The following is a 121,505-nucleotide window of genomic DNA, read 5'->3' as shown; positions in this document are numbered from 1 at the left end:
TTGAAATGGTCAGCTTCTTGCCCTGTTTTTGGACAATTTTAACGTAAACGAGAAGAAGAAAGGTGTTATATGAGGATGGGAATGTGACATTACTCACAAGGAAGCCATCGCTTTTCTGGTGCCAACCTCAGCATTAAACAAATGCATGTTTCCTAATGGCCACCTAACGAGTGCGTGATTGCAGTTGTGCCCTGGCTTCCAACCAGGCTCCGCCAGCCGCAGTCCAGCAGTGGTACTCGGGACCCATACGCCCCAATCTTTCCCCCTCCCGTGCCTGGAAATGCACCCCCAAGATGACCAAAACAAAGGCTTCCCCATCACATGGCATGAATGAACACCCAAAATTTTGGTCATGGGAGAAACACTTCTCCACAATAAGGCCTACACACATCCCATCACATCATCCCATTGGCCAGCACCAGTGCAAACTCTCATCATGTAAGCAGACACGTGCCTATCACAGGATAGGGGTGCATGTGTTTGGGGCACGTAACTCGCGCATTTGGTCGAGTCTTGGAGCAGCTTCAAGGCCTCAGCAAAGAGGTCAGTAGGAGGACAAACCTTTGAGGTCTGAAGGGCTGAAAGAGAACAGCGGGTGGGGGGATTACATGGGTTTCATGGAGGATGGGGGTCTATGAGTTCTTATTGGAGTGTATCAAATGCGATTTTGTCACAGCCATGTCAAACATGATCAAACTGTGCCCAGTGTCAATTCCTCAAAAGATACTCAGGGAAGGTGTCTTGTGAGGAGGGGTGGTCAACGTCATTTCAGTACCGATTGCTGGCAAATGCTAGTGGATGGATTGTGATGCTAAATCAGAACAATAAAATGATAGCATCATAGGCAAGTTGCAAAAATCTCCAGCAGGTTACCTCAAACCACAGAGTTTCACCAGCCCTCTCAACACTGTCCTCAAAGCTCCCACCAGAAAAATCTAGAAAGATGCTATATGTATCTAGAAAGTATGTACTTGTATATACTTGTTAATACAATGAGTGAAAAAAGGGATTGTGAGAAGTATTAATTCTGTCAATAATAATTAAAGTATACAATTGCTATTAAAAAGTAGCTTTAAAAGCTTATTTGCATAGTCTTTGCATAGCATGCGGCTTTTCAAAGAGTGCAAATGAAAAGCTATAGCTATGAAATATTGTAACATTTCCTGAAAACTGAAAAAAGGGGTATTTTTAAGTTGATGCTTTTAAGAATTTCCATTTTTGAATACTGTTGAGGGACTACTTGCCATTTAACTGTCTCAAGGACTTGTACTGGCAAGCGCATATTGACTGGCAAAATAATGAAGGGCTGGTTTTAAGATCTAATGTAGCTTTAAATCACTTATCTGGAAAAATTAATGGCCTGCATATTCCTGCATAGTAAGTTGTATTGTGACAAGGTATCATATCAATTTACTGTTTAATTATACACACACACATACATATACTTTTACACACAAATACTTCTTATTCATAAGTCCTCTTCCACTCCTCAGTTCTTGCCACTGTTTCCTTACAATATCAATTCAAATCTTATCTACATTTGTATTATTCTTGAAGCCTTGATTACCACAACTTTGTCCTCAAATCCAACCAAATCATCAGTACCACAGTACAATCAAAATAATCTTCCTCCTTTACTCCTGATGGTCATTCCCACCGTTCAGATTTCCTTCCAAATTCATAATAAAATAGAGCTGTAAATAAATTTTGCCCGAGCTACTTGCAAGCATAATTCATCAACACACGGTTTTTGCATAGAGGAGAAGTAAGGGCAGAACTGGGCACCATGATCATCTCTTTTTGTCACTATAGCAGAACTTCTTTTGTGCAGTGCCGAGAGGTGATTTTCCAGCAGTCTCACTGTCAGCACTCAAGTTACCTCAGAAGGAGATGCAGGTGGTATTTTCTTCAGCAGAAAAAGTGAGAGCTGTTGGAAGAGGAGGAAGGTTAAATTCAATCCATTTTGCAAGAAACAGAGTAGGAACGGACCACTCAGGGAAGTGCTCACTTCGTTACAGAAGCTAGAGTTTTCCCCCAGTTCAGACAGGAGTGTAGAGCTGGCTGCCATTTTTAGTAGTTGCATTATCTGGTTTCCCAAGGCTGTGCCTGCACCTGGAGTGCCTCAGTGCCCGGACGCTGTGGTGACTGTGGGGGGGCACGACGAAAAGCACCAAGGGCAGCCTCCAAGCCCACCTCTGGCATTAGCGGCTTTCGTGGCCTACCCTGCTGCTCCTGGTGACCCCATGAAGAGAGAAGTGTCATCTTTTCCTTTCTTTTTAAGCATCTGGCTTTTAAACAAGTGGGAAATCTAGCTGAAGTTAAAAGATAATATACCAAAGATTTCATTCTGTGTGACTGAGGACCTATAACATGGTCAATGAAGTTACCTGCCTTCAGTCCCGATGTTGCTTGGATTTAGTAGTGAGGAAATCTAGCAAACCAATAAACCAGTGCCTCCTGCAGCAAAATAGGCAGCTCTAGCAGCATATGTAGTTTTTCTCACCTCCAGGCTGTGTAGCCCTCATCTTCAGAGACCAGATGGTAGGAGTCAGCTCTGTGGGGTGGCAACGACACATGCATGAAAAACACGTAGTGCTATGATCATGAGGAAAAGATGCCTTAATACGGAACACAATAAACTGGAGTTTGCTTTACTAAACTATCAAAAACGCCTGAATCTATCTGGGCATTCTGGCCCAAGCTGCTCTGTCAAAAGTATGTTATCTTTGGCTATAAACACAACTATGAGTTCTGTAGTAATCACGAAAATCTAGACCCTTTTCCCAAATTTTTCTTTTACCATGGAAAAAAGGAATCATAAGCTTCTTTCACCACTACTATCCTTACCTTTAATTATTTATTATGTAAATAATCACATAATTTCATAATCTTTGGGGCTCTATAGCAATGGTTTTTCTCTGCAGAGTAATGAAGGATAATGCCCCTCAAGTAGACAGTGCTTTACATGGAGTAAATCATTTACCACTGCTGGCAATCATTCACTCAGCTATCGGAGAAAAGCAAGCGGCGCTGAGTGAAGGTCAGGGATCAGCTCCAGCCCAGACCGCATGGCTGGGCCCTCACGGGGACAGCTTTGAAATGGGCCGGTGGGAATCTGCATGCTGGTTCCCAAGATTGCATCTGGGCGGGGGGACGTGGCGGATAACACCGTGTCAAGGGCACCCCTCTGCCCTGCAGTGGGCAGCCATGGGGCAAGGCGGGGGGGGTCTCCTCAGGGCTGGGGTACCTTTCCTTTTTCCATTTTACCTGAATATGTTTTCCTAGCCTGTTTACCTCTCAGCTAAAACGATTAGGAAAAAAGCAATGTCCGCAGACTGAATACCATTGTAAATCCAATTATTTTATAATTCATGGGTGTTGTCCTTCAGCAGCGTCTTATGCTCACTTTCCTCCACGTTCAAGTGCCCTAATTCTACTTAATCTCTCTTCAGGCATCACAGTCATAATACCTAATTAGCATCACCAAAACAAGGTAGTCATTCAACCCATAAAACCGGATAGGGATGGGAGGTACTTGGTGTAACCCACAACAACTGCTCCAGCAGTATTTCCAGATCAAACTTCAATTTCCTCACGTGTGCTGAAAAGCTGCCATTATCTGAATTTAAAAGAAAGCAGTTTTTTCTGATCAGCCTTTGTCAGTAGCCCTTGGTTGAATTCAGCTTACTTTAGAGACTCATCTGGGGCTGGCACAGCTGAAATAAGCTGGCTCTGTGCAATTGATGTGCTGTTGAGCCTGCTTCAAAAGCCTTGTGAAAATACTAGGACATCAGCGTGGCCCGCAGAGGTGTGACTAACCCTTTCTCATTCCAGCAACAGACACTTTATGTGCCTCCATTGGCCTGAGATGACCTAAAATCTTAGAAATAAAAGGATGGTAAAGAGCCCTCCTCCTTCTGTACACGCTGTGCCTATGATTGCCATCCAGATAGTCGTAAAGATGCGTGCAAGCTCACTAACTCCAGTTTTCTACACTTAGGTTGTGCAGAGGCCTCTCCATTGCCCTGAGTTGCACTGGATGAAATCCCATCTCTATTAAAGGAGATGGCAGAGTCCCTGCTGGCTGGGATTTTACCCCAGACTTCTCTAGAGGCCCTACGCTCACTTAGATCATGCCCACACAATATCCAGGGTCTTCAGACAATCAGGGTCTACAGACTTGATGCTGCAACTTTTCCTCCTTTACCTCACCTTCATATCTGCATTTTCAAAATGTAAAAAAGGAAACCATCAAATAAAGAACTGTGTCATCCTCGACCTCCATATTAATTTTGGTTTTGTCCATAAGTCCTTTTCCAAAGCTGCAAAGTGATCATCTTCGTGTGCGATGTTAAAGAGTTGTAACAACATGCTAGCAATTGCCTAGCTATCGCTGAAATTATTCCTGCAGGAATGGGAGCTTGGTGCAGCATGTGAACATTATTTCCTAGAGTTGCTAATATTTCTTTTTGAACCACCCCTCCAAGAAAACCCCGGGTATCGTGTATACTTAAGCACGAGGGTCTGGAGGTTTTCACTGGTTTTTGGCTCTGATTTCTTGTAACATAAACTTCTATTTACTCAGAAGTACAGGGAGGACTTACTAATTCTTGCAGAGCAGCGTGCTTGTATTTATGCTGAATTGTGTATTCACATCAAATAAGTTGAGAGAAGATGTGTTTTGGAAAGTTTCATATTTGTGCAACATCAGATACAAAGCTGGAAATGCAACGACTGTAACTCTGCCCTGCAGGGCTACTGTCAGTTTTTCACGCCATTCCCAGCAGTACAGGCGGCAGATTTGAAACTCTGCTTGAGACCGGAGATTTCTGCTACGATTACACTATTTTTGAAAGAGCGCGTGATGCATATATACTCACTTCCGTGTTTGCTGGTTACACGGCAGGTAGCCCAGCGGGGTGGGGGTCCACGCGGCAGGTTTCGGGGCGCAGCGGGGGGGGGGGGGGGGGGGGCGGCGCAAGCCCTCACCGCCAGGGGGCGGGAAACCCCGCCGAGCGGCTGGGGGGTCACCCGGGCGGGCTGTGGGGCCGCCCGCCAAAACCCCCTCCCCGCAAAGGGGCTTTCCGTGTCCCGGGACCCTCAGCCTGGCCCCGCGGAGCCCCCCCGGCGGCTTGGCCAGGCCGGGCCGGGCAGGGCCCTCTCATGGGCGCAAAGTCAGCTTATTCCTGCTCCCGTAGCAACGAGACATTTAGGTGCTTAACTGCACCTGAAACCGCAGGCCAGGAACCCAACGTGGAATTCCTCTCACTCAGCTCTTTTAGACTGAGGGTGAAGAGAAATGTCTGGTTGTCTCCCCGCTGATGATGGAGAGTCAGCCCGTCTGTGAGGTTAGGTCCCGTCCATCCTCCCGCACCACAGAGGTGTGCAAGGTAGAGCCTAATGCCTTTGTGCCTTCCAGTGGGAGTTCAGTACTGCCTTCCATTTGTGGGTACGACTTCGTTTAGGGAGCTGGAAGCTGCTGTCCTGCTGTCTGTTCTTAGCACTGAGTTTTTATATATATACACATATATATATTTCACTCAATTTTTTTGAAGAAAGAGTCCAATCTAGAAAGACTTTTTCATTCAAATGTCTTGAGGAAAAGATATTTGGCTTGACAGATTTACAGAAGCTTTCCTTTCCACCGATATTTGCATTTGCTTGCATTAATCTATATTTCCTGCCTCAGTTCCTCCTTCCTCCTTCCCCTCTGTAAAGCCATGCACATCTTAAACCTGCCCACACAGAACTGTAAAGACCTTTGTTGTTCTTTCCAGCCTCAGCACAGGCAACTCTTCTAAAATGACATCTTGGTTCCTGGCATCAGGAGCTTTTGGGATAAATCTAATCTCCGTGTGCACATCCAGAAGCAGACAGGGTACATTTCATTGCACAGCTCCACATTAAAGACCCTGTTTAGCTTTTATAAATGACTTGCCCAGTAGCTCAGTCCACCAAGGCCTGATTTCTAAGAGACTGTCTGGTCTTTAAGCACATGCTCGAATGAGGGATCATAACACCAAATTAGCAGCATCTGTGGACATGACAGTAGATTCACGCAGCATGCATGAACGTCAATACTTTGAGTCATTATTTTCAGGGGCAAATGGGGGGGTGCTGCTTCTTACACAATCTCTCCCAAGCCTTGTTACAGCAGGAGCTGTCTCTGTGTTCCTCCCTGGCAATGACCCACTTTGCTCTATTATTATGAAAAGCAATAGTTATAAATAGTTATAATGCTGAGTCTTCTCTCCCATAGTGCTGGACAGATAGGAGAATTTTCCATCTATTTGTCCTGCTGCAAAAGACTCACCTTCTTCAAATCAGCTTGATCACACTTACAGGGTTAACTTCCCCTTGCAGAAACAGTACCGCACCTCTAATTTTAAAAGCATGTCTTTCTTGAGCACCTTGCTGTGATAGACAGAGCTGAGTGCACAAGATGAAAGAGGACTTTGCAGAAGATAGTGTCTGTAAATGCCTAAAAGAAATGGAAGAAAAAGTAATTTTAAAACTACGCACACAGGCAGAGTTAACACAACCATGCATGACCAAGAGTAAGTGTTGGGAGCAGTAGGAAAGGGCTGGGAGATGGGGAGGGAAAACAGGGAAACACTGTGCTTGGGGGGAGAGGTTTCCATTTTGGTAAGGGTGCTGCAGGGAAGTGTTGCTTCAGCTCATGAAGTGTGACAGTATCTACCCATTTGTCTCAAGTGTTGGTGAGCTTGTTCTGTAAATACCTTTGTGCTTTACAGTAGTAAACACTGAGGTGGAAGCATTGGATTTGTGTAGAAAAGAGTGGTGATGAGGGATTTAGTTTAAACGCTGTCACCGATAACAAGTAAGCACTGAAGATATGTGCTTACACAGAAAGAGAGGAATGGTAGGCAGGGGAAAAATATCCTCATCTTTTTGCTCCTCTCTTTCTAGTTTACACATCATACAGTAGATAGCGATTAAATTGAAATATAACCTGTGGTATAGTGTGATCAGTTGGAAAAGTGAGACCACGAGAGACTTCAATTGATCACACAATAACAGATGGGGTAATAAAACCTGGGACAATAAGGAATATTTGCGGAACAAATGAAAGATCAACTTCCCTTCTGTTGCAGAGGCAAGAAAATAGGCAAGTGTTGAAGAACAATCTAAAAGGCAAATTGATGAGGGAAAGAACATATGGCAAAGATGGAAACTGTTAAATACACACAGAGGAAAATGTATGTTTTTAAACAGTCTTTACAGCATGCCTGTTTCTAGCCTTTGCATGCTTTTTTTTTTTGCCACCATTCGTGAAGAAACAATTCCTTGGATCTCTGTAGTACAAAGCATTAAGGAACTAGGTCCAAAATATAGGTTCAGCAAAATTTTAAAGAAAAGCACAATAGGCAGAGGAAAGAGAAAATGAGGCTTTATCACAGTTGCTCTGAATAAAAATGCTACCAAGATCTTTTTTCCCACACATACTGTTGTAAAGGCAATTGCACCATGTTTACAAAGTGAATGCAATTAGAAACGAGATGGGCATCGGCTCTGTCTAGGGAATCGCTGTACTTTTCAGTGCAGTATCCAAACAATGTCCAGTTTATTCCATCCTCCATTCCACTGGGAAAAGAAGAAACACAATAAACATGGGAAGCATCCATAAACCACTGAAATACTGGAATCTCTTGCAACTACTCAGAGTCTGTCGGCACAGTCTGCTGCAGGGCTAGAGGAGCCCAGTGGGTGAGATGCGGTGCCCGTGCAGAGATCCAGCCTACAAGGGCAGCTCCAGACACAGCCAGAGCTTGCTCGCTCTCTGTGGGACATGCAGGACCTCATACATTGGCACCTCAGCAGCCCCAAATGGTCTTCAGCTTCTGGGCGAGGCCGATGTGAGGAGGAGAGGTACCCAAATCAGTGCTCGCTGCCATTCCCAGCTTGGAGCGTTCAGAGCAGCGTGGATGTGGCCAGTCGTTCTCATCCAGCAGTGACCGCTCCAGGGCCTGTCTGTGAGAAGTTCACAGCAGACTCAGCACCGAGCAGCCCAGCTCCTAGCATGGGCAGGAAGGCTACCTTTAAACATGTGCTGGAACTGCAGATTTCAGTGAGAACACCAGGCCCTCTTGTTCCCTCACTCTGTGCCCAGCTCTTAGCTAGGAAGGTCCCACAGAGTGCACTGGGACTGTCCTGTATTTAAAAGAAAGACCTGCCAGCTATCTGCCAGTTGCAGGGGTGACAGAGGGTAACAGGTCCGTGGTTCACAAATGGACACTGCCCGCTCGTGTAGTGGGATAAGCAGCAGAGATGTATAAACCCTCCCTGGGCATAGATGGATCATAGAATCATAGAATCATTTAGGTTAGAAAAGACCTTCAAGATCGTCGAGTCCAACCATCAACCATGCCCACTAAACCATGTCCTGAAGTACCCTGTCCACTCGCTTTTTGAATACCTCCAGGGATGGTGACTCAACCACTTCCCTGGGCGGCCCATTCCAATGTTTGACAACCCTCTCAGTAAAAATTTTTTTCCTAATATCTAACCTAAACCTCCCCTGCCGCAACTTGAGGCCATTTCCTCTTGTCCTATCTCCAGCCACCTGACAGAAGAGACCAACACCCACCTCACTACAACCTCCTTTCAGGTAGTTGTAGAGAGCGATAAGGTCTCCCCTCAGCCTCCTCTTTTCTAGACTAAACAGCCCCAGTTCCCTCAGCTGCTCCTCATAAGACTTGTGCTCCAGGCCCCTCACCAACTTGGTTGCCCTTCTCTGGACACGCTACAGCACCTCAATGTCTTTCCTCTAGTGAGGGGCCCAAAACTGAACACAGTATTCGAGGTGCAGCCTCACCAGTGCCAAATACAGGGGAACAATCACCTCCCTGCTCCTGCTGGCCACACTATTTCTGATACAGGCCAGGATGCTGTTGGCCTTCTTGGCCACCTGGGCACACCGCTGGCTCATATTCAGCCGGCTGTCAACCAGCACCCCCAGGTCTTTCTCTGTCAGGCAGCTTTCCAGCCACTCTTCCCCAAGCCTGTAGCGCTGCATGGGGTTGTTGTGACCGAAGTGCAGGACCCGGCACTTGGCCTTGTTGAACCTCATACAATTGGCCTTGGCCCATCGATCCAGCCTGTCCAGATCCCTCTGTAGAGCCTTCCTACCCTCAAGCAGATCGACCCTGCCTCCCAACTTGGTGTCATCTGCAGACTTGCTGAGGGTGCACTCGATCCCCTCATCCAAATCATCGATAAAGATATTAAACAGAACTGGCCCCAGTACTGAGCCCTGGGGAACACCACTTGTGACCGGCTGCCAACTGGATTTAACTCCATTCACCACAACCCTCTGGGCTCGGCCATCCAGCCAGTTTTTCACCCAGCGAAGAGTGCACTTATCCAGGCCACGAGACACCAGTTTCCCAAGGAGTATGCCATGAGAGACAGTGTCAAAGGCCTTGCTGAAGTCAAAGAAGATAACATCCACAGCCTTCTCCTCATCCACTAGGCGGGTCACCTTGTCATAGAAGGAGATCAGGTTGGTCAAGCAGGACCTGCCTTTCGTAAACCCATGCTGACTGGGCCTGATCCCCTGCTTGTCCTGGACTTGCCATGTGAGTGCTCTCAAGACAAACCGTTCCATAATCTTCCCCGGTACCGAGGTCAGGCTGACAGGCCTGTAGTTCCCCGGATCTAGCCTTATGCAATTCTTTGCAAGATCAAAAGCACAGTTGAACAGAATTGAGGTCAAAACCCTGGACTTACAAGTAATGTGCTTTTTTCCTACATTTCTGTTTGTTCTAAACAAGTAGTTATTTTTCTTTATGCTACATTTCCTCTTTCTTATGGTAGTATGAAAAAGACAAATATAAGAAAATGAAATGGAGAAGTCCCTACCTATCCCAACCTACAGCCCCATTTGAATAAATCATAGTGAATCTTGTCATTCATGGTAATATGAGACCAACAACATGGAGACAACAGCAACACTGATGCTTATCACCTGGGCTACGCTGCAGAGTAGTGAGCTGTATTCTCAGCAGAGCTTTTTCTGGGTTATGACTCATGCAGAGCACTGTTTTTCTGCTCCTCTCCCACCTACTCTGACAAACAAGAGAGTTACAGGTAAATAAATAAATAATCAGCTATTATTGTCAACTAGAATTTAATATACTGCTGCACCTCCTGCATGCAGGTACATCTGGATCCTGAATCCAACGCCACACTTGTGCAATGACCTGTGCCTTGCCCCCTTCCACTCTGAAGCCTCAGTTGAAGCTCTCCTGTTTCAGGCCACCTTCTCATTTAGTCATTTACCTATAGCAGTAGGCCAGTGAAGAAGGGAGATTTCTGAGGACTCTACAGCCAGGGAAGAGTAGGTGGAGAGGCTGGGAGGAAGAGATGAAAAGGCCAGAGGATGCAAGCAGTAGGGTAATGCAGAAGCAAGTCTGGGCAGTAAGTGAGAGCTTGCTGACAGCAGCTCTGTCACTCTGTTTAAGATTTTTCCAACGATGTAGGTAGGGTTTGGGGTGGTAAGGGTTTCACTTTTCTCTTTTTTAAGGATGGGTATGTCTATGTGTCTCAGCACAGTTGAAGGTAACCAGATGGAAGTTACAAGAGGGAGCCAGTGTTTTTCTGATGTTGGTGGAGAGTCCTGTTCACCTTACCCACAGTAGCAAAATCAAGTCTACAGAGATTTCAGAAGCTGAACTTGTGGGCCCAGTAATCTTGTACAATCTCGTTAACTTTGACGAAGTAAATTAACATAGGAGGCATCCACACAACTGGATGGGAGAGGATATGAGCCTGCTTTGTCTACACTGCATTTCATCTTTTTGACGGCTTAACGAAGGGGCAAAATCTTGACATAATCATAAACTCCTGACTACCTGAAAGGAGGGACTGCCTTTATAAAGCTCACCAAAAAAAAGAACCTCAGTGTCTGTTTCATATAGCTAGGCACAACCAGAATTTAAACGGTAATATTAACACAAGTGTTCATGTATGACACATTAGCATACAATCAGGATGCACAGCCAAGTGACTTAATCTTCTATGAAGATACTTTTATTGGGAACCTGTTAAAAAGCTGCTATAAAATCATTCTTTTGGCTGAACTGGCATAAGCACCTCAAAACATAGCAACAGATTTCCAGTTTCTTCAATGTTAGGCTTTTGGGCTCATCTTTCTGAAACACTTAGTGGTTTCCTCTCCTCCAGTCATTTTCTGTTATATTCTTTTTTTTTGAGGGGGGGGGGGGCGCGGGGGAGGTAATTTTTGGTGTGCTAGTACTGCAACAGTGAACCTCTTCCCTCAGGCTGGTTTTATTTTGTGGACATCTGAAACATTTGGGATCAGATTACATACTGGCAAGTAGGACAATGGCATTGCTATAATGAGCTGGAGGCTAATTTATAGGCTTTGCAGATGTGAATGCATTAGCATGCAAATCATGAGCAGCCCCTGCCTATAAATAAAAGAACTTACCTTGCCAAGAGATGGCTGTCCCAAAAATATAATGAGTATTATAAATTATAGGCAGGTGTCAGATTTCAGCTTCCTTTGTATTCTTGTTTGTGCTTCTCTAAGGGAGCATTTAAAGATAAAATGTATAATACAATGCATGGCACAGGCAGTTGTGATCTTTGCTGCCCAGTGCTATTATTACCTTCTGCCAACTGCCACTCCTTCATCTGTTAGAAAAAGAGCTATTCAGACTTGTCAGCAACTTTGAATATGTTACTACATGGTAGTACTCTGAAAAGGAAGGATGAACTGTGGTGAGTGCACTGAACCGTGGCTCAGGAGTTTTCCGTTCACAGCTCTGCCTCAGACATAGCTCTTCCTCAGACTTTGTGCGTGGCCTTCGGCAAATCGTTTAAGCAGTCCATGCCATCATTTCTTTAGCTAAGAAATAAGCAAAATTAAAGTTTGTTTCACCTGTGTTTTCTGTTTAGATAGTGTTTTGGGGTAAAGCCTGTCTTTAATGTCTATATATGTTGGCACTGGCTGGACACTCCTGACAGCAGAAATAACATCAGAAATAGCTTTTGAAGTTACAACTTCAGAAGATTTTTAGCAATTAGCTCAAATCCTATGGGAGCAAAAATCTAAGGGTTTTTTCCTTTGGAACTTGATGAGAAGAAGTTAATGAGACTGCACTTACTGATGTGATTGGCTTTATCAAGCCATGAACACATGCAGTGCTGACATCTCTATGACTTTGCCAGCTTCCTGCCACTCCCTACTTCCCCAAAACACCTTTTAGTGACAGAAGAGCAGAAGCAGCAAAACTGAGGAACTCCTACAAGTTTCCTCAACACACATTGCCTTGTGGAGGAGAGAAGCCCGAAGTATCATCTTCCTCCCCTAAAGCAGAAGCTCTACAGTGAGCTCAGAGAACCTCAGAACTGTTAACTTTTGCTGCTTATAGAGCTACTTGTTTCTTCCTAAAGTAATATTTTTTTGCAGTTCATTCCAGTGGAAGAAAAATCCTCCTGAAAGTGAAATAGGCCTGCTGGATAAAAGGCTCACTGACAGCTTTGCTTATTTTATGGACATGTTACATCAGGCTAAGCCTTTGCCATCTGCTCTGCCCCCGTTTGTAAATGGAAAAAAACCTCCAACCAAACAAAAAGAACAAATTACAAGAGCATCAAGGAGATAAAAGTGATTTAACTGCCTGTATATGCTCCGCCAACAATGCAGCTTGCACTGAAGATGTTCTTTCTCATGATTCAGACACAAATCATGAGGAAAACTGTTCACACATGACACAGTAAATTTCCTGCTAAGTTGGAGTTTTCTTGAAGCAAACCTGACTCCACAAGAGGATTCAACTGTACTTATATGAAATTATGTGAGCTTTATGTAAAGACTGTCCTTAAATATTTTTTATATTGTTTGCAGCTCAGGCAGTAAGGCACAGTGGGGTATGAATTATTTAAGGAGTAATGCCCATGTTGGAGGAATGCATGAGGCAATAAATGGCTTTTGTAGGTAACTGAACACCACAGCAAGGCTGTGAGATATCTGTGAAGCACAGAAGACATTCATTGAAAATATGTCCCGGTGTAATGTTCAACAAGGAAAAAGTTAAACAAACACAAATGTGAAGATTGTGATTTTCTGGCCATGTGAGAATTTGGGAAGATTAGTTTGCTAGAGAACAACCATCAGAAAGCATTGAGGTGAATAGATTAATGGGACAAATAATTAGGAGGGGGAAAAAAGTGATGAGATTGAGGACATGCAGGTGTCAATAAAGATGCATCATCCGTGGGAAGCTTACACTTTGCACTCAGTGATACATCCTCGCATCAGCATGCAGCTTGTTATATGGTATTCTTGCTGCATTGTTAAGCACAAAGACAAAAGACATGAACCATCCATACAACATATCATAAATCACCTTAAATGCCCATTTAAGGGTTTTCCCTTAAGAAATGAAATTATAATCTAATGTGTTGTATTCATCTGTGGACTGCAAATTCCTGTAGAATTGGATTCATTGTGAGCATAATGGGGAAAGATTAATGAAAAGATTAACAAGCAGTATATCTATTCCTTGAATTTCTCTTTAAGTTAATTAAGTTAATAAAATTTAATTAGCATCCAGACATTGGATCTTCTCTTCGGTTTATGAAACTAGAGACTCTAAATTGTGGTATATATGTATATGCTTCAGCATAAAAAAATGCAGGCCTACCTCTTCTGCTGGTATAACTCTACTGGACCATCTTCTGTGCCATTGAAGGACCTGTGTCAGCTCACAGTCTTGCAAATACCTACAGTGGCTAACCTCTACAGTAACCACCTTTGAGAATGAAGGCAGAGAATACAGGAATTGCTACTGCCCTCCTCAGAGGGTAGAGTGCATGCGCATACACTGAAGCATCTGGCAACTGCATCAAATATATGAGGTATGTTAACTTGCGTTATTGGGAAGGACTGTGGTAGCTACAGGACTTGCTTCCATTTCTGAGAAGAAATCCTATAACAGTGATTGACCTTGCTGCAGGAAGGTGTGTCTTCATTCAGTGGCCAATAACAGTAAATTACAACATTTTGCACAAGGCTGATGGAAACAAATGGAACTTCAGAGCTTAATGAAAAAAACGAAAAGAGACGACGATTTATATTTCATGTACTTTGTATTTATATATCCTTAGACAACAAGACTAAATCCTCTTATTCTAGTATCTACATCACTTTTCGTTAATGAGTCAATGATGCTCTGTTCTGCACCATAAAGATCAGCTTACCCTTGACATGAGCAACTATTGGACTAATTTGTTGCCAAATGAAGAAATTATTCAAGCTAGACTCTTGGTATTTACGAAGATAATGTTTTCATCTTCCACACCGATCAGAAAAGGCACAGTAAATTAAATTAACAGTATTCTCATTACTAATGACATGTGACTGCATGAAATAAATATTGTATCTGTAATATATATGTCATTTATAAAGTTGGCTGGCATTATAGGTGGGACTACCTTAAGGTTACCTGGCAAAAGCCACAGTACAATCTCATTTTCACTCACTTTGCCAAATACTAACTGGGGCTGAAATCTTCCATCTGGATGGGAGCAGGGGTGATTGCTTTGCATTTCAATCAGATTAGTTTCACTATTTCTAGACAAAAGAGAGAAGATAATGTTTTGCCAATGTTAATACAATCTGATAACCTTTCTTTGAGAAGATATACTGTCCCTGTTTGTTGTCATGAAGAATTAAAACAAAATGTGTGAGTGGCTTATGTATCAGGGTTATGCTTTTTGCTGCCTTGTCAAAAACTTGTCCAAATCTGTCCAAATTTCAGAAAAACAGTCTACACATGTTCAGTAAGGTCCCTAGTTTTTCCATAGAGATTTTTTACAGTGATGCGCTAATACTCTACACTGTAAGGGACTAAACACAGGCTTTCCTGTACTTGTAAACCTGCACACCTGTAGGCGGTCACTGGCGTGTGACGCAGGAGCTGAGAGCAAGCAGACTTGCTTATCTTGTACTATAACGGTGTCCGTGTAACCCAGCAGTGCCCAACCTAGACATAAATTGGTTACTTGTGTCCTAAACAGAGAATACTGCAGTAACACATAGCTCAATCCAAGTTACTCTAACTTAATCCAGGCTAGAACTGTCCCACATACAGGAATATGCCATCTAACTCTAAAGATCTATGAAGGGATAGATTTTAGGTTTTTTGAAGAAAAAAGCCATAGACAGAAGGACTGACTGAGGTTAGACATTGGCAAGGGGCAAGGCAGGCTGATACTTGTACAAGTCAAACTGGCCTGGCAAAAATTATGGGACAGAAAGGCAGTTAGAATAGCTGAAAGCACCTGCAGAAAGAGAGGAGGTGTGATGGAAGGGCAGAACTGGGCAGAGTGAACAAGGAGGCTGGGACCATGAGGAGGCGTGAAACTGGATGAGCATCTAGACTTAATCACAATGCACAGCCTGCACCTCGATGTTCTTTTAATAGCTGTGCTTTTGTGTGTACATTCTAACTAAATATGAGAATATATGAGAGAGAATAGCAAATATAGATGAAAAAGAAAAGAGGACAGAGTCATCACCTCTTGTAAACTAGCTGTCAGGAAATCATAGCAATATTAATTCAGAGCATCTTTAATTCAAGCTAAATGTCAAATGTTATTGTACATGTCTGAACATTCATTGGTGTTTAAATTTTACACAGAAGAACTTCTGTGTTAAGATTTAATGTCTTTTTGTAAAATATGCCATATACACAAAATTATTCTGAGAAATTAAGTACCTGAAAAAGCAAAAAGATACCTTATCCTCCAATAAAAGAACAACCCTCTTCAGTCCAGTGGTCTGGCTTGTTATTATTCCTATCTCCCTATTCCTTACAGGCCCAGAAGAAAAAAACATTGGGCAAACAAGTGCAGCTACTGTGCAGCAACCTAAGCTCTTACAAATCAAAGGAGAGAGAGAACACATTGCAAGATTAAAAGACTATAGTAGAAAAGCCCCTCACTTTTCTTATCAGTGAGACCTCAAATCAGACAGTTCTGCTGGTTGCAGCTGTGGCAATAAAACATGAGGGAAAAGAGTTGCATAGATCCAATCATGTACCACTGAAATCAGTGAGGCTTACAGTAGTACTGAAAGCAAGATTGCTGCTGGGTACCTTTAAGACCAAGCCAATGAAATAAGTTCACACTATATCCCTATAAATAGTCATTGTTCTTTAAAGGACCATCATTTTAATAATCTCCCAGACATTTTCATCTTTTTTTCTTTCTGCTTACCCTATAGTATACTGTAGATAGCAAGGAATCCAGTTTGACTACTAGAAACCAGATGAATCTATAGCCTTGGTTATTAGATCCCTTTTTCTCCAAGGTTTTTCATTTAAAGGCTGAGTATATTTGATCTGGAAGCTACTGAAATCCAAACGCAGAACTCTGCAATGTCCCCTTTTCAAAATACATGTTGGGAAACACTGCGTCTTTATGCTAGATTTTCCATTTAATGTAAGAGTAATTTCTAAAGGCCTTAAAAAAGATACATTGGGGTAACGGTGCTCTCCCTCAAGCCTACAAGGCTGTGTGCTTGTGTGACTATTGCTGTAGTAAAGGCTTTTGTGTAGTTCAATATCCACTTAGCACTGGATTTTCAGATCATTACTTAGAGGAAATTACTGTCTACTCTTAGCAAGTTGAAAGCTGAATGCTATATTCCCTCTGATTATATCTCTAGAAAGTACATGTCAATAACATTCTGAGCATTGGTTTCACATTGATTAATACTAGTAGTGATATATAAAAGACCATCACTCGATGTGCAAGTTCATCGGTCAGTTTATAGCAAACTGCTCTCTTGAAGAACATTCCAACAAAGCCTCCAAGCATATGACTATACCACAGGTCTACTTACAGGTCAACTTTCCTGTTAATTTGCAAATTAAGTGTCAAATTCAGGAACTTGGTCCTGTGCGCAGTCAGATGGCAGAGAGAGATGTAGAAGTAATTTATAGTCTCCTAATTCATGTTGGAAATATTGAACATGCTCTGCCTTTGAGATGATGGAAATTGTGTCTGCAGGGACAAGAGCATATGGGGAATAACAGCTCCTTACACCCCTTGGAAGAGCTTTTAGAGTCCAGGGCTTACCTTCCTTGAAATAATTCCCACTTATTATTGTGAAGAAAAAAGCATACTAAATAGGAACCAAACTGTGTTCTGGAGCTAACTTGCTCTCTCGATTCAGAACATTTTATCTTTTAAATCTTCTAAGTTGGTCTTTCAAGTTGGCAAAATAAACACCATTGACTAACAGAGTCAAACCACATCTCAGAGAGTTTGGGAGCAGCATGGAGAAGAAAAGGGAGAAATTTTCACATTTAGTGTTTATATGTGCATGTTGTATGAATGCATAAAAAGAAGGCTCCGACGAATTTTGCCACTATTGCATTGTAAAACTGACAACATTCCCCTGAAAACAGGGCATTAATTTCAGATTAACCTATCTGTGGCAGAAGAGAATCTGCAAATTGACGCTATTAAATAAACTTCTATTTAACCTGTCTGTTTGTGCTTCTCTTTACTTTGCACTATACTTAACAAATTTAGGGATTTGTCACAAAGGAGCCATACATTAAAACTTGAAATAGTAGCATGAAAATCTATTTCTTTATTTCAAAAAGAGCATATTAGGTTGAAAACTTAGACAATTTCAGCTTTTCTAGGAGAATTTCTAGTACTTCAACCCATTTATTTATATGTTTAACACCAAACAGGGTATGCAAATCACAATCCATTTCCTGGCCAGCAGAGATGTATTTAGTTAGGTCTTGCCGACCTTTCTTGACTTTGCATCACAAGCATCTGACAGCTGTAGGTGCCATGATGTCCTTGTTTCCTCATAATGAGAGACATCGTTTTCTCAGTCAAAGGCCACAACAGATTTCAAAGCCATTTATGGACCCAAATATGTATAATGCATTTGTAACTTTGAGTGACCTACTTTTCAAACAGCTATATGACAAGTTACCAGTTCAGTTCTTTCTAGACAGCTTCAGAAATTTTGGGTTTGCCCATTTTGCATATGCTAAATATATGATGGCCGGATGGTACAATCCTGACTTTTGTATTCAGCCCTTGAATGTACTGCTGTTACACTTTTAAGCTCTCTTTCCATAGATTAAGATATGGGAATCCTCTGGATTACAGGGAGAAAAGTGGGACACAAGGAGTCCTCTGAAGTTTAGCTTTCTGGTCAGCTTAGAACTCTTAATTAAGCTGTCCTGGTTTTGGTTGGGATAGAGTTAATTTTCTTTCTAGTAGCTGGTATAGTGTTATATTTTGGGTTCAGTATGAGAACAATGTTGATAACACGCTGATGTTTTCAGTTGTTGCTAAGTAGTGTTTAGACTAACCCCAGATGCTGGCTGGGGTTAAACCATGACAGTAGCTTAACTCCACAGTTACTTGTGATTTCCTTTCCCCTTGAAGCCTTTTCAGTAGAGTCTGATGGAAGAAAGAGAGCTTTCATAGTTCAAATCTTCATGCTGCCTTTTCCCATGTATTCACTCTTCTTCCCAAACTCTTGTATTTCAGGGTAGAGCAGAACTGGAAATGGTGCAGAGAAGGGCAATCAGTATGACCAAAGATCATATAAGGAGAATGATTAAATAGAATAGTCCATGGTAGACTGGAATAAAAACAGCTGAGGGAGGACACGCTCAATGCATAAGGAATCATGAGTGGTGGGGAGAAAATAGGGAATGCTTATGCAGTGTTTCTCACAGTACCAAAAGTAGGTAGCATCAAAAACCTAAGCAAAAAGAAGTTAAACGGTACAAAAAAGTATTTTGCTTTGTTTGTGTGCAACTCAGCTGTAGAACTTGCTGCCACATGATGGTTGTGAAGGTCAAAAGCATACAAAGGTTCAAAAAGAATTAGATACACTCACAGAAGAAAAATCTGTCAGGTATTACTGAATACTTAAAGATAAAATCACTGTCTCAGGAAGTACCTAGTCTGCAAATTAATAGAAACTGGGAGAGTTTACCAGAGGAAGGGGCACTATACTCTTTCTGCCCTTTCTTTAAGAATCCCCAACTAACTTCTGTCAGAAATAAGCTACTGGGTTAAAAGGACCTTGATCTGACCCAGAATACCTGTTCCGCATTCCTGATACCCTCTTCAATTGCCTTTGCAATTCTGCAGGGAGATGAGAAGATTATGGTAGATTGAAAGCAGTTAAGGGGATTTTTGCTTTTCATCTGTCTTTGCAGAAAGTGTGTCTCAGCAAGGCCAAAGAGTCTTGTCTCCTATTTCCATCTTGGCATGGATCTCAAGACTTTACTTTTGCTTCAACTGTTCTTTACAGAATAAATGATGTAAGGTTATGTTGAACAGACGGGGCTGAATATATGCTAGCTTTATTCACAGCTCCCACTCCAGAGGGTTTTTCTCCCTAACTCTGTAATCCCTGCACTCAGCAGCACCCATCATCATTGTGCTTTGCAGTGCTTTGCCTTTGTTCAGCAAGGTCGTGCAGGGGAGGCTGCAGAAAGGAGCACCTGCTCAGGAACGACTTCACTGAGCACTCTGCTAGCCTCTGGTAACTCACTGTGTAATCAGGCAAAAAATGACAGATGCCACCCTATCATCAATGATGTGGTTACAGTCTAGACAACCAAAACTGAAAACAAACCCTGACGAGGGCCTTGCTTGTCCCAGTCTTGCTGCCCTCTGGGAGAGGGAAGGAAGGGCACCTTCCTCTGGTATCAGGTGTCAAAAAGGTGCTGGTGAGCCCATGTCTCAGCTATAGCCCCCTTCACGTCAAGCAATTTGTCCTACATAAGGGTAGTCACACGTTGTCCTGGTTTAGGCTGGGTTAGAGTTAATTTTCTTTCTAGTAGCTGCTATAGTGTTATGTTTTGGGTTCAGCATGAGAAGAATGTTGATAACACACCGATGTTGTCAGTTGTTGCTAAGTCGTGTTCAGACTAAGTCAAGGATTTTTCAGCTTCTCATGCCCAGCCCGCAAGAAGGCTGGAGGGGCACAAGAAGTTGGGAGGGGACAGAGCCAGGACACCTGACCCAAACTGGTCAAAGGGATATTCCATACCATGTGATGTCATGACCAGTATATAAACTGGGGGGAGTTGGCCTGGGTGGATGGCTGCTCAGGAACTAGCTGGGCATCGGTCAGCGAGTGGTGAGCAATTGCATTGTGCATCACTTGTTTTGTATATTCCAATCCTTTTATTATTACTATTGTCATTTTAATATTGTTATTATTATCATTATTAGTTTCTTCCTTTCTGTTCTATTAATCTGTTCTTATCCCAACCCACAAGTTTTACCTTTTTCCTTCCAATTCCCTCCCCCATCCCACTGGGTGGAGGGGTAGTGAGTGAGTGGCTGCATGGTGCTTAGCTGCTGGCTGGGGTTAAACCATGACACACGTACAGACCTTCCTGAGGAAAACCAAGCCCTAGCTTCTTTTGCAAGTCTGGTCAGTCCAGCCATGGGGGTGCTTCTGGGAAAAGAGTAGTTTTGAAAAATCCGGCTAAGCACCATTTCTGAACCATGGAAACAGGTGTTTTTCCTGTCATTAGAAGGAATTTCTTAGTATTTTGTAATTTATCTTGAAGTTCTCAGGGACACAGCCCATCTCTTTGCTCCACACTGTCCAGCGTCTGCAGCATACAATGAGATCTTGACCAAGCATATTGTTAAAATGGCCAAAGCAGAGATAATACGAGTGATAATGACTAAAAGCAAATACATGAGATTATCTCACAGTCGAACATGACTTTGTCTCATACTTTTCCACCATACATTTGGTTCTTTTTTAGGATCTCACAGACTAGAGTGACAGGGCACGTGTGCACATGGGCAATATAGCTATATGCTATGGGAAGAGATTTAAACTAGCACCACATTGCCTTCCTTAGCTACTGGGAGGAGCAGTGCCATAGCAGCATGGAGATCTCTGAAGGCAAGAATATGCTGCTCCTTAACTCTGCTTACTAGCCTAGACAGAGAATTGTACTAATACAACTCTCTTACTTTGGGTATCTTGAGTAGCTTGGCTTTGATTACACACTTCACGGCTGCGTTCAGAGCTGTGGATATATCCTGGGATATAATCTGCATTCACGTTATGCAAAAGGTCAGTAGCACTGCCGGGTGAGAGTCAAAAAAGCACGCTGCATATCTGCCACTGCATCTTATATAATCACTGCATCCTGCAGGTACCAGATCTGCATAGGATCCTTCTCACTTCCAGCTGGAAAAGGCTTGAGCTGAGCAGGGGATCATCAGAGCTGAGTCCTAGGTAGCCTCTACCAGTGTAGAAGGCTGCTGGCTTTCAAAAGCCAGGACATGGCAAGGACTTATAAGCTGTAAGTGTGACCATAGAAAGCTTAGTTTCCTCTTTGTGGCAGAAGATAGGAGGTTTCTTCACCATAACCCCTACTCTATACCTGGACTTCCAGATCTTCTGACATTCTAGGTCACTTGCCTTGCAGGGGAGCCCAAAGCGTATGATTAAATGCGACCTCCTCCCTGCGCAAAGCGCATTCAGTGACTGACTTCCAGCAGGACGTGGTTACTGTGTATTATGTGCTTACTACAGACAACAGAGACAAGAATTGATGGACTCTTGTTCATTTGGAGATGGAGAGCCTCACATGAAAAGTGTCAGCAAGCTGACTCATGGTACTCTGACATACATTTGCTGAGGAAGATTCATCGTGGCTTACTTGGTTTTCCATCTGCATAATCTTATAGGAAGACCTTAAGATGCTCTAGAGAGCCTGAACATGACCTTTGTTTCTCTCACTCTGCTGACATAACTACTGGGAAAAAGTGTTTAGCAGCACAGAATCCATTTTGCTTGAAGACATTGGACAGCGAGTGAAACACAAATAAATGCAAATCTTGATTCAGTGACATCAGCATCTATGAAAACACTGTAGCTCTGATGAAGATTTCAGCTGCAAAGGGCTTCCTGTAGAGACCACAGAGAAATTAACTAGTGAGTTGATGATGCATATAGCTAGAAAATAATCTAAAATTAAAAATTAATTCAGTTTCATCAGTGGCTTCCTGAAAATAAGCAATTAATTATTTACTATGAATAGATACATATTCATCTTTTAGTGTTCCATAGGTCCACATGATCTCTGGTACATCGTTTCTACATTAAAAATACCTCAAACACCATCAGAGTCCTTCTTGTTGTTTTCCTCCCCAGGAAAAAGAAATCAAAGACTTGAATAGACAGAAACTGACCCCCATGCTCATTTCCACTGAACACATCACAGAATAAAGAGGAAGCACGTAGATGGGGAACAATTCATCATCACTTCATTTTGAGCCTTGACTTACAGCATCACCGTTCACTGACAACCCTGGCCACTAGCTATTACCAGTTTTTCATTCCAAGGAAGGTGACAGAGCATGGTCAGAGATAAGAAACTTTGGGAAACTACTTCCAGTTTCTTAGACGTTGGTGTATGCCCTGGAATCTGGAGATTAATGGTCTTTCTGTTAGAGCTTTTTTTTTTTTTTTTTTCTTAATCCTTAGTATTGTAGCTCTAGGCATTCCCTATCCATCTCCAGACCTTTCTGGCATTCTAAATCCTTTTCTTCAGACACGAGTTTTACACTCTGGCCTTAAAATGCAACTATGGATTATGCATTCATTATACTTCCAAACACAAGCAGAATCAGCCCTTGTAAGCATTTGGAAAAAGGACAGCCTTTGAAAGCCCAATATCCTATGGGAAATGCTATGGCTGATTCACCAGGTGCCAATATTCTGTCTGGTAATTCGCAAGTGGCACCCTTCCAATTAGCAGTAGGAGACATAACCACTAATACTGCCAGCTGCTACCTGGACTGCCTTTCTTATCTGTTGTCTTTTTCTTTTCCTAGCCTGTTTGTCCTCTTGTATCTTTTGAGAGAGATTCTGCAACAAGACAAGGGCTTTAAAACACTCAATTAACATTAACTGATGCAGTCACAAAAAGGGCAAGCAGCATATCCTAGAGATAAGGCAGGGAAACAACAGAAGGTGGCAGGAGTTTTGCTGGGTAGAAGCATTCGGTCCGAGCTAGCAGAGTGGCTCTTCTCTGTCCCAGGGGGCTGGCTTGGGGGGACACAGCGGTGTGTGTTCTGAAGGCACAGGTGAGTATGTTGAGTCGTGACCTTCTGCACCTGCCAGCTGGGGAGAAAGGTGTAGGTCCTGCAGGGCTCGCAGCCATTTATTTGATGCCACCGATTTGAGAGGGTGACTGGCGCCTGCACACGCGTTGGCATGCAGGCCTCGTTCCCTGTGTCCCTCCCCGTGTGGCAGAGCGTGTGGCTCCGCAGGACGCTGCGGGGGAGAGGGGCTGCCCTGCGGCAGGGCCGCAGGGAGAGGCGGGCCGGGCTGGGCTGGCGGAGCTGGGGAGCAGCAATCCAGCCCTGCAGGCCCAGGCCGCGCTCAGCAGCGGGGCGAGGGGGGGCTGGCCGGGCGGGCCCAGGAGCGGGCCCCCTGAGTCCACCGGCTGGAACCGCTGAGCCTAAACCGCAGGCGGACACCAAGCCCGCCCCTCCCGCTTTCTGGGGGCAGGCAGGGGCTGCCGGCGTCCCCCGCCCGCCGGTCGCCATGGCAACCGGCCAGGCCGCAGCCCGCCCGCCGCCTGCCCGCGCCGTGTTCCTCCCGCGGGGGCGGCCGCGGCCGCCGCAGGGTCCAGGTCCGGCGGCGCCGTCCCCCGCTCCGCTCCCCGGGCTCTCCGCTGCCGGTGGCAGCCGCCGCCTCCTCTCCTCCCGGCGCCGGGAAGGGACTCCTCGCGCTCCCGGGGCGGGGGGAGGCCGCCGCCGCCGGGCTGAGCCCGCGGCGGGCAGGGCCAAGCCCGGCCCCTGCCCGGCTGCGCCACCGGGGCCTGCCCGGGGTGGGAGAGAAGGAGGAGGAGGAGGAGGAGGGACTCCGCAGCGGCAACAACTGACGTGTCCCCGCCATGGAGCTCGGCGTGATTCATCAGCGGCGGCGGGGCGGCAGCGGGGTGCCGCGCACCGTCCCCGCGTAGGCACGGCCGCGGCGGGGGCAGCCCCGGCACTGCTCTGCCGCCCGCACCGCCCTCTTCCTCTTCTTCCTCCTCCTCCTCCTCGCCGCCTGCTCCTTGCCCCCGCGGCTACGCGAGGATCCCGGGGGAGGCAAGATGGAAGAAATCCTGCGAAAGCTGCAGAAGGAGGCGTCGGGGAGCAAGCACAGGGCCATCAAGGAGAGCTGCACCTGGGCTATCGGTAAGGGGCGGGGGGCGCAGGCAGCGGCGCCGGGCTGACCCCGCCGCGGCGGGGCTACCCGCGGGGGAGCGGAGCGGGGCACGGCACGGGCCTGACTGTAGGAGCCTCCGATGGAGAGGTTTTGTAACGGCGAGGGCAGGGAGGCCCCAACAAACTTGTTCGGCGCTGGCCGCCGAGCCTCCAGCGGGTGCGGAGGGACCGGAGCGCCTCAGGCGGTTCAAAATGCCCGGGAGCTCCGCGCTGCTGGAAGGGGCTGTGGCACCTGCTGGCGGTCCCGGAGAGCATCCGTGTCCCTCGGAGTCCCCCCCCGCCACCTGGCTCTGCTTCGTGGGTCTTGCGAGGCAGATACGGGTATCGGTAGCTATCAGTTTCTGTGTATGTGGAGGGGTAGGGGTGTGTGTGTCTTTTCTCTAAAAGCTCCCACCCCACCCACCCCCCACCCCTTCCTAAATCATCGTAAAAAACCCTCCGGTACAGTTTTCACTGCTGGCTTACGTTCGGGATCTATTTTAAAAGCTGGATTTTTTTTTTTTCCACTGGATTCCATGAGCTCTCTTATCCTTGCTGTATAATGGAAATAATGTTCAATAGAATGAGTTCTTCTTTTAAGGGAATATGAGCTTAGGTACATTTCAGCATCCACCCATTTTCAGAGATTGGCTGTGACTTGAAGTGCTTTTGATGCTAACTACCTGGAACACTAGTCAGCAAGACCCTTAACTTACATCAGCATAACTGTGATACTTATAATTGCTTTAAATTTTTATTTTTCATCCATACATAGCTACCATAATATGTGGTGGTTCATACCTGTTGCTGTCTTATTACTGGGCTTTCAGCTTGATGTTCCATGGGTTACTTTGTTAATTGTGTGTTAGCCTTGCACAGCAGCCATGCTAATATCCTCTATACTGTTCCAGTTTTAGTATATGTGCTGCTGAAGTGCTGATACGTGAGAGGGAGCTCAGTGAGGAAAAGAGGGTACTCGATGCCTTCTTATTGGGCACCCAGTGTCCTGACAGATTGATGCAAAGCTGTGGTGACTTAGAGCAGCAGTGATTGTTGTTCTGTCAGCTGGAGTAGGTATAAACTTTAGGATCGTTGGTTCAGAGGCCGTAGCCAGATGTATTACTATGGTTGAACTCAAAAGTTTCTTTTAAAAGCCCTATTGTTTCTTTTGGTTATACAGAAACCTTGGATTCTCCAGATTCTGCTATCAAGATACCTCCATATCAGCTAAGGTAAGAACATTTAATGTTGAATCTTGTGGAGCTGTGAGTATTTGTAAAATGGAAGTAAAAATTTGAATTAAAAGTGAGGTAGACAGAGGAGGGGGATGAATTTATGTGGTTTTTTTAGTTTGTAGATGCACATATCTAGGCTGGTAGTAGTGGATAATTTGCTGATGAGCCGTTGGCCTCTAGCCATGAGTGAAATGCAAGGAAAGGTGTTAAAATGGGCATGTGTATGTATAATGGTGACACTTGGTTAGAAAGGAGGGCTGTCTTATGGTCTAAAGAGTTTTCCTTCTAAATTACAGCCTTCAATATAAGTGATGATGCTTCTCAGTCTTCTCAGTGTGTTTGTTTTCTTTTAAATCTAGATCAGTTTTTGTTTACTGAAAATAAATATTCTAGAAACTGAAAGGTTATATCATCATATAGCTAGGACACTGGGTAGGAACTAAAATAATACAGTTTCTATGCCTGTTTCCTTTAGCCTGCTAGATTATCTTGAGTAAGCCTTCTCTCTTCTTCCTGCCTCCATTTGTACATCTATAAAATGGGGGAGCTGGCACTGCCCTCATTTGTAGAGCTATTTAAGATCTCATGTTGGAAATCTGATTGCTATGGAGAAAGTAAATAGGCAAAATTATTCACTGTCCCTTCTGACAGAACCATTAGGAAGCATCAAAAGAAACTAACAAGTGCACTGTTCAAAACAGGAGGACACTGTTTCACACAGCTTATAGCTGAGATGTAAAATGCTTAGGCTTGCCTTATTAGAGAATGCAATGGATGCTAAAAGTTTGCATGGGTTCAGAAAGCACCTCAACAAACCATGGAAGAAATTGTTTTGAAGCCTGTCAGACACAAAGGTACCCCTTCTTATTCAGAACTACTTTAGTCAGAGATGATTGAGTTTATAAGAGTATGTAGCGGTGCTGCTATAAATTTGGCCTGTGCTGTAGTCCTCCTAGATATCCGCTATTAGCTGCTGACAGAGGTGATGCTTTTTTACCACCATATTACTCTCCTGGGAGTATTTCTATCACCTCATTACTCCCCACTGCTCTTTTCAGATACGCTCAGTGCAGCTTTGTGCAAGGAAAATTAGGGATTGAAGAGCTAGTTATTCCAGAGCAGTCACCAAACAGGGAAGAAATAAGAGCAGTTCTTTTGCTGCTCTAAAACCCTGTCAGCTGCAGTCCACAAGGGGCCTCAAGTCAATGGGGAATGGATGTAGCACAGGTCTGATGTGACCAGTGCCAGACACATGCATTTCCAAGACAGGTTGGGCAGCTGAGAACAGCTGCATAAGTAATTCCCAGTAGCTCCTTAGAATTAGATTATGTTTACTTGGCACTGTGGTTGGAGAAAACTTGGCTCTTTTATCTTCCCTTTTATCACCCTTCATCTTTAATACAGTGAATGGTCTCTCTGTTTTCAAGTACTATTCTCATTCCCTATGAATTAGTTAGTTAGCTGTTACCTCATTTCTTCCTTTTTCACTTGCCTACTGCCTTTTTACAGATATGCCTGCCTTTTTCTCTTCTTCCTCCAATGTTCTTAATGTTGCATTTGTTTAGTTGTTTTTTTTTTCCACTGTAAATCCTAATCTTTTTAAGTAAAGCTAATACCTTCACAGGTGTAGCTATGATGAAGTAAGCTCTTAACGTTAGACTTGTCAATAACAATGCAGTAAATATTACTGTACTCTGAGGTTACTCTTCATTCTCTGCTAACGAGCTACTGCCAGACTCCAGATCAGTACATTGGGCCACATCTTGGGCTGGAGTTCACCAGCATGATGTGCAAATTAGATAAAAGTTCATCTTTGCTTGTAACTTGTTAAAGAACAGCACTGTGATGGCTTTGTTCCTAACACTGTAAAAGAATAGACTTGAAAATAGAGCAAGGCAATGACCAGAAATACAGCCAAGATAGGTGCAGAATGGAGACATCCCGACCATGCCCCTTTCCTGTTTTCATCTTTATCAGGTGCAGATTGTATCATCTGCTGTACCACAGATCAGTCCCTGGCTGCTCATCCGCTTTGAATCTGCCGTTTACCTTTTCTGCTATAATATTTTTGAGTGTAGTAGCAGAGCCTGGTGATATGTTCTGGAATATTCCATCATACTAGAGTTAGAGTGAAGATACATATAATCTTTCCACCAAGTAACCCTAGTCCAGAACTCAGATCTGAGATCCATAGTGGCAACATAACGAAAGTGTTAAAGGCAGTGTGGCAAATAGTTCAGGAGAAAAATATGTATTTGTGAGGTCTCTTAAAAAAGCGGCAGCTGAATGAGTATTTTGAGTACTGCGTGTGCAGGGAGGACGTTCCAGTTTGTTTAGTAGGAAAATTTGGTGTGTCCTTAGAATATACTGGATACAAGGAAGGGACATCAGCACTTCTCTACAGTATTTTGGGGGAAGTTCATGATGTAGAGCACATCTATACTGCATAAGAATGGGGGACAGAGATTTGTGAGCTGCCACATCCAGTTGAGATAGATAGTGGCTTGGTTTCAGAAATAGCAAATCTAGTAAGTACCCAGTCAGTATTGTTTCTGTTTCTCCACAGAGCAGCATCTGGCTTCCACTAGTCAGTTGTGCTGGTGTTACTGCCATTTAACAGGTTGTCCATGCCCTTACTTACGTTCTTTTCCTTCTGGAACTGAAGAATGAAGTCTCCTCATGAGAATGAGAACGTGTAAACTGCATACTCCCTTTTTTTTGACTTATAAAATAAAAGGCCATTTGCTGCTTTTGACACCACAGTTCTAGATGAGTAGAGGTTCTTCATAATGTTTTCTTTTAAAATAGTGGTCCTAGTGTGGGAATGGGGAGGACAAGATATCTCTTTGCATTTCCTCGAGATTATGACTAATTGAGTTCAAGGGGGTTTTTACATGTATTATATCAGCTACATAGTTATCTCCATGGTACTGTTGGGGTAGATTAACTTCCATGTTCTGGCTTGCTCCTGACCTATCCATAGCTTCCTCTCTTGTGTTGGGCCTCTTACTGAACACTGGGCAGGCCACATTATAGTTCCCTGAAGTCTGTGCAATTAGTTACGGGATTCAGCTGTAGCACTTGTATGGGAGCTGTTTCCAGCACTTGTCTGGTAGCAGTTTAGATAGCACGTCTGCTATGTTTGGGAGCACCTGGGGTACTTTTGCCCCAAGGGAGTGCAGTAGACTGGACATTCATCCTGGAATGTTATTCTTCAATTAGTTTGACAGAGATCTGTTGGGTGTATCTAAAGGGAGGTAAATGATACTTTTGCTGTTCAGCTTCCTTTGATGTTAACTGGACTTATGAATCCAAATCCCAGTTAATGACCTTGCATATTAATTCTAGTGAGGGGCATTATTTAAATGTCTCGCTTCGTAAAGAAATACAAATCTCCAACGAATACAGTTTCCCACAGAGTCCTGTCAGCTCTGTCTTGAGATAGGAATATGTGCGTGCTCTTTCAGGACTTTAACTTTTGATCAGAGTATTGAGCAAGGGTATCAAATAGTGAATATTAAAGTGGACCAGGATGGAAATGACCTTAAGTCAGTTCAAGTCTTTGCCATAGACATCCTGTGACTTCTTGAGAAGGGAGAGTCACATAACCCATTGGTAACTAGTCTGTTGTTGCCTGCCTAGTACAATGATGTTTGATGAACAGGTGTTGTGAAGATTGGATATATACTAAGTGCTTAAGGAGGTTGGATGAATGACTTATAAATAATGAATTAGATGAAAGGAATTGATGTGCTGGTGTTTTAATTGGTGAACTGATCACATGGAAAGTAGCTTAAGAGACATTAATGTTGTCTGCCAGCAAACAACTGTTCGCTACTAAGTTGGGCTGCATTCACTTCAGTATTTTCAAGGTGACAAATTCTGCCCTAAGGCCAACAACCTACACTGAACAAGTCTCTCTTCTTGGCTAATTCCTGGCCAGTTTCTCCACTGTGATTTTAGAGGCTGAAATATGATCCATAAAAAGTAACTGCACAGGCACAAGAAAATGAGCCTTGAAAAAGAATGTTTGATCAGAGCAGTTTAATACTCGTGAGGATTATCTACATACCAGAGAATAAAATAAGAGACTAGACAGCACTTGCCAGTCACATACCGCTTTGAAAAAACTTGGGTTTACCAGAGTTTCTTGTAATGCTTTATGTAATTAAGTCATGCCTTATAGGCTATGTAAAACTTAATGGCTTTCTGTCAGCACGGACTTGGTGCTGCAAAGAGGAGGTTGGTTGGGACTTCTGAGGAAGGCTGTGGCTTGGTGGGTAGTTTAGCTGTTGTGTTTTGGTGTTGCTGTCTTCACTCAAACCTGGAGTCTTATATACAGAAATTCTTACCATGTCACTGCCATTCTTCGTTAGGAATTTTTTTTATTATCCTAAAAAGATGTTTCTCATAGTTCTAAGACATTTCCTGTAATTTCCAGGTCTTACTACTCTCCTTTCATTACTTTTCTTCTGACCAGAACAATGGCAAAATTATTTTTTTTCCCCTTTTGTCAGTGTAGTAGAAGCATCACTGCCGACTTGAGTTTGAGCTGTTCTGTGGAGCTTGTGTGGCTGTTGTCTCTTTACTCCCAGATAAATGTGGCTGAGTGCAGAAGAAGATGCATAGGCAAGAGTCTCAATAGTATAAATTGCTGTTCATGCTAGCTTAAAGTTTCCCCCGGGGACTTCAAAGTAATGGCCATGAGACCTGTTGATGAGTGTGGCACTCTGGCATAGTAACTGATGTAATTTGCATTCTTTCAAAGAAGAACCAGAAAGGCTTTCCAAATGCTCACTTATCTCTTCAGCATATCTGTGTACTGCACGTCTCTGTACCTGAAAGTTGCACAAAGTAATTGAGATCAAATGGGGATACAGGCTCAAACCTTCAGGGCACCAATTCTGAGTGCCTAATCAGAGAGATACAGGTCCTGGCTTTCAGGGGTGCTGAGCATTTCCAAGTCCTGTTTGTGTTGGTAGCAGTTCCTATGTTCATTACTGCAAAAGCTTGCATCCCTCTGGTATTTCATATTGGCCTTTCAAAAATGGCCAGTATTTCTGGAGACTACAACTGGAAGGTCAGAAGTCAGTGGTGAGCAGGGTCCTCTTTAATAACCAGCTTATGTCCAGTTCTGCCTCTCCTGTTTGCATCCCAGTCCTATTCATCTTGGTGCTACTTTTTGAGTGCAATTTGTGAACTTCGGGAAGCCAGTGCAATGAAGAGCAGTCAGGAATGGAAGTAAGCCTTAAAATTAGCTGAACTCTGAAATATCTATCCTCCTTGCATTTTTTTTTTCTATAGTCATGGGAATTTGGGGATGAAAAGGGTAGTTCTACTCTGTCATTTATTTTTGTGTCTGTAGCTTTGCATCTGACATACTTCTTGAAGTAGCTGCAGCTTACAAACTCTTAAATAAAACAACATGCTCACTCATTTTAGCTTACACGTGCTCAACAAATAATAAAAGCAGTAAGTGTGGTGTGATCATCACCAAACAACCAATGCCGTAGAGACTTCCAATGCACTTAGCTTTGCAGATAATTCATCCACTTAAAGAATCTTGAGGCTTGGGATGCGTTTTGGCTTCTCCATTGTGAAGAAATATTTGTGATTTCAGCATTTCATTCTTCTCCCATCAACTTTTGTTCATAATTTCTGTTCGTTTCTTTCTACTGGGAGAGAGTGGTTAGGGAAGCTGATATATATAGCAGATCCCCTGACCAGAAGAAAGGAGAGGGGAAGGAGGAATGACTGTCAGTGAGGTTTTTTTTGGGGGGGTGCTTTTAGCATATCTCTCTCTATTTTACTCTTTCTCATTTTTAAAACACTTTGCTTCCTGCTCTTGCTGCCACAACCACCTGGCATTAAGTGCTCCTGTTCTTTCCTCCTGAACATGACTGCTGGATATGTGACTCATGCTGCTCAACCATTACATGGTTGCTATCTGGCACTCAGCAAGTGGATGATGAGTTCCCTGGCAGACACGTGGCCAAGAAGAGATTCTAGTGGCAGTGTGGATTGCTGAGCTGCATCTGTTGTGTTGTCGGTTTACAGGCTGGGTCCAGGCTTTGGGGCACATTTATGTAGCCCATTTGGTGTTTTGAATGGTGTATATGCTCTGGTCTTGATTTAAAATGTTGTATTCCTAGTTCCGATGTTGAGGGGTGAGTGAGGGGAGGAGATTCTTGTTTAGAAAGGCAGTGTGACACTGTCTGATATGGTATTTGAATCAATCTGCACGTTTAATCTGGGATATGTAACTGGCCTTATTTCTTGTCTGATGGGGAGGTACAGCATCTGTTCTGGGACCCCAAAAGACAGCAGTGTTGGGGAGGAAAGGGCTGTATAGGGTCAGTTTCCATCATGCATGTCTGAACTCTTGCTGTCAAGACAAGATTCCAAAAGTGTTGGAAGGCCTCTAGATCTAGGAGTCCCTAAAAACCTGTCAGCCAGGGTTATGGCTCTTGAAGGTATCAAAGAAGGTTTGGTATTGTCATGGGAAAAGGTGCGTGGTTTCTGAAAGATTATTTCTGTTGCTTATGTGTGGGTTTGTTTTGGTTGTTTTTGTTGTTTGTTTGTTTGTTTTAAAGGTCAGTGCTTGCTGTTTCTGAAACTAACTTTCTGCCCTTCCCGATGTTTTTTGTAGTAGTGAACCTTAATATTCACCACTGCTTTGGGTCTTTGTTTCTTTTATGGATTCTTCTGAAAGTTCATTCTAGATTTGTGACAAAAGCCCACAGTGTACTGGTTTGGGCTGGGCTAGAGTTGATTTTCTTTATAGGAGCTGGTAGGGTGGGAGTGCAGAGCAGCTGGGTGGGGCTGAGCTGCCTATTGGGCTTAACCCCCAACATTCAGTTACTGTGGGATGTACATAATTCATTCAGTACAGGAATAGCACCAATAAAAGAAGACAAACACTCAAAACTATGAGTGTTCTCAAACTTCTAACAACAAATGCAACTGAAATACTGACCTAAGGGTCTAAGGATGGTAATGGGATAGCAGTGTGTGTGTTTGTTTTAAACATCTGATCACTTTTAGTGATTGCAAAGGAGAAGAATGTGAGAACATCAGAATGCTGTCGGTAATTGCCTTAGAGAATGAAATATGGCTGGGGGGATGGGAGAACCAGGGGTTGGAAGAAGAGAAGTGGCACTGAAACCGAGAGGACTGTTTTCCTACTAAATGAGACTTGACTCTGCTGTGGTCTTTGTGTGATGCTGTCTGTGGAAGTCATGATTTTGTTTTGAAAACGAAGGGGTGAATGGGAATAATAAAAGTCTTTTCTCACAGTTCTTTTATTTACATTCCATGAAAAGTACAAAGCTGCAGGAAATATATTACCTTTGGTTTCCTTGAATGTTTGTTTGCTTAAGAAATTGAATATGCTAAGGTGCAGTGAGTATAAAATAACATAATGCATTGCAAATGTGGGGATATTTTTAACAACCATCCCTTAGGTCTGTCAAGATTTAGCATTGCACTGCTGTGAAAGTTGAATGGAATTGCAGATTGCAACGCTAACCTTCAAAGTGTAACTAGTAATGACCAGAAATATAGCTCATCCTCCCATTTTTTCATCAGACTTTTGTAACTAACTCTACACCATCCAGCTGTAATGGAGAAAATAAGGTCATTTGCAAGATGTCTGTGCTGTACTACCTCTGTGTCTCTTTTCTGTTCCCTCAGTCCTATCCAGTCCCAGCATTGTAAAACTTCTCCTGATAGAAGTTTAATTCTCATAAGATGCTTTATTTTTTGTTTTCATCGTACTGAAATTTTGAAATAAAAATGTTTTCACTGGAAAAATCCTTAGCTTCCCTTCCAGGCTCACCAAATATAGGGAAGAGAGGTTTCATGGAGTAGCTTGATAAGCTTTCAAAATTGCAGGCTGAGCAAGCCCAGTGTGTGCTCTACCTAAGGCCAGGAGGTATACACTAAGCATGGATGCTCTGCTCTTCACCTCATCTTCATGCTGTACTTCAAGTGATAATCAATAAAATCATCTAAAGGATACAGACTGCTTTATAATGAAGACCTTGTGAGGTTTACGTGTGTCGTGAAATTCCTTAAGAGCAGAATTAGTGACTGTCATACTTTGTGCACGAAGGGCAAAAATCTACTGGGGTGGATGTTCTAGGGAGAGTGATGATAACGTATCACAGAGAGATTACAATACAGCTTTGGAGACTGGAAGCATCCTGATTATTATTTTGGCCTTGTCCACTTTAATATTGTGTGGAATCTTTTGTTGTCTCTCTTTTTTTCCTCTCAAGCAAAGATACATCACGTGCTTGTTTTTTGTTTTGTTCTGTTTTGGTTTCATCTTGACAACAGTGTCAGGCTCCTATCTAGGAACTTTGTGTTTGTGTTGAAATCAAGATGTTATTAGCAAGTATAGCAAGGAAGCAAATGACCTTAGAAATGCTCTCCAGCTGAGTGACTGTGCTGAGCTATTTAATTATGATTGTATGAATTCTGTGGTCTTGGCTGCATTAGGCTAGATGGAAGATTAAATTGTTCATGTTTGCCTTTCCCATGAGTAGAGCTATGCTTCTGCTGTTATGGAAAATCCATTTCTCTTGGAAAGTATGTAAATAACAAAAATTAGAAATGCCACTGGGTCACTTTTTAATACCAAGCAGTACTAAATTGAAATCTCATTCAACATTCCAGGTTGAAAAATTGTTAAACTTCTAGCTAACAAACTGTATGAAGTTACATTTAGGCATTATTCCTCACTTCTTTTTCCCTGTGTCATTAAGCATCCTCTGCTAAGCAACTCATATGCTTCCCTCCAGGGGCAGGTTCATTTAAGTGTTGGGTGAAATGATTACTTTGTGTCTTGGTTTGAAAAGCAAAAGGATTGAAGGGAAGAGGGAATACATGAAGCAAAGAGGAAGAAAAAAATTGAATACTGAGCTGGAGGAGAGACCCAGAGGGAACTCCAAGAGAGAGCTGATGTCAGCAGCTGAGGTGAGAGAGGATCAGATACGGAAGGAAAAGGAGAGTTAAACTTCAAGTCAGTCAAGAAGCCTGTCCATTGTAACTGAATAAAAGTGAAGAGTTTTGTACTGTGTAGGGAGAAAAAGAATGAGATTTTTTTTAAAAAAGAAGCTGCAAGTGGTAAGGAAGAAACATGAAAATGCTTTCAGCCAGAAATTATAAAGTTATTAGTAAAGGTGGAACCTCAACTGGTTAGGTGATAGTCAAATCTCTTGATATGGGAAACATGCACACAAGTGTCTCTACACTTGTGAGTAACTGGAGTAAAATCCAGGCCCTGCTGAAGCAAGTCAGAATTTATATCAACTTAGTATGAGAGCAGTCTCTCAACTGGTTTTCTTCAGGACCTGTAAACTGCAACACTGACTGCTTGTTCATTCTTTTGTAGCACTGTAACACCACAGTTGTCTAACAGTGCATGATTGTCTTATAGTGGTATAGCATCATAAAGATAATTTATTGTTGTTTTCTTTTTTCTTGAAAAGGAGGGTTCTAACTGGAAGGCTTCAGATTTTGTCTTCTATCCTATTGCTTGAAGAGGTCTCTAAGTACAGTCAACAAACTTGTATTTGCATAGAGATGCAAATTTTAGTGCTGGAGGGGTCTGTTGTAGTCATCTGGTCTGACTTCCTGCATTATGGAGGCATGAGAGCTTGCCCTGTATTTATACGCTGCAAACTCCACACTTCTGTCTGAGCTGGACTGTAATACTCTTTGTAAGTAGGACAGTCATATTTCTGCTGTAGATAAAATTGATCATTTCTCTAGAATGTGAGCAAGGACTTAAAATCTTCTTTCTTCTTGAAGAGCTGTTGCTTGAAAAAAGATGTATTTATTTCCTGTTCCTCCTCCAGGTTTTCAGTACTTCCATTATGAACCATGAAGAAGTTGGTGGTGTTCTATCATCATTCTCTAAGCTAGCACAGGAAAAGAAGAGTTATGGATATTTCTACTTTTATATGTACGTGTGTTCATATATATACTGCTGGAATTTGTTTTACACAAATTAAGTCGTCCCCTTTTGTGTAGGGACAGTATTTGCTTCTGTTTGGTTTATTTAAGGGTAACAGCTGGAAGTACCTCCAGAATTTTGAGAATTCATGTTTACCATTTATTTTCTATGATGGGCCAACTTTTCTGCTTGAGTAAGTGAGGCTAATGGAGTTACAGGCTGTGATACTTTGTTCATTTTAAGCAGCCAAGGCTGAGAAGCTCCACTGTCAGTGTTACTCTGACTGAAAAATGTCAGACTCTGGCTATGACTGTTATCCTGCCTAACAAACAGCATATCAGAAAATGGCAACAGCCATGAATCAAATTCTTATCTGTTCTTTGACTGAGCTGTGAATTATGCTATGGAATGCAAATTAGATGCTGATAAGGCCCTGAGGTTCTGAATTTTGCTTCTCCTATGTAATTTTCAGGGGGGAGGTAATGCAGAGAGATGTCTTATTTTTAATCTTTATTTTTAATCCCATTTTTGAAAATTAATATGGTTATCACCATTTGCGTGAAGGGAAATAACTCTTACGGTGGTGACAAATACTTCATTTATACTGCCCCCTTCCCCAAGTCAGTATGATGGAGGTGAAGGTAGGCCATGAGACTCTGTTCCAGGCACTAACCAGGAGTTAAGACTGGGCCATTTCCTATCTGCATTACAATTTTCATCATGAGAGTGAATTAATGAGCCATTATTCTCTTCTCTTCTCACTGAAGGCTTTTTCCACTACAATGAGGATAGAAAGATTTTTATGATCTCTCTACTTACAATAGTGATCTGTCTTGCTCTGACCTTTTTGGCAGTCTGTTTTGACTGACCTGTCTTAGCATCCCTTGTGACAGACCTGCAGGGAAAGAGGTAGGTTGATGAGCCACAGCAAACTCAGACAACTAGAAAGGTCGTTGTAACCCAGTGTGCTGAATATAAAGGCTATTTACATTCTCATGACTCATTCTGCAGTTTGAGAAGCTGACAGTCGTGGAGTGGGGTAGCTCAGGAAGGACAGCCTGTGCTCCTGGAGATACTGGTCCTGGATTACACACGTGGCTCTGTCTCTGACCTTTCTGCTTGACCCTGGGCAGGTCGCTTGGGATTCAGTCCAGATACCATGGAGGTCTAGTGGCAAAACTCCAGGTAGCCTCAGTAGAAACAGGACTGAGTCTTTGTCCTTGGCGCTCTCTGCTTACTCCGTTTTGCACATAACAAGGTCCCCACTTACCAAATGCTGTTTTCTCTAATGGAGTGCCTGTTAGTGCAAATGGCTAATGGCTTCTAGTGACCTTAGAATATATATTATATATATTTTATTTTTTTTTTTTAATTGGTCTTCTGGGTCAGGACAGGAGGGTGCTTGGTGCTCTTTGTTTTGAAGGGAGGGGACTGCCATCACATTATACTCATTTGTTCAGTGTTTATGTGTTATACCAGATTTAAATAGAAACATTGTGATTAGGAAAGCTGTTTCATGTCTCTGCAATTACTTCCTGTGCTGTAAAATCATTCTTCCAGATTGTTGTTCTGTAGTGGCTCTCACCATGTCCTTTGCACAGGTGACCTTAGACAACAGCAGCAGGTAAAGAGTGATCCCTGTCTTCTCTTCTGCTCAGGGAAAGAACACTACAGCCAGGATCTGTTATTACTGCCTCTCTCTTCTCCCCCCCCGCCTTTTCTTTTTTGGGGTGTGTGTGTGTTTGTGTTTGTTTTGTTTTGTTTTTTAAACTGAGCTGTCTTTTGACAGCACTGCTGGGTGGACATATCCTGAAGCTTTTGGTAGCTTCCCCTCCTCCAAGTCAAAGGTGCTCCCTTCCTTTCATGCCCCCCTCGGTGTTGTACTTGACTCATCTCATTCAGGGTTAAGTTAGTATTTGTTATGTTATGTGTATGTATGTCCACACCTGCACGCATCTGCATGGAAACTTAGGAGTTCCAGTGTGAAACTAGTTTCTGTACATAAATGGGAAACATTCTTAAATGTGTTTTGAAGTATATTGATGTGCACTAGTTTATTCTGAGAACTTCACATATGTAAAACGTCTTGCATGTGTAGCACTACAAAACCTGAATGAATTGTCACTTGACAGTATGGAACTGCAGACAGCGGAGTAAGCAATGAGATCCCATGGTGTGGGACCACTCAGAACAGGGTAGAATTATAAAAGGACTGTAAGGTATTAGAGGAAACCTCAGTTGCTTTCTTCATTGCACTCTGAGACCAAATTCTGGTCTGCATTATCTCTTGTGCAGCCTAATGGAACCCAGTTCTTAAGTGGTAGACCTTAGCAGGGACTGACTGTGTTAATTTACATCATCCTCTCCCATTCTGCCTGAGGATTATCTGCTGTGTCCTTCTGTGTTCTCATACTAGCAGATGATGCATTTAAATGACAAGTTGAACTGAAGTGTGGAAGATGCTTAAGCTAATCCAACATTGTGAGGTATCTCTGCAGGTGTTTTATTGCTGTAGCATGGAAATGCTAAAGATTTAATTGACTGAGTGTGTAACAAGAACAGGAAATGACACAATGGCAGTTCATTTTCTCTGAGAATACAGTGGGAACACAGGCTGCAGCAACCTTAATTAGATTTTCAGCTAAACATTTTTAGCAAGGATGGGAAGTTCAGCTAATTGAATCTGTTCTCATTTCCATCCTCCTGTTTGTCATTTTGTGCTCTTCATTTTGGGAGATATCTCAAGAAACAGCTCATTGTTCTCTGCGTATGTGATGACAGATGGTAGGCAACATGCTGATGTGCAGGGTAGCTACACACAAGCCAGAAGAGCTCCCACCTGTCTTCGTTATAATGAAACTGAACTGGATCCACTCCAGTGACTTATGACTGCCTTCCCTTTCTCCTCTCCTCCCAGTCTCCAGCCACTTTAATATGAGAATAAGTTTGTTGTGTATTAATAATGCCCCAAATGCTTGTGTGATGTGGCAGTGAACTGTAGAAAGTCTAAAAGAAATGTGGTGTTCTGCCCTGAAGAGGTGCAGGCCTAAATAATCATCAGTTTGTAGCATCCCTGCAGTTAGTACTATATACTAGTGTGATTTTTTTTTTTTTTTTTTTTTTTTTTTTTTTCCCCCCTCCTCCTTTTTTTTCTGTTTGTGTCTGGCTGATTGACTACCAGTTAATGCACAGGTATCTTGTTTTGGCACCTGTTGATCTACTAATTTCAAATGTGAGTTCTCCCCCAGAGGGTGATAGTGAAAACTTCTTTTAAAAGAGAGAGGATGTGAAAGTCACAATGTGAAAGTTAGCACTTAAAGGTGCTTTGTGGGTTAGAGATGTATTGCTGTGGCACCTCTCTAAACTAGAAAGTCCTGTCACAATTTACCTGCATTCTGCATATGTTCCCAGGTCCAGGCAAAGCTGATGGTAGATACATAGGTGGTAGCCAGGTCTGTACTGGCTGGAGGATTACTGTGTGAACCCTGGAGTAAATGTTTTGGCAGTTTCTGTAGATCTGGATGATATGACACTCTGAGGAAATATTTGCTAGATGTTCTGTAGTTCAAGCTGTTTTGGATGCTAAACTCACCAGTTTTAAGAGTCCTTCTAGTTAACTTGATTCTAGAAACACTCAAGAAAGGACCTTCTGAGAAAATTGGGCTTTCTGCCTGCCTGTTTCTCAGAATATCTTAAATGAAGCAAATGGTTAGCTTTTAGTTAGAAACTTATTTTAAGATACACATGTAGTCTGCTTCAAGTTCTTTAGAAATCTGCATAATTCATGTTTTTTTGAAAAAGCTTCTTGTGGTATTACGCCGAATGGCCTTTTACAAATTCCCATAACCTGGGAAGAAGGTACAAATATGAAAAGACCTGCAGATTCTCAAGAGGTCTTTGCCAAGTACAGAAGCTTGCTAGATTGCTTAACTGAGCCATGCTTGTGACTCTCAAGTCTTTAATTTATCATTAAAGGAAGGGGTTGCATTCAAAGAGCAAATAGCAGATTTGTGCCCCTTAGGGTAGTTTGTGATTTGTGCTTTTTGGGGAAAAGTGGAGAGAAAGGAATACCAACTGAACACACCCAAAGTAGAGTTGACTTTTCAAAGTGGACATTCAGTCCCCTCTGCAAGCAGGATCCACTGGAGGAGTTACAAGCTGGGTTCCCCAAAGCTGAGATGGCCAGCGTTTGGTAATCTCCATTTAAGTTTTTTAAAAAGCAAGTTCAGGTTGTAGACTGCCAGTGTCAGAGGGAGGTTTGTAGGTTATGGGCAGACTGTGACAAAGCATGACTTTAGGTAGCTTTGACAATATATCTGAAACTCTGGTAATCACTGTTGCTCAAACCTAGGGCTTCTCCTTAGTTAGTTATGAAGGGAGGATTTGCGAGAGGAGCAGAATATGCACGCTAGTCTACTGCATGTGTTTCATTCATGTCAGAATTTGAACCTTTAGAATTTTAGAAGAGTTAGTCAATACTTTTATTTTTATATAATTTTGAGCAAATAAACTATTTATCATTGGGTCAACTGAAACTAAGTGTATTCAGGTCAAAGGCAGCTCACAAGAGCAAAAGAGGGAAAACTCTTCATTTTGGTATTTTTAGAAATTAAACATATTTGCTTTGAAAAGACAGGGGTTTTGGGTGTGTGTTTGAATGCCTTAGAACTTGACAAAGAACACTCCACTCCAAATGGAACAAGTCAGTGCTTTTTGGTTTCCAGTTGGGTAAGAAAAGACTCGGGTATTTGTTTTCTGTTCCTTCTTACCTTGCACGCGTTTCTCTCTATGAGAGGAAGTTAATGTAATTCCAAAAGGGCTCCTTTGAGTGCAATGCAGACAGTTGGAGAACTAAGACTCTTAAGGGCTGGCACAGAATGTTATGCCATAAGTGAGTATGTCTACACAAATGCAAAAATACACTCTGTAGGTACAGGTAAGTGCTTCATGATATGTGACCTAATGAAGTGTTGCAAACCTTCAGGGAGCCTGCAGTTGGACATGGGCTGAGTATCTCTGATCAGGAATGAGTTTCCTGACAACTAGCAGGATTTACTTAAAGGGCTTGTGGTTACTAGGTGTTCATCAGATGCTGCAGCCCTTCTCTAATAAGGAGTAAAGAGAGAAGTCACAGCTCCAGGCACTGTTTCGATGGTCACCAATTAAAAAAAAAAATCAGTATCTGAGCACTGAGTCAAAAGCATCTAAAATACTATCCTAATTAGTGATTTATTTTAATATTAAAAAATGATGTTATTCTGTAATCAAAGTACAGCTTAGTCATAGTTCTAGCACATGCTAATTCAGGTGTAAACCAAACTCGTTGGTGTACATTTGCTTTTGTCTACACCAGTTATAGTTGGAGGGAGCTAATGTGACAGGGCACACTGTACTGTAGAGGAGTCCACAGACCAAAACTTGACTAACAGAAAGTGGATTATGAAACCACTTTTCTGGCAACTTGAATATTAAACAGAAGGTAAGTGACTGAAGTGTAATGCTTATCACGCTGAGTTGAAGGACCACTAGTGATCTGTGAATCCCATCTTTATGCTTTGCACATTCATGCATGCACACAGAGGGCTAACAGTTGGGAAGTATTTTGTGAAATTTCAATTAAAAGGCCATTCTTAACAGTATGTGAAAAAATATGCCAGCTTTCTTTAGAGAGTAAAAGTGCTTCAGAGTTGTGAAATTCTCCTTGATTACTGTATGCAAGTGTTATCTTACTGAAAGTGATACAACCCTTCTGGAACGTTACTCCTTTGAATACCAATTTTGGTTCCATTGTTCCCTCTCACTTTTTTATTTTTTTAATTTTCCTCAGGGAGAAGTGTCTCCTTCCTCTCCAACTGGCTCTAGAATCAAAGAGCATGAAGCTGGCCCAACAGGCTCTAGCAGGGATGCAGGTATGCCTTTAGAGTGGGGGTGTGTTAGTAGGCAGTGGATGTCAAGGAAATCTATGCTTTTCTTTTGAAAAATACTACAGAAAAAGTGTCTGTCCTCGGGTGGACTTAAAAATAATGTTCATGTTTCTGTAACAGTGTTCAGAAGTTAGGATGCCAGTAAAGGCTGGTGATGCGGTAGAACCTAAAAATGTTCTGCAGATAGGTGGGAGTTCCCGGCTTTCAATGTTGAAATGGAGATGTACTCTTTTTTGTGTGTCCCTGGGCTACTTTTAGTAAGCCTTGCCACTGTTAAACATCTTAGAAAGTAAATTGAATCAAGTCTTGCTGTTTTCTTTGATTAGAAGAGAGGACTGCAGTGCTTGAAAGATAGAGAGGTTAATAAAGGATCTGAGAGCTGCATTCTCTATGTAGGGGCACTTTCCAGGGTTTTTTGTACACCGAAAACAGTAGGAGTAGCATCTGATTTGGAAGTTTATGAAATTGCAAAAGAAAACAACAGAGCAGCACAAGCAACAAAAAGACTCTCTTGGGTTTGACAGTATAAAAACTAAAGCAGTTTACCCTTCTTTTAATTGGACAAATGAGTACATATCAGTAAATACTTATCACTAGGGGGATGCTAGTTGTGGAAAAGGCTTACACACTGCTGGGGCATAAAATGCATGCCACCATTTTCTGAAAAGAAATTTCTCCCTCAAAGGCCAAGCCTGAAGTTGTTTTGGGAGTATAAGGATGTAAGTGGATCATTCAAATTCACTTAATTCAGTATGTGAGGTGTCAGGCATTTGGTTAGAGAGCGCCCAATATTGGGGCGCAACATGGAGGCTCTGGCTAAGGAAAAAAGGTACTTTCTGAAGGGTTCCTGTAACTATTGGGCTCTGTCAGAAGACATGTATCACCTTCCTGTAACGTAGTACTCTGGTCCCACTCTGAGATCCTGTGCCCTGTGTTTCAGATATATGAGAGGTGGCAGGGGGGTTGCTTTTAAAGTGAAAGCAACAATAGACAGTGGGACTTGAACATACGTCTGCTCTTGTACTGGTGCAGGTATGCCAGTTAGAAGAACATTGTAGAGTGATGATCAACCAAGAATAGTGGAGGAATTATGAATGGCCCACTCTCCAGTGTAGTATAACTTCCTTGGGAACACTCAGTGAAGATAAATTTTATCTTTTTACTCTTCTAACTTGCTGCACATACACTTGAGTTTTGCAAGAAATGGAATTGCAAAGTTGCAGATTTTCAGCCTGCTACCTTAAATAAGAGTGTTACCTCCTATCTAGAAGCCTAAAAAGGTAATCCAGGCAACAATACAGTCCTTCATCTGCATTTATGATATGTGAAATTTTATGAAGGACAAAAAGGAAACCACACAGCTGATGCTATGGAGGTAGGTTAAAAAATAGGATAAAAGTAAAAAATGAGATGAAGTACAACTTGAATTTACTAAAAGTAGGTCACAGGATCACGTGATGGTGGAGCTTAGCAGGGACCTCTGGAAGTCATCTGGTCCAACCCCGCTGCTCAGGTAGGGTCACCTATAGCAGGTTGCCCAGCACCATGTCCAGATGGCTTTTGAATATCTCCAGGGATGGAGACTCCACAACCTCCCTTGGCAACCTGTGCCAGTGCTCGGTCACCCTCACAGTGAAGTGTTCCTGATGTTCAGAGAAAACCTCCTGTGTTTCAGTTTGTGCCCATTGCTTCTTGTCCTGTCACTGGGCAATGCTGAAAAGAGCCTGGCTCTGTTCACTTTGCACCCTCCCTTCAGGTACTTACGTACATTGATGAGATCCCCCTAAGCGTTCTCTTCTCCAGGCTAAACAGTCCCAGCTCTGTCAGCCTTTCCTCTGAGAGATGCTCCAGTCTCTTCATCATCTTAGCGGCCCTTCCCTGGATTCTCTCCAGTAACTCCATATCTCTCATACCAAACTAAACATTCTCCTTTATATAGAAAAACGTATTTTCCTTGTACATTGAGTTAAATCTCATCAGGCTGTACAGTGCTAAAACACTTGATATACTGCTATATGGGAAATCCTTTAAAATGTTGTTGTGGGTTAACCCTGGCCGGCAGCTCAGCCCTACCCAGCCACTCACTCAGTCCCTCTCAGTGGGATGCAGGAGAGAATCAGAAGGGTAAAAATGAGAAAACTCATGGGCTAAGACAAAGTTTAATAGGGAAAGCAAAGCTGCGTGCGCAAGCAAAAGAATATAAGGAATTCATTCACTACTTCACATTAGCAGGCAGGTGTTTAGCCATCTCCAGGAAAGCAGGGCACCATCATGTGTAATGGTTACTTCGGAAGACAAATGCCTTAACTCTGAGTGTCCCCGTCCTTCCCCTTCTTCCTTCTTTCCCCAGCTTTTGTTGCTGAGCATGGTGTCATATGGTATGGGATATCCCTTTGGTCAGTTGGGGTAAGCCATCCCAGCTTTCTCCCCTGCCAATCTCTTGTGCACCCCCAGCCTACTTGCTGGGGGGCCAGTGTGAGAAATGGAAGGCCTTGATGCTGTGTAAGCTCTGCTTAGCAGTAGCCAAAACATGAGTGTGTTATCAATGCTGTTTTGGTCACAAATCCAAAATACAGCACCCTATGAGCTCTTATGAAGAAAGTTAACTGTGTCCCAGCCAAAACTAGTACAAGTGTACAAAATAAGAAGTAGGAATGAACCAGTGAAATGTGCTACAGAGCTGAAGCTGGGAAGGAACATAGGTACAGAAGCAGAATGTACAGGGCGAAGTGGGCTGCTCAATGTCTGCACTGGGACAGAGCAAGGTTGTGTTCCTGGGAACTAAGACAAGGTAGTTTTGCTCTGTCATGGGAGGTTCTAAGAAGACTGGAGCTGGGAGAAGACTTGAGTGGGTACATCTATTGCAGGATGCCTGCCACTAATAAGAGGCACCCATGGGGGTGGTTATAGACTAAATGGAAGAGGCATTTCTAGCAGAACTCTGAGGAAATAGTGCCACTGGCCATGTTGGGAGATACTGGCTCAAATACTGCCTTTTTCCAGGCAAAGGAAATCTGATCAATCTAAAACATTCAGTCTGAAGTTCAGTCAATTTGTATTGAAGCACTCCTATATATGTTTGTGGTCCTCATGCCAGTCACTTGCTAACAGTACTCTGCCTTCTGAGGACTTGCTTGCATCCATTATTAGTCAACTTCTGAATGACACAAAACACATCTTGTCAGTGATCAGAAGTGCCACCTCCACAGTGCTTGTGATCTGTGCCCTATTGGAGTGAGTGGGATGATGACTGACTGTCTCCTGCTGGGCAGGGTATCCGATAGCACTAGTTTGAGGCCAGGATACTAGCCTGAGTTGGGGGGGGTGGTGGTGGTGTTTTTTGGGTTGGGGTGATGCGAGGGTTCCACCCTCTCCCTGCTTCTGAAACCTTGATAGGTTTTGCTGAGGGCATTACTTGTAGTGGTTTATGATCTCTTGCGTCAATTACTGATGTCTGCTTTCTTCTGGACACTGGAGAAGTGGGGTGGGGAAAGAAGATACTGGAATGGCACCTGATTCAAAAGGTATTAACTGTCCCCTCATTGTGGCACAGATCTTCCAGTTTTGCTGTATTTTCGTATTTTATATTATTGGATCAATTTGAAATTTGTACATAGAAAACCTAGTCACCATAGGACCAAACACTAGTATGTTTAGGTGTAGTAGTTTACAGCAGAATTGGGCAGAGGCAGTTTTGTCTCAACCTGTACGTTGCCATTTTTTCTCTGCAGAAGCTGCTGTCTGATGAGAGGTTTGTATCCGTGGAAACAGACTCAGATGAGAAACAGTTGCTTAATCAGATGCTGAATGCTGTCAAAGTGACTCCTTCGCTCAATGAAGACCTGCAGGTTGAAGTGATGAAGGTTAGTGTTTCACACACGTCAGTGCTTGCAACAGAGGCTGCATGACTGAATGCTGGGGTTAGCAAACAAATTAGCTGTTGCCTTGGAAATCTTGACCTTAAGACAGTATTTGATTCCCTCCTTACTGCTGGCAGATGTCAGTTGTTTTCATTTCTACTTGGTTTGTGTTGCCCTGGGTTAAATAGGAGATAGTTTATATTAAGAGTCAGTGCACTGGTGGTCCCAGTTTTAGCAACCTGAAACAGGACAATCAATTCACTCCATGGAAGTTCACAGATAAAAATGATTTGTAGATTTGGAAGTTTTGTGTTTGATATTGAGCTTTAGTACTCATGACATGGGCTGTGCAGGTTTGTAATTTTGAATTGTGTGTGCATAGGTGCTTTCTAGTTTGTTAGCTATATGTTGTCTTTGTAAAATGCTAATGATGGAACATGATTTGTTTAGGCACCAAATGTTCCTGGGCTAGTGCATAAGGGAAATTATTGTTTTGTATACTCAGTGAAAACTTACGTTTCTAGAAATGCTTTAGCATTCTCCTGTGTGTGTTAGGAAGCTCAGCTGCTGGGAGGCGCTATCAAATTTCCTTGCCCTGTCATTGTGTTGGTTGTATGACTTGCCAGTACTGCCATAAAAAAGCGACTTCTAATACCTGTATTATTTGTGTGAAGCAATATGGTGGTGGATAGTTCTCCGATGTTTGGGTGTAAACTTTGTACTACAGGGTTTGTTGTGCTATAGCTGATCATTGGTCGAAACTATTTTGGAACAAACCTGGTGGTCCTTTTTGCATGTTCACTATACCTAGTAGTACTGATTGATATATTTGCATCTAGTACTTGACTGTCCTTTACTTCTAAGTGCATGGATTAAGTATTGTATTTCTTACATGTGACATCCTTGTTCTAATGCATGTATGTTATACACTCTGAAACTGCTCTGTACTAGCTGTACTCTGCCACTGTCAATGACTACCTGGGTGCAATATGCAATCAGTGTCAGAACGTGCAGGAGGGTAAGGCTAGCAACAGAAAAAAGGGAGGAGTATTTGTGTGCACTGTTACCTGTTTTATGGGAGCAGGCTTCTGCCCACATACAGGCTTAACTGGTGACATCCAGGTCTGCATTCCTAACCCAGAATGCCTCTTTCCTGCCTCTTTTGTCTCTGCAATGGGAAGGAGGAAGAGTTAAGTAACACTACTGAACCAGCAGGGCTCTCTTGGTATGCAGTAATTTTTTGCAAGTCACTTTTTTACCTTCTTGGGTGTTGCAGATTCAGAATCTGCATGCGCATTGTTTCTTTGAATGCTGTAACATGCATCCATGATGCATTGTCCCCACACTGAGAAGAATGTGAGCACTGTATTTTACTACAGTTATGAGTCAATATCTTCTCAAGTTGTCTTGATACATGAGAAGCAAAAAAAAAAACCAACCCCAGAACACCAAACTACATAAAACCCAAGCCAAAACCTAAGATTTTATGTATGTACACTTTAAAAAAAAAAAAAAAAAAAAAAAAAAAAAAGGTGTTCAGTCCCAGTTTAAGCACAAAAGAGAAAGGGGAACATCATCTTCGTTCATTCCACTGAGTGAAATTTTGATGTACAAATCCTTTTCTGGCTAAAAGCACAGCAAAATGCATGTATGGTAAAAATCAGGCTACATCTTTACATCCTGAGAACAAAGCAAAACTTCTATTTTGATTTAAATATTTCAATAGACTGGAGGACCAAAACATGCTGTAATCAGGGCAGTTAAAACTCAGAGGCATTAAATCTGTGCCTTGCTTAAGAGTCAAATCAAGTAGAGATCTTTTTACATTGTAACTTGAAGGTTACAGATGCCATTGCAACACTTGAAAATATTGTAGCTAACCCAGGCCTGACTGAATGGCTAAAGCCTTCAGGGGTTTTTCAAGCAGCTGGTCTCAGCAATGTGTTTACATCCCTGGATCTGCTCAAGGCAGCATATGATTGTACATTAGACTGTGTCATATCATCCAGAGGAGATTAAATACATCTTTATCCAGTGTAGATATTAGACGTTCCTGAGAGTGAGCAGGTTTGCATGAAACTGGGTCAGCAGTGATACTGGACTGGTTCTTTGTGACTTGCTGCACAGTTGCACTAGTCTCACAGGTATTAAGAATGCAACCATCAAAGATTACACAAAAGCTTTTAGTCATGTAAAATAGATGTGAAAATAGAGGTGCAGGAGTACAGACTTCACTGTAAGTTGCTGGCATGTAAACTCCTAAATCACTTAAATGTGTTTGTTTTGTTTTGTTTAAATCCTATCCAGAATATCTCCTATTGTTCCCAATAAGTGTACACCAGAAATTCACACTTCACATATTATCCAAAACAAATGTTTTGAATGTTTATTTTGATGTTTGTTATCATCCACCTGTATTGCAGATGCAAGTGTGAAGGGATTTGATTAGCTGAGGAGAGCATTCTGTAAAGCTTTTTACGCTCAGGTGCCTGCAAACTGGAATTGGCACTGAAAGGAAGAACACAGGAGAGAGTCATAAGTGCAGTTAGTTGCCTTGCTTGATATGCCTTTGGAACCTGTCAATATTATTGTGAAGAGACAGCATTAGACAGGAATGGAATAGAGTAACTGTAATGGTTGCTGTAAAAAAATGGAGAGGAATTCTAGCTGGACCTCTTCTGGCACTGAAAAAAACAAGCAGTTGGGGCCATTGTTGTAAAAGTGGAACGGCACTCACTAATTTATGGCTGGGTACCAAATCCTCCTTATTTTTAAGGGTGGTTGTTGTGGCATGCTCTACAGATTCCCAGATTGCAGCATCATAAAAACAGCATGCTGACAGTGTTCAGACTTAAGGGCCAGGGCTGGGGACTGTGCTGGAGTGCATCCTAGGCAGCCGGGGAAGATTTATACTGCCCAAATGCAGCTGTAAAGATGAACTCAAAGCCTTCCTCTCTCACAATACCTCTCTCCTCTGTGCTAGGTGAGGTACCTCTTATCCTTTTCATAAACTTCAATTTAAAGTGGAATTTTACTTTTTGTAATAAGCAAATATTAAACTAAACTCTAGGCTAGGGATCACTGCCAGTATCTCTAGTTCTTCTGAATACCAGTTGTGGATTGCACGTTTCTCTTAGATGTTTCATGTAGAGTGATTATGTGGGGGAATTCCTCCCTTGAGTTTCCAGAGTAGACTCTGAAGTCCTTGTTTATCTTTTTGCAGGACACCCTTATTATTACTAAGCACCGGGTAATTCTTGTGTCAACAGCAGTCTTGTGCCCAAAAGAAGGCAGTGGACTTTTCAGTGAGGAAGGGGAAAAGACTATGGTTTCTCTGTGACGTGAATGGGCACCTATAACAAACACAGGTGTACTAACTGCATTTGATTTCCCACATAGTAAAGCAAGCTGTCTGGGGTGTATAAATTTTGCATTCAGACTTGCATGTTATTTAACTGCTGAGCCTAGTATTTCTTTAGAATATCTCAATGATCGTGCTGTCTGTGTATTCTCTGTACCTCTGATACATTTTATGACAGAGGTTTATTAGTATTTTCACACTGGGGACTGAACTGAGGTTATTTAGGTACTTTAAATCATATTAAAAGATACTGAGAAACCAGGTAATCCAGAAAGTGTGACTAGAGGGAGCAGTGTATCTGACACAAGGCCACTTTAGCATTCACGTTTGCTGTTGCCATGATACTTTGCTATCACACTGAAAAGCCTTCTAATATATGTATTATCACTTTGTGGTTTTCCTATGCTCAGTTGGCTGTATCAAGGAAATGGAAAATCACACAATCATATAGTGCCTTGTTGTCAATCTTCTTGTAATACATCAATAGCTTAATTGCCATTTCAAATGAAATAATCTAAATATTTTTACTTGTATATTTTCTTTACAATATTCATGTGAGTTGGGAAGGAAGAGATATATTGATCACTAATCAAATTCAGTGCTTTATCAGTGAGGCACCAAAGTGACTCACCGCTCTATTTATACAGTTGCAGATGCATAGAAAAAATATGGGGGCAGTAATTCAACACTTACCTTAGATGAACACAGTCATGCAATTTGGCTCGCCCAGAAGTGGGAAGAATTTTGCTGTGTGACAGGGGGCCATGTTATAATTGAGTGAAATGCAAGGATGTATCTCATGTTGAGGAGTAGGGACATTTTGTTGATGTTAAGCACTAGACTAACAAGCAAATAGATAGTCTGCAGCAGAAAGGGGACATGTTCTGGATTGAAGATGAGTATCAGGGGTTTGGGTTTGGTTGTGGAGTAGGGGGATCCTGATTTTTCTTTTTTCTTTTTTTCTTGGTTTGATGCTTTTAAATTCTGGCTTCGGATGTTTTTAAAATGACTGAAATACTTCTGCTTCGTGCAATTAGACCTTTGCTTGCAGGAACACATATAGTATTAACAAAAGCACTATCAGATATGGTCAGATCAGCAGTGGAAAAGGAAGCTAATCTGTAGCTGAGCCTCTGGATTGAGGTCCCTTCCAGCCTCAACGATTCTGTGGTTTTTTTTTGTTTTGTTTTTTTTTTTTTTTTACTTTCTGTCTTTGATTTTTTGCTAATTTTTCATCTGTAACCCTGACCCTAAAATCCAGTTCCTCCAGGAAAGGCTCCTGGAAGAACTGGAATTCGGCTTTGAACATAACTGTGGCGTCAAAGCAGGTGAAACCAAATACAAAGGAAGTGGGTGGGGCGGAAAGAATCCAAAACAGCAAGGTTAGTTTGTTTTGGTTTTGTTGTTTTGTTTTGTTTTTTTCCTTTCTTCTCACTAATGTTATGGTGACTTTCATTTATAAGTTGGCAACCTTCTTAATAATACAGTACCTCTCTATCTAACTGTGATAACATTATTCTCAAATTAAAAAAAAGGGGTGGCAGGTTTAATGAATAATTGCAAATTACTAGATGAGTCCTCACTCAGAAGTAAGCTCTCCAGATAAACTGGATACACTGTAATGTAATGGGTACTGACAGTAAACAAGTTGTTTTTAAAACGAAAGGCATGATTCATCATTTAAATTTTCCCTTTTCACTGCCTCCTTTTGTTTTCTTCAGTCACAGATAAAGCAGTCATGTAATCCAGTGCTTGTCAGTTCAGTCTGTGCCCAGATTTCCCAAGAAATTTACAGCTAGCAAGACATAAATTTTCAAGCAAGAATGAGAATAATTACCTTTTATGAAGGAAACTCAGTTTTCTGATTTGATATCTTTTAAAATATTTGGTCTTTTTCACTATTCTAATTAATGGTGCTATGATATGCTGGACATGTTACGAATATATATTTTGTTTCTGTCAGTCGAGCTTCCAAGCTTTGTTTCTTATTACCTCTGAGAAGACTTCGCACAGTATTTATGGCTACTCTACTTGTGTTTTTTGAAATAGACTTGAGGAGGTTCTGGAACCAAAAAATAGTCTTCCAAAGTGGCTTGAAAGAGAGAAGACTTCTAATTCCTATTGTTTACCTATTGTCCACGGTGAACAGCTATTTCGTTTAGGAAAGGTTAGTTTATTCCCAGTGACTCCAATTTGCATTTGTTAGTGGATTAGGTGTACTGCTTGCTGATGGGCAAAATTTTTATCATTTTCTTCTGTAGGCTTTCAGTGAGGAGTCAGCCAGAATTCTTTTTAATCTGTGAATGAGGTTTAATGAACCCTTGCGAAATCTGCTGTGTGAAGGCAATCTTTTCTCTTTGTCTCTTCGTCTCTTCACTGATCCATTAATACAGCATTTGGGAACTCTCCAGTAATAATACCAGCCAGGTCTTTTTGTGATTTCGGTTCTCATTTTGGATGTATTCAGAACTGAACTCTGAATTAGAGTTCTGTGGTAAAACTTAGCTTGTGTAAGGACAGGCAGAATGGAACAAATAGCTCTGCCTCTGAAATGCTGTCTTTAGGTTGGGTATTTGTAAATGTTCTTTTCAAGATTGCTACCATAATGGTTTAAAGATGCAAAGTGATTCTTCAAGTACTAAGAGCCATCTCCTAGTCTTTATTAATTTTTTTCCTGTAATAACTCGTTTAATTGATAGGCCCCCAGTTATGGTGTCAAATTAGTCAAATTGAGAAGGTCGCTATTGAAGACCTATGAGGAGTAGTAGAAAGTTTGGGGACAAATTTTTCTTTGCTCTTAGTTTTTTAACAATCATAGTTCATCTGGTTTAGGCTCTACATAATCATGTTGTTACAGGTTCAGGGAGATAGTCCTGATCTAATGCACATACTGGATTAAGCTGGATTGTGCTTGAGCAACCGAACAAAACTTATTGCTAACTTTTTCAGAAAACTTGGCAGGAACTTTGTCGCCATTGAACAGGAAGCCTAACTTGTTTCTTTTTCCGAGACGTGGAGGGTTTGATGGGGAGCTAGTTAATTTTTTTCTTTGGCCCTCCATGACAGAGGACAAATTATATTATGTATTTGAAAAGTAGTTCTAAACTGTTTGATCCAAAATGTTGGCAGAACACAACTGTAAAATCCCAGCCGCCATGGACGATTATATTCTGCACTTTTTTCTTGAATACCAGTAAATGAGCTGATCACTGTAATATATACTCACAAATATATATATATATATATATCTTCTCATTGTTTCAAGATTAATGTTTATGAAATGTATCTTTCCACATACAACTTTGTTATGCTTAATAGAATATAATTTGCAACTGTTCCACTTTGTCTCAAACTGTAAAATTAAATGGTGGAGGAAGCTGGACTGAAACAACTTGGATTTAAAGGTATGTGTAAACTATGTTATTCCCTGTGCTGCCTCTTTGAGGCAAGGCATGTGTAATAGTTTTAAATAAGAGTAAAAACAGTGATTTCACTGCCTATTAAAAATAAGAATTCGTTGGTGCAACAGTAAAATTGTAACTGGTAAATGGAAGTGGAGAGGAGAGACCGACATTATCAGGGTGAGAATCAGCAACCCAATTGCTGATACTTGCTGTTAATCTACATATTTTAATTAATATATAATTTTGGAATAAGAGATTTTTTCCCCCCTATATATTTTATGCACTGCATTATTGCAAACATTTTTCAACATCACTTGCAATATAAATTGAAGTCCAGTCTCTTTCTGAAGGATTATGTTTCAAATAAAGTGAAAAATAAAAACCATTATTCAACTTTATTTGCATGCTTTAATCCAGAACTAGTTTAAAATTTATATTAATAAGAAAAAGTTAATGAAATGCTGAAAATTCGTAGAAGGAAGTTTCACCTGAATGTGTTCATTAATGCTTGTAGCAGTGGTCCCTGATATGAGCTGTCTTAAGCAATAACTGATTTTTGTCCAGTCCATAATTCAGAGACGTGTTAGCAGTCTGCAGTGTTAAAGAGGGGAGTCTGTAAAGACTTGCACAATGTCATGCAAATAAGATTCTTTTCTAAGATCAGTCCTGCCCAGGAATGCTAGCTAGAGTTCTTAGCACTTCCTCTGCTTAGCCTTTTCATGAGTTAAAGTGTTGTAATGTAGGCCAACTACAAATCCAGACTCTCTTGGGTTTACTTTTCTCTTTTTTTTTTTTTTTTTTTTTTTCCTGGTTACTTTTTAAACTCATTTTATTCGTGTGCTTAGTTATAAGTAATCAGGTTAATTCCAGTGGATTGAGTGACCTACCTTGCATGTTTTAAGATAAGCTCATTCTTTCCCAAGTTAATTAGAACTATGGTAAATGCCTAGCACTAATAATTAAGATTGTGATTAAAGAACTCCCCTGGTTCTTAGGTGCCTGGCTGTTGTAGCAGAAACGGCAGTCTTGAATTAAATACCTGAGCTTTCTCCTTAATGGGTACAAAAGAATGAGAATGGTAATGGCCTGAATATGGCCAAAAGGATACTGGAGGGGAGCTGCCTAAACCAGTCAGTAGTGAATGCAGTATCTCAAAATTCCAGCCTCTTTCCAGGGTCTGTGGCTCTTCCTCAGTACCTTTCTGTGCTTGAATTCATAGCCCTGAACCAACCTCTGTGGGTCTGGGCAGCTGTCTGGCTTTAAAAATCTAAGCAGAGGGTTGGTTCTGTCTCTTAAAAGGTTTGCAGGATAGAAAAGTAGGCTTAGTTTCTTGCCTGGAGAAATTCTACTGCAAAAATTTTAGCTTTGTCAGTGCTCCCTCAGCTGTGAGGTTATGAAGGTGTTTTCAGACAGAGAATGGTTTTTTTCTGTCATGTTGGAACTGCCCCACTTGGTGTGAGACAATCATGGGAAGGGTAAGGGGGCAGGATTCCTGTCTTCTGTCCTCAGTAGTCATTCCTGCTGCATTCATGGATGCATGGATGGATGACAGAAGGGTTCCTTATGCCAGGTTAACTCAGCAGTGGGTTTCTTCCCGGGTTTCCTGATGAATGACTGGTCTGTGAGGAGGAAAAAAAAAAAAAAAAATTTACCTGTGATACCTTGTGATCAAATGCTGTATTACAGTATACATGTTCAGGAGTAGAGTTAATAGTGCACATATTTTGCTGTTTATTTAGGGTTTTTTGTTATTTTGGAGTGCTTGTGACTGGCATTCTTTTTTGCAACAGTCAGATTTTGCAGAAATGAAGAAACGTAAGCAGTGTTGGAGTTTTATCACTGAGCTGTTCTGTGCTGTGCAGCATATGGAAGCAGTGAGTCATTGGGTCATACCCGTAGGTTTTCCAGTGCCAATATGGAAAGAAGAAAGTCCCTATCTCTGGAAAGTGTATTTTAACACCTGTCTAGTGTGGAAGTACAAGTTCTTACAGACTTTCCTTAGTCTTAGACACATACCAAGAACCTGAAGATTGCTTAACCATGAAGAAAGTAAATTGGAAAGACATTGTATGATCACCAAATCAAATATAGAAACCTTTAACTTTCATATATTGCCATTTAATCTTTTCCCTGCTGCCAGACATTATTGCTTACTGGAGGTGACAGTGCCAAGTTCTGCCAGCCAAGTTGACCACATAACAGTGGCATGGAAGGGGCACTTGCCATAGCTTTTACACACAATTATACACGTACTCCAGATGTGCCACAGATGATACGCACCCAGCTTAGACCTTCTCTGCTTATGAGCTTCCCATGATGATGGCTGCTGCCATCATAGCTGTTAATACCATTTGATCCTGGGGACAGCTGAGGAGAGAACTTGTGTCCCAATAAGCTGTTCTGACATTGCCAGCCAGCTCCTGGGGATCCTCTTCCCTAGAGCTCCTCATGTGTATCTCTTGTGAGGGAGGAAAAAGATATGGAATCTTCATGTGGTGTAGTGGTAGATGTTGCAACCACAAAATCAGCTTATCTGGCTTTTTAGTATCTCTTTCCTGGATGCAGGTCAGGAGATGGTCTGGGATAGGGTGAAATCCTCTGGCAGGCCGGACAGCCTGTGGGACGCTACTTCTTAGGTTGTCTTCAGGCTATCATCTTGCCAATTAATCTAGTGACTTGAAACAGTAATTTTAAGTTAGCTGTTGTAAAGTACGTTGCTACACAGAAAGTTCCCTTGATGTAGTTTTGGTGGAACTTTGCATGCATCTGAGGGTAAGGGAGGTGTCTTCCCCCCCCCCCCCCAAAATTCCCTCGTTGTCAAGAATAAGTGTAAGAATTTTCCATCCAGGGGATATACTGGTTCTTTTTTCCTTGACAGCTCTTGGGTTTGCTTACACCCATGTGTTGACATCCTTTCTGATCATTCTGGTAGTGGATGCATGTAACTTCATTTTTATTTGAGAACTCTTTAAACTTTTTGTTGGTGTTTTTCAGTTTTGGTATTTGTCCTTTTTCAGTTTTGTTTTACTTGGATATGTATCTTCTAATTCATAAAGTAATGCAGTATACCTAAATAGGCTGTAACCTGTGAAGGGGAAAATGCCATCCTAGCAGTGCTAGTCAGCCTTTTTTTTAATCTCCCTTGCCTTTAAGTGTTATAATTCTAAAGATAAAAGCCCCTGTCAGAGCCATTAAGAAAACCTGTTAAATATCTATTAAGCAATTTCTTTAAATAATTACCCTTCTACAACTGTACTACATAAGCAGAAGTTTCACTTGGTTTCATACCACCATAAATGGTGTTAAGCGGTACTTCTGTTTTAGTCTAGTGAACTAATGGGCATTGTCTTCTGGGAGCATTCAGCATGTCACACTCATAATGTGTGAGGTTCTTCTATACCAGATACAGTCCTTTAGTTTGAAGCCCTGGTGCATTCATAATGCTGAGCACCAGTTGCTGCTGTGATAGCAAGGCGTTTTGTGGGTTTACTGATTCACGGGAGACACTGTCTCCTTTCTCTCCATAATTAAAATGTGCTGTTTTGTACAGTGATACGTGGTGACACAATGTACATGAGTTCATTAATGCACTTTGTTTCTCTTGCCTTTGTTTTCCTTCAAGGCCAAAGAGTGTGACATGAGCAGGTTACTAGTTATTCTGCCAAATAGGAGGACACCTCTTGTCCAAACTATTTTGTAGAAATGCTCGATGACTGCCTTTGATGTCAGATTACTGAATGAGATAAATGGTTGTTCTGCCTTGCCTTCTGGCTGGGTTTTTCCTCCTGGGGGAAGGATTTAAGAATCATCCGAGCATACATTGCATCCAGATTTACAAACCTGCAAGTAAAGTAAGTCAGGAAAGGTTTCCTTTACGAATCACACAAACGGATTAGAGGTGGCAGCGAAATTCAGCACTCTAAGGACTAAAGTGTCTACATGCATCCCAACTAGGAGAAACACGAATGTTCAGAGGATTTTGCCAATGGGACTTTGAGTGCTGGAATAGAAAAAGGATAGCAGTAGTGTATGGATGTTGGTGGACTTGGCACTTAAATGCAGTGAAGTGCTGAAACATCCTCAGGTGATGACAGATTACAGTTGCTTTAAAGTTTTGTACCTTTTCCCTCTTTCTCCATCTTGGGGATACTACTTGCTTTCTTACACAGCTCCTTTATTTGATGTGACTCCACCATAAGGTCTTCAATGTGCGAATTACCTTTTACTACAAATATGTGCTAAGCACTTGGGGAACTTGGCTAGCCACACTTAGCAGTCTTACAATCTAAAAATGTTCCCTCTTTTTGCCCTCTTCAAGACACCTCTCTTAAAATATGGGATAGACATTGTAATGTCAGTTTAATTACATTGCAGTTCAAATCCTGTACATTTTGTGTCAGCTGACCTTCATTATATCATCAGAATCACCTTTTTTTTTGTTTCTACATATTGTGAAAACCTTCTGTGCGTATGCTCTTATACCACAGTTGGTACCCTGGGAATCCAGGGAGTAGGAATTGTATTTCTTGTTCCATGACAGTCAGAGCTTCAACAGTAATTAAAATGAATACTTTCATTATGGATAAGCCATTTATGGAAATGTGATCTTATCCAGGCGTTTGCAAGATAATGCAAGCCAATTAAAACATCCTGGAGGTTGTGTGACTTTGCAACTATCTCTACAGTCATGTAAATTCCTTCTTTAAACAAAAAAAAAAGGAAAAAAAAAAAGAAAAAAAATTGTGGTTTAGAGTCCATACTAATTAAGATCTCATCACAGTAACACACAGTAAAAGCTGATTTTCAATTTTGGTTTGTACTGAAGATGTTACTAGGAGTTGCTCTGCAGTTTTGTTTCTGCTTCCACTACCAGTGGTTGCAAAACCAAAATGTCATTGCCCAAGAAAACCTATCTTTCTTTTCTTTAATTTTTTTAAATACAGACTGCTTGAGTTAGTGTCATCAGTAGTTAAGCAGCCTATGGGATGTACTGTCTAGGAGACTCAGTGTTTTTAGTGGATCTGAATAACTAGGTTTGTTTTTGGTTGGTTGGTTTTAATCCCATTTTTCATCCAGTAATCTAAGAGAGAAGCCTGCTGTCTTCCTGTTTGTTCCACGTAAATGGGAAGACACGCAAGTTGAGTGTCTGGAGCATCGCCAAGACTGTAAATGAGCCCTGCAGCAGCGCTGATTGAAATCATAGCTGAGAGCAGTCTTGTGTATTGATCAGAGACCATCTTTCAGATCTCACAAATGACTTGTGAGGGAAGACAGTAGCAAGTGGAGTAAGCCAAGAATATACTGGCTGATAACTTGTAATGCTTCTGTCATTTGATCACATCAGATCATATGACCTTTCTTTAGCTAGGAGGTTTCCAGATCTCATTTTATACAAAGAGTAGCAGTCAAAACTTAGCAATCTTTTTGCTGAAATTCCCTGTTGCTTCATAGGAAGATTTTCATCATCACTTCCTTACTGCACTTGATATCTGACTTTTCTGTCATTCACCTGTTACAAGCAGGTTATTGGCACTTGTGACAGAAAGGGTTAGGCATATAACTTTTGTGCTAACTTTTCACAGTTCAGCTCTATAAAGGTAGGAAATAAAAAAAAAAAAAAAAAAAAAAAGAAAAAAAAGGGAAAAAAAAAAAGGAGGGAGGGGCAGAAGAGATTTTGAAGAGCAAGGGCCTATAAGAATGCCAAAACTGGTGTGTACTTCCATGTATTGTAGTATATGTCTTCCAGGTTTTGATCTGTGGAAAGCATTAGGTATTAACAAACTGTACTAAGCCAAGATGATACAAGAAAGCAGACAATCATATGAAGGAAACAAGGTTTTACAAGTAGGGAAAATCAGGACATGCAAACCGCTGAAGAAGATTAGTCATGGGCCTAGCTGTCCCTCTTGGCTCTTAGCATAATAAGAAGAGACTTGTCAGTGGGAGGTGACAGTTGTCTGTCTCTGGGTTTATGAACTGTGCGCTATACCTGTGTTTTACACAGCAGTGTCTGGAGAGTACAAATCACAGTTTTTCCTTAAATACTGAATATATTTTTTAGCCAGCTGCTGAGCTCTCACAACTATTAGAAATGTCAATAAAATTTCAGAGTAGTTAACATCTGAGAAAGTGAGGCGCAACAGCTGGCTGCGAGTCTGGCCCATAGTTTAGAATTCACTTAGTGCCAAACAAAATTGTTCAGTTTTGAAGTTTTAAATTTTGGAGGTATGGACTGAGCAGCAGATGGAAATAACAGCCCTTATAACTTATGTACTTATTAACCAAGTGAGATTATTGAGGGTTTTTATAATTGACCATTTACTTTTCAGCTATTCTGTAGGATTTGCTCTGTGGACAGGAAAAAAGGTATCACTGGTACTTGTCCATGTGCCAGCAAATGCAGTGGATTGCAGAGAAATATGCAGAGCTCATATCAAGAAATACAAAGTACAGCATTCTTAATCATTTGTAATTAGAATTAGATTTCCCTCTCTGGCAAGTTCAGGTGCTCTATAGCTTGTATCTCTCCTCGTAATACTGAGGTAGGCTGTGTAACACGTAAGATGAGAACATCCACTTTGCCCATTTCACAGAAAAGGGAAACTATGAAGAAGAAACTTGGCTCAGGAACTTTGCTTTGCTCTGAAGGTAAATGCTAAATAGCTAAAAAAGAGATTATGGTCCAGGACTATAGTACTTCAGAAGAGTAGCATGTCCTTTTCTGTTCTTACTACCTCTAGTATTTATGCACATTACTCAGCTTCTGTATGAAGGACTGAGTGAGAGTCAAGGCAAAATAACATATATAGGCAAATGTAAAATTGCCATTACATAATGGTTTTCTTGGAACACTTTTAATAGTAAAACCATCTCCTGTAAGAAGAGGATTGAGCTCCTGACTGGTATTTTATTTACAAAACAAAGAAGCGAACAACAAAAGGCCCCCCAACTTTGGACTAAGGTGAAACATCCTGTAGTGAAATACAGTTTTTCTGCTGAGAAAAACATTTGTAAAGGTGCAGTGCATTTCAGTGCATAGAAACTTTTCGGTCTGACTCTCAAAATGGAAAGAAGGTTATTTATGTCCTTCTCCAGGAAAATGGGACACTCATCCATGGACAGGCTCTTCTGTCTGTACCTGTAAGAGCAAGTAGCTAATGCTCCAAGCTGCTCTTGTACAGAGAATTCAAATTCTCATACAGTTATTAAATGCCTGCTTTCCAGTAATGGATTTTTTTCCCCCACCCTGGTGCAACATAACTGCAGAGAGGAGTATTCTCCCAAGCAGAGATTCAGCAGTAATGATGGGTGTTCAGTGGCTCCAGCATGCTAAACGATGCTATATTAGAGTCGTCTGCCTCTCTTAACTGGCAGATCAGCATTTTTTTTTGTTCTTTATGAAGGCTCTGAGATGCTTCTAGAGATCATCACTACCTAGAGAGAAGATACAGCTTGCACCCGAGAGGCGATCTAGTTTCCTGCTTCAGGTTGTTACATTATAATTTTTTGCTGTTCCACCATAAGGTGGAAACTGTACGACACAAGAAAAGGTCAGAAAAAGATGCTTTACAGGAACCAGAGGGCAATAATCTTTCAAAAAATACATCCCTTTGCCTCCTTTTTGTGTTTAACTTGCAAGCTCTGATCAGACACTGTGACAAAGTTGTTTGTTTTGCATCTAGGCTAAGGAGATTACCCCAGGGTGTTGTGCATTAGTAGCTGTCACAGAACCTACTCGTAAAATAAAAACCTAGTACCACTGAAAAGCATGTAATAAATAAAAGAAATGGTTAACAGCCAGTAATGCTAACTTATCTGATGCCCTGAATTTCCTTGTGAAGCAGAGAACAGTAGTTCTTAGGGGCTGAGAAGTTGTAGGGACCAATATGTTAGTGTTAATGTGATTGATATTTGCTGGTACACTTATCCCAAGAAACTCATACTATTTCAGATCAAGCCAAGCATAAATTCTGGCACTGAGTGAATTTTATGCTTTGAAGGAGAGAGGACAGTAGCTCAGACTATGTCAGTCTTCTGTGGAGCAGGATGGATTGGAAAGGAAGACGAGGAGTAGGGGATGATATCTCCAGACACTAAAGGCATCACACCACAGCATCTCTCACCATGTTGCCCCACTCGCCTGCCACACTATCCCTGGTAGATCACCTCACATCACATTCCCACTCCCCTTCTCTTCAAAGTAAGGTGTTGGACAGGGCTTTTAGTTCTTATTCCTCCTGCTGAGTTCAAGACAGGACAAGCCTTCCCTCATGAATTGGGGCTTATGAATTGTTTTTTAGCTGCTCATTATCAAAGGACTATAATACACTTACTGGAAATACCCTAGGCTGGGAAATCCTCGTGTCAAGCAGTAATTAACAGCTTGTTTCATGTAATACATACGTATCTGTGTCACCTAAGTAATAACTTGCATTGTATGCATTTTTTTCCTTCCTCTTGTTATACTGATAGAAATGAATGGAAGGACTGATTATAAATCATGCAAAGCTTGTGGTTAAAATATGCATGGATTCTGGCTATTGAGTCTAAGGCCAGAGTTAATCACTGGGTTGTCCTTCCTTCCATGGTCAGATGTAGGAGACAGCATTAAATAATCCATTGGGCTGTACCTCTGGGGGCTACAGTTGCAGCTTCTCAGGAGGAAGCAACTTGAGTGTGCCATCTCCTTTATCCTAGTAACACGTGGTGCTAAGAAGCTTCTGATGTCTGCTCTAAAAATGGAAGGAGCTGTGGCTAAAAGCACATGGGTGGGGAAGGGAGGCAATAATGGATGAAACTTAATTTTTTTCCTTCCTCCCTCTTTTGATTCAAGGTCTTGCTCTGTATAACATATACCTCCACATTTGAGCTGAATGGGAGTTCAGTGTTGAAGATTGCTGAGGTAAGTGCCTCTGTCATACCATTGCTTGTGTCACTTAATGTTTCCCCGCTACCTAGAGTGTGTCTGCCATACATACCCTGAAACTGAACTAGTCCAAATCACAGTTACCATCCTAAGGACTGGTATTACCTTATGTCTAGTGTGAAGAAGTAGTTGCAAGTTGGGCAGGCTTGATGGGCTTGCATGGGAAGGCACTTTTGGAAACTGACAATTGTGTATTATGGTGTTGCACACTTATTACTTCTCTTATTTACTTTACTTTGCCTTTTGCAACAGAAAAATGTCCTTGAGTTCTTTATAAAACAGCACTGTACTGGTTCCTTACCTGGTGCAAGAGTAAAACTGAGAGTTTCCTCAAGAGAGGTGTGTAGGCCACAAAGTGCCATGTTAGCACAAGTGCCACAATGTGCTTTGTTAGCCTTGTGTGTATCTTTTTCCTAATACATTGAAGTAAAAGATTTATTACACCTCTAGATATATGGTGTAGTTCTGGTGCTGTTAGTCACTCTTCTCCCTTTATTCCATTAGATTTTAGTCTGAATTAAATTGTAAAGGAGCTTTGGCTGTAGAAAAACATACCTGCAGGTCTATTAAGTGAGCCTTTGTAGATGGGTGATATTTTTAGTACAGTGTGTAGCAAGCCATGGGGTTGTTTGCTTAGGTTAGAGAGGATGCACGGGAACACTTAATCCTCCTGCACAGCACACACTGTTGTGTGCAGAACATATTATAAAATTATATTGTTAACATGGTATGGGGAGAGCTAATGTCCATGGAGCAATGTAAAGATTATATGGATGTCCTACACTCCAAGTGTATGTAGACATTTAGAGAAGTGTTCCTGCTCAGGTTCTGGTATTTTGGTGGGGGTAGGGGGTGGTGGTGGTGTAAAATAGAAAAATGCCCTGTGAAAACCATTCACTTTACCTGGAAGTTACAGTATTTTCTAAGTTTAGGAATAAAATTGACCTTGCATTGTCCTATTGGAAGCTGAGAATGGGGTTGTAGGGATAACACGGAACCAAAGAAAAGAGCTGCCAGTTTGTGAAAAATGGGCTTTAAAAGGCAGGGGTATAACATAAACAGTTTGTTTATATAACATATACAGGATAAAAAAAAGTAGTAATCGTTCCAGATGTCCTGCACAGCTTAGACTTTGGTTTCTCTTGTGCTATGTGAGAACATAAGGTATGGCTATTTTTGGAGGTCTTTGTAAGCCCCACCTGTAGCAGCAGCAAGGATGAACTGAATTGGTATTTAGAGCAAACCACAACTTTTTAAGTTTTACTAAACCCTCTTTACATTGATGTCCCACAATGAAGAAAATACAGACAGTTTCCCCTGCTGCAGTTTTTCTCAGCAGACTTTCTAACATGCAAGGCAAAAACTGATGAATTCAGCTTATTAAATCTCTTTGCTGTAGGTAAAGAGCTCTAGCTTAGACAAAATACTTGCTGGGAAAAGCATTTTATGGCTCTAATCCCTTCAGATTTCAATCTTTAAGAGCACTGCCTAAGACTGGGGGGAAATGGTCAATCATCATGCTCTGTGTGCTATAAGCTACATCAGAAATCATATTTTCTTTTCTCTGTAAATTTGGATTACAACAGGGCTGTTACTAATTTAAAACATTCTAAAACATGGCAGCTTTCTTTCATAGATTAAACTCTGCTGTTCTTGGTAGTTGCACTTCACTTTCAGTCCTAAAAGGCTAGCCTGGCTCTTAAAAACCTTTGCTAGTGTAGTGGTACAAATCAGCACAACGATAGTTTGTCCTTTTTCTGTTAAAATGAACAGGAGCTCTGATGCAGGCTGAGATGTGCCAGCAAAGCAAACAAAACTTTAATTTCATTCAGGGAATTGGAACAAGCTGTAATACAGAGCATGCATGTTTGTGTTTGGAGGCGCAGCTATTTTCCCCACACTCCTTGAGAAAATACTGCCTTAGTGAATGCCTAGGTCTTTCTAATTAGTAAGTCCCACCAGGCACATACATGCTTCCTCAGGTTCCTCCTGGCCAGGTTTTAGGTAAGGCAAAGACTTTAACAGCTGGAATCAATATGCCTTTGTATCTGAATTCTGTGATTTATAAGCAGTAGGACAGAAAATTATTTCTGGGTTCAGTAGTTGTGTAGCCTCAGCATTTATTGTTCTGACTTGCTCTAAGGGAAAAGTGGCAGAGAGGAGCTTTCTGCTCCAGTGCCCCTGCTATTTGACATTTCTTTCCTAGTCAGTCCCTTAGTTTTCCTAGCCTGCCCTCTGTAGCTAAGTGGAGCCACTGCAGAATTGGAAAGGTGCTGCCTGCATTACTGCTAGAACTCTCTGAGGACTCTCTCTGACAAACAAGGCTACAGTCTGGCCATTTTGCACTGCCTGATCATTCTCAATTCATGTGTACAAAATAACGGCACCCCAAATCTTTCTGAATATTATCAACTTCAAAGTAAGGAAGCATCCAACATGAAGAGTACTATATTTTGTGGCTAAAGGATTAATAGTATTGAAAACAGACTAAGTCTTGCTCTGTGCACCTTCCCATGCTTGCCTACACCCCTGCAAGAAAATTTAGTTCATGCTGTTGCTTGTTTTTATGTGTGCATTTGTTACTCCCATCTACCCTTTGGAGGTTTGTTTTGTTTTACTCTGTTATGTTTCATTGGCTAACCCTTCTGTGTTTTGCTTTTAGTTGTGTTTTGCATGCCATAGAGCTGGAAGTCCCCGAATGCATGAAATGATCAAAAAGTCCATTGCACACCTCCTTGGGGCCCTGAGCTCTCGCATTTTTACTGGTGCTTCTTCATCAATGGCTTTTCAAAAGGTACCTTGCCCAGCCATTTTAGAACACAGGCCTTCCGTAACATCAGAGCTCAAGTGGACAGTACTGTTGCTCATTAGCTGGCATGGGGAGGGGAGAGAAGAAGGAGGTATCAACCATGCTCTTTCCAGAAAGTCAGCCTACCTCTAAGAATGGTATTTCATCAATTAATTTGAGTACTCTAGAAAAAGACTTACAGCTCAAGAGAATGATCTCAGCAGCACTGGAATGGTTTGGCCTCTGTGAAGGGCTGTACATGGTTAACAGGCTTTAGGGTTTTTCATTCACTGGAGTTCAGGTGATAGTTGAATGATGGGCAGAGTTGGTCCAGGCCTTCTTTTAATTTACAAGGCCGTCTTTGTCACTGACTGATTGATCTTAAGCTAAATAAAATCCCTTATTCATTTGAGGGGATCTTGGAATATTGAAAAAAGGCAACAAGAATGAGGTATGCTGTCAATTCAGTCGCTTATATCTTGCAAATGTGTACAACTGGAACCTGTTCTAGTATACTGCCAAAGGAGATAATCGGTCCCAGTTTGTCACTCACATAGTGTTTCTAGCATGAGATAACGAGTGAGATATGCTTGAAAAGCTCTGGAATGCTATCTCTCAGTGTATTTGGAAAATAAGACAAAAGCCAAAATTAAGTAACTTCCATGTGTGATGTCTTAGATCACTCAAGATGTGCTTGTGCTTGTGGCTTTATTGAAATGCCGAGATGTGAGGTCGCCCAAAGCGAGGAGGTCAGAAGAGTTTTGGGAACATACCTATATTGTTTTCCACTCTACTCTAAGAAATGCAGAAATGTGCCAGCAACATGTTCACCTTAAATTTGAGCCCACAGCCTTTCTTTCTTAGTCAATGGAATAGCTTGGTTTCATTTCAGCAGGAGTTAGAAACAACCAAGAGTCTTGTCTGTGTGCCCGTCTCAATACTGATTAGATTATGTAATCAGATCTCTTTAATTTTTCCCTCTTAAAAACTCATCCTCGTTGGAGTACTATAAAAATGGCTTTACATCATATAATATCCTTCTTATTCAAAAACATACACCAGATGCATTTATGTATACTCCTCATGCATATCATTTATACTATATATTTATGTATTTTAATTTTTTTTTCCATAGCTAGTTTAATCTATATTCATGGTTCTTCTCACTAGCTATATATCTGAACGATGGCAGAATAAAAGACTGAAAAGTATGTCAACAGTCTCTCTCTTTTTTTTTTTTTTTTTTTTTTTTTTTTTTTTTTTTTTTTTATGGTTATTGTTAATGATAAAGCTCAGTGTAGGCCAAAGGACCAAAACTGCTTCTTCGGATCACAGTCTGAGAAGATTGTATTGTACAGTTCGGTTGCAAACACACTCAGCTCTATCAAGACTGTTATCCACTTAGTAGTTACTGTGCAGTAGTTACAGTGGTTACTACAGTTAAAGAAGCTCTTACAGAGACCAACACCTCCCACAGAAAATCTGATCAAGGATAGAAACTGCATTTTGCAGTGTGCTGTCCCCAGGATCCTAGCTGCATTATGCTTTGGCAAATATTGGTCTAACATTATCTGGGGCAAAAGTCAAGCACAACTCTGGTCGCAGCACAGTGTCAAAAAACTGCCAGCAGCTCAGCATGGAGGTGGGAACTAGATGATCCATCAGTGTTCTTCCATTGCTACCTTGGCTCCCATGGGATCTCTGAGCTGAGGAGCCCTTGGCTTGATTGCTGGTTATTAAGAGGTAATCATTTGTGTTATTTATGGTAAAGTGCTATTGTATTTTATGCATTAGGAAAGGTCTTCAAAGGCTTTCAGATGTGCTTGCAGTATGTAATAATTAGTTATAGAAAAAGTGGCAAATACCTGTACAACAGAAGCAACAACCTTGAAGAATTGGAGGGTATTTACATTGCAGATACAGACTTGCAGAGTGATAGTTACAAATAAGTACCTAGAAACGAACAATCAAAGCAGCATTTAGTGAATTATCTACAGAGCAAGGCAAGTGACAAAATCACTTGGGTTTGACAGAAGGATACTTTGCGAATTTTGCCCTACCATTCCTGCAGCTGTGAGACTGATGAATTGTATGCTGCTTGCTGCTTACTCAGTTTTCCATATTGCTGAAAACTGATAATGTGCTAATAAAGCAATATGAAATAGTAAGGAAGGCTGACTATCTGCATGCGAGAGACTTTGGTATCCTCCTAAAATGTGTTACTGGTAAGTCACAGTTCATATATATGTACTGCTATCTTGTTTCTTCATCAGGTTTGCATTGAGACATATATATCTAGCTGTCACCAGCGGAGCATTAACACCGCTGTGCGGGCAACCCTCAGCCAAATGTTGAGTGACTTGACTTTACAGTTACGACAAAAGCAAGAAAACATGGTGAGCCTTCTGGCATCAACAAATGGTTCCATGTCCATGGCTGCGTACCTTTTTGTTTCTCTGAATATAGTGTGTTGTACTGGCTTGTTGTGCCTTATGGCTTTTATTTGACACTTCCACAATTAATCCTGTTTAAAAGCTTTTTTTTCGGCTCTGTCTCTGTGCCTGCCTTAGAGCAGTCTATCAGAAATGCAGTTCTCACATTGTCAGCTCTACTTGGCTGATTATTTTTTTTTTTTTTTTACTCCTTCCATTAAACAAAAGAGGCTTTGTTCTGATATCAGGCTGCCTTGGCCTTTTCCTTTTCCATTCTTTATTTTGTTTGCTTGTTTTCCTAAGGTTCATTGAAATCCTTTTGCCAAAAGTTTTTGCATGACAAATATTTACATAAACAAAACAAATTCTCAGCTAAGAAAAGTGTAATTGAGGTTTTTCTTCTACTTTTTAACAGAAGATAATTCAAGCTCATTAAATTCTTTGCTTGGTTGTTAGCAAAAAAATAAATTCTATTTATTGCATTATTAAAATCCATGAGAGCTGTTTGAAGGAAATCCCAGCACATTGTCAGCAAAGCTGTAAATGTTCTGGGCACATATGAAATTACATTGGCTTCCTGCATTCGTTCATGCTCCTTTGTATGTTATCATATTATCAAAAAAGTACTATTTGTAAATGTCAGTTTCTATTTATTAGGAAATTTTTAAGGACTGTAGTTATACAGATTATTTTCCTTACATCTGTTTTGGGTTAAGATGATCACTTCTATTTTGGATTAGTAAACTAGATTACTTTTATCCTAATGAGCAACTGCAGAACAGAATTAATCCATTTACTTAAACTTATCTTCTGTCTGTGCTAAGTAGGTTCATTTTACTAACCAAAACATTTACACAAAAACAAAACAAAAAAAACCCCCAAAATAAACTAACAAGCAAAAACCAGCAGTTTTGAAATTTCAGTTTGGGTCTGAAAGCTGAATTTCGTAAGTTCTGTTCTTAGCTGAGGAGCAGGCAAAAGCATATGAGAGCTGCATTTAGTTCCTGTCAGTTTGTTGCTCATGCTTGAGAGAAGAATTTGGCTTGGCCCCTTTGTGCACCGATAGGAAGAATCCTATACTGCAGCTGAACCAAATGATGTAAGAGGTCGTTTCCATTTCCTGACTGCCATTAATTGTGTTGGCACTGTAACATTAACGATGACAATGTGATAAACTCTCTAATACTCAGTTAATTTTGATTTCGAAGTACTTTGTGAAATCTGGATTATGCTTTCCTCTCAGTAATTTTCAATGCAGCTTACATGCCTAGTTATTACTGAGTTGGTTTAGGTGTAGGAAATCCCTTAAGGACTTACAAATCCTAGTTCAGCTCAATGAGATGTGAGTTCCTTAAATCTAAGTGACTTGTTAAAACAGATCTTAAGGAATTTTTGAAAACATTTTGCAAAAGCTTCACTTAAAAAAACCTAACAAACAAAAAAACTCAAAACAGATAGAGGACATGGATTTGTTAAGAAAGCTCTACTGTTAAAGTATTGCTTTTACAGTGTTTTTCTGCCCCTTGCACCAATTACACCACCTTTGCCTTTCCTCTACAGATGATTGAAAATCATGACGCCTTGCAGAAATTCAAGAGTCAAGGTACTTATAACACTTTTTTAGTGACTCCTTCCAATCCAGCTTTTTTATTCTTCACTTTCCTTTCATCAGCACAGTACTGTTTGATGTCACAGGAGTTGCATCTTCAGGATTTCTTACCTTCTCCATTGCTTGATGCTCTCTGTGTTAGCTGTGGTAAGAACTGAGACAGCCCTGTTAGCTCCTGATATTTTCAGCTGTGTGTTCATTTGGACCATGGTAACAGCATGGCACTCAGTAATAAATGATTATTTCAAGGTGCTAACTTCTGTAATTAAGGAGTTTCAGTGCTCTGGAGAAAGTTTTAGTAGGTGCCTTTACTTCCTAAATTGAAACAGATTCATGGAGCAGGACGTGGAATCTAGAAATGATTGTGTTATTGTATTTCAAGCCAGAGATGTGGTTTATATAATGGTAGCTTTTGACAGCACATCACTAGCGAAGGTCTGTTTGCGCTTGCCAAATGATTATTTTACAAGAGAATTTTTTTCTACTCCCGTTCTGGCTTAACTTCCAACATCTTCCCTGATAGGTAAAAATAATACCTGCTTTTGACCTTCTCACTGGATTTCTGCAGGAGAACTTGTGTGCATAGAGGCTAAAATCTTTGAAGTTCACAAGCATCCTCTTTTAAGATCAGAACCTGATCAGACGTCAGAAGCTGTGTAGCAAAGAAACTGCGGGGAGAGATACAGAAATTTTAGCTGCCATGTAGAAGTACTGGAGCCAGTCCTTTTTTATTAGTTATTTGCATACTTATTATCTGAATTGGATTTCATCTAACCTGTAAATACATGTAAGCAATCAATGCTCTCTCCAGATTTAATATTACTGCTTTTTCACTGTGTGGAGATCACTTTCCAATCTAGGACTTTTCCTACTACATCTTCTCTATGAATTTTGGCAGCCCTGCTCATTGTTTAGAAGCTCTGACCAGCTCTGAAAGTCCATGCAGTGAATTAAGGTTGTAATCCAGCTGTACGTATGTAATGCCTCTGATCTTTGTCCTTTTTGGAGGTACTTCAACTGAGTCTCTTTGTGATGATGTTGTATCTGTCCTCACTGTGCTCTGTGAGAAGCTCCAGGCTGTCATAAAGTGAGTTATTTCAGTTTATAATTTGAATTTATTACCTGGAGATTGAGAGTTTCACTGATACGTGTGATTGTATTGTTGTAGTTCTGGAATTGTGAAGCAAAACTGTTCTTAAATGAGGTGTTTATTAGAGAAGTATTGTTCATAATGCATTAATTTAATCCTCACTTGAGATGAGAAACTAATTTGCCTTCTTTGTGCACTGTTAAGCTTTAAAGAGCTTCCAGTAAATCTAATCTATAAGTAACTTCCACACAGCAGCAAAATACTTGTCAAAGGAGAAGTTTTCTTTTCTGTCCTGAAAGCAACTATTGTAGAGAGAACAACAATTACAAGAGACGTGGAAAAACCTAACAGAAACAATATATGGAATGAATTAACACATATTTTTTAGAAAGGCGGCATTTATCCAATTGAAATGATTTGCATTACCAAAGCATTCCTTAAATTTAGGAATACCATACACTCTACCTACTTGGAAATGCGTAAGCCTAACTTTTAAAATGCAGTTATTATGGGGGGTAATAGGGTATTACACTGCATTAAAATACTAGAGTCTCTTGTTGGCCAGTACTGTAAGAGTAGATACTTACTGACGAGTTAAAAATTACTTATTGTGGCATTCTAGCATAGCTCGACTAATGGTCTATAAAGAAATGAGCCAAAAAAAGCCTTAAGTGTTAAGGAGGTGACAAGCCAACTAAAAGCAATGCAAACATTATACAGCAGTTATTTAAAAATAGAAATATAGCAAGCTAGAAATTATTTGGAAGTTTTAAGGAAAAACAAGTTCTCAATTGAGAACATTGTTTCTGTATCAGTAAAATAAGATTTAACTTGCTACTACTGCCAGTTGCAAATCACCTGAGTGGTAGTGAAAAAGCCACTTTGAAACTATTTTGAATGTAGCAAAATGTTGTCTCTTTGGTTCGCCTGTATGTCTCAAAGTAGCCTGTGGTGAGCTCAGGGAAATGGGAGATACACAAAACAAGTATGCATTGGTACTTCCTTTTATATGCTTTACCATTTTCAGGAAACCTATGGCTTAGGAACTTCCCAGAGCTGAAGACAGCTCAGACATCTTTGTGTGCAGTTCTTCTATAGACTTTCCTCCCATGAGTGTCTCTAATTACACCAAGATTTGCAAGGGAAGAGTGCCTTAGCATTATTTAATCAGTGTCAGCATTTGGGAAAACAAAAGCATGTTTCTGAATCATCTAAAGGAACATTTTTATTTTTTTTTTAGTTGTATGCATAGTTACAGGACAATAAGAAGAGGTCTTCAAAAGTGCGTATCTAACAATAGCAAGTGGCAAAACCAGCTGAAAGATTAATTCTTTGTATCAAATTTTGCCCACGTGAAGCTATAAACAGCTCTCATCTGATAAGTATTGTCCACCATATGATAATCACTTTGAATTACTGGTTATGAAATATCAAAACTAAACTACCTGACAAGATCTCTCAATCACTGAAAGTCTTTTAAAAAATTATCTGCAATCCCAGCTCCTTATAAAACTGTACTGAATTATAACAGATTGAGGCATGTTGTAGATAAAGTACAGTAAGAAATTCAGAGGACTTAAAAATACTGAGCCATGATTTACTTCATGCTTGTAACTATGTACCTAGATTATTAGGATCTCTAATTATGAGCAAAGCATAGTAAAGGATTCTGATTGAATGTGAGGAAAATAAATTCGGTTAGGATGGCTTGTTAAAGAGCTAACTCCATACATGAAAAGCCTTTATTTCTTTCAATGCCAATTTTGGTATCTCCTTCAAAACACTTTGTTGGCAGCAACTTAACTTTATAACCTCCAGGTCAGTGAAGTGAGGTTTTAGTATGCTATACTGTCTATTCTAATTTCTTAGTCTGAAGATTGCTTTAATTCCTCCTTCTAAATTTCAAGCTTATTAGAATTTGGTTTTGAGGGAGGCACAGCTATGAGTGATGAGGAAGGGTTCAGGGAGGTGAAACTTTTTCTCAGGACCACTGATGATTTTGGTGACTCCGGAATTTGTGGCAGCAGTGATATGAACACACCAGCTATGCTGAGGTGTGCAGGAGTGTGATATTCGTTTCTTACCTGCAGGAAAACAATTTGGTAGTAAGAGGTATTAGAGAAATCAAGGTGACAGGGATGATGCCCTGTGCGTGCCCATGCAAGTGTCAACTGCAAGATGTTGATGATCTGCATTAAGACACATTGTAAGAAAACTGTTGGGAAAGAAGGCAATTATACCTGGAATGTGTGCATCTTTCCAGATAGGTGTGGACTGTTGTGAGGAAAAGGCTATCACCTCTAAAATATATAGCCAGCTGGCAGTTTTAAATTCTCCATAGCACAGAGTTAGAAGTCTAGCTTCGAGCCTCGGGATTTGCTGTTTTCTGAATGGCATGAGAAATAGATACTGTTCTACTTGGATGAAAATTCATCTATGTGAACAAAAGGAATTCAGGCAGTGACAGAAGAGTAGACATTTCCCATTCCTTAATTTTAGTTAAGATAAATCTGTTCTTTACAGCTTCCTTTACTACCATCATATGTCAGAAAATACATTCCTCCAGCTCTCATCTCAGACCAAAAAAGAATGATTAAATCCTAGTTGTTTTAGGAGTGAAAACCAGAATGTGAGTGCAATTGGTATGGGCAGCTCCTTTCATAAAGGCAGACCTCAGCCTTGCTTGTCTCCTGAATCCTGCAGCTAATTCTTAGAGTAGGTACAAGCACATTGTATGTTACAAGTGTATCAGTTCCAGGCGTCCACAGGATCTTTCACCTTCTTTCTCAGGAAGCTCACTTTGTGTTTATGGTTTTGACAAAGTAACTGGCAAGGCCCTGAAAGGTAGCCATGTCATCATGCGACTTTCTGCCTATAGACATTGAATTTTGACCATTGTGGCTGTCACCAAGAAAAGAGGGGGGAAAAAATAACCAGAAGAGAGCAGCCTAAATGCCCTTCAGATTGCCTGAAGAAATTATGCAGTAGTCCAAAATCTTCTGGTTGTCTCCTTTTCCTCTGTTTAAGCATTCCTTATTACTCAAGTTTTTAGATTGAATTTGAATAACTATTTCTGTTTTCTTCTTCATCTTTTTTCACATAGATCTTTTTTTAAAGTAGTAGATCACTGCATGTGATCAGTACAAAATAAATGGGACGATAAAGCTGATCACACCATTGTAAATCCATAGGAAGAAGCAAAATAAATCACTGCTGTAAATTGTGGTATAATTTTCAAGTGAACTAACATAGTTATTTTAGAAAATGAAGTAATTTTTGTTTTAATGAGGCATGAATGACATCTTTTCTCCTTGCCAGTGACAATCGGCAACTGCAGCTTCTTTACTTGGAGTGCATCCTCTCCATGTTAAACAGCTCCTCTCCCAGCATGCACCAGCACAAAGGATTCACTGATCTAATATGGTGAGTACATCAGTTTGTAAGTATAAAAGGACCTTCTCCCTCCAGCCATGCAAACAAACCTGTAATAAATCTCCAGATGTGAGCAGAGCTTGCTGTTAACCCACTATCAGGTCATTCTGTGCTTCATATAAGATTAGTTAGGACCTCATGCTCAGCTAGTACATTAAATCCCTGTACTGGCTTATCACTGTAATGAAGTCTAATGTATTTAGCCAGAACAGAAAATCTCTTATGCTTTCTGCAATAGTTTGGATTCGTGTGTTGCATTAAACACACAAATATTCTGCTTCCTGTAGGAGGGTGCTGTAGAGATTCTTACTGGTCTGATGCAGTAATACAGGAAGATAAGCAAAATTAACATCAGATGGTGTGCTGGTGACCAGAAATGCTTATGACCTGCATTGTATAAGGGCTGAGGCTAAATGTTCTTCACAGTGCTTCCATTTTATCCAGAAATCCTCTTTTTAATACACTTCACCAGAAAGGCTTGACATCTTTGGTGTTCATATCTACATCTAAATTGTTTGATACTGTCACCTCGGAGCACCTGAAATAATCTTTTTCCCTCTTTTTGTTTGCAGTGGTGCTTTTTTTTTATAGCATATGGATAATTGAGTCATAGTAATAAAGCAAGAATGTAACTAATATGCAGTTCCTTGCAGTCCATGCCCATCCTGTGAATGTGTTAAGAAAAGAAATATGTGACTGTTAATGGAAAATGCATTTCTTGTGCTTTTACCCTGTAATTTTTGAAATGGAAGTGTTTGACTTGGACCCAATTCTAAGGATGCAACATGTAGAGGCCCCCGTAACTTCCCTTGCTGTCCCAAGAAAATCAGTGGCAGCTGGACTGGGAGGTCTTCAGGTTGATAACACTTGGCAGTGCTGCACAGGGACCCTGTGCTGAGGCCTCTGGGAGCTCTAATGTAAGAGCAGAATTCTCTCTTTCATGGCAAACCCATTTCAGAAGTTTCTGCCCTTAAATTTCACCCAGCCCTTTGTTTATGCTTATGTGACTGACTGCAGGGATATCCTGTAAGCAAGGTCCCTGAAATTATTTCAGTTAAAAGAAAACACTTCCTGTTTTATTTTAAATTTACATCATTTTGATGATCCAGTTTGCGCTTCAAATCTACAGGTGTTTGTATTCATAACTCTGTATCATGAGGGCAAGTCATCAGGGGCAGGACTTCCTAACCTGCATTGCTGCCAAGGAATATGCATCCTCCAGCTACATGCTTAAGATGAAGTGGGGGGAGGGGAAAACAACACTAGGAAGACATGAAACACTTTAAACTGCAAACAATTCTGAATATATAGCAGTATAAGTACACATTAATTCATTAGCTGTCTAGTGAAGTTGTGAACCAAACCGATAGTTGTCTTTTGTTCTTTAAGGAGCTGTTGCCTACATGCACACAACTTTCTCTCTGGCTGGCACTTTGTAGTCAGTTGTCAACAGAAGGTAAAGAAGGGAGCAGACAGAGAAGATTTAGCTCTGTGTACTTCTGACAGTGTTCTCCATAGTTTGATGCAGAAGCACTTTGATGGGACTAAGATGTGTGGGGAATATGTTGCTGTTGCAACTTGTGATTATGCCTGCTTTGAGGCAGGCAGATTTCTTAAGCAGTGAATTGATATGTTTTGAAGTGTACCTGATTGGAGAAAGAAATGGAATAAACAGACTCAAAGTCATTACCTGATGTCTGATTAAAAGCTGTTTTTCTTTCTGTTACTTCAGAAAGCTGAGCTGTTTTAGCAAGCACGTTAAGAGAAGCAATGAAAGTTCTGGACTGTGTAAGAATCTTGAGAAAATAAGATGTACTTACCTATGAGGGAGGATGTGTTACTTTTTGTGGTGAATCATTACTTGTCATTGGGTGCTTGCTCTAGGCGGTAGCTTGAACCTCTGAGGCATGTGGGTGAGAATCAGGTTTGGGACTGCGTTCTCATGCAGCACTTGGCTTTTTAAATTAGGGTCTGGCAGACTGAAGTAAAATGTTAAGTGCATGAGTGCAAAGCTGAAATAACAGCTAATGGAGCAAAGTGCTGAGTTGGTTTTGGCTCTGGTTCCACAGAAGAGTGATCTGCTAGTGTGGAATCACTTAACTTGAGTGTTCATGCAGAAAGACAGTTGAAGGAAGGATGGTGTTTTTAGTGTGTAGTGGCATTTAAGAAGTTACAACGCACACTTTGAGTTACTGTAGAGGGCTTTAATTATGTTCTCAAAAGCCAGCAAAACAGAGGCTCACAGCTAAGGGTGCTTAATAAAATACATGCATGTGCAGTTCAGTGATGGAACATCAGGTCTTCTAGTTAACCTAGATTGGTTTTTTGTTTGGTTGGGTTTTTTTAAAGCTCCCAAGTTGGACTGAAGACAAAACACTTAACAGTAGAAAACTAGAATTTCTGCCTTGCAATAGGTTGCAGCCAATGAAGGAGGCAGGTGTGCTATCCTGTAAAGGACAGCACTGTGCAGCAACATGAACTTGCAAAATCAATACCATGTTTATAAAGCACCCAAAAGTATTTCCATATGTACTAGCATGCTGATGCTTGGGAGATGGAAAAAGCCTGGGATAATTTGTTATTCTATCTAACCACTGCTGTTGACTGATCATTAAAACAAGAGTGAGTGTATCATTTAACTATGGGCTATTTTCAATCTGTTCCTGTGAGATTATTTTTGTCCAGTTACCATCTGCTGCTTTTCTCTTTCTCAGGAAGCAACTGTGTCCAGCCCTAGTAGTAATCCTGGGAAATCCAATCCATGACAAAACTATCACCTCTGCCCACAGCAGCATTTGCCTTGAGGCTGATTCACCTTCCTCAGGGATCTCTGACCATGGCCGGGGTTCAGGTTGTTCCTCCACAGCACCTGCCCTTAGTGGGCCTGTTGCACGGACCATATATTATATTGCAGCAGAACTGGTTCGACTGGTGGGGTCAGTGGAATCCATGAAGCCTGTGCTGCAGTCTCTCTATCACAGGATATTGCTTTACCCACCACCTCAGCACCGAGTAGAAGCCATCAAAATTATGAAAGAGGTAGGATAATCACATGTGCAAATCCAGGCAAGTAAAGGAAAATGTTCATTTAACAGTAAATGTTGCCGATATGTGCCTACCAGTCCATTCCATACCTTAGCACTAGGGATGCTGAAATCGCCCTTTCTGAGCACAGCTGTTACATCAAAGTGACTCTGAAAAATATTTTTAGTTTTACAAAGTCGTAATAGCTATATTTGTCTCCATAACGCAAGCTGCTATGGCAACTCCATCAGTGTTCATGCTGTGGTACTGCACAGAGCAGATCTTATCACTGAGTCATGACTGCTCTTTTGGGTGAGATACAGTATAGTAATCCAGTTCTCAACTTCTTTGGCATCTTTCCGCACTCTCTGCTCTTGCTAGAAGGAGACATTCATCCTCACAGTGTAGTATTACAGGCATTAAGGTGAATATATGCTTTGATTACATGCCAGGTTTTTGAAATACAGTTTCCTTGAGCTTTATTAGAATAGCCACAAGGAAGCTGCCAATGTCTTAAGTGGCCATGTCAAGACCAGTCCATTCTGGCCTCTTGCCCAGTGCCTCTGACAGCACTAGAACTGGAGCATTGTGAGACTTCTTTGAGCAGCAGCTGAAATCATGGGCTTTTCCATTTTACATGTGTGGCTTTCTTGTCCTGTTGTGGAACACAAGGCAACTTATGTAATTTGTAGCAACGGTGGTCTCTCTTAGAGGATTTTTGTTCTAGCTTGTGCATACCTAGGCTGTTCTGTGTCTGAAGATCTCTGCTAACACCACACAGCCACCCATTGGGTTGTTGTCTGAACTGGCAGTCACCCTGGCACTTGTCTTCCTCTAATTTTAAACAGTAGCAAGATGACAACTGAAGTTTTAGGAAAAGCTCAGTCTAATGTTGTTTCCTGTAGGACATATCTGTAGCCTTTTTCTGCTTATTAATATGGGCTTGCTTGTAAAACCTTCACCTTGTATTTCCTGGTGCGCATTAACAGGATGCCACCCAGCAGGTTGAGTCAGAAGGAATCACTTTGCTTATCTTTGCATGACTGTCATTTTGTAACTGGGTGACTGAAGAGAAAGGCTCCCTTTGGAATATAATATAATGCAAGATACTTACTCTATATTTAGGCATAACGATTGTCTTGTGTGCAGTATCAGTTGAAACACATTCAATCAAAAATGTAAAGCACTGGAGAACATTCTGTATGTGATTCTTGTTGAGTATTCTGCTCTTCTCTATCTGCTTTTCTGCCTTTAAAAAGAGGAAAGGTAGCTTTAATAAGTAGAAAATCAGTGTGCTCTTTTTGTTTGCTGTGAGAAATTACAGTACTGCTACCTCGGGTTCCAGGGCTTGACAGAACTATGACATTTATTGTATTTAAATAATGCTTAGATAATCCTTTAGTAACTTTGGTTTGGTTTCCTTTCCTTTCAGATACTTGGCAGTCCTCGGCATCTTTGTGATTTGGCAGGGCCATGCTCTTCTGAGTCAGAATCCAGGAAGAGGTCTATTTCTAAAAGGAAGTCCCATCTGGATCTTCTCAAACTGTACGCTTTGTTTCCTCCTTTAGCCTCTTCTCTCTTTAAACCTGTGCACACTGGACACTTAAACAGTTGTACTTTCATGGCCTGGTTTCAGCTGAGATAGAGTTAATTTTCGTTCTAGTAGCTGCTATAGTGTTATGTTTGGGATTTAATATGAGAAGAACGTTGGTAACACACTGTGTTTTCAGTTGTTGCTAAGTAGTGGTTATACTAAGTTAAGGATTTTTCAGCTTCTCATGCCAAGCCAGCAAGAAGGCTGGAGGGGCACGAGAATTTGGGAGGGGACACAGCCAGGACACCTGACCCAAACTGGTCAAAGGGATATTCCATACCATGTGATGTCATGACCAGTATATAAACTGGGGGAAGTTGGCTGGGGCGGGGCGGGGGGCAGATCGCTGCTTGGGAACTAACTGAGTATCAGTAGGCGAGTGGTGAGCAACTGCATTGTGCCTCACTTGTTTTGTACTTGTATTATTATTACTACTGTTATTATTGTTGTTGTTATTTTCTTCTTTTCTGTCCTATTAAACTGTCTTTATCTCAACCCACAAGTTTTACTTTTTTCCCCGATTCTCCCCCACATCCCACTGGGTGGAGGGGGAAGTGAGCGAGTGGCTGCGTGGTGCTTAGCTGCTGGCTCAGGTTAAACCATGACACTTCAGAAGCACAGCCAAATATGAGCCAGGGTATCTCGCTAGTTAAATAAGCTGTGAAAATGGAAGAGGGGTAAAAGCTCTTACAGGTTTGTTGTCAGTCTGGGCCTGTTTGTAAAGGCATAGATAACTACCTTGTGGAGTTTGCCGAAATACCCAAATATGTTGATTTACACCTGGAAATTCTTGGCTTAGGGTCCCTAACCTTGCAATGAAATAACTGTGTGCTTATTGAGAGGTACATTTCCAAGATGAAGTCAAAGGAGGTAATTGAAAATTTAAACATTGCCAGATTGAGCAAGAAGGATTCTTAGTTCTTACAAAGATCATATCTTGAGGAGAAGATAATTTTCAGGACACAGATGGCTTTAAAATTAGTTTCAGTTGGGTGTTGAGGTTTTTTTACAGTGTAAGTGCTTGTCTGTAAGGGAAAACATGCTCTGTGCTTTGGTACAAATGCAGGGTAACTGTGTTGCTGGTTGGCACTCCCTTTACAGAATGGCCATGTCCACGTGGGAGACTTAGTAATTTGTTCTAATACTAGTTGTCTTTCTCAGGAGTAGTTTTACAGGATAATTTCACTTCTTTTTTTCCTGGTTATGAGGGATAGTGTTGGATGATAGTGACCTGTACTCACTATATGTGCTGCATCACTTAAATAAACTCTGTTTTAATTGTAGTATCATGGATGGGATGACAGAAGCATGCATCAAAGGTGGTATTGAAGCATGTTATGCTTCAGTGTCCTGTGTCTTTGCCCTGCTTGGAGCATTAGATGAGCTGAGCCAAGGGAGGGGTCTTAGTGAAGAGCAGATCCAGCTGCTGCTCCGACGCTTAGAAGAATTGAAGGATGGGACTGAGACGAGCAGGGACTCCATGGAGATCAATGATGCTGACTTCAGGTGGCAGAGACGCATCCTGTCCTCAGAAAATCCTGCATGGGAATCAGGAAATGAGAAGAGTCCTGATATCAGCATTAGCGTTACCACAGACACTGGTCAGACCACTTTGGAAGGGGATATGGGACAGACGACTCCAGAGGATAATCCAGAAAGTCAAAAAAACTCACTGCCATCTCCAGCTGGACATGAAAGCAAAGAGATTCATTATAGAGAACCAGAGTCAGAAACCATTGACCAGCCAGATGTTGTTCAGAGAAGCCACACCATAGTCTATCCAGATATAACTAACTTCTTATCAGTTGATTGTAAGACCCGGTCTTATGGATCCAGATACAGTGAAAGTAATTTCAGCATAGATGACCAGGACCTTTCTAGGACTGAGTTTGATTCATGCGATCAGTATTCCATGGCAGCAGAGAAGGACTCAGGCAGGTCAGATGTCTCAGACATAGGCTCTGACAATTGCTCCCTGGCTGACGAGGAGCAGACACCACGGGATTGTCCAGGTCACAGGTCCTTACGTACTGCTGCTCTCTCTCTGAAATTGCTGAAGAACCAAGAAGCAGACCAGCACAGTGCTCGGCTGTTTATCCAGTCACTTGAAGCTCTTCTTCCTCGGCTTATAGCTCTTCCCAGCATAGAGGAGGTGGATGGAGCACTGCAGAGCTTCTCTTCAACATTCTGCTCAGGTTTGCAAGCAAATATTTACTGTCTAACCAGCATGCATGCACACTGTGACAGCACTGTACACAGATTCTCTTGTAGGATTTCATCTTCAGAGAACATATCCAGAATAAGGAAGTTTGTGCTTTACAGAGCACATTCCTCCACAGCAGCACACTTCATTTAGGGCAAAGCAAATAGAATATGCAAGCACTGATTCAAAGGGGGGTCAGTGCATCGACTCTTAACAGGCTCTGTTATGTCCTCAGTCAATAGAGAAATCGAATTTTCTGTAGTAAGATACCTCTTCACAGGTTTGTGGAGATCTGTTGAGAAGATTTGCACATGCTGTCATTAAAGAGAGGTTGGGGTTGCCCCTTGGCATTAAAAGGGTGTGGGGAGGACCATCACCTGTTTTGAAAGAGATTTGAGTAGCTTAGTACCTCACTGCATTACTATTAGTAATGCCAGCCTTGCGAAGGTGATAAAAATTCTACAGCAGTAAACTCCTGAAAGGATAAGAAAAGAGGAGTGACTCTCTTCTTCTTCACTCTTTTGTTTTTCTTAATACTGCTATCTATCATGACAGGAAATGCAAAGCTCTAAGCCCAGACCAAGTTAAAAATAGTTAAAGATCTTACCTTTTAAGAGAATAAATGCCTGCAGTTCTTTCAGAGTTAGAACCTTTGGGATCTTCATTTGGTCAATCAAACAAAAAAATGCCATGCAAAGGCTAGTTTGTCCTGTTGATAGTATATTTAAAATGTGTGGAAATATATATATTTTTAGAAGGGTTTCTTTTTCCTGACAGTGGCCAAAGTGGAAATGTTTGTTAAAATATATTTCTCTGTTTCACTTAATTCACCACAATTGCCTTTCCTATTGCTCCTCTCCTTATCATTGCTTCATTCATTTGTGCTCTCACACACATTAAACTCATACAGAGTCAGAAGGATGCCTCCCATCATCATACAGCATAATTTAGATATGAAGCTGGGTGAATAAGCTGATACTCCTGATATCCTGTTTAAATGCGGCCCAAATAAGCCCTAACTCAGGAATGTGGTAGATGACATTCTTAAGAAACATTGGCCATGTTATATCACAGAAAGGAGATATCTTAAAGGAGACATTAATATTAATTACATTCCTAATTGAGGTGCTCAAAAGCATCCTTTCTGTCACAAGGGATTTCTTTTTCCTCAAAAAGAGTGATCCTGAGGTTATGACAAAAGACCAGGACTAGAACTCCAGCTCAAACTTCTGTGCGCCTGTTCCCTCGTGCATGAATGAGTATACTGCCTCTTTTCTCTTTTGTCTATCAAGTCCCTTTAGAACATTTTAAAGCATTGGAAGAGGTAGACCTAGCAGACTTCTAGATTTTAAGGCTAAATGCACTTTTGTTGTCATTCAGTATGACTAATACAGTGAGAAAGATCGAAGAATATTGCTCAATTTCTGCATTAAGTCCATAATTTCTGGTTTGTACATCTCTCTTAAAACCATACCTAATCTTGGACTTAGACTGTTGAGTTGAGAAAGACCTTTCACTTTCCTAAGAAAGCCACCCCCATGGCTAAATCTGTACTTAAAAATGTACACCATGTTTCCAGTCTGATTTGGTGAAGTATTCTTAGAAGATGCCACTCAGTAAGGAATCATGGAAAAATAAGTAGCAGGTTACTGTATTAAAATAGCTTGGAAGAGGTATCCTGATGTTTTCATAGAGCTGTGGCTGTTAAAGGGTTGTAGTTTCATGCTCTCACAAGATCTATGCAGTTCATGTTTCAGTTGGGCACCTGGAATGAGATTCAGTGCAGCTGAAACAGTCCCTTAACTTGTACCTCAGATCTTAAGCAAAGTCCATCAGTCCTCCTGAGGTGATGACTTGTGTTCCTGTGTACATGAGAGAGGCATGCGTTTGAAGACCTGTAGAGAGAGACAGATTTACTAAAGCTGAAACACGTCTGGGGGTAGGAACTCGCCCTGGAGAGCTTCCAAGACACCAGTCTGATCTGCTTCTATAGGCAACATTTGAGTCCTTATTTCAGGACTCCTTCATTAGCACGAACAATTCAAGGCACAAATTAGTTGGTGAAGTTAGAGGAACTGGTTCTATTCATTGTATGTACAATATCTATTCACGTGTAATTCCTGAAGAATACATTAGGAAATTTGAGTATTGGTTAAGATTCGAGGTGAGAAAAGAGACAGGTGCAGTTCTGAGACCAGCCAGTACAGAAGCAGGTTTTTTGTATTTTCTGAGAGACCTTATATTTAACTGCATTCTTTCATTTTTCAATTTTTCTTAAACCTTGGGGGAAAAATACATTAGCTACAATTTTAATAGTCTTTTCTACAAGCTAGGTCCTTAAATAGTATTGTAATATTATTATGTTTTCATAGGATTCAAAAGCAATGAAAGGAAGGACAAATTTGAGGCACTGGCATGGGAGTGTAAGCATGGAAAAAGTGAAGTCAGCTAAGCAGAGTTATAGTGAAATTAAGATTTGGAAGTCAGTTGGTTAAAAGTGTTCCTAATCTACAGTTTTCATCTTTCCTCAAAAAGTTCTTCTTTGTTGCTAGATAAAACCAGTGCCAAAAAATTCCTTAGTAACACTGGAGTGTGATGTCTCTTTTAAAAAGTACCAAATTATCTAAAAATTCTCAACATTATCTTGACTTGCACAAAACATCAAGTCTGCATTTTTTCAGGACCTCCTTCTACCTGGCCAATTAAAATGAACTTGTCTCTGTTAAGACAGTGTGCTAACCTCATTGTTTATTATAGCTGGCAGATTTATATAATTAAAGTTGATGATCAGTATTCTCTTAGTTCGGACATAACTATTCTCAAGAACTGCAGTGTCAAGGCATTAATTCTAAAAATTGTGTGCCATTGTGTGAATAATTATAGCAAACATTTTTAGCACCTCTTTTCAGTTTTGATTCCATAGCTTTTAGCGGCAAGGTTTTTATGTTGGTAAGCATCATTGCAAGTTTACACATCAGCTAATCTTCTGCTTTTGAGATCTCAACATCGCTCAAATGCAGTTGTTTATTTTCCCATATTTTAGAGGAAATTAGGGACCATATTTTTCCAAAACACTTTTGGGTGCTCAAATACATACCCACTGTGTAGTAGCCACTTTTATGTGCAGTTATACACCTTCCTTTTTAATTGTAGTCTCGTATAGGAGGTTGCACAATTTTTAAAATATTTTAATGCAAAATAAAGTGGGCTTTTTTTTTTTTCTTTTACATGCCTCTCTGCCTTGAGGTTTTTATTACTCTAGCAGATTCTAGTCCCTGAGGTACATATTTAAGAGAGATAAGGCATCAAATCAATATATTCTAGCTACATCAATATCATGATCCTCCATCCAAAAAAGCATTAAGATGCATCTTTGCCTTCAGTGATGAAGGAGTCACTGGAGCTACTCACAGGCTACTTTCAAGCATGTGGTTGCAGTTTTGCTACTAGGTAAAGATTCTCTGTTAATGTTGACCACGAGAAATCTACCCCCAGCACATGCCAACCCGTGTGGGCATGGTTTGTGGCCAGCCCTATCACCCCTCTTCCACAAAGGTTGCTCCCTTGAACAGCTATTCATTTTTTAGACCCACCCTGGAACAGTTACTCTCTTTCTAAATCCGCCCTCAAACAGTTACTCACCTTATCCACGCCCCCAAAGTGACGACAGTGGAAAGTCCGAGAAGGCAGCAGCACAGAGCTTTCAAACCCTCACGAGGCAAGAAAAACATTTGCTTCTTTTCTGTGTGTGGATTTTAATTTTTTTATTTATATGTTAATGGTTTGTTGTATTTTGTCTAAGAAGAGGTATGAGCTTTATGGTGGGAGGAATATATTCACAGTAAACCACTGCAGCAGTTAACAAATGACACAGCTTTGCTTCATCATGTAACTAACCTTGGAAGCTGTTTTCTTGTTTCATTTCAAACGTTCCTCTAGGATAAAGCTTACTCCTTAATCTTCCCTAATTGACATTATGTGAATGGATTTCACAGTTGATGTGAAAACCATGAAATATTGTGGGTCGTGGTGGGAGGTCTAATATTTCTGGTTTTTTCATGGCTCAAACTACAGTTCATGGGGATTCAATTAGGTATTGCTCATACTTGATTTATGTTTTTCTACCAGTAGGTCAGTTAACTCAGGGGAAAATGTATGTGCCGTCCGTCCTACCTGGGAAGAGGGATTGTGCCACTGGGCATGGTTGTAGGTTGTCGTTTCATACAAATAGTGTTTTCAGGAGTACTGAGAGCTTACAGGTGGCTTATGGGTCTGACAGGGCTGCAAGTGCTCAGCTACCTAAAAAGCAGGTCTTTTGTGAATTAAACAGGGCTTGGAGTTGTAACGAGTTCCAGCCAGCTTGGCCCCAGATTTGTCCACATAACTCTAGGCCAGGGAGGGAATGATGATTACAGCCTGATCCTGCAAGGTGCCGAGCACTCCAGTCCCCATCCAACAACTCACTTAGCCAGGACAGATTTACTGGAGGGTTAAAAGGGTTGTCACTCTCATTAACACCATTTGGTGCAATATATGCTCAGTTAAGTACGAAGGCTTTGCCTCTGCCTCTTCCCACCTCACCTTTCCAGTTAGCATTGCAGATGTATCCTGCCCTTTGCTTTGTACCTGGCAGTCATCCCAATGAATGCTGGTGCTCCTTGTGTATTTCAAATTTAGCATGTTGCTTTGCTGGACTGTGACTGGAGTGTTCAGTTTGCCTTGCAGCACTGCATTCTAGATGGACTACTTACTTTTCTATTCCCTACTCTAGCACATTTAGTAGAGTAATTTCTACTGATGATTCATTAACTATTCTAGCAATCTGTTGCTGCTGAAATGCTAGGGTTAGTTTCTGATTTTTTTTTTTCCAGGCAAAATCTGTGTAAAATGTGAGAGCTCACATGGTGTTTTTGTTAGGTATGATGCACTCACCAGGATTTGAGGGAAACATAAATTTCAGCTTCCAGACTCTGATGAATGCAGACAGTCTCTACATGGTCTCACATTACACTCTGCTGCTCAACCTAAAATTGGCCAACTCGGATTACTACAGGAAGAAGGCTACCCCAGCCCCTGTGTTGCTGGTGAGTTGGGGAATATGGGAAAACTGTTAAAAAAAGAAAATTTGTTTCGCTTCCTTTCACATAAAACAGCCCACACGTAAAGCCTTCAGGCTGCTTGCTAAGTAGAGAAATAATAATTGCAAATGAAGTGTTCTCCAAGCTGCTTATGAATCTTGGATGATCAGTGTCATGCATCTGAATTACACAGCTTCTCTGTAATTTGGGGGGGAATGAATGCTGCTTACTGATTATCATTAAAGTAGCAGTCATTCTGATGGATACTTTATCTTCAGAAGAGATCTTCATTAGCATCATGTGATAACAGCAAGTATTGTTCACGCACATTATCAAGGGACATACCTTCATCTTGCAACTACTTTTGAGCATAATGACAAATTCTTGCTTAATACTTGATTTGTATTTATGCAGATGAAGACATGAGAAGATTGAGTGAAAAATAATTAGGTTTTAGTCATATGAACTGATGAGTGGCATTCCTCAGGGGTTGGTATTGGGACTGGCACTGTTTAACATCTTTGTTGGCTACATGGACAGTTGGATTGAGTGCACCCTTGGCAAGTTTGCTGACAACACCAAGCTGTGTGGTGCGGTTGACACGCTGGAGGGAAGGGATGCCATCCAGAGGGACCTTGACAGGTGTGAGAGGTGTGCCCATGCAAACCTCATGATGTTCAACAAGGCCAAGTGCAAGGTCCTGCACATGGGTCAGGGCAATCCCAAGCGCAAATACAGGCTGGGCAATGAGTAGATTGAGAGCAGCCCTGAGGAGAAGGACTTGGGGGTGTTAGTGGATGAAAGACTGAATATGAGCCAGCAATGTGCGCTCGCAGCCCAGAAAGCCAATCACATCCTGGGCTGCATCAAGAGAAGTGTGACCAGCAGGTCCAGGGAGGTGATTCTGCCCCTCTGCTCTTGTGAGACCCCACCTGGAGCACTGCATTCAGCTCTGGGGCCCCAACATAAGAAGGACATGGACCTGTTGGATGGATTCCAGAGGAGGGCCATGAAGATGATCAGAGGGCTGGAGCACCTCTCCTGTGAAGAGTTGGGGTTGTTCAGCCTGGAGAAGAGAAGGCTTTGGGGAAACCTTACAGCAGCCTTCCAGTACCTAAAAGGGGCCTACAAGAAAGCTGGAGAGGGACTTTTTACAAGGGTGTGTAGTGATAGGACAAAGGGTAATGGCTTTAAACTGCAGGAGGGTAGATTTAGATTAGATGCAAGGAAGCTCTTTACTGTGAAGGTGGTGAGGTTGCCCAGAGAAGTTGTGGATGCCCCCTACATGGAAGTGTTCAAGGCCAGGTTGGATGGGGCTTTGAGCGAGCTGGTGTAGTGGAAGGTGGCCCTGCCCATGGCATGGGGGTTGTCACTAGATGATCTTTAAGGTCCCTTCCAACCCTAACCAATCTATGATTCTATGATTTTTGTGGCACCTGGAATTCCTTAGATTCATGGGCTTTTTAAAAATTGTTTTGAAGGCTGCAAGAGTTATAAAATATGAATCTATGTTTTTCGACTAAGTTGCCCAAGAGAAGTTGTTTCAGAATTTTCCTAAAAATAAAAAAATCAGTGATATATGGAACCAAAAAATGAAAAACAAAAAAATTCTGTCAAAATGTACCATTATTGCTGAGCTTCCCATGTAAGAGAATTTATATTCCAGAGGATGTCAGAAACAAGTGGGTTTTAACATCGTTGTCAGTTCTGGTATGTTCTTCAGCACCTGCGAGAGCAAATCTGTGAACCTTCTCTAGGGGGAGCACTGTGCACAACAGGCCTGAGCATGACCTAAGTATTGTTGAAAATAGTTCAGATATGTAAGTGGACCCCAGTTCATCTGTGGTGACTGTTCAATGTAGAAGGGCCCCATTGCTGGACAGGCAGCATTAGGTGCCACAACTTCTTTTTATTGGATTTGAGACCCCTACCTTGTGGAAATAGTGAGAGATCAGCATGTCCCATTGTCACTGTGCAAGAACTGTCATTATGATTTGCATCTTGCATGAACTGCAATAAGAGAAGGGAAGGCTCCTTATTCATGCCATTCTCTGCTATAGAGATACAGTGCGATCCTCTGTTAATTCTTATTTTTGCATAACTTCATTTCTACTGCTTCATTCCCTTATGCTTAGGAGTAGATTTAGGGGCTGAAGCTCATGCTGTAGGGCTTACTTTTGTCTTGCATCTGGCTTTTATGGTTTGCTGCAGAAGGAGTTCATGAAGCAGGTCCAGTCCAGTGGGGTGCTGATGGTATTTTCCCAGGCCTGGGTTGAAGAACTGTACCACCAAGTACTAGAAAGGAACATGCTGGGGGAAGCTGGATACTGGGGAAGCCCTGAAGAGCACAGCCTTCCACTTATCACCATGCTGACTGGTCAGTACTACATTACAGTGGTAAGGCTAACTTCCAAACACATGTCTAAAACAAGCTACAATAACGTGTTGCTTCATTGCATTACATACAGAACAGCATGTCATCATGCAACAGATGGTGTTTCACAAAATAACCAGTAGAGAAGGAATCAGACTTAACTGTGGCAGGTAGTTAAGTGTTTGTTTTGGATCAGACAGAAAGCTTTTGAAGCATGGGATTAAAGACAAACTGTCCCTGGGAGACAGGGAGAGTAGGTTTGTTCACTGAACCAAAACATCTCTTAATTCTGTCAGCTTCAGTTCTGGTAGACTTGGTACCTGTTAATGATAAGTGGTAAGGCTGCTGCTTGCTTGATGTCATAGCAAAGCCGTTTCAGTGTGCCTGTGGTGCAGTATAAATATAAATGGTGGCGTCTGATCCTGGAAGCTGTCCACAGATTGGACCCCCCTTGGTTCAGATTTGTGCTATGCCAGCAATATGCCAAATGGCACTAGAGAGAAGCCGAAAATCTGCAGCACCTCTAACAAATGCTTAAAAACAATCTTTAGCTTCATTTGAGGGAAAAAAATCAAATTGTATCAGCTGAAAGGTAGCAGGATGTCTATGTATTCATGTAAAATGCACAGCCTGCTTGAATGTGTATACTGTATGATTACAAAGAGGTAAATTAAAACAATGTATGCAGGGAGAACACTGGCTTCAGCTGAGCCATTAACTGGTAATCAAAGGGCACTGCTCTGAAAGTTTTTTGCTGATTGTATTGAGCTCAGTGTTTCTTTTAGCTATTGAGATGGGAAGCTGAAAGAAACACTTTGGAAAAACAATAGCTGTGAAGTATGGGGAGAACAGACAGACACACAGGGGCTGCTAGAAAGGAAGTCAACCTCACATCCCTAACATTAAACTCTCTGTGAGAAGCTGGTCTTTTGTTGTATTGGAGCAAGGGTTGTATTTCTTTTATTGAGATTGAACCTACATAGGTCTACTAAAAATTGCATTTAGGACATAGGATCCCAGTGCATCTTCAGGACTCAGACTGAGGTCTGGGAACATCTAGATACAGAATTTAGCAAGATTTGAAAGGTTATATACTAAGAATTGTAGAGATTTAAGGGTGTGGGAAGTTCTGAACTGTAAGAAATACCATGAAATCTTTGCTGACAGTTCTGCTGACTGTGTAACTTTGCCGGGGGCGAGGGGGGGGGACGACACCTGTTGAGTGGGATATTTCCCCTCTTCAAGAAAATGTTGGTTATACTGGGCAAAGCCTAAGATGCCACAGCCCATGTTTATGGCAAGGCTTCAGAAGAGAGCAACTAAAAAGCATATCTGAAAAGTCAGGAGTGCTAGTACTTATTTGAACAAAGAGCCAGTAGGAGATGGTTTCCTTATACCATCTGTGTGTTGAATAGTAATCTGTTGTTTTTTAATGTTTCTGGCAGACATTGATGGCTTGGGAAGCAGTGCAATTGGTGGCCAATTGATGGCATCTGCTTCAGCTCAATCTCCTCTTTCCCAAAACCGGAAGACAGATGATTCTGTTGTTGCAGGTATTAAGACTGTATTATAAGCACAAGTGTATTTACCAGCAGTGGGTTGTTATATACAATAAGCATATTCAGATAAATTGTGTTTCAGAACAACAATTTAAGGGTTGAGAGAAGTATGTCAGTACATCCTACACATGAATTGGTAGTCCAGCATACAGAGGACAAATATGACTTGGTCTTTTACTACTGATGATAAAGCTGCTGTTGTGTCATTTTCCAGTAGTAGTAGTAGTAGTAGTAATGCATTTCTCACTCCAGGAGTTGCTTTTGCCCGATACCTTTTAATCGGCTGTTGGAAGAACTTGATTGACACTTTGTCCACACCACTGACTGGCCGCATGGCAGGCAGCTCCAAGGGGCTCGCCTTCATCTTGGGAGCAGAAGGAGCCAAGGAGCAGAACCAAAAGGAGAAGGACTCCATCTGCGTGAGCCTGGATGGACTGAGGAGGGCAGCCCGACTGAGCTGTGCCCTAGGTACTGCTGCATGCAGGATGTCGTGGCAGACTCATAAAATAGGATGGCAACTTTCTTTGAAGGAATTTGGGAGAGAGAAAAGCAGCATCCTCTTCCAGTCTTGGATAGGAACATGGACTGTAGGACTCCCCATAGAGTCCCCATAGAGCGCACCTGCCCTACAGCATAGACCAGCTAACTTTCCTTGACACAACCTGTTGTTGAGATTGCATGGGATTGGGGAGGAGATGCTGGTTAAACAGTAATTAATATTGTTGCTTCACAGGAGTTGCTGCTAACTGTGCATCCGCTCTTGCCCAAATGGCTGCTGCCTCCTGTGTCCAAGAAGAGAAAGAGGAAAAAGAAATCCAAGAGCCCAGTGATACTATAGCTCAAGGTAACTATGTGATTAAATTACCTACCTTATCTCACATTGCCTGCAAACATGCAACTGGAAAGTACTTTGCTACACACAGAAGAAGGACAAGAGGGGAATGCCACTACTGTGCACCACGCACTTGTAGGCATATGGGATGTATGTCTAGAGGCTTCAGTACATGTCCTGCTGTCCTAGATTCTTAACATTATGTCACACTAATTGTATATTACATGGGACTGAAATCAGTGGAACAGAAAAGGCAATAGCATTATTGAAATGTGCACCTTTTAAGCCTTGTGATACTAGTACAACCAGAGGGCATCAGAGAAAAATTTTTTTTGTTTTAAGGTGTTGGGTGGTAATATAAGCTGAGCTTGCGTCCCTCTCCCTGTCTTGTGTATACATCCTTGGTTGTCTTTTGTCATCATCAGATATTTAAAACTGTTTCTGAATCATGTTAAATGAAGCAGGAATAAAAAAAAATATATTTATAACATGTAAAAAGTACTGACTTCCACTGGGTTTGAAGTAGTGGTATAGAACTGCAGAAAAGTCAATTGTTGTCTCCAATGGCTGTTTGGAGAAGCACATAAAATGTGTCTGATGACATCTGATTTCTAATGGCAAGAAGCCTATAACAAAACAGAGTGTTGCACAAATGACCCTGCTTGGCACTTAAATTTGGTGTCTCGGTAGAGGAAACAAAACTGAATAGGTCTGAGCACAAACTAGCTTTTGACCACTCTGCTAGATATGACTGAAGCAAGTTGGCCAGGCCACGCCAAAGCAAAGAGGAGGCAGTAGCGGTGGCCAGAGACCAAGAGATCTGTTCTATGAAAGCTTGCAAAGCTTCAAAATTTGTTTCCGTTCCAATGCAGCATGAAAACTAAGCTTTTCAGAGATTCTCAGGAAAAAAAATGAGGTCTGAATGCTTGTAGCTCAGATCAGGATTAGTTTTGCTTTGACAAGAGTATCCGTTAACAAAAGATCTATGGTGAAACTTTTGTATGGAAATAGACGTGAAATCTGCAGACTCTTTTTTTTCCATAGCAAAGGAGATTTTGGTAAAAATAAATAAACATCCAGCCAGCCAGCTCCAAAGAGAAACATAATATCACTGGCAATCTGCATCTGTTCTGTGGGCAACAAGATGTGAATCTGGGGGTGGAGGGTGTCAATCTGGCATTGATTTTTTTTTTTTTTTTTTTTTTTTTCCATGTATATAAGATCAGTCAAAAGAGATTTTAATTTTAAAACTGCCTTGTGTTTATTAGGAAGAAATGGGTTTCTCTGATTTGTTTTTTGTCTAAAATCCACGTTCTTTTATAGCTTTCAGACTCCATATCTTTGCCGCCACCCTATATACAAACCAGTGTTTGTTTAAAAGCTGAAGAAGCTAATGGTTTTTTTTATTTTTTTATGCTGCAGTGAAACAGAAAGTGGAGCAGAAACTGGAGCAGATGGGGAAGGTGCAGGGAGTCTGCCTGCATACTGCTCATGTTTTGTGTATGGATGCAGTCCTTAACGTGGGCCTGGAGATGGGAAGCCACAATCAGGACTGTTGGCCTCATGTGTTCAGGTACTCACCAGCTTTCCCAAAACCCCCACAATTTATACCATGTTGCCTGAAAATAACAGAATGAGGAAAAGGACTTTATGTGCTCTGGGAGTGTTCTGTATAAAGTGTCAGAGTGAATTAACTGCCAGTATCTGTAAGAGAAAAGACAGTGCTGTTTTCCACCACTATTCAGAGATGAAATCAACACTTAGAAAGTTCAAAGTTACCAGAAGACTGTGAAAGACCCAGGAACTTCTCACTTCAGGCAGACCCAGGGCTTTTCAGGCACCTCCGCTAAACTATTTGCTATCTAGGCACACGGGAGGCCAAAGGATGTAAGACGACAGGTTATCTATGTGTGGAGAGTTAGATTGTCTGTTTACAGTTTTAGGAAAATGTCCTGTGCATTGTCTCTGGTTCAGATGTAGAAATTGGTGCCTGCGAATTGGCAGTGGGTTTCAATGTAAGCTGGCTGCTCAGAGTGATGGGGCTGTGAGGCAGCTGTACTTGCACTATCCTTCTGAGTCACCTCTGGAGTACAGACCCAAGCGTTTCTTCAGTAAGCCTGGTGATTAGGGGTGGGAGGAGTTGTTGTTTGGGTTTTTTTTTTCATCTTTTCCTTCTCCTGTTTGTTCTCAGGGTGTGTGAGTACATCAGCACACTGGAGCACACCCACTTCAGTGATGGTGCCTCCCAGCCTTCCCTTACCATCACCCAGTCACAGCAGGCACCTGGAGGGCTGCATCCAGACTCTGAGCCTGGGGAGTCTCCCCAGGCACTGACCCCTGAGCAGGAGACCACCCTCAGCAGCAATCCTGTCATTCAGCCGGTTTCTATCCAGGAACTCATCAAGGAGAGCAGTAAGGGCAGAGCTTTTGACTTCCGTGGAGGCAGCCTGCTGTGTGGGAACAGCGCTGCCAAGGCTGTACTCACGCTCTCCACACAAGCTGACAGGTAAAAGCAGTGCTGTCAGGAACCAGTAGTACCAGTGGTACCTTCATGTAAGGGACTGTAACTTCAAATGGAGCAAACTGGTGTAACTCTAAAGTCAGTGAAGCTATGATGGTCTATGTTGTGAGGACTGGGCATATTCGCACTGGTTTTTTGATTACTGGTTCATGAACTGCTTATAGGATTAAGATACAGTAATGGGGAAGCATCAATTCCTTGAAAAAGTGACTTTTTGTTTTAGTACTGCAGTTGAATCTTGGAAGGGTTCTGGCTGGTCCTACAGCACCCTACTTTCCACCCTCTAATTAATAAAGCTTCTGGATCAAAGTCTTTCTGTATAAATGAAAAAGCACTCAATAACCCAGTGTGTCACCAAAGGCAACACATAGCAGCCATGTACAGATAAGGGTTTTCCTCTTACATACACATTTAACTCTGTATCTCATTAATTTCTCAATTAGATTCTGTTCTTTTACTCACAGGCTCTTTGAAGATGCTGCTGACAAGTTAAACTTGGTGGCATTGGCAGGCTTCCTTTACCAGCTCAAGAAGGCTTCTCAGGCCCAGCTTTTCCATTCAGTCACAGATACAGTTGATTACTCCCTAGCAATGCCAGGTAAATCACCTGAAGATCCCTTAGAGTTCTGTGCTTCATATACAACTGTACTGCTTACAGGACTTGCTTTGTATTCTTACAGTTTTAATTTTTCCAACTGAAATTTCAAGGTATAAATAAAACACAGTATTTAGTCTAAGATCTTTCTGTATTCAGAATTTTCAATGTCTTTAGAAAAGATTGAGTGCTTTTTTTGGACAGGAACCACATCCATACCTGCTATGAAATACTTCAGAGGACATTCATTTGGTTCTTGGACTTTGGGGGTGTTAATTATCCACAGATATTTAATCACAGCTCCATTTTGGATCCTGATCCAGTAAGGAAACTTAGGTGAACATAGACCTAAGACAGTGGATTTAGGTTAGACATTTGACAGTGGGATAACCTTAGAAGTGTTCAGAAAATGAGTGATGGCAAACAAAGCATACAACCAGAGAATGTTAAACAAAGCAGTGGGATTTGTCCTGCTTGCTCTTCCCCAGGAGAGTTCAGCATATACCTTACACTACAAAGCCTGTAAATTGTCTCAAATAGAGCATAAGTATTGGACCCACAGGAAGATATTTCACTTAAAGTTGTACTGTGCCTTTAGAAGTTACATTAGTCATACAGGTTTAGTTCTGTCCTGTAGCAAACGTGGATTTTATCTGGTATATGTCTCCACTTTAGTTGGTTTCGCCTCTCCCTGAAGTGCTACTTGTCATTTTCTCAATGTGACACTTACAGCTGTTCGTTTTTTGCTCTTGCTTGTCTCCAGGCCTCAACATTCATCACTTTATTTTTAATAAAGTGATCTTCTTATCACCTCTGTAGTAGTCGATCAACAGTAATTAGTAATAATGAAATTAAAATTAGGATAGAGCAATTAACTGCCTTTTTTTAAATATTAAAAGTGGTATGCCCCCTGATTACATCTTTCGTTAGAGATAAAAGCACCAGCATATTTTAAATGAGAGACTGAAGTGGCTTTCCAAATGTTGTAAGAGCAACGGAAGATTAATCCCTTTCAATAGGAAATAACAAGTATTACTGGCTGGGGAACAGAAAAGTATTTTCTCACATTCATATCCTTTGCTTGATAAAAAATACAAAAGGACAAACCAAAACTAAATAATTTGCAGTTTATATTCTTTCCTGTAGATGTCACCAAAGGTTTTTGAAACTACTATTTTGGGTCTTAATTAACTGGTTGCTTAACTTTTCTACACTACTTCTCCAAGCCCTTGTCTTTAAAATGTTTGCAAAAAAATGATCACTTAAATCAAAATAAAGTGTGTTTAATAAGTTGTTCTTAAAACTTGGGTCCATCTCCTGTTCTTTTACCTACACAGGCATAGGCTGTGTTTTACATTGATTTTTTTTTTCTTTTTTTTTTTTCCACCATCCTCCCTGCCCACCCCCCCCAACTTAATACTAATAATTTCTAACCTGATTTAAATTCCAATTTAGACATCTAGAGATGGAGGAGCTGCTGTGTTGCTTAGCTTCCATTTGTTTTCTTATACTTTCTTGTAGGTGAAGTAAAATCTACCCAGGACAGGAGAAGTGCACTTCACTTGTTCCGACTTGGTGATGCCATGCTCAGAATTGTAAGGAGTAAATCTCGCCCATTGCTCCACCTTATGCGCTGCTGGAGCCTGGTGGCACCTCACCTTGTAGAGGTAGGAGTGGGAGAGAAAATGGGAATGTGTGCCAGAGATGGCAAAGCTGAAAAAGCTGGGGAAACCTTGATAGCTCTTAAAATGTATAGCAACCCTCAACATTGTCAAATATGGTTACAATCCTGTTGGGGTACTGTATATACTGTGTCATATATTGTGATACTGCCGCTGAGGAGTGCACTTTTAAATAACTGAAATGGGCAGGTCCAGGGACAGTGTGTTGGATTTTTGCACTACGATACTTCCTGTGTGACTGTGGTGAAAAAACTGAAACCACCCTAAGAGGTTACAAGTAACTCCTCTGTCTACCTGTTTCCCCAGTCAAGGTCTGCATCCTTGCAAGTCTTCCCATAAAAGGATGCAGGCTTTCTTTTCCCACATAAAGCCAGTTCAACTGGGAAGATGGTGACATTTTTCCCCTTCCTTCTCCTTCCTTGTGAACCCTGGTCAGTGGCATGCCAGTAGCAGCCACATAATGGATTTCAGTCATAACAAATGACCTTTCCTCAGCCAAACTTTCAGTCTTATCTGGTGAAATGCTGGTGTCTTGAATTCTCAGAGCTTTTTGATTTGTATCACTGATGTGAATAAATGTGCAGTACTTCCTTCCTTTCTGTTGGTGAGGTATGTGGTGTCATCTGCCCAGGTCTATAGGGAGCATGTTTCTCTGGAGTTTTAAGATGAGCTGTTCAGTAAATTGCCATAGCATTTCATTTCATTGGCTCAAGATAATGTGTGGACTATCTTACAGCAGAGTTCAGACATTGGGGAGTCTCAGTGGAACCCCACTAAGTGAAGTAGAAATAGCAGAGAATAGTTTTGTTGTATGCTTTAGCAGCCTTTTATCTTGAAAACTAGTATCTCACTTGCCTTTGGATGCCAGCCTGAGATCACTTTAAATACTTCTCATGTTTTGAACACCCCAAGCCAGTTTAAACTCAAGTATGTTCCATGTTTTTAGAATGCAGGGCTCGTCAGTCTTTTTGGTTGACTTCAGTGCAGATGAGGGCATTACTGGGAAGTAACAACATCAGGGAAAGGACAGAATTTAGCATAACCTGCACAGTTGCTCCAAACAGTAACTTTATATCCAGATTCACTGGTGTTTAATTTTGTAATAGCTCTTCCAAAAGTGATGAGAACCTTCTCACTTGAAGTTCCGTAAATAGCCAAATAAAAAGTGACATTTGGTCATGCATAGATAGATATGGTGAATATACACAGAAACTACCTTTTTGAAGGGAAAAATGGTCACACGGTAGAAACAAAAGACAACATTTCACATGAGTTCTGTTCTGTGGGTTTTATTATTTAATTTATTTATTTTTAACTCTGTGCTTTTTGAATTGTCAGCAGACCTTCATGCATCTGTGGGACTCCAAGCAGCTCAGAGTCTCAGTTATCTTTTTCCATGGCAGTACTCTCCCATTTTCCTCGCAGCGGGGTCCCTAGTCACATTAATGGTGAAGCTGTTTTTAGGGTTCAGCAACATGAAGTGCTTACCTCCCTTAAAAGTGTCTCACTAAAATCACATTTTTTGCTTGGACAAACTCTAATACTCCTCCTTTCCCTGCAGGCTGCCTGTCATAAGGAGAGACACGTGTCTCGGAAGGCTGTCTCCTTCATCCATGACATCCTCACTGAAGTGCTGATGGACTGGAATGAGCCTTCTCATTTTCACTTTAATGAGGCGCTTTTCCGCCCCTTTGAGCGTATCATGCAGCTAGAGCTGTGTGATGAGGATGTCCAAGACCAGGCAAGTCAGCCCTGATCTGGGTGTCTGTATCTGGCCTACCATGCCCAAAAGAAGAATGGTCTCCAGAGTGCACTTGGTCCACTTGAGAGTGTTTCCCAAATTCCCTTCAAATGGTGCCCCCTAATTATATTCAAGGGATCAGGAGGGCTCTGCCAACCCAATCCAGCATTGTGGTAGAGCACAGAGACAGAACACCTGGCTTTAAAGCAATTAAATAAAACTTCTATTATCTACAAAAAAAAAAAAAAATTCGTCTAGACTGATGTAGTGAAATCTAGGAATGTGTTTAAAGCCATCCTCATTCCTTCTGAAGGTTCATCTATGTATCAGGGGTTTTTTTTGTTTGTTTATTCTTTTAACCTCTCCTACACTGTCTGCAGGTGGTCACCTCTATAGGAGAGTTGGTGGAAATGTGTTCTACCCAGATCCAGTCAGGATGGAGACCCCTGTTCAGTGCCCTGGAAACAGTGCACAGCAGCAACAAGTCAGAGGTTAAAGAATACCTTGTAGGAGAATACTCTATGGGTAAGGACTTACTGCACTGTTTCATGTGTGCTTTTGTTGCCCTGTCTGATTCCCTGGGGACACAATGACTAACTCAATATGTTTAAATGCCCTACCTGAACAGTGGTACTTAGCAGTGGCACTGCAGTACTCCAGGACTGTACTGAAGTATCTGGTTTATTAGTTGGGGTGGGAGAGAAAGCAGAGGTATTGTTCTGACTTTTTATCCTCTAGATTCTGGCAGATGAGTAGAATGAGAGAAATGCTTCAAACCTACTTGAATATTTTTGAGAAAAACAGTAGTGGAGGAGTACTAAGCTTGACTGGGCCCTTGTCACTGTCCTGCTAGAGAAAGGAAGGCATACTCTATACAACCACCATGTCTCATGTGGACTGTCTTTCTTACTGTGTGAAACCTATTGCTCTTATACATCAGGGTATCTTAGTGATAATCTAGGCAAGTGCTCGTCCAGGCACTTAATCACAAGGCTTCAAATAGCTAGCACTATTACAAACCATGCTTGCTGTAAGAATGATTTTGCATCCCTCCCAGACATGTTTGTTTGTATGGAAACTGGGTAATATGGGAAAATCACTTTAATCTGTTCTTTTGCCCCATTAGAAGATATTTTTAAATGTTACAAGTCACGTGTAAGGAACACGGTTTTCCTCCTAAATTTTGTCTTTCAGGTCTGTTATGATCAATGGCAAAATGTAAGTGTATGCAGCTTTTGAAGACTGATAATCTACTTAGGAAAAGAAAGGCTATTTTGTTGCTGTATAGTCTGAATAGTTTCCCACGTGACTGCTGTCATCTTGGCAGTTATCAAGAGCTAAACCAGAAACCTCCACCAAACAGAAGTGTTAGCTACTGAGCTGTGTTCAAGAGCTCAAACCTGCTTTTACCATTTGGGAAGACATAAGCTGATATTTTTCATGAATAAGGCAAAGGAGGGAGTCTTTATTACTTCTTGTGAAGGGCTACACAAGTTGCTTCAGGAGCAAGAGAAGGTTTTACTTCTAAGATCATTTCTGTGTCTGCCCAGAATAGAAGAGATTCTACAGATTCAGTTAAATTGTTGAAAAACTGTTAGAAAATCACCTTTATGGGGGATGAGGAAGAGTTCTCATCTTGTTATTTCCACAGGGAAACGCCAGGCTCCAGTGTTTGATGTCTTTGAAGCGTTTCTAAACACAGACAGCATCCAGGTCTTTGCCAATGCCGCCACCAGTTATATTATGTGCCTTATGAAGTTTGTCAAAGGACTGGGTAAATATTTTTATTTTCCTTTTATCCTATTAAGTCATGATATGTCAAACTTGATGCTGCAGAAGAGGAGAATTCAGTTATGTAATACATAGTAAGGTAGGGAAGAGAGAGGCAGTGAAGAAATTAAGTCCAGAATGCTTTAAAAAAATAAAATAAAATCAAGACCAAGGGATTATTTCAGAAACATTTTTAATGCTATCAATTCTTCAAGTTGTTATAGCAGCAAAGATCCATCTCACTATTAAATGTCTGCTTCATTTGATCTTAATTTGCATCAGGACTTGCTTATATTCATTTAAATAATAAAAAAAACAAAACAAAAAACCAACCCCAAAAACCTGAATATTGCAGAAATAGCCTGGCAGTGTCCAGTGGCAGCATGGATTGTCTGCCACAGAACAGGGTATATTTTACATTCAGCAGCCAAAGCTACGTGGCTTCTTTTCTACCCTTGCCCATCTCAGCAGTAGTAGTTTGGCATATGCAATGCTGAAAACCTGCTGAAACTTCAGTGAGATCATGAGCATTGCAACTAACAACACTCTGTCCCCATGATTAGGTTTTTTGGTTGTGTTACTGAGGGCAGCAGAGACCAGGCGTGTCAAGTCAAGGTGACACCGCAGGGTAATTGTTGTGCTTCACCAAACTGCAGAACAAAGGCAAATGGTGTTGGGTCATTCTGCCCCCATGTTCGTGTTTCCTGGCTTGCTTTGATCATTAGAATTTGACACTTTTCATTGAACTGTGGCAATGATTTTCTTTTTTTCCCCTTACATAAATTGCGAAACCTGTAATGAGTAGTAAAATGGGGCGCTTTTTTTTGTATGTATATTAATTCCCAAAGGTATCTAGGTCTGTAAGCAACTCTGATTTAAATGAAGCACCTAACTGCAGCAGATGTAATCTTTAATGTTACTCTTGTCTTATTAAGCTATTTCACCATTGATTTCAATGGGGGCAGAATTCAGCTTGTGATGACAGACCAGAATTGTAATTATTACTACAAAAGAGAAACAAACTTGCATGTCCAGAGCCAGTAGAGGGAACTCATGTTCCTTCTGGAGAACTTAAAAGCCTGTCTTGTATTTCTTTAGGTTTTTTACTTTCATGAGATAAGTTTGTCACCTTTATGGTTACATGTCAAAAAGCAAGATCTTTTTTTGTATTAAAGGTAGTAGGACTATGGGATACTACAATACTGAGCAATAGCGAATATACTACCATTTATGTGCATTTTAACATAGAACTAAGGGATTCAAACTTCACTGGTTGACTTGGCTGATCTCAATAGTAGACAAGACTTTAAAATACATTATGGAGGGAATAGTTCAGGGTATAGAAAAGCAAATAAATGTAGTGAAAGGAGAATAAAGTAGGATTTAATAAAAGGATTTAATATTTATCTTGTGGTTTTTATGATAGGAATAGCTTTTAAGGCAATAAAAAGTTAATGTATATAGGCATTCAAAGCTTCAGATTTGGCACTGAATGGGAAGTATTTGGCTAAATGGAAAAATGGTTATGAGCCAAGTATTCTAGGGTGGGCAGAACATTGGCTGAGAGTGGAGGAAAACAGACTGTACAGAGAGGGAAAACATTGGAGTGAATGGAGTTACTCAGGGAGGAGCTATGCAACAGGATGCCTTGGAACTGATCTGCTTATTTAATACACTCAGTGAAGCTGACCTAGAAGGAGGAGTCTGCTGATGCCACAGTGTTAGTAATACCTGTGATATTGAGACACTAGAGCCTGAGGATATCATACATTTGAAACTATGAGACCTTAACACCTGAATTAGACGGCAGAAGGAAATATCATAGCACAAAATATAAAATGGTGTGTTTAAGGAGTAAATAAACTAAAAGGAAGAACTTGTGGTAGAGTTTTCCAGGGCACTGGGGTGCAAATGAATAGAAAAAAATGTGTATATTAATTGAGCAAAGGGTGAATATGAGTAAGTAATTAATTCATACACCCATGGAAAAAAATGGAGTGGAGTCAATGTGACAAGTGACTATAAGGTATGATCATAAGAACTCCAAAAGGCTCTACTAAAGAGTTATTAAATAGGCATGTATTTATTAAAGCATTTATTCATATGAAAGTCCATGTATAAACTATGACCAATATTACTGTATTGTTTGTATGCGAATCATCTGGTTGTCATCTAATAAGATCAAACAAAGGATGTTTTTTGGATTCTATTCGGACATTAGGGCACAACTGAATGAAAAAGGAAAACTAATGCTATGATTTTTCTTTTCTACTGTCCTTCCCAATGCTGCCTTTCCTATCCCCAGGGGAAGTAGATTGTAAGGAGATGGGTGACTGTGTGCCAGGATCAGGATCTGCATCTACAGACTTGTGCCTTCCCGCGCTTGATTACCTCAGGAGATGTTCTCAGGTATGATGAACAACCTTATACAGGTACTAACCTGGCCTAGGAAATGGTTCTAACCTCCAGGCTTTGCATCAATGGTTTGCATGTACACAACAGAATCTGTGGTAATCCTGATGGTAATAACCTGCACTGCCAGATGGAGAGTGGCGCGATCTGAAGGAATCTCATGCCTTCTAGGCCAGCTAACAGTGGGAATACTGAGGAGATAAAAACACTCAGACCCAAGGAGCATGTGGGAAAATGTGAATGTTCAAAACCTGGTAGTAACATATTCAAAGCTACATTCATTCTTATTTAAACAGTATTGGGAATGAAGAAGAAAAAAAAAACAAACCCTGGGAATTCTCAGATCTTAAGAGCAACAGGTTACACCCTCTAAAATGCAGCAGCAGCAGCTTATCTGTACCATGAAAACATATCTGAAACTCAGGGCAAATCTCTAACAATTAGAATGCTGGCATGTTTCCTGTGATCTCCTTGCACACAGCACAGATTATTATCCAGGGTTATTAGGACATTTTTTTGTCTGATTTTCTGATGCTGTTTGTATTTCTGTAGTACCTGCGGGTCTTTTTGTTGGACCCAGGCCATGTTTTTTCTGGGTAAATACAAATGCGTAACAAAGGATATTACCATAGCTGAAAGGACTTAATATCTAAATTCAGAGATAATGGGTGGATTCAGTACACAGACTGAGAGGAGAAGGAAAGAATAAGGCAGCTCAGAATAATAAACAGCAGACATATCAAACTGTACTTGCTATCTTGTTCACCTAAAAAAATTTAGGGAATATGTACATGTATATCTAATGTGTGTTCTATCTGTACACTATGTGCATCACATCACTCTTCCTCATCCTTACAAACCCCACTCCACAATGAGGCAGAAATATTTTCTCCTCTTTAAAAGAAGCAGCCATTTTTATCTTGTTATACCTTTTAACTTGCCAGTAGAAGAAGAACAGGAATGACTAGAAAGAAATCCTGTCTGTATGTTTTAAATATGTGGTTTACTTTAGAAAGGCCTGGTGAAATACTGGTAGCATCCCAGCTATAGCACAATTCTGCAAAATTTGTATTTGTTGTGTAATGGACAATCCAGGCAATGAATCTCTGAAGTAAACCTGTACAGGTCCTTTTATTGGTATTTACTTAGTCTTTCAGAGCTCAAAAATACTCTGTGTACAGCTAATGGAGCTTCTTAGGTCATTGGTGCAATCAGTAAGTACTAACATTTGTCTTTCACAAATGAGGAGGGAGCATACTCCCTTCCCAAAAATGTGTTATTTCAATTGCTTTTCTCCTTCTCTTTCTCACCCCGACCCCTTACTTGTCAATGAACAGAAGACTTCTGGCCTCTAGTTGTGTTTTTCATTTACACTATTGCTGGATGAACAGAACAGATGCTGTCATTATGCTGCTTTCATAGCTTTTATTTCATTTTACATACCTGTGTTGTATGTGATAGTTTTTACAAACTTTCACATATATATTCACCTTTTCTTCCCTTTTTTTTTCCTCTCTGTCTCTTCCCCACCCCCAAGTTGTTAGCCAAAATCTATAAAATGCCCTTGAAACCCATCTTCCTCAGTGGCCGGCTGGTTAACTTGCCCCGAAGAATGCAGGAACAGTCAGCCAGCAGTGAGGATGGTATTGAGTGCGTCCTTTCTGACTTTGATGATGACACTGGTAAGTGCATTGAAAGCAGTAAATGTGGAATTAATCAACTGCTTCTTCCACGTGTCACTGTAAATTTTGTCAACTGCTGAAAGCAAAAAGGAGGGGAAAAACTTCATAGTTTATTGTGTCCCTGTTGTCTACACACACACGTGCGCACACAGAGCTTGGAAGTTCAGGTCATGTCACCTTCTTTATGTGAAAAGATACAGCTCATATATGAGAAAAATACAACCCCTCTCAAGACAAGATAATATTTTATTCAATAATATTTTAATTATCCTGATATTCATAATACAATCAGTAGGCATTTCTGAGACCTAACACAAAAATACTTTCTAGACCACAGCTGAAGTAAAGGAGTGAAAATGTCACCATATATACTGCCCCATGGAAGTGGTGTGAATAAATAAATGATCAACCCAGTTACTAAGTAATGATTTCACTGTTTTTAACTTGATTCTTAGGAAGACTCTTGCAGTCAGCAAACTCAGTGTATCTTAAACAAAGTTCCCTTGCAGCCTTTTTTATTGGTTTTGGAACATAGTTAGCCAGCAATCATCATGCAGACACAGACTACATCAGCATGGCTACCAGTGGCAGAGAAGATGGGCTTATTAGTGAACCAAAGTAAAATCCATTTTAGCCTAATAAACCCATAGCCTCTTAAGGAGACTTAGCTCAGGAATAACACTATACATTGCAGGAGCATTATGAATGTAGTACGCAAGATCCTTCTAGTCATTCATAATGTCATGAGGAACTAGTAAGTACTTAAGTAATCTGTAAAGAATTAAAGGGCAGCAATTCCTAACCATCTTCAAAAATTCTACTGAAAACTAGTTGTATCCCATAAGCTTTCAGGGGTGCATGTTTGCTAATGTAGATATGAACTCACAGTACTACCTGTGTCCTAACTGCTGTTCTGGTAGTTGTCCAGCTCTGTCATATCCACATCTAATACTCTTCTATCTGTGACCTCTTAACATCTAAAGATGACATCTGTGGAAGCCAGATACTTCATGAGACATTATTACTGTACAAATCTGGGTACCAAATAGAGCCAGTTAAGTTATGGCTAGTCACCTTAGGATCATTACCTAAAAGCATAACCTAAATGAGTATAATCCATTCTGGGCAGCATTTGCAATGGTAGTGAGATGTGTAAAATGTCCCATTAAAAAAAATTTAAAAAAAACACACCTAAGGTTAAAGAGACTGGACTAGTGGGAGTAGTAAACTAAGAAAGAAGACCAGAAGAAGATGTACGTGGAGGAGGAAGGATGGGACAAAACATACGCTTAATAAAAAGGGAAGGAAAAGGAGACCATCATTTTAAAAATTGCTATTGCCCACAATCATTACATGGCAATAGTGAACAGGCAAGAACCTATCTCTAAGATCTTTAAGTTAATTAATTTAGCCTCTACCACTTTCTGAAGGCAAGTTCCACCTGTGGTCAATGCAGTATCTCACTCATGGCTTTTAATCTTTGTTTTGTTACTTGTAGGCCTTATCAATGTCTGGATTATTCTGCTGGAAGAATTAACAACGGCTATATCCAACTGTCCCCGTCAGCACCAGCCTCCTACTTTGGATCTGCTCTTTGAATTGCTGAGGGACATTGCCAAGACACCTGGTAATGAAAGGGCTTGATAAAATGTGAGCTAGTAGAGCCCTGACCCAAACTTCCTAGAATCCTAAACCACTTCTGTAAAATGTGTTACTCATGCTAGAGCTGCACAGAGACAGTCTCAAGTAGAAAGGGATTTTCTTAGAGCATGCTCTGTTGTTCCAGTTAGTGCATTGTTCTATGCTGACAAAAGACATCTTGTAAGAGTATGTTCAACATACTCTTACATTTATTGCACAAAGAAAGAGGTGCAGTACTCTATCAATGTTGTAGCCACAGAAAACATTTGCCTGGTGTCCAGGAAATGGAAAAAGAAAATTACATAGTCCCGTAGACCTGCTGGGAAAGACAGCAGGTAAACAGTCAGCTAAAGTTCATATACTACCTCACAACTAGATCCAAAACTGCTTGCCCTGCTCATCCCACAAAAAAAGTTTCAGAACCTGCTTTCTTTCACATCACCCCTGGCCTCAAGCTTCCAACAACTTAGCAAATTTACTGTGCGTGTAGGCTTTGTAAGCAAAAATATACAACCATCACTGTGTTTATTTTAAGGACCAGGATTTGGCATTTATGCAGTTGTACATCTTCTTCTTCCCACGATGTCTCTTTGGCTCCATCGCAGCCATGGTGACCATTCTTACTGGGATGTGGCATCTGCTAATTTCAAGCATGCCATTGGCCTTTCCTGTGAACTCGTAGTGGAGCACATTCAAAATTTCATACACTCAGGTATGTCATTGTACTGTCACATCTACTGACAGTCACCAGTGGCATGTTACTGAATAGCTACTTGGGGAGATAGTTTCATGGCTTTTTGGTTGCTCAAGCATAATATAAGCGGAGAAGGGCTGAAAACTTCTTTCTGTCTGGGTTTTTTTCTTCCTTTATAGGGTTTAGAATTATGGAAAAAATTAACTTGTAAGGGACCTACGGAAGTTATTTAGTCCAGCCTCCTGCTCAGAGCAGGGCTATCTTCAAAATTAAATCATCGTTCTATATTATACTTTCCAAAAGAAGACACTAAGACTTCGTTCATAAAGAACTGTAATACCAGAAACAGGATCTAACATAATTTCTCCAGTACCACTTAAGTCCAGACATTTTATATTGTTAACATCAAAAGGATTGTTCTTATTTCAGTTTGATGTGATGCATGTTTCAAAATTGAACTCTAGTGATAGCTGCATAAAAAGAATTTGGTTTTGCAAAGTCTCTGAATAGCAGTAAGTGTAGCAAGACTGTTTAATTATAATGAAAAGGCAATGATGTTAAAACCAGTCTGTGTCTTTTCCTTATAGATATTGGTTATGAAAATATGATCAATACTATGCTGAAAGATCTTTTCAAGTTGCTGGTAGCCTGTGTAGCAGAACCAACAGAAATTATTTCCAGAGTTGGCTGCTCTTGTATCAGGTAACACAGTCTGTTCACTCTGTTAGCATATTCAAAAAAAGATGTCTTTATATCTTTGAAGAACTTGTGGACTGATTAGGTTGGGTAACATATCAAAAGAAGTCCACAATATATCTATATCTCTTTATTTAAATAATGAATTTTAGACTTACTAACCTTTTCTTGCTTTTTTTGATCTGCTTCAGAACCTGTGATTGTAGGCATTACTATGTGTATGATTCCCATAAAAAGCACTTGTACATTACATATATGCAGTTAGTCAATAATCCTTAGGAAAAATAATCAAGGGTCTTTCTGTTGGAATTCACAGGTCTTTAGAGGTAATTAATGCCTTTTACAGTCTTCAGGTTATTACAGTCATAATCAAAATAAGCACTGCATTAGAGAGTTACACAGTGTGTGGTGCTTGTCCTGGCAAAATGCCTACTTAAAGAGGAAAAACAAAGGCTGGGGGGGGAAGTCAAAACTACAGTGTAATTACAAAAATAGGTCAGGGTAACAACTGAGGAGATTGGATATCATTAACTAGCTACTGAGTAGGCCTTTTATTCTGTTTTCAACCTTCTCCCATTACAAATAAGAATTAGCTAGTTCCTTCTTGAACATGGTAACATTTTTCTGTGTCCTTGCAGGTATGTGTTAGTGACAGCAGGGCCTGTTTTTACTGAGGAGATGTGGAGGCTTGCGTGTTGTGCCTTGCAGGATGCGTTCTCTGCCACTCTGGAGCCAGTAAAGGTAAACTGCCTTTTTTGCTGACAGTCAAAATGTAATCACAGTAGTTATAGACTTGCTAACTTTTGACAGGTTGCTTTTTCTTTTTTAGAAAAGTTTTTGGGTACAGAGCCAGGCAAGGAAGCGTAAGGATTATGTGGTAGCTTTTGTTACTTTGTCAATTTACAATGAAAGGTGTTGTATGAACAATGGAGATTGAAATCAGTTTTTCTAAACATGTACAGACAACACTAATTGCTAACAGTCCAGACTTATTTTAAATTGCCCTGCCAGTATGAAATTAGAAGAGTTAAATAGGTGAAAACTTACCTTTTGATCCATTTCTTTCTCTGGATTGGCTAAAACTAGACAGAAGACAAAGTCACTTACTTGATCCTGTAGCTCCATGCTCCATATAGATTATTTCTCAACTCATTATCTTTCTTGTAACAAAAAGTCCTGTTAAGTCATCACAGGCCAGAGCACATAAGAAGTTGTAATATCTTTGCATCTGTCGTGGTTTAACCCCAGCCAGCAACTAAGCACCACGCAGCCGCTCACTCACTCCCCCCCCACCCAGTGGGATGGGGGAGAAAATCGGGAAAAAGAAGCAAAACCCACGGGTTGAGATAAGAACAGTTTAATAGAACAGAAAAGAAGAAACAGATAATGATAATGATAACACTAATAAAATGACAACAGCAATAATGAAAGGATTGGAATGTACAAATGATGCGCAGTGCAATTGCTCACCACCCGCCGACCGGCACCCAGCTAGTCCCCCGAGCGGCGATTCCCCGCCCCCACTTCCCAGTTCCTATACTAGATGGGACGTCATATGGTATGGAATACCCTGTTGGCCAGTTTGGGTCAGGTGCCCTGGCTGTGTCCTGTGCCAACTTCTTGTGCCCCTCCAGCTTTCTCGCTGGCTGGGCATGAGAAGCTGAAAAATCCTTGACATTAGTCTAAACACTACTAGCAGCAACTGAAAACATCAGTGTTATCAACATTCTTCTCATACTGAACTCAAAACATAGCACCGTACCAGCTACTAGGAAGACAGTTAACTCTATCCCAGCTGAAACTAGGACAGCATCAGATATATCAAATGCTAAATAGCATGTGACCGGCTGACGGTAATGTGACAGATCACTCTGAATCTTGTATTACACACAAACAGGCTGGATAACGCTACAGTCACTGACTTCATTTAACACACAGTAAAAGCCTGATGTTGTGTCTCTCTCTATAGAACCTGTTGGGCTATTTCCACAGTGGTTCTGAAAGCTTTAGTGGAGATGCCTGTGAAGTGAAGGTGGCAGCCCCCTCCCTCTCGCCAAGTGCTGAAGCTGAATATTGGAGAATCAGAGCCATGGCACAACAGGTACTGACTGATGTTTCAGGGTAAGTCAGAGAACCTTTTAAACCTGGGGCTTTTCTTTATGAAAGTACATCTTTACCACCACCTTCCTCACAAACCCTATGGGCAAAGACTTCCTCATCACCAGACTAACATTTATTTGTCTAACACTAGTATTGAGAAAAAGTAATAAAACCTAGAAAAAAAACCCTTAAAACTGTCCCCCTGTAAGTAGGAGTTGGGAATGCCTAGGGTGGAGGAGGATGCATAGGTACCTGAGAACTGACGATGACCCTCTTGTGTAATGTAGCTTTAAAAACTGCAACCCTAGTATACATCAGTGGAAATGTTTCTAATAGAAAAGGGAAATAGTAGCGTCACTATGAATCCTCATCTAGAATGTCATACATTCTGATTACTCTGTTAAAGAATGATAAATTCAAAGGACAAAAAATGCACTAGAACTGAGACTGTGATATGAAACTAGAAAAAACAGATTTGTTCAACTTATCAAAGCAGAGTTTGAAAAGGAATGCAGTTTTTTTCTCTATAAATACCTGGGTATAGATTGCAGAGAAGAAAAAGAGTTACGGAGAACTAGAGTGTAACACTGACATTTAACAAACTATTAAAACTCACCGCTAATTCCTAATCAGCAGAGCAAGCTTGGAGACAACCTTCTTGGGGTCCTTTTGACTACAATGGAGGTTTGTTCATTTTATGAAACTGGTTATATGAAACAAGTTCCTTGAAATACAGCAGACTGAACTTAATGACCTGCAGGGTACCATAAAACTGTAAATACCATATGACAGTTTCAGCATGGGAAAGCAGCTGGATTAAAAAAGCAAACAGATGTTTGGTGTCAATTTCTGACTTGATTAATCATACCCTGATGCTGCTTGAAAATCTGAGACATACAGACCAAGATTTGTGATCACAAATAATGTGGCAGTGGCAGACTTTGAATAGAAAAAAATGTTTTAAATTAAGTTTTAAAGACACAGAACTCAAAAAGAAGGGAATGTGGCATTTATACTTTTCTTGTAGACACTATCAGTGGCACTCCCTGTGTCCTTCTCAGTGGGGATTTGACACAACTACTAAGCTACAAAACAAAGCTACAGCAACTAGGGGTTGTTTCTCCATTTCCCACCCAAAGAATTGCAAGTTAGGTGTCTCTTGTATCTTCATGGCTAAAAATAATGCTTCCAACAACCAACCTTTCTAGATACAACAGGCTAACTATGCAAACAGGTCCTTGTCTCAACTATACATGATATTTTCTGATAGCAGTATGCAGACAGCAGAAAGCTTGTTTTGGCATTTGGTATTATGTCTTATACAAGTTCAAAGAAAAAGATGTCTGTCCTTTGCCCTGTGCTCTTCTGGGTGGCTGGAGGTAGCCCATGGCTCTGAGGCTGTTTTACCAAAGCAGCATGCTCCAGGGAAAGTCTTCCTGGGGGGATACCTTGCATTCTCTCCATCACTGTAAAATAAGTCATCATAACAGATCTCTAACAATGCAGGAAATCCTATTCTCGGGCTCCCCAAGGACCCAGAGCAAGTGCTAAACTGATTAGTTTATGTAATTTGTTGTTTTCTAGGTCTTCATGCTGGAGACTCAGTGCTCCCCAAAGACCCCTAGCAACAAGGAAGGGTTTGAACATGCCCAGTCATGCGTGCTCATCATTGACCTGCCACCAGATAAGAAACCAAATGGGCATACCCAGAGAAGGTAAAATATCTTCTCAGGAAAATACTGTGTCATGAAAAGCAAGATAAAATATATTGTCAGGCTGGCAGAGAAGTGAACCGAGCCTGGCAAACCGTGCCTCTCCATAGGTCTCATCAAAAAGATGAAATACACCAATCAAATAAAAATTAGGTTTTGTGACATAGGAGACAATGGGTTACTACTATCTGCTCTCCAAATGTTCCCATGATCATACACTGGTGAGCAGGCATGTGCAAGAGTTGTTACAGTTACAGAGAAGCCTGCGTCAGGGTCTATAATGTGGGCCTTAGAAAGCTAAATAAGGAAAATGCTTCTGATAGTAAAAATCGGTAGGTTACAAATACCTGAAGGACACATAAGGTTGCACAAAGCCTTCAAGCAGAGGAAACACAGATTAAATTAAGAAAAGAATTCTCATAGGAAATACTAGGAAAATCTTTCCAATATTGAGATTCTTTTCTTTAAGAAGTAGAGTTAAAAATATCAGTTTGAAGAAAGTTTTGGAAGTACCATTACATTTGTAATGATACTTACCAAATGAAATAATGTCTGTTTCACTAATGGTCTTTTAAATTCAGTATTACTGGATTAAGAAGGTAGAAAAAGTTAATAGATGAACTGGAGCGGTATAAATTGAACAGACCACATCCAAAGCTGCAAAACTGTCAACATATTGATCTAGGGAACGTTGGTTGTGCTTGGCACTTTTTTTTTTTTTGTGGAAGTCCTTCTATATGTTACCGCCTCAGAAACTCATACATTTGCATGACAATCTGATCCTGTCAAAGAATATTTCTTTTTGCTTGCACTTGGTTGTTTAAACAACTGCTGTAACATCAATAGGGCCTAAAGTTAGAATTCTGCATTCACGGTTTGTGTTTGTATTGCAAGGTATGTAATACATGGCATGAAATTGTGTTTTACTAGATACCAAACCTGCTTCTGTACCACTTCAGGCATTCTCATTCAAAACTAAACTATTGCTTGCAACAAGGAGCCAGATTGTGATGGTCCTTCTTTGGATGGACCGGAAGAAAGACCATGCAAGATGTCTTTGTTCTTATACAGCTGTACAGAAGCTTCCCCCAAGAGCAGGTGTTCTGTTGCCTCACCTTCACAGAACAGGGCCCTGCTCAGAGACGAAGAAATGTTGAGATCACAATCTAAACCCTTCCTTTGTGGTGGGAAAATATCTGCTTTATCCAAAGGTTTGCAGATCATTCTTCTTGTTATAATGAATGCAAAGCAAAAGACTGGAGTACTGCCCTCTCATGGCACGTAAGGCCATGCAATCTAACAGGCTGTGTTTGTAAAGGTAGCATGGGTCTTGCAATAAATACAAACTCTGAATGCTCTCACACTGTGCTTTGTCTAAACAACTGCAAAAAGTGCATATGCCGATAGGCAAATGTTACCCCAGCAACGCTCATTTTTCACCAAAACAGGGCTCAAAAGTTGACTGTGCCACTGTTTTTCATATTATTTGCTACAGCAGTGCAGTTATATGCCAGTCTTGCATGCTAGTAACTGTGGCCTTTCAAAAGTTTTACTTTAACCTTAGTGGGGTTTCTCTTCTCCCCTTTTGCTTTTGTTTCCTTAATGCTGCATCGTTTCACAGGAAGCTGGGGTAAGGGAGCTTTTCTTCTTCCTAAAAAGTAATAATATATTTTAGTTTGAAACTTTGGGCAGAATAAGAAAATACTATCCTTAACCAGCTTTGTCACTGTGTGTTTTCACCTATAGTTCTGTACTAGTTTCTTTTGGAACTGAGCAGTACTTTAAACTGTCCTTGTAAATTGCCTTTTTGGCTATTACAAGGAAAGCAGATCTCCTTCATTCTGATCCTGCTTTTGGAACAGGATTAGTCTCTTGAAATCAATGCAAGCACTCATTTAACTTTATACATGCTCTTAAGAGCTTTTCTGAGTCAGAGCCTCTAATGATTTTTACAGCAGAAAACTACTTCCCCATAAAGAGCTCCAGTGTACGTATTAATCATTAAGGTTTTAGCACTGTCAGATAATAAGACTAATAAATTTTACTGACGTATCACCACTGACAGCTGTGTCATGGTAAGCAAACTGACATAGGTAAATTAACCCAAGAAGCACAGTTTTGTCTGATTTTTTTTTTTTTTTTTTAGAAAATGTTGCATTCTCAAAAACAAGTTTTGATATGATTTCTCAAAAAAATTTAGACTTTTTGTTTGGATACTTTGAAAAAACTTTTGAAAGTTGTTTAATGAAAGTAGAATGATTTTTGCAACAAAAAAAATTAAAAGTCTACAACTAAACATCTCATGTTACATGAAGATTTACTTTGACTTAGACCTAAAACTTCAGTATTACAAGCAAACTGAAAAATCTCTTACTCATGTGATAGCAGTGCTAATTAAAATGCAACCCATCATAGTTCCCTAAATCAAAACAAGTATTACTATGTGTACCAGAGCATCAGCTCTATTTAAAACATTGCCACTGTAATCTTATGCAAAGACCTTTTTTTTAAGTGCCTTAAGATAAGTTTCACAGTTTATAACTTTAAATCCATGAGATACCAAACAACAATCCTGTCTACCCTTTCTTCCTAGCCTCCCTTGCTTGTAAGCCTCTCAGTGTTATTTACTGGTGAATGACCTGAAAACTTTGGTTGGAGTAATTTGCCATTCCTGGGTTCCCTGTGCAAATCAAAAATCAGTGATATCTAGAACAACTCACAGCATCTCTCTAACAGGAGCACAGCGAAGAATCACCTAGTATTATATGTGAGACATAGGGTTAGGAATAGATATTTCCATGCTAGGCTCTCAGTGTTCAAGTTGAAGCCTTAAGAGCAAACAGTGAAATGTGCCTTCAGCAAGACTTAAGCTTCTTTGCATGCTCCATTGCACTGCTGATGTTTCTGTAGATGTTTTTTTATTGGTTGGTTGGTTGGCTCTTTGTGTTTTATTTTTAAGTACTCTGGCATTAGTGGAAATGGAAACCAAGTAGTAAACTAGTTTTGGCCTCAATTTGTCATGGCAAAATTAAGGATTGCTGAAATGCTGGTGGAGGTGTTTTAAGGATATTTCAACTTAGGCAAAGTTCAGCAACAAAAATAGAAAATATAGTCAGGGACCAATGGCAGAAGTGATACATAACTTGTGTGTTAACAAATTCCTCAGTTACAGCAGGCTGTAATATTGAGAGTACTTGCAGCTGTCATGAAAATGAAACACAGAATATTTAATCCCTCAGTGTTAGAACAACTCTGGAGAAAATGACAAAAATAATAATAGAGCTCTGTTTTAATACCACCTCTGCACAAGTGGACAGTTATTTTTCTTAATCAATGTAAGTGTCTTCCCTTCTAGAAAAGTATTTGAAGGAGTAGCTGAAAGACCATTCCAGACAACTTTGTCTTCCTCCACTTTTTTGTGACAAGGCTGGGAAAATTTGGCCTTTCATTTGCATCTTTCATGTTAGATTCTAAAATACAAAGTATTCCTGTACTTCTAGTAAAAGCACAATGCACCATTTTTTAATTTTTTTTTTTTTTTTTTTTCCCTTCACATGCTTGGTTTACCAAGTATTCCTTTCAGGACGATAGTGGTGAGCTTGCTGTCCCACCAAGTACTGCTCCAGAATTTATATGACATCTTATTGGAAGAATTTGTGAAAGGCCCTTCTAACTTGGAGGAGAAAATGACAATACAAGTACCAGAAAACAAGTTGGCTGGTTTTCTCAGGTACATCTCCATGCAAAACCTGGCTGTCATCTTTGACTTACTGCTGGACTCCTATAGAACAGCCAGAGAGTTTGACACCAGACCTGGGTTGAAGTGTTTGCTGAAAAAAGTGTCTGGCATTAGTGGAGCTGCCAACTTGTATCGCCAGTCAGCCATGAGTTTCAACATCTACTTCCATGCTTTGGTTTGTGCAATCCTGACAAACCAGGAGAACATCACTGCAGAGCAAGTGAAAAAGATACTCTTTGAAGATGATGAGAGAAGCACAGACTCATCACAGCAGTGTTCTTCAGAAGATGAAGACATTTTTGAAGAAACTGCCCAGGTCAGTCCCCCACGAGGGAAGGAGAAGAGACAGTGGAGGGCTCGAATACCATCTCTGAGCGTACAGCCTGTCAGCAATGCAGACTGGGGATGGCTAATCAAGCGGCTTCATAAGCTCTGTATGGAACTGTGCAACAACTATATCCAGATGCATCTGGACCTGGAGAATAATGTAGAGGAGCCTCCAGTGTTCAAAGGTGACCCTTTCTTCATTTTACCATCCTTTCACTCAGAAACCTCCACCCCATCAACCGGAGGGCAATCTGGGAAGGACACACCATCCGAAGATGACCGGAGTCAAATCAGGGACCAACTGGGAGACAGCCTGACACCCCGAGGAGGAAGTGGAGAAATGTTGCTGCTACCCCCACCCCTAAGTCCTAAACCAGAGAAAAAAGAGCAAACCAGGAAAAAAGAATGGTGGGAGAGTGCTGGCAACAAGATCTACACTATAGCCACTGACAAAACTATCTCCAAGCTCATGACAGAATACAAGAAAAGAAAGCAGCAACAGGCCATGACATCCTTCACCAAAGAGGTCAAAGTGGAAAAGAAAGCAGAGCTCCTGGGTTCTAGAGGGCCAGACTCGCCCATACTCCAGCGGCCACAACATCTTATAGATCAAGGTCAGATGAGGCATTCATTCAGTGCTGGTCCAGAGATCCTGAGACAAGAGAAGAGACCACGCTCAGGATCCACAGTCAGCTCCCTGAATATATCTGTCAGGGATGCAGAGGCCCAGATACAGGTAGGACATACTTGTAGAATGCTAATAATGATAGCAATAATTAAAAAGATACCTGTAAATATTTTTTCCATTGCTTTGATGATTGTAATGATTATAATCTCTTCATTAAATGTCTTCATTACATAAAGAAGTTATCATGATGAGGACTGAATATTTCAGCAGCTGGCATGGATAAAAACCTGATTCTGTCCTATCAAAAGAAAAACAGTCTTCAGGGAAGTGTTGTTAGGCATATAATAGTACAGCTTTCAAGAGTGTTTCTGTGACTGGGGCCAAAGCTGCACTTAGTCCTAAGAACTAACAATCTACGATGAACTCATTGCTTACTGCTAAGGGCTCTAGCCCACTTAAAGCTTTTGAAACTGTCATGCTGCTTGACACAATGCTTTTGTACTTAAGTTTTTTTTGTTAATTCCACAGCAGGAGGAGTGGTCTCTGTTGCTAAGCAGGAACTTGCTGCTTGCATATCCAAGTGAACAAATCAGTGAAAGCACCAAACTTGAAAGTCTTTGTTCACTGTGGGACAAAATAAAAGGTGATGAAGGGTGAGCATGATACCTGCAATACAAAGTCAAACAAGACTTACAGTACTGAATTTGACTTAGGAAGGCATAGTGAACATTAAATGAATATGCTGGCATTACTCAGTCCTCTTCATGAGGCTGCAACCACCAGATATGTTATTTTCTGCCTCAACCGATGGGCTCATCTATTGAGAAAGGTCTTCTAAAGAGTCTTTTTTTTGTGTCCCGTTTGTTTGTAGGCATGGACGAATATGGTGCTGACAGTTCTCAACCAGATTCAGGCCCTGCCAGACCAAACTTTCACAGCCCTGCAGCCAGCAGTGTTCCCCTGTATCAGCCAACTGACTTGCCATGTGACAGATATCCGTGTCCGCCAGGCAGTACGGGAATGGCTGGGAAGAGTGGGCCGAGTTTACGATATCATCATTTAAACCTAGCTGTGCTCTGTTGCAAAGGGGAGAAGAGATCCAAGGTATACAGCAAAGAAGTATTTGGGTTTCATTAATTGCCTATTTGTTGGTGATAATTTAAGAAACAATGAGCTTGTCAATGTATATCTCTATTCACTTCAGACTGTGTGTCCCTCACTCACACTAGCAAAGGAGGCAAAGCATGAGTGTGTCCAGGGGGGTCTGGAATGGCCCCAGAACCCAAAAACTGCTAGTAAATCAGGCTGGTACCTAAAGGGGTGATACATTTCAGTAGCCTTCATTTTAATTCAAATTTGCAACAGTGGAAGCAACAGTGCCGCAGAACTTCCACACTTGCAATTAGCTGTGAATGCAACTGTTATCTGGATGTCAGACCAGGCAAGTAAGCCTATGTAACTAAAAAAAAAAAAAAAAAAAAAAAAAAAAGTCAGGAAAAAGGTGGGGCTATAGGACAAGTGAAAAGGTGACATTTGTTTAGGGTAACTTTTTTCCCTTCTGAAATTAGCATGAGAGAGGAAAGCCAAATAAAGATTATTGTAGTAACTATATGCCTCACTCACTAGAGAATGTGGAAATTTATTTTGCTTTGAGAAGAGCCTTTGAAGTCTGGTCACATTCAGCGTTGCTAATAAGTGACTATTAAAGTATTCCAGGTCTAAAACTGGTGAACCAAGCACAGACTATTCATCCTTTCATTGCTCTTGTGGAGTATTGCTTAAAGAGAAATGGCACTATCAAGCTGCCCTCGACAATGCTACCCTGGCTGCCTCTTCAGCTATGCCTACAGCTGATCATGTTTCCACATGTCTAATTCCTCCTAAGGGCAACAGGGAAGTTTGGTTTTCTGTTTCCTGTGAAGCTGGGGGGGAAGACACACCACAGAGCAAATACCAGCATGTGCCAATATCCAGCATTCAACTAAACAGAGTAGAGATAAAATGTTCCAGTTTAAGCAACACTGCAGCTAAGTTAGCATATGCTTCTACTGGAAATCTATGTTTGCTTATATAGAGCTGCTGTAGCCAGGAACACCCTTATCACCTTTGTTACTCTTAGCCTATCACTCCACATTGAGCTGAACCAGGAAGGAAAATAGTCTGAACGGGAGGTATCTTTCCTGTTTCTCTCCCATTTCTTGTCTGCTGCTGTAAATAGAAGGGGATAGATCCTCATGGAGGTACATCCCCCTCTGTGCAGCACTCCTCTAGGGACTATTACAATTTGCTGATATTATTAAAGGAGAGGAAAAGGGGAAGGATTGATGTGGTGTTAAATACATATGTGATGTTCTTCACACTAGACACAGCAAAGGGTTACCTTGCTGCACAAGTTATGTCACAGCCCCTGGGACATTCCATCTTGTACTCCCATGCTACATCATTTGTTGATTAGAAGTTGAAGTAATTTGTTGAAAATAAGTTGATTTTAATCTTGGGTGGCCCCTTAATGATGTTCTCCCAAGGCTTTTAAAATGTGCACACCAACTAAATATACAGCTTCAGTCCCTGCTCCAAAGCGTCCTCAAAATGGCATCTCTTTAGATCAGGCCTGGATTTTTGCACAACTACCTGCTTTTAGCATCTTAAACCTAGAAAAACAGAGGGAGCCAAAAGGCTCCACTGAACAGCCATCATGAAGCTGATGTGTTTACAAAGAGTCTGACACTATCCTCCTGCCTTTTCCCTCCATTGCCCACTTCCCATTTGTCACTTCCTGGACTTGTGCAGGGAATATTTGTCCCATAACTTTCTGTAGCGTCAGTCACACTACTTCCTTTCTTTCAAAACTTCCCTTTGCTAAGTTGTTTCAAGGACATAAAAATTCCATAAAAACAACTCTTACTTACCACCTACCTTGACTTTATAAATGAGTAATGTAACATTTTTGTCAATTTTCCCCAAACAGTTTTAATACTTCCTTGGGGACAGGTAGGATTAGCCCTTGGTATATGGGAAAGTAGTAGCATGTTTGGTTTCCGTTGCCATGTCTGTCTTACACAACTTTAGGTAGAATAAAAAAGGGTGGCTATATTTTTCATTAAAGTTTTTATTGGGCATCTATACAGAACTGCTTTTAAAGCAGTACATTAATTAGGCAACAACAGAAATCAGAATAATAAACTGTATGCAAAACACCCAGCTCTGCTGTTTTTCATTATATGTGCATTGAATGGCTGCAGATCCTTGCTGTACTAATCTAAAACTAAAGCAAATCCCTAAATTATGCTGGAGAAGTAAAATTGATAGCAGTACCAATGGAATCACTCAGGACTCCAGAAGAGGGCCTAGTATCTAGGAAACGCTGTGGTTATGTGTTGTGGTTACAATACATAATCCTTCTGTAAAACAGAAAGAAAAGCTCTAGGAGTGACAATACCACCACCCCCACTCCCCCTGAAGCGTGTGAACACAGCACAGCCTAGTGTTATTTGAGTAGCCACCATCTTGACCTGAAGTATAATTTCATTTCAACTTTTTACACTACAAATACCATACTGGAAATGAGTAGGAGTAAATTTGCTGTATTGCTGTTGCCCTGTTTTAACTTTGCCCTCCAAATTTTGCACTAAGTGCCCATTGTCACCCTCAGTGCCTCTGCTCATTAACACCGCTACATAAGAGGTCGTGAGTAACTGAGTAATTCAAGAAATGTAATTTAAAAGAATGGGGGTGGGGGTGAAGGAATCTTAGAAGCAGCAGGCTTTACATAAGCAAAGTTTAGCATGTGCTGCTCTTCCTTTTCCTTGTATATAAAATGGTAAGCAGGTGAGGAGAGCAGCCCATGGCCACTTCAGGAACCATTAATCTGATATGCAGAAGCTTTCTGATGCACCTCCAAAATACAAATAAATAAAAAATGGAGTTCGTTCATCAGATTCTCAGCTATTTTTTTGCTAGTTTAGCCATAGACATCAGCAAGACCCAAAGAAGTACAATACTAAACATATGAAGTCACAAGTTCATAGACCTGTGCAGTCTGTTTCATGCATACTTTGGCTTAAGGCTGCCAGCGTGCTACCTTCAGACCTCACAAAGCAAGCTTTTAGCCCAAAGGAGGAGTCTGCCAGAGCAGTCCCGGGACAAGGGTACTGGCACCAGCCTGCCCTAAGCTTCAGAAGGGGACTCCCCAACTCTGAACATTCCAATCATGTCCAGCTGTACCACACTACAGCAGCTTCTCTGCTCTCCACTTGTAAGCAGGGAAGCACCACAGTCAGTAGCACAAAGTAGCCCTTGTATCCACACGTCTTTCTCATATAATCCATTCAAATCCTTATGTATAGCCCCATAACGTAATGCATGAGCTAACAGCAACATATTACCAGCTTTACTGTTGAATCAGAACATTTGAGCCTTGAAAAAAAGAGTGTGTATTATAACCAGAGCAAAAAGGAAGAGCAAGCTCAGGCTAATGACCACGTTCTTCTCTTTTCTTGCACTTACTTTTTTTTGTCACATAAATTTCTATAGGAGTTGGGTTTAATTTTTATTGAACTGGCCAGTTACTTTTAAAAATGACTGGCCAGTAATTTTTATTTAACTGAACTGGTTAAAAAAAAAAAAAAAAAAAAAAAAAAAAAGGGTGGTGGTTTGACATCCTTCTCAGGTACTAGAGCTGCACCTCTGCTGCCTTTGCCTAGTTCCCACTGCCCTCCCTAGGGCCACCACAGCAATCAGAGAACAACATCACATTTTAAAATCTTGCAGGCAGCCAGTAACATAGAAAGTTGCTGTTGGCCAGCATCAACTACCTTTACACACATGAAACAGCTCATCACTGTGCAAATATTTAAAGCTGAAAAAAGCAGCCTACTCATCAGGAAAGTGCTACAGTATAACAGGAGCAGGATTTGACCCCAGTTAATATGGTCTCAGGCCATTACATATGTTTACACTTTATTCTGTAGTGTGAATATATGCAGATACATGAGATAATAGATGTGTTTATGTATAGATTCCTGTAGCTCCAGTCACTGTCATACTCGGAGCATTCTGCATATTTACAGAGCAATATTGACATTAGTAGTATATTTATCATGCTCTTTGAATATTTGTGTCACATCAGTAATGGTTAATGCAGTTGTTCTGGTAACTTCCCCACAGCAGGGGGATAAATACTCATGTGAGAATAACTGACTTAATTTAGCATCTAGAAAGAATGAGTAGGGAAATATTTACATAGACCCGGGCAAAACTTCCCTTGTAAAACTCCCAGCACAGGCCACACAGCTTTTGCCTCATCACAGATAAAAAAATTCATGTCCTCTGGACTACAGCTGGCTCATGTCAAGGCCAAGCAGAGTTTACACCCGTGACTTGTAAGGTGCTTTGCCTTTCCATTTGAGCTGCAAGTTTTGTTTAAAACCTAAACCGTACTGTAAAATTCACTGACAAATCCTCACCTGCCAAAGATACAACCCCCACCTCCAAATACCTTGTGTTACCATACATAATCTCCATCTGCACTTGATAGAGTAGCATCTCAGTGTTGGTATCTCCACTGCAGAGCTCGGCACAGCACCAGTATGAAACCAAGTGCCAAATGAGTTAGCAAGTAGAGTGAGCCAGCTCCATGTGCTGCCTGCACTTTGTACTTCTCTTCACAGCTTAGGCCCACACTCAAAGTCCCTAAGCTGTTGAAATCAATGCGAGTTATGTACCTGGATATCTTTAATACTCAGGACTCGGTCCTTGACTCCTTCAATCCCTACATACAGTTTCACAAGTTCTCAGGAAAGGGGAAGTCCTGTACAGTTCCTGATGTCACCCTCTCTGCTGCTGTCCTCTATACACCTCCTGCTTGAAAAATCCAGAACCAGCACATATTCCCATGCATCCCAGCACCACAAAACTAGAACCTTCACTTCTGCACAGATCCAGTTTTAACATGTAGAAGGCTGACCATAGCAAGCCGAAGTAATTTCTTTCTACCTAGTTCATCTGTGTAGAAGCTTATTCATAAATTAAGCATGTGGTTTGGCTGTTTTCACCTTTAGCAATACATTCTAGAAATGCCATTACTCAGTGATAAATTGTTTTTAATTCACACACAAAAAAAAAAGTTAAGTGCTTTCTTTCCTTGCCCTTGCTTTTGTGAGGGTGTGCTAAGATTATGCTTAAGCAATTTACTCATTACTCCAGTTCTAGTCATTTCTGGGAAGATCTATGTACAGTGCTAATCATGGCATATGACATGAAATACAGTTAGGGTTGGGTTTTTTTCAATATCTAATCATTCCACAATTGTTTGAAGAAATAATGCAATACCATCAATTAAAAAAAAAAAAAAGTTTCTCTTCTTTTTTAGTGTAAAAGGACCAAGTTACCATAGCACAGAAGCACAAATAAATATTGGATTTTATGCAATGTAGATTAGATAATAGCATCCAGCAGCTAGAGATCCCTCGTCACTGAACCTCACTATTTTGAGTAGAGCTTCTATAGGGATATGACTGAAGGGTCTCTTAGCAGCCCTCACCAGCAACGCGCCTGGGACTCCAGGAAGTTGTACAGCTGCAAGGAAGAAGTCAGAGCTCCACTTTCTGTTGTTTCCACTAATCCCCCTCAGAACATATACTTTATATGTGACACTAACTGTATGATGTCATACTACACAAACAGCTTTGGCCAAACATGGAGTGCTGGCCATTTAAAAAGAAAAAAAAAAAAGCACATGGCATAAGTATGCATCAATCTTCTCACTTGGTGCTCAGAAGTCTCCAAGCTAAAAACTAAAAGCAGAGGGAAGAAGAAATGCCCTAATTCTATGTATATCAGTGGAGCTACACTGTATGATCCTGGATTAATGCAATAATGAGCTCACCTGTGGGACCAGATCCCTCAAATTCTCTTTATTTGTGGCAAATTCACAAGTTGAGGTTTGCATAGTCTCCACGGTCACATTGAATCAGGGACTGCGTTTATGGAAGGCATTTTTTGTTAAGAAACATGGCAACAGGATCTACTTCAATCCTTTTACCCCAACATCCCACTTTTCCAAAGGCAGTTATGTACTTCCATAAATTTCATCTAAATACCATGGAGCACCAGGGCCCTATTTCCTATCCATGCATTTAGTTCATCTGGGGTGAAGTGCCATGCTTCCGCAAGAAGCAAGCTAAAACAAGAGAGCTGAGCTAGCGGAGAGGCACAGGTACACAGGTTCAAGCAAGGGACAAATATCACCTCCACAAGCAGGCTGTGGCTCCTGAGCCCCCCTGCTCTGCAGAGGAAAGCAGGATTCAATACCAAAGGAAGAACAGCCAGGAAGGGCAGAGCATGGTGGTGACAGAGCCTTGTACTGCATGCTGTTTGCTGGAGCAGATGGGAGCAAGAGATGATTGAAAAGTATGCAATGACAGCAGCGAGCACCTTCATTCAGTTCCCCCACTTTCTCTTCTCCCCTGCTCTGCCATCCTTCACCTTTTTGTCATTATTTGTGAGACTGCAAACATACTTCCATGAGCCCTTCAACCAGAACTGAAAACTGAAAGCAAGCCAAAGGGAGTAGACCCTCCATTTTGCCAAAGATCTAAAACTTTCCTGTTCAAAAATTTAAAAAAAAAAAAAAAAAAAAAAAGATTTTTATTTCCATGATGATGGCTGCCATAGGAAGCATTTTACCACAAAACATGATTCCCAGGACTTCATCTCTCTAGCTGTATATTCAGGAGGAGCCACAAATACTTTTTAAGAGACACTTTAAATTGCCTTGCCAAGCAAGTGCGTATATTGGGTTTCCCTTCTACCGAGTTCATACCTAGCTGCAATTCCTTGGTCTCATTCATGTTTCCTCCCTCTCCTTTCTGCTGTTCTTTAGAAAAGCACCTCCCCATGTCCGCCACGTCCTGTTGTGCTGCTAGCTTTGTTTGGTCCTTGGGTGTCCAGTGGTCAGGCAGTCACCGTCAGCTGGCTTGCAAATTGTATTTTGTGTATATTTTATTCTGACTGAATTCTGAAATGGAAATATTTTAAAACAAAAATTATAAACTATTTATGTTGCTTGTGTTGTAGAATAAAGAGGCAAATGCAAAATAAATTATGCTTTGGTTTTGTCTAAAGAAAGTTATTTTACAGTTACTGAGGAAGGGCCTGAAATACTTGGTATGTACCAGCAGGGACCGCAGTTTTCACAGGTGACCTGGGGCATTTAGCCACTTTGAACTGCTGGGGGGGGGGGGCGGAGCTGAGATCTAAACACTTTAACAAATGCCCTACACCACTCCTAGCCAGAGTTTGGGCTTGCAGGGATGGAGAGGGATGAAGCTACCAAGACATCTAAAGGTACAAGTAGACACTGCAGAATTTTGAAGCATCTAAACATGTGAAGCATTTCTTCCTCCATTAAAATGATGAAAATACTTTTTGCTTTGATTTCATTGGAGATGGAATTTAAAATAAATAAATAATAAAACCACACACAACAAAAAAAAACACAAACATGGCAGAAAAGGCACCTACTTTCAATCCCATAAATAACTTTGAAAACTGTCCTAAAAGGTAACCTTAGGGATTGAACTCTACAAATTCCATCACAC

General features: G+C 41.0%; 1 protein-coding gene across 7 annotated transcripts; it reads left to right on the top strand.

Annotated features, from left to right (window-relative positions):
* The first annotated feature begins 23,836 nt into the window (after positions 1-23,836).
* On the top strand, positions 23,837-121,006 carry ARFGEF3 (ARFGEF family member 3). 7 transcript variants are annotated; one of them, XM_030022422.1, is made up of 37 exons: positions 23,837-24,270; positions 25,460-25,511; positions 41,303-41,384; positions 45,131-45,262; positions 60,858-60,926; positions 63,613-63,744; positions 66,012-66,134; positions 67,731-67,773; positions 68,788-68,866; positions 72,188-72,292; positions 75,016-75,340; positions 76,758-76,870; positions 78,204-79,114; positions 82,757-82,840; positions 84,040-84,206; positions 86,412-86,577; positions 88,020-88,127; positions 88,386-88,601; positions 88,867-88,977; positions 90,388-90,538; positions 91,157-91,471; positions 91,951-92,084; positions 93,603-93,748; positions 95,325-95,504; positions 95,885-96,029; positions 97,156-97,278; positions 99,580-99,683; positions 101,224-101,368; positions 102,867-102,995; positions 103,545-103,721; positions 104,291-104,405; positions 105,038-105,140; positions 106,369-106,500; positions 108,084-108,214; positions 109,833-109,841; positions 111,783-113,013; positions 113,777-121,006. In XM_030022422.1, the coding sequence occupies exons 1-37, from the start codon at positions 24,186-24,188 to the stop codon at positions 113,966-113,968; spliced, it is 6,765 nt and encodes a 2,254-aa protein (XP_029878282.1). In that variant the 5' UTR covers positions 23,837-24,185; the 3' UTR covers positions 113,969-121,006. The 7 variants fall into 7 exon arrangements, with proteins under 7 accessions (XP_029878282.1, XP_029878283.1, XP_029878285.1 ...); XM_030022423.1 differs by lacking the exon at positions 109,833-109,841; XM_030022425.2 differs by lacking the exon at positions 66,012-66,134 and having other exon boundaries at positions 23,900-24,270.
* The last annotated feature ends 499 nt before the right edge of the window (positions 121,007-121,505 follow it).

The sequence above is a fragment of the Aquila chrysaetos genome, chromosome 8, assembly GCF_900496995.4.
Source record: "Aquila chrysaetos chrysaetos chromosome 8, bAquChr1.4, whole genome shotgun sequence".
Lineage (NCBI taxonomy): Eukaryota > Metazoa > Chordata > Aves > Accipitriformes > Accipitridae > Aquila > Aquila chrysaetos.
This window is presented reverse-complemented; position numbering and strand designations above follow the sequence as displayed.

Coding starts and splice junctions, on each gene's coding strand:
- ARFGEF3 (XM_030022422.1), top strand. CDS start 24,186: ATGGAAGAAATCCTGCGAAAGCTGCAGAAGGAGGCGTCGGGGAGCAAG. Junction 88,978..90,387: donor CAGTGATACTATAGCTCAAG/GTAACTATGTGA, acceptor TTTATGCTGCAG/TGAAACAGAAAGTGGAGCAG. Junction 92,085..93,602: donor TTACTCCCTAGCAATGCCAG/GTAAATCACCTG, acceptor ACTTTCTTGTAG/GTGAAGTAAAATCTACCCAG.